General features: G+C 42.6%; 1 protein-coding gene across 1 annotated transcript; it reads right to left on the bottom strand.

Annotated features, from left to right (window-relative positions):
- Positions 1–35,796: 35,796 nt before the first annotated feature.
- Positions 35,797–68,460, bottom strand: LOC147718207 (vomeronasal type-2 receptor 1-like). The gene is made up of 3 exons (XM_086967166.1): positions 68,194–68,460; positions 39,176–39,262; positions 35,797–36,693 (listed from the first exon to the last, which is right to left on the bottom strand). Exons 1-3 carry the CDS (start codon positions 68,458–68,460, stop codon positions 35,797–35,799), a joined length of 1,251 nt encoding a protein of 416 aa, XP_086823292.1.
- Positions 68,461–138,128: the final 69,668 nt, after the last annotated feature.

Genomic DNA, 138,128 nt, shown 5'->3' with positions numbered 1-138,128 from the left:
TTCTACCCTCTCATTTCGCTAGTACACACGGAGAATATCAGAATCCGACTTGAGTACATAATAATGCAGCAATGGCACCGTTATATGTCTCCTGTACAGGCTACTCACACCTAGGAGTTTCCGTGACGGATGCGTGATCTTTGACACGCCGTCTGATTGATGCTCGATGGTACGATCACCACATTCGAGCATAAGGTAATTGTAGCGCTATGCAGTCATAGGCAATGGGGTGGTGCTGTGTGCTGTAGCCTCTTGTATTGACTTACCAGATTCTTTCTTGTGCATATCTTTTCTGCACTTGTTTCATCCTCCTAGCAATGAAAGTAACCGATGATGAGAAGTGGGTATACCGGTGATTAACAAACCGGGAACCCCCTCGGGTGTTACGTCCGTGAGGTACTTTCCTTGCCTTCTCACATATTTTCTTTATGTGGGTGGATCTGTGCACTCCTACTTCCATTTTTAAGGCATGTCCGGACCTGTAACACAGCATTGGTTAAATTAAATTTTTTCTTGGTGAGCCAACATGAGGTGGGGCCCCAGTAGTTACAGAGTTTGAGAACCGAACCATGCAGGCTGAATAGGGCTTTTTGTTTCATATTTGCTGAGTGGGGGGCTGCCCTATATAGCCTTTCTCCCCCTTACATCCCTTTTTGAATGATTGTACCACTACTGCTACCAGCACAATGATGATATTGCATCCGTCGAGGATTCAAGTCAACAACCAACTTTATTCACCAACCGTGATTCACAAATCACAAGTAAGATAAGCATATTTGAGAGTTAGTAGAATAATGGGCTAGGACTAATTTGTGAGGAGAGCAGAGACTGACAGTACTACTAGTAAAATACAGAAGTAGGGCTACTGAATTGACTAACTCGGTTACTTGCATTTTGGTACATTTCAGGACAAAATATTTCATTCATGCTGGTAAGTTTGAAAAACCAAACGTCCAGTAACCACCGCCAACCCCCACACAAAATAATATGAGCGCGTATACTGTGTTTTGGTATGAAAAATATAATTATTAAGAAATATATATTATGGATGTTGTTGTCACAAAAATAAAATAAATTACCCCAACTCACCCCCCTCACTAACCAAAACCAATGTCCAAAAATCAAAAAGTCCCCTTTCCCAAAAACCCAATTCCCAGCCCCCCCACAACAGTCTTTAAAAAAGGGGCAAGGGACAGTCACTTCCTCCGGTGGCGTAGTGTGGACAGCTGGTGCTGCACGTCCCGCAGCTCTTTGCGGAGGTCCCGGAGCTGGCGCTGATGTTTTTCGCCCAACCGCTCCAGGTAGTCCACTCGCTTTCGGAGGTGACGCACACTTGCCAACCAGGGTCTGGGGGGGCAGCTGTTGTTTTTGCTGCTGTGCTGCGGCAGTGGGAGGCTGTCAGGCCACGGCTCCGCTTGGTTGGAGGCTTGTGGCTGGTGGACCCGGGGGCAGTGGAGGAGGATGTACTGGTTGATGTTGATGTGTCCTCATGCTCCCGAGCCCACAACCGCTGATACTCAGCACAAATAGCCTCCAGCTTACAGGCCCTTGCCCGGACAGCCATCTCCTTGCGGTAAGCTTTTTTGGAGTAGCATCTATGAAGAAAGAAAGAAAAATACTGTAGCCAATAGTCTTTAACATAAAGTCAAAATAATTCAAAGTAAAGTTGACACTCAGTAACACCAGCAACAGTAACACCAGCAAGTAGCAAACACAGTATAACACTTTGAAGATAACGGACCAGGTTTTTTGATTGTCGATCCACAACTGGCGCCTCCCGTGTGTGACGTTATTTATAATTTCTAACCACCATTTTGACGGTGCCCCAGATGGGAGGAAGAACCTAAACCTCCAATTAGGACCAAGATCCAAACATAATTGATACAACAGGTATCTGTGCACACGTCGCCTTTTACAGAGTAAATGCTGTAGGTAATCAAACAACACAAGCAATAGACAAACAATGGGGAAATAGTCTTGATGGAAGTTTTTCTTCAATTCAGATTTTATTCACCACGCCCAGCCAACACGTGTTTCGTCAGGGCTAGTAGCCCACAACTTCATCAGGGCTCCCGCAGGCAGCGGTTCCAAAGCTATTGCCACAATGGCTATGTGCTCTCAGCCAGTTCTAATTCCGACCCGGCTACCGGGTACTGTGGAGGTTCTCGCTGATTCGTCTCAGCCGTCCGTGTGATGGTTAATACTAAAGATGCGTCACACCGTAGGAGTATCCGTGTTCGCAGCAGGTTAAGCCGTACTGCTTTCCAGCGTCTCCGCGTGTAAATGCGGAAGTCATTTACATGCGGAGATGCTGGAAAGCTGAGACGGCTGAGACGAATCAGCGAGAACCTCCACAGTACCCGGTAGCCGGGTCAGAATTAGAACCAGCTGGGAGCACATAGCCATTCATGGAAGAAGAATGGCTGTAACTTTGAGTCCAACACCACAAATCTGGGGTGCCAAATTCAACTTCCAGAGAGGGCTGTCTTTTCTCAGAGCAGCTAACAACATTATCAACCAAAACATCAGCAGTAAAAGCAAATGAAGGAAACGACCCAACCTCTGTATTGTATTGGTTTCAATTAGCAGGGCTCAAGTCCTGTGAAGAGGCAATGGAAAAACTGGTAGAACAAGTGACATTACCAATGACCATCCACAGGATGTTCAGGAAGTATCTGGATGGTCCAAAGGAGGTCTATGTGAAGATGTGCCAATGGCCAGAGCTCAGCAGAGCTATCAATAAAGTATCTGGCTTGTCCTGACACCAGTGTTTCTGCTGAATGAGTGTTTACTGCAGCTGGTGTGGTCGTCACAGTGAGAAGGACCAATCTATTGCATCAAAATGTGGAATGATTGTGGAAAGGTGAGATTTCTTCTCTAGAATTGAAATGGTATTTCTAGAATCCCGCCACAGGTCGACTAGATCTTTTTACCTGTCATAGAGTGTAGAAGGCAATCCTTTCTTCTCAACATGTCAATCCATACTAGCACCATCTCCTTCCCCAAAAAGAACCACTGACAAAAAGTCAAGTTTGAAGATTTATTATGAAGTCAAAAGTAATTGTGTATATAAACACCGCAGTAATAGATTCAGTAAATATACGGGTACTAATACAAACATAATCCTACGGAAAAGTCTCTGTCTACTAAGAAACAACACCAGTATGATTTCCAACACCACCAGGCTTGCAAGAATTGCTATGATTTGGGTCTTGGTAGACATGGAAGAAAAGAAGAAATACATCCAGATAAATCTGTCCCTACACTATACTAAATGACATCCTTACAACCAGATTCTCTCCTAACAAAGGTGTCAGCCGTGGTGACTTCCGAAGAAGTTCACTCACTTCGTTCGGACTTAGCCTATGAACCCATCTCGCATAGCAAAGCTCTCTGCCTATCCAGCATCTTTCTTCGCCCTTGTGCGCTTCTGCTCTGTCCTCCTATCGGGGTGCTGTCCCTAATACAAAACCACAATGAGGGTGACACGCCCCGAGGTACGCCCCTCTCAAAAGTATTAATTTTCAAAGTAGCTTCATTACGACATTTTCATCCTTGTACGTTGAAAAACGGCCTTGGGTCCCAGAGTCGTCTTCTCTTGAAGTTACTTCCCTAAAATTCCGCAGCCACTCCTCCATGTCTAGAACTAACATCCCAACGCTCATATACAATGGGCCCTTCTTTACTATCTCTGGCTAACCTTGCACCTGCAAAGGAACGCACATAAATTGGTTCGCAGTTACATGCTACTTGCAATTATTTCTCTAAAGCAACCTTCTAGGAAAAGACATTTTCATGATTTAATGTTAAAAGAAACATTCTTAGTTCGGCCTACACAATCCTCTCTCCCCACCTGGGCCTCTGCACGTTTCGAGATGTCCCCCTCTAACATTTGGCAAACAGTTTCGTTCATTAGGCCTACATCATTATAGCAAAATCAAGAATACATTTTCTTAACTAAACACTTCTATGTTGTTACATGAAAACAATAATGATTTACTAAACATGCATTTAAATACATCAATGCCTACAAAAGCATCCTTTAACTGAATTATTATTACACTACAACGCACTTCTAAGTTAACATGACATTAGTACTTTAAACCCGCTATACGTTACAGGTATGTGAATCCTGGTACATGAGTTCATAGCTTTGTGTCATTCTCAAACATGATTATAAACCTCTATATATGCGGGTGCGGATTACTTGTGAATATGATGCACCCCTACAATTTCTAACACAGTTTTGCGCTCTCTCAGTTGACTATGATCAAAATGAACCAACATTTTACAGCACACAATTTCATAGCTGCTGAAACAGTAACACAGGGTGATTGATCTGAAATCGAATTAAATGTGTCATCTGACCAACTTCTGGGTGAACCACCTAAGTTTGAGGACAAACTCTACTGCCCGGACTATGTATTCCAGTGCCCCAATATAACTTTAAAAATGTTCTGGTTGCAAAAAAAAATCAAAACATTAAAGCAAATTAGCCAGTGGGACATTATTTTTTGTGTCAGATATATGCTGCCCCCACAATTATATTCCCAGATTGCAGTTGGACATGTGTGTATTGAAGAAGCCTCCACAATTCCTTCTTGACATTGGGAACAATGACTGACCCCCTTGCATGCCTAATGCCTATCCCTTTTAGTACCACTTAGTACTAGAACGGCTTCCCCATAACATCAATTATTATGTACAGGACTGCCTGTCAATACAGAATTCCAATGTGTTGCCTGCATCAAAGATGATTGAATACCCAATACCTGAGCTACCCATGCTTGCCTTGGATTGGATAAGGTAACTTCAAGTTTGACCTCAAGACCTGGCTCTTCGGTTAACCTTGGAGCTGCCCGAATCCCCCTCTCCCGCGCCTTGAGACCCTTATCAGTGAGGAGTGTGTTCTATAAATTATCTGATTGATTGATTGATTGATTGTAATATGGGAAATTTCTTGAGATGAGCATTCTTTTGCATTGTTTGGGGCTTAGGTGATTATCAGCCCTTTCACACTTTCACAGCCAGATTTAATTAATTGCAAGGGTGTGCTCCTTTTTTTCTGGTTCTTCCGACATCAGAACAGTCACTTTAGTTATCAAACAAAAACTTATGCAAAATACTGCAATTCTGTTTCATTCTCTACTTGTTCATCATCAGCAGTAAACTGCACTCCACGTCTATCTGGTTTGGGTCCTTGCGGTTCATGAAGATGATTACTAAGGTCTGTAAGAGTATTATGGAGGAACTCTGGGCAGGACCGGGGTCTGTAGAACCTACTCATCAACAGCAAGAAGGAATACGTTATTGAGTATCAGCTTCCGTTCAAAGGTTAACCAAGAGTCTCAGGCTTAGAACTACTCAACTATTTGGGATAGAGAGGTGTGTTTGTGAAATGCTGTTCTGTGTGTGTATGTGTGTGTGTGTGTGTGTGTGTGTGTAGGTATGTGTGTTGGAAAAGTGGCAAAAGTGAAACTCTGAGCACCCCTCTCTTGTTTTTTTTGTTCAGCCTCTGAGTTTTCTTATCTTGATCAAATTCTCATGAAGCTTACCTTCCTTCTGTCCTTCTCCTGGACTATAAAATACAGGGGCATATTATCAAGAAAGGACCTTACATTATCGTCGCTTTTATCGGCAGGAAACTGCAGATAAAGTGGCGATAATGGGCTTGATAATATGCTCTTTGAATTCCAATCGAAGCCCATGTTAGATGTAAAGACATGTAACATGGGCTTCGATTGGAATTCCATAGAGCATATTACATCAAATCATTTATTTAGTATTTAGTTTAAATATTTTAGTTATGCTTGTTTGCATTTTGGTTTAGGTTTATTGGTTATTGTGTAGATTACCTGTGTGTCTATAGTATGGAGTTTGCTATTGATTCTAAGTAGTGCACTCCTTTGTTGCAAATAAAGAGTTTTACTTTATATTGTACCATGTTGTAAATTCCATTGTTTTCTTTTCTAATTTTAGATTTTCTATGGTTTAATGACTGCTCATAGTTCTTGCTAGCTTTGCTCTTTTTATAGGGATTAGTTAACCTTGTGTGTGTTTGCTTTAACGTTTCAAACCTGCACTTGCACTTTGATTTTTAAACTGGGAAATACCTTTGGAAACAAAGTCTCCATTCCCCTGATCACGCCGCACGCCTCCTGCTCCGACCCCAGTCCACCACAGCTGATTGCTGTTTGAGTGGAGTGCGGACCGGGGCGAGTGAGACACGCCCCCTCTTGACCCCGCCCCTCCGGGGTATTAACCCCTTCGGTGCTCATGATGAGCTCAGCTCCGCATAGCATATACCTCTCAGGTGCACATGACGAGCTAAACTCCTCATGACCACACCCGTTTTCATTACGGCCCAGCACTGCAGGGGAATCACTCCAGCAGCCATGAGGTTAATTCAACCCATGCCAAGACCGTGCAGTGAAAGGCGAAGGCCTGCCAAAGGCTAGCCCGTCTGCGCCCGTCTGCGCCCAGCCGGGACCAGGGGCCAGCCATAATTCCCATTTGATTTCCTGTACCTCACGTGAGCTTTACAAATTACAGAGAAACTGGGATATCAGCCCCAACGCCAAGCTAGCCATGAACAAAGAAGGGATTCTGCATCTTAGTGACCCACACTTCGAGCACCTCTCTCAGGACATTGGGCCGGATCTTCCACCTCGCTTTGTGAACCTCCGTTCCTTACTACTTCTCCTACTCAGGTAACAGGCCCCTTGGCCATTATTTACCTAAACATGCGCTTCCTGGTAAAGCATCAGCTGAGCTCAAAATCTTCCAATTGCTTGATGCCGATAAAACAGACATCTTAGTTTTGTCTGAAACCTGGCTAGCTGCTGACTCTAACCCCGATATCCTGGCAGCAATACCTACCGGCTATTACATCCTTCATGCAAACAGGGCATCAGGTAAATCTGGCGGTGGTGTAGCAGCCATTATCCTGCATAAACACAAATTTAACACCCTACAGATTAACAGCCCTCCTCACGTTGACAGCCTTATTGTAAAATTTGACTCTCCTTGATTTTCCTTTATCTGTGCTTGTTTCTATCGACCCCCTGACCATATGCCCCTGTTCCCTCAACTCTTTGGGGAACTCATCTCTCAGCTAGCCATAAATTATGCCAGGATCCTCATTCTTGGTGATTTTAACTATTGGCCCTTAGATGTTCATGAGAGTGCCACTTCGGTTGAGTTCTCAGACTTTCTATTAGGCATGAACTTCACTCAACATGTGCACATGGCCACCCATACCAAGAGGCACATTCTGGATCAGATCTGGACCTCTAATATTGAAATCTCACCTCCCCTAGTCTCCCCTGTACGTGGTCCGACCATGCCTTTATTTCCTTTACTATGGCGTACACACCTTTCACCTCGTTGCCCCTGTCTGGAAACTTCGTAGCCAGGAATTGGAAACAAGCCAATATGGATAACTTTCATGCATCTTTAATAGCCACCTCCCCCAATGAACCGGCCTCCATCGCTCTTCAGGCCGCCAACCTTGATCACTGGCTAGAAGTAGCTAGCGACAAGGTTGCCCCTCTGAAGAAGATTCAACTTAAGTGCCCCCACGACGCTCAACGCTGGTTCTCGGATGACCTAAAGAAGGAAAAACTGGCAGTTAGGCAAGCAGAGCACCTTTGGCGGTGTGCCTACACCCCTGAGGAGAGAGTAACTTATGTAGCCTTGTTAAGAAACTATAAAGCTTCCATTCTCCAAACAAAATCTGTGTATTTCTCCCAAAAAATCATGAACTCATCCACCAAGGCTAAAGACATTTTCTCAATTGTCAATGAACTCGCACAACCTGATAGGGTGACGGCTAAACCCGCCCCTTCACAAATTATCTGCGACTCCCTGAACTCATTCTTCATTGACATAATTACCCTGATTAAGGATAATATCCCCATCCCTATTTCCCCCCCACCCTCCTCGTAACTTGTAAAAATCCCTTTACGCTCGACCAAATCCCTCTGATCTCTAAAGAAGAATTCCTGACCCTACTGAACAAAGTGGGATCTGGCTCTCCTAACGACTGATGCCCTCCCCATATCCTAAAAGATGCTTTTTTCACCTGCCCGATCCACCGCTCTCACTCCTTAATAACTCCCTTAAAACGGGCATTGTTCCAGACACCTTTAAATGTGCCGTAGTCGTCCCGATACTGAAGAAACCTAACGCCGATCCTTTAGTGCCTAGCAACTTTCGCCCTATCTCGCTGCTCCCTTACCTTAGCAAAATCTTGGAGGCACATGTCACGAACTGCCTTAGCTCATTTATTGAGCATTCCAAGTTTCTCGACCCCAAGCAGGTGAGTTTTAGGCCTGCCCACTCCGCGGAATCGGTGATCTTGGCTGTCAAGGATGAACTTAGGAGAGGTGCTGATAAGAACATCACCCAGGCCCTGGTACTTCTATATCTATCAGTGGCTTTTGACATGGTCGATCATGAACTCTTGTTGACCGTGTCACCAACGCTGGCATCAGGGGCCTGGCACTTAAGTGGATAACCTCCTTTCTACACGGTCGCTCCCAGGCTGTCAGGTTGGACAACTTCGTAGCAGAGAATACAAAGTTGACCTGTGGGGTCCCTCAGGGCTCTGCTCTTTCACCCCTCCTCTTCAATTTATATTTGCAACCCTTGATGGTGTCCCTGCGTAATAGCCCTATCACAACTTTCAATTATGCTGATGATCTTCAGTTGATATTCAATATAGACTCTTCTACCACATCCATTAGTAAATTCCAATCTACCATGACTTCCATCAGTGAATGGATGTACTCAGGCCAACTAAAGCTCAACCCCAATAAAACTGAGCTCTTCCTTACAGGGGGGCCCTCCAACCCCTGGAACTCCAGCTTCTGGCCTCCATCTGTGGGCACTCCTCCCTGCCCAGTCAACTCTGTAAAGAGCCTTGGTGTTATCATTTGTAGTGACCTGTCCTTGAAACCCCAAATCAATGCCGTAGTTCCCTCCTGCTTTTTTCATCTGCACAGTATCGGAAAAATCTGCAGGTTTCTGACCAGAGAAGCCCTCACCCTCGTCGCCCTGGCCATGATCACCTCTCACATTGATTATGCGAATGCTCTCTATGTTGGCATTCCAGCTTACCAACTGCATCGCCTACAGCTAGTTTAAAATCAGGCAGCTAGTCTCATCTTCCGCCAACCAAAGCATCAACATGTTAGACCTCTGATGAAGAGCTTTCACTGGCTTCCAGTGGCCAAATATTGTGTATTCAAGCTGGGCTGTACCATCTTCAAGACCGTTGCGGGCCAAGGTCCTGCCTTCATCTCTTCCAGAATCCAACGTTATGTCCCCCCTCGGGATCTCAGGTCCTCTCACCACCACCTGCTTACTGTCCCCACCTTTAAACGGAAAAAGCACGGTGGCCTGAGGTTTTCCCTTTTGGCCCCCGCTTCTGTAACTCCCTTTCCAATGAGCTGAGATCAGCAACACACTACTCCTAATTCAGAACTCTCCTGAAATCTTTCCTCTTTACACAAGCATACGAATAAACACCTATAACCCCCTTACTCCCACAGTATTTCTGCATTAGCGCCATGAAACCGCCTGGTGTAAGTGCGCTTTAGAATTTTTTTTACATAACATAACATTGTAGAGTATTGGTTGGGCTCTATCTAGTGTAGATTTGAAGACATTGTGTGCCCTTCTACTGCATTGTTGGTTTTAGCTTCTTGAGTCATTGAGCCGTTATAGACATTCCCCATAGTATTTGGAGTTTGGGTTGCCATCTGTGTCCGGAACAGTGCAATCAGCTAACCCAGTGTCTTCAAGGAAATCCATTAGGGGCATATTTATGTGGATTTGGTGTAGGGCAGTGCTTCAAGTCACCTTGCTGCGCTTCCCTGCATTGCATGCAGGATTGTTTTTGTGCAAGGAGAAGCACCTTCCTGCACAAAAACATCCCAAGGTTTGCATGGTCTTTTAAATCTGGGGATGCATCAAAATCCATGGGGGTTGCGTGGGAGCACCCACCACAATGCCCATGGAACGCCTCCCTAGTGCAGAGTAACACGATGCAGAAATTTGCTCTGCCATGCCTTACTCCATATCTATGAGGCAATTCAAGGCTACTGAAAGTGGTTGTGTGGCCTCATACATATGATTTTTATGGTTGCACCACCATTGTGTCACAATAAGTGATGTGTGGTGGTTAATTGTTCTGGAATGTAGATATCTTGGTATCTTCAGGGATATCTTCAGAGTCAGGAGGAGTATCACTGGTAGCTTTGCAGATTGTGCTAATAAGCATTGAGGGTGGATATAGCTAGAAGCTGTTTTGTGACAAGTTCAGATTTTGTAGTATTTGTGTAGTAAATTCTTCAAACTAGTACTTGCCTGTCTTAAATCTAGCAGTACATTCCTTAATTCTGGAATCTGCACTCTTATCGGTGTCGCCCGACTGCACAAGATTAAGAACTGATTTCTCCCTGTCTTGTTAAATGCGGACAATGCAGTCCCAATCGCCCGGAACACACAGGGGTTGGACTTATTATAAGCTAAGTATGTTTCTTTTATAAGACTTCTGGACCTTTTGGTCAATTTTTTTGAAATCTCACTTAATGGTAATGGGCCCTAAATCCACCAACAGCAAGACCTTCAAGGTATCAAGTTTTACCCTTATTTGATGCCCAAAACTACTAGAAACCACTGGTGGAAGCCAAAGGATCACAATCTGCTAAAACCATGGGGGCTGTCTTTAGTTTAGCACAGAGGTTTGGCCCTAGGGCAACAAGGGATATTTTAAAAAGTGTATATGGTAGCGAGGGCTGGGGATACAAGGTGGGTCTGACCAAGACTTTAAAGAACAATATTCTGCACAATCTGGTCCAGGTCCCCAAGTCCACCCCAGCTTTTTCTGTGCTTGCGGAAATGAGGCTTGATAATGTCTCGGACCTAAATGCCCTAAGCTTGCGTTTGTGCTGGATAAGGGTTTGTAGTAGGGGGGAACTAGAGTTAAGCCAGCAGATTCTTGAGGACTGTTTGTCCTTAGACCGGGAATTGAGTATCCCATGGTTAGCCCATGTCAAGGCATTTTTTTCTATAGGTAGGCCTGATATTTTTTTAACCCAACTGCTCTCTCCACCCTTGAATCAGAGAGAGTTAAAAGATTGTTTCTGGAATGCTCCCGTTTGGAGAGAAAACATAGAACTCCAGAATCAGCAGTTAAGGGCCACATGCTTATGAAAACTGTACAGAGACATACCTGGGCCTGGTTCGTTCACAGCATAATCGGTTTTATTGGGCAGATTTATGTTCAAACAACTCACCTCTGGAGGGGGAATCCTGTGGCTGTGACAACGTGTCTTCACATGATTTGCTTTACTTTACTACGTTTTGCTCTTATTATAGTTGGCAAAAGAAGTGGTTTGTAATCCCTTTTGCTCAAACCATTGCATTTTAATAAAGTTAGGCCTGTTTTGTTGTATTTACAGATGCTACTCATGGTCCAGGTCATTTGTACTGCTTTATTTTTTTATGGGCTATCTGGGCATTGAGGAATTAAGACCTGATTCATTGCTTTATGTGCCTCTTGTTTTTATAAGCAACTGTGTTGTATATCGTTTTAGGACCCTAGTGTAATTTTCCCGATTCATGCCCTTACATAGGTATGAAGTAACGTATTCTTATACAGGCATATAAACTATAACCATATTAAGACATAGCTCACGTAGTCCTAATATGGCTTGGCTACTTCTACTAGTTCCGAAAATCTACAACGATATCTTGGAAAAACCCGCCTTCAGCAGTCAGGGACTTCCCCCTGAATGAATATTGATTTATCGAAGAACTCATGGAGTTTTCAAAGAACTAAGTCTTTGATGACCTTATTATGTCCAATCTTAAGTCAAACTTGGCACCTTCAAGGTATAAATATGCCAACACTTGCCTAGACAAACACATGGTGGTTTGGAGCAGTTTGACTATCTTCCTACACGACACAGCTCGCCGAAGCAAGTGCCGAAGGAAGCTGACCCTCCAGCAGACGCACTAAGAAAGACACTGTCTTTTCTCTTGCCGAGAAATCCAGCTCCAGTGTTTCCAGCCTACCCTTGCGGGTTGTTGGAAAATCGAGTCTTGAGAAAGAGATACCAGACCTCCTTCATTCTAAACCAAGGTACAGAGCTGATTAAAAACCCTTAGAGAATTCTTGCATTAGATATTTGGCAAAAAGAATACTGAAACTTAGCTACACCTCACTTACTTCTTCCCTTGTACTGGACCTAGGTTAGGTACACCGGGGTAGGCGTATTTTAGAAGCACCAGTTGAGTACTTTTAGTCTTTATTTATTAATGTATGTATTTTATGTATTTTATGTATTTTATGGCTTAGAAACCATATCATGCTTTTACAGTATTATTTTATAATACTCCTCGTACTATACGCATTATACTTTGCAACCAGTATCACTAATGGTAACTAGTCAAAATATCGAGTTTTTAAATTCCAATAGACATAATATCGAGTCAAAAATATAGAATAGACATAATATCGACTAAACATAATATAGACTACAAAAATTTGGACTAGAAAAAATGAATATCGACTAGAATAGCAATAATATCGAATCAAAAATATAGAATGGACATAATATCGACTAGACAGAATATAGACAACAAAAATATCGAATTTAAGGTAAGTTAATATTAATGTTTAATTGTTGTGTACTATAATTCTGTAGCGGGTTGTGGGTTTATAGGGGAATAGGGTGGGAAGTAATTTAATTATAATTAATTAAATATGTTATTTTATTTATTGGTATTTAGTTAGAATTAATTGTTAAATTATTATTAATTGGTAATTAATTAAAATATAATTGCTAATTAATTTTAATTGATTAATTGATTAATATTGTCGGAGTCTTGTGGAGGGATCGGAGGCAAGATGGCGGAGTGAAGACGCCACAGAGAGGACGAACTCTTGGGAACTCCGGACCTTCGAGCTGTTTGTTACTCTAGAGTATCCCCACTCTTAGAAAGATGAGAAAGTGAGATACGCTATACGGACTAAAGCTGAGTGTCACCAAGAAACGTTTTGGATATTTGGATATATATAGCTGGGAAATGCTATAACAGGACGGTGGTGGAGGCGGCTGCGTGCAAGGAGTTAAATTACTGAAAAGCCTCAAAGCCTGTCTGTCGGAGAGCACATGAAGAGAAACGGAAGAAGAAAAATGTAATAAATAAAGCTGCAAATTAATCCCGTTTACCTGCTGCGGCACGGCGCGGCATTGTGCTGTGTCGGACTCCTTTACCTTTTTCGTGTGGGACCTTGAGACATTACCGGATTGCTACTGCAGGAAGGTGGAAGTGGAAAGCAGAGCGCGGCAACGGCAACGGCAGCAGCTGTGGGCTGTTTAGAAACAGACTGCATTGACGGCCAAGGCGTTAGCAAGGAGCTGGTGGTTAAAAGCGGCGGTAGGGGATGGAATTATAATGTGGAGCTGAGTGTTTGTTTGCTTCAAGTACAGGAACAGGTACAGAAACATTCTATGCTTGGCTTTGAGGGTCTGCAGATTCAAGTTACAGCCTAGAAAGCTTACCAGGATAATAAGATTATCACGAAGTTAAAGAGAAAGATACTGAGCCTGTCTGCCTGACCTGACCTGTTATATTTACACTTCTCTGTTAATCCCTGAGCACTATTATATTTTTATATCTGAATTGTTTGATATGGAGGATATCACAGAGAGACTATGATTCTAATTCCAACGGTAAAACTATAACTGATATCAAGACACAAAAAAAGGGGTGCTTTAAAGGCGCAGGTACAGACTTGCTGCCCATCCACCCATTCACCTGTTATAAATAAAAAAAAAATTTAAAAAAAAATTCTCTGTTGAGTTTTGCTAAGATTGTCAATTTCCAGGCGAGGGATTTGTTAATCGGTGGCCGTGGGGATACATGATTACCTCAGGTTTGACAGCTTGACGGCTTTTGGCAACCGTTTGCTGCTGGATGTGAAAAAAAAAGGGGAAGGATTTAAGAATATCAGTATTAAATTGTACTGATGGCGCCCAAGCACACTAGGGGCAGAGCTAATATAGGTACTCCCCGGAAAGATGGAAGGGATGAGGCGATCTCACCAATATTGAAAGCAATCTCGCCAGCAGTGGTAGCAAGGACGCCAAGCTTAACGGAAAAGCAGAAAACAGTTCAACAGCCTTTGGTTACACTAATAAATGCCAGAGCAATAACAGTGAGCGCTAAAAATAAAGATGAAGAAGAACTAAAAGAACCAAAAGACAAAGGCATTTATGAAGGTAGCGGAATGTCTACTGATACAACTACTGACATTACTAAATCAAACCCAGCTGAAAAGACAGATACGGGGACCTGTAGTGTTGTACACGAGGAGAACCGGCCAGCGCTTAATGAAACTAATGAAACTAATGGGGACAATGCACAGTCTATGGAAACTACTACTGACATTACTGCTAAACTTACTCTACAACCTTCTCAAACTCCACCGATATTAGATTTGACTACAGGCGATGTGCAAATCAATGGGAGAACTGATAAATCTGGCTGTAGTAATGACGATACGGAAACCGAGACATTTCTTGAGGATAATACTGATGATGAGGATTATGAGGAATTTATTGAAGGAGGAGACTGTGAGAGAACAAAAGATGCAGAAAAGGATATGGATTATAATTCCGTCCATCTAAAGTGTAGAAATTCCTCCGCCTTCAAAAAAAAGGGGCACGACTAAAAAAAAAGCTAAGAAAGGGGGGAGAAATTTGAATCCTGCATCTTTAATGCCCACAATAACTTCGACCTTGCTCGGAGGGAACTTGATTAAAGACCAGAGCCCTTTAAGCAAATGGATCCAAGTCAAGAAAAGAGGGGCTAAAAACTTACCAACAACTTTATCTGGAAACAACTCCAATGCAGAAATAAGCCTTGAACATAATTCAAAAAATCTGCATAATCTGCAAAACTTGCAAAATACTTTGCTAGAGAATGTGGCTCTACAAGTCCCGGATCAGGATCTACCAATACCTGCTATGGCTGCTCCCCTCGCTTCTGCGAATATAATAGTTACGGAGAACATTACGGATAGTACTATTGGTGACATAGCAACGAGGCAGAAGGATAAACTTCCCGTACTTAAATCTCCTCATAGGGACGTACCGGCAGGATACAACTGTTCTTTATCTCCCTTACAAGATACGGCTAACACTTCATCCTTGGATCTAATTTTAAAAACACTAATGGCTCATCGTCAAGAAGTGCAAGAAAACGTTCTACAGTTAAGGGAAGATAATCATAAAATGCACAGTTGACTGCAGGAAGTCACAAATAAATTGACCGGGGTAACAAAAGAAGTCGAAGAACTACAGCAAAGGGTTGTTGAGGTCGAGGAAACTATAACTGCTACTAGGGTATCAACAGATCGACACACCGAAGAAATTGAGGTCCTTCAGAATAAGGTGGAGGATCTGGAAAATCGGCAGAGGAGGCAGAACCTGAGACTTTTTGGGATTCCGGAAGGTTCGGAAGGATCGGACGCAAGGGCTTATATAGTGAAAATATTTCAGAAGGCATTCCCGGACTTATCCGATTGGGACTGGGACTCGCAAGTGCAGCGTGCACATAGACTTCCTATTACTCCCAGAACCCATGAGAGTAAATACCCGCGGCCCTTTATGATCTATTTTGGCAACTTTCTGCTGCGACAAGCTGTCTCAATAAAAGCTAAACCTAATACCCCTGTGACACTTGATAACTTAACCTTCTTTGTTAAATCTGATCTGAGCAAGATTACTATGGACAAAAGATGGGGTTTACGCAAATTGATTGATCCTCTTAAATCACGTGGAGTCACAGTATATCTCCAGGAACCTGCTCGACTAAAAGTAATAAAGTCAGGACATAGTCATTACTTCTACGATGTAAAAGAGGTTGAACAATTCCTTTCAAAAATGGACTCAAAGAGTTAAAATGAAAAAGAGGGGGAGGGAATTAGAAATTTCATGTGTGTAGTTACTGATGGTGGCATCCAAGGCGGGTATTTTTTGATGAATTCTTGGTTATTTCTTTGGTTTATGGGTATTGAGATAGGGGAATATGAGATCAGCACGGTCTTGGTTATTTCTTTGGTTTATGGGTATTGAGGTAGGGGAATATGAGATCAGCACGGAGGGATGGAGCTCCTGGGGAACCCTCTCTGAAAGGCTGCCTCTCCATCGGCAGCAGAAGATAGAGGGAGGCTTCCGGGTAGGTACAGGGGGGAGGGATCCAGTTCTCCCTGGGGCAGGTACGGGGGGACTGTGGGGGGAGACTGGGGCGCGGGGGAGGAAAAAAGAAAAAGACAAGGCAAGGTTAAAGGTGGTTAACAATAGAAACCGTAGACAGGGAATGTTATGGCAATTAATGAGAGGTGCAGAATGTTTTGCTTTATTAAGTATTTATAATGTTGCAATTTAGGTGTTTAGCTTGGAATATTTCAGGCTTGAATAATAAGAACAAAAGGCGTATGGTGTATGAGGAACTTAAAATGTATGATCCACATTCAATTATGTTAACGGAAACACATATTTGCTTTAAAGACAAGAAAATACTGAGTCAATTGGGATACGAGGTGGTGGTGTGTACTACCTTTAACGCTCCCATTAGGGGAGTGGCAATTTTGAAAAAAAGGCAACCATGGGGGGTAGTGATTAAAACTGCTTCGGACAATGGAGGCCGGTGGGCCATTACTCAAATGCAGGTTGAGAACCGTAAATATGTTTTCTGTGCCATATACGGGCCAAATATTGATGACCCGCGCATCTTTGATTGGTTAAATATTGAATTGCTCTTGTGGGAGGGGGAACTTATTATGATGGGGGATTATAACTGCGTGCTAAACTATGAACAGGATGTGAATAAGAGAGGTTTATTTAGACGCATGCGTAAAACTCGGGCGGCGATATTAGAACTAGCTCGGATACATAATGTAAAAGATGTATGGAGGAACTTATATCCAGATCAACCTGGCTATACATTTTACTCTCATAATCAGAAGGGGGAAAGGATTACTGGTCCTGCTTAAACCTTTGGTTCACAAGTCAAGAAACTGGTATCTCCCAAAACATATATGACTTTCATACACGTGTATATTGATAGTGATAGTCTCTCTTTTGCGGTATATACTGTGTCCCCGCTTTTCTACACGTGCGTGTGTAATCATTGAGTCATTTTTTGTCTTGTGCACCCTCCATACATTTTACTCCTCACCCCACAAATTGTATTCACGAATTGACCTGGCGTGGGCATCAGATGAGGTTATTGAGGGTGGACGTATGGAGATCTTTCCAAAGGTCTCGTCGGACCTCAATCCAATTTTATTGTCATTCAGTCTAACACAAAGGGACCCGGAAGTTAGACTGTTTACCTTCCCTAGATATATATTGGCAGACGCAGCTTTTGTTGGAACACTGAAGGCGCATATTAAAGAATTTATTGAAATCAATTTAGATAGTGCATCAATTCTATCAGTCTGGGACGCCTGTAAAGCCTCTATTAGGGGGCTCGCGCAACAGTACGTATACAAACAAAACGCAGAACAAAGGAAAAAGGATAAGATTGTAATAAATGGAATTTTGCAACTGGAAAAACAATTAGCCGACAATCTGAGAGCTGGTGGTTTGGAGGCGCAAGATATTGAACTATTAGAAACTAAATTAGTGACTGCACGCTCGACCCTAAAATGTGCGTTAAGCGAAAATAATAGCCGAAAGTTGATTAAATATAAACTGGCACAATATGAATGTGGGGATAAGGTAGGAAAGTCCCTGGCCTACAAGGTGGCAGATGACCGAGCTACAACATTAGTCAAATCCATTAAAGACCTTAATAATATATCACATACTCAGCCAGCACAAATAATGGACCAGTTTGTAATATACTACAAAAATCTATACACCCCAGAGGGTAGTTGTACAGAAATGCAGATACAAAAGTATATTAATAAAAATTTCCCAGTTCGCGAATATCTAGATCAAGAAAGTGTTAATGGACTGGAGGAAGAAGTTACGTTAAAGGAACTGTATGATGCTGTTACCTCTCTCCCCTCTAATAAGGCAGCTGGTGAGGATACTCTCCCCATAGAATTATATAAAATTTGTGCAGATGAAATCTTACCACTTTTATGTTTAGTTATTAATTCAATTGGGGTTAATGGACAGGTACCAGAATCGTGGAATACAGCAAAAATTATGTTTTTTTTAAAGAAAAATAAATCACCAACAGAATGCGGATCTTACCGTCCTATATCATTGATCAACGCTGACGCTAAAGCGTATTCAAAGATACTAGCTCTTAGCATGGCCCCACTCATGCCATTGTTGGTAAATGAACAACAACATGGCTTTGTAGCCGGGAGGGACACTACTACTCATGTTAACATGGCGATCACCGCCTTTGATGTTGCAGCAACTAATCACACCCCACTCGGTATGATACTTCTAGATGCAGAGAAGGCATTTGGCCGAGTGGGGTGGGATTACTTATGGGGGGTGATGAAACAATACGGCTTTAAAGGACGTTTCCTAAGAAGTATACAAGCTTTGTATAAAGATCCTAATGCCAAGATTAGCTATGCAGGGGCTGTTTCATCTAAATTTTTAATTTTACGGGGGACACGGCAGGGGTGCCCTTTGTCACCCCTACTTTTTGCTCTCTCCATGGAGCCGTTTATAAATGCCCTTCAAGAGCAGGCTAAAATAAAACCTAAGTATCATTGCGACAAAACTTTGAAAATTACGGATTAAGCCGATGATTTAGCCATTTACACTACCAATGTGGTAGAGGCACTGGTGGGGATTTCAGAAGAAGCTAATAACTTTGGGGCTATTGCAGGTTACAAACTTAACACGAATAAAACGCAAGTTATAATGAATTATCAGTCTAATCCGCAAGTTCCAGGATATTGTCAGGCTGCGGTTTATTTAGGGGTTAAAATCTCTTCGAAGATCTCGGATATAAACTTATTAAATTATGAACCTTTACTGAAAGAAGTGGCAGCTCTTTTAAAAAAGTGGCACAAGATCCCGCTTAACCTGTTGGGACGATTGAATTTGATTAAAATGAATATCTTACCTAAATTTTTATATATTTTTCGCTGTATTCCTTTGCGCATTAATAATTTGTTTTTTAAAAAGTTGGACAGCATTATTAACAGCTTCTTGTGGGGCTATAAGAAGCCTCGAAGATCGATGGCAATTTTGAAATTACCATTGGAAAAAGGGGGTCTTAAATTCCCTGATTTTAGAGCCTACTTTTTTGCTTCTTTTTTGAACCGGCTTCATAGTCTGTTTACTAGTCACAATCAATTTTTTTTCCATCAATTCATGCTCGGCAGAGAGGCAAAACAATTTTTGGCAAAGGTGCAGGACCCGAACTATTTAAACGTGTAAAATTTAAGACTGCACGGGATGCAGTATGTATTTGGAATATGATTATGATTAATTGCGAGACTTCTTTTTTTCACACTGACCTGCTACTTTGGGGTAATCCTGACGAGATTGGGATAAATATGGTATTCTAAAACTGGGAGACTTATATGGTTCAAGTGGCCTCTTACAATTTGAAACTTTGAAACTTTTGTTCAAATTACCGGAAATTATGCGTTTTAAGTATATTCAAATAAGGGACTATTTAATTCGTAAGATGAACTTGATATCTGTAAGTAGCTCAGATCTATGGAGTTGTTTTTATTCAGCAAATCCGAAATCATTAATTAGTATGGGATATAAATGTTTAAATCAAAATAAGCTGGATGAAGCTTCTCGTTTAGCGATAAAATGGACTTCCACATTAGGATTCAATGTGACAGCTCAGAATATTACAGCTGCTTTAACAAACATTAATAAAGTGACTCATTCATCCAGTTTAATGCTCCAATCGTACAGAACAATATCCCATTTATACTATACACCACAGAGAATTTCCAAATGGGCACAAAACAATCTGAGCAGTGACCGCACTAAATGCCCTAAGTGTGGGCTTGCGGCTGCAGATATTGTACATATGATCTATACATGTCTGGTATTAACAGGGTATTGGTCGGTAATCGAAAACATTTTACATAAACAAAAAGTGATTAGTTTTGCATTATCAGCAGCCTCAATTTTACTTGCTATATATCCATCTAGCGCGACTAACACAGACTTGTTAAACATTCTCTTGACTAGCGCTAGATTGGTTATTGCGAGAGCTTGGATCTCCCCGAACCCTCCTCATACAATGGAATGGTGGGCGTTAGTTAATGAAATCTACACTATGGAGGGCTCAATTGCAAGGAATTAATTGATTAATATTTCATTTTTTGTCATTTATTTTCTGTAGTGGGTTGTGGGTTTAAAGGGGAATAGGGTGGGAAGTAATTTAATTAAAATAAATTAAATATGTTATTTTAGTTATTGGCATTTATTTAGAATTATGTGTTAATTAATTGAAAATTGGCAATTAATTAAAATATAATTGGTAATTAATTTTAGTTGATTAATTGATAAATATGTTAATGTTATTATTTTTTTTTATGTGGCGGGTTGTGGGTTTATAGGGGAGTAGGGTGGGAAGTAATTTTATTATAATTAATTAAATATGTAATTTAATGTTTTGGTATTTATTTAGAATTAATTGTTAATTAATTATTAATTGGCAATTAATTAAAATATAATTGGTAATTAATTTGTATTGATTAATTGATAAATATGTTAATGTTATTAATTTTGTTTATGTAGTGGGTTGTGGGTGTATATGGGAATAGGGTGGGAATTAATTGTATTATAATTATTAAATATGTAATTTAATTTTTGGGTATTTATTTAGAAACATGTATTAATTATTATTAATTGCCAATTTATTCAAATATAATTGGTAATTAAATGTATTTGATTAATTGATAAATATGTTAATTTTAGTAATTTATTTTCTGTAGCAGGTTGTGGGTTTATAGGGGAATAGGGTGGGAAGTAATTTAATTATAATTATTTAAATATGTTATTTTAATTATTGGTATTTATTTAGAAATATTCGTGAATTAATTATTAATTTGTAATTAATTAAATTAGATTTTGAAATTTATTGTAATTGATTAATTGATAATTATGTTACTTTTATTAAATTAATTTCTGTAGTGGGTTGTGTGTTTTAGGGGAATAGCTTGTGAAGTAATTTAATTGTAAGTAATTAAATTTTTGAATAAAAAAATGAATGAGTTAATTTTTAAAAATACTTTTAAATTGTTAAATATTTTATTTTTAATAGGTAAATAATTCTTATTAGTAGGTAATTTTTATTATTAAATATTTTTTTTTGTATTTTAAATCTATTATTTAATATATTTTACACAATTGTAAAATATTTTAATTAATTTATAATTGGTGGTACTATTTATATTATTTATATTTAAATAAGAAATATTTACTTGCCCTACTATTGCACTTACTGTAGTTGGAATAGTAATTTTACCCCTACGCTATCCAACGCTTTCCCTACTGTTGCACTCACTGGAGTTGGAATAGTAATTTTTACCCCTACGCTATCCAACGTTTTCCCTACTGTTGCACTCACTGGAGTGGGAATAGTCATTTTTGCCCCTACGCTATCCAACGCATTCCCTACTGTTGCACTCACTGGAGTGGGAAAAGTAATTTTTACCCCTACGCTAACCAACGCTTTCCCTACTGTTGCACTCACTGGAGTGGGAATAATAATTTTTACCCCTACGCTATCCAACGCTTTCCCTACTGTTGCACTGACTGGAGTGTGAATAGTAAATTTTACCCCTACGTTATCCTACGCTTTCCCTACTGTTGCACTCACTGGAGTGGGAATAGTAATTTTTACCCCTACGCTATCCAACGCATTTCCCTACTGTTGCACTCTCTGGCGTGGTAATAGTAATTTTTACCCCTACGCTATCCAATGTTTTCCCTACTGTTGCACTCTCTGGAGATGGAATAGTAATTTGTACTCCTACGCTATCCAACGCTTACCCTACTGTTATATTCACTGGAGTTGGAGTAGTAATTTAAACCCCTACGCTATCCAACGCTTTCCCTACTGTTGCACTCACTGGAGTGGGAATAGTAATTTTTACCTCTACGCTATCCAACGCTTTCCCTACTGTTGCACTCTCTGGAGTGGTAATAGTAATTTTTACCCCTATGCTATCCAATGTTTTTCCTACTGTTGCACTCTCTGGAGTGGGAATAGTAATGTTTACCCCTACGCTATCCAAAGCTTTCCCTACTGTTGCACTCTCTGGAGTTGGAATAGTAATTTTTACCCCTACACTATCCAACACTTTCCCTACTGTTGCACTCACTGGAGTTGGAATAGTAATTTTAACCCCTACGCTATCCAACGCTTTCCCTACTGTTGCACTCTCTGGAGTGGGAATAGTAATTTTTACACCTACGCTATCCAACACTTTACCTTCTGTTGTACTCTCTGGAGTGGGAATAGTAATTTTTACCCCTACGCTATCCAACGCTTTCCCTACTGTTGCACTCTCTGGAGTGGGAATAGTATTTTTTACCCCTACGCTATCCAACGCTTTTACTACTGTTGCACTCTCTGGAGTGGGAATAGTCATTTTTACCCCTACGCTATCCAATGCTTTCCGTACTGTTGCACTCACTGGAGTCGTTACAGCAAATGTAACCCTTTCGCTATCCTACGGTAAAAATATTGTATATGTTTTGTAAATAATATGTATATATATATATATATATATATATATGTATTAAAATATATATTTTATTAAAGTTACATTAATTATTTCTCAATTTTATGTTTATTTTGGTATTTTAAATATGTTTAACTTAATTTAATTTATTATTATATTACTTTTAATTTACTTTTAAGACATTTACAAAATTCAATATTTTGACAGTCTATATTTTTTACACTCGATATTTTGGAGTAGATATTTTTGTACTTACCTGTTTGAAGATAGAAGTCGATATTTTTGCAGTCGATATTTTGACCTCGATATTTTGTCCTCTCGATATTTTGTCTGTCGCTGTCGGTCAGTGATCCATTACTATTGTAGCAGTACATTTCCTCTGCATGAGGAAGAAGACTGTTCAATAAATAACCTTTTATTGAAAACGCCTGTCTCTCTATTTCTCTGCACCTCTGGTGAAATGAAGCATGCATGATTGAAATACCTATCTATTGTTTCTGCGACTCTAGAGATACATTTCTTATTCTTGGGAAACAAAGTTGTCATGTTTATGCAGTTGTCAGAAACTATTCCCTTCTTGTGAATGCGAGAACGTTTCTAGTGACCTCTGAGCTAGCTGGCACTCACAAGTAAGTGTAATATATCCGGTAGAGACCTAGTCGATCTCAGTCCTACGTCTAAACTACAAGATATATTATTCCAATGCGCAGAGCTTATTGGGAATATAGGAACTACACTACATAGCGCCCAACGTTTGGTAAGGCTATCATTTAACGCTAGATACTAGAGAAACTCAGTCGTGCTTTTCACACAGACCCCTTTTTTCCCGTAAAATACTCCAATAGACGTCTGGAGTGGGTGAAAGGATAATATCCGCCAAAACTGAGTAGGACAAAAATCCTATGTATTAGTTTTTGGTTTGTTCAATGTTGAAGGATACAGTGTTCCAAAATATTGTGCACCTAATATTTGTTTCCTTGAAACTTGCTCTGCAAACATTCGGTCAACAAAATGTCAGAGAGTGACGACGAAAGGGAAAGAGCTGCACTAGCAGCTCAGGCAGTTTTGGATGACACAAGTCTCCAACAAAATGACCCGGATGCTATACTCATCCCGGTAAATATAAGAAAAACAATTACTATAAAACTTATAGAAAATGGAGTATCATCAAGAGGTGGTAAAGTTCTATTTGTTATAGAGGCACATGAATTTCGGCAGACAGAGGTATTCTATTCATGGATTCTGTTTCCTGCAGCAAATGCAGTAATACACAAGTTCCACTACTATAAAGTAGAGGAACCTCCTGCGCAATACATTTCTTTCGAGGATGTTGAAATTCCACTAACTTACCAAGAGTGTCAGCTCTTGTTTAATGGCGCCCTACAACATCAAAACCACATCACCAGGCTCGGTCCACTAGGCAGACCAGGAGCTACATGGCCGGTACTAGCCAGCTATACACAACATCCTGACATTGAAAGAATGACAGGTCCAGAGCTGTTAGCTCAGCTAACACAGCTAATTACAATACATAGACAGTTGGTTCAATATATAATGAGGAGCTTAACAGTCCAACCAGCTGTAAGTATTCCACAGCACACCCCTCATCAGGGGAACACAAACAAAATTACACCATAGACTATACAGTCAGTCATTGGTAAATTACCCGCTAAACAAGAACAAATTCCGTTCTGGTTAGCTCAAAAAATTAATCAAATAGAGGCAGTATTCCCTGATAGTACACCTCATGAGAAACACAGGATTCTAACAATCTGTTTACAAATGGGGATTGCACCACACGTAGAGGAATGCGACACTTGGGGTACAGTCTTTACTTCAATCTACACAAAAACACTATGGGGCCCATTAGGATGGCGGGTGGATTGCCTCCGCCAGGGTAGAGGTGGCCACCGCCACCCTGGCGGAGGCAATCCGCCCGCCATCCTTCCCTGCATTCCCCCCCGCCATATTACGATGGCGGAGGGGACCGCAGCGGTGACAAACACCGCCCGCATGTTTTCCGCCCCGGTCGCCTTGCGGCCAGGGCGGAAAACCAGGAACATGGTGGCGGTGTCTGTGAGACACCGCCCGCCATATTACAATGGGCTGGTCTTAATGCCTTTCTGTGGTACCCCCCTTCATTTGCATATACAAAGCGGCAGGCACCGCGCGGTGCCTGCCGCTTTGCATATGCAAATGCTGACAAGCATTTCTAGCATTGTGGCGGGCGGTGCTGAGCGCTCCGCCCACCACAATGCTAGAAATGCAGGATGGGCCCGCCACAGTGGCGGGCACATCCTAATGCCACCCCCGGGACCCCCGCCCTTATGGCGGGCGGTCCCATACCCCACTAGGATGACGGGCGGACAAAGTCCGCCCGTCATCCTAATAGTCCTTATGGTTTCCCGTCTATGGCCATAATAGACGGGACACCAGACGTTCTAAGACAGATTCAAAATGAATACGGTCCAGAACCGGTTTTAAATCTTGGTATGAAATTACTCAAAGATTTCAAACAGGTCTCGGCTGTACTATTAGCCAACATTAAAGGTGAAGCAGCATCTGTGGCAATCCGCCAAAAACTGAAAGAAACTGATATAACAGAACAACCATTTGAACTTGCCAGAATTATTGAAAAATCATATGAAGAACTAGGTAGAGATAGTTTGGGTGGGAAACCAGTAAAACCCCAACTAACTGAAAATCCTGAAAAAGTTTTAACTAAAAATAATCTTACTACTTCTAAAAAGTAGTGGGACAACACCAAACAGACACTTCCTAGAGAGAAGCGTTCTCAGTCAAGAGGAAGGTTTCCTCAACAGGAGCACTCTGAAAAGAGGTATAACCTCAGAAATAGGGATAATTTGAGAAAACCTGATAGATATCAAGATACTGATACACATTCCTCTTGTACCTTTCAGACTTCCTCGCAGAAATCAGAAAGAAGAGAACGGTCAGAACAAAAAGAAGAGCGTGTGAAGTCCAAAGACGAACAGCACCTTCCAAAAAATAAGAAAACTCAATTCACCAGGAAGAAGGTAGCAAGTCTAAAGATCAGACATGCCGAGGATCTTATGGACACAACTCAAGAACGGGGAGTGGGCCCTGACAATGCTATACAGCGCAGCAGAAGTCACCATAGCTCGCAAGATCTTGAAGGATCATCTGGAGACAGTGGACTTGAATGAATGCAATAAAGTTGAAACTGCCGACACCAAGGTTAGTGTACCACATAAGTTATATGAAGTGACACTCCGGATGGAGGGGGACATAAGTAGGAAAATAAAAGCACTCTTTTGGGAGAAGCTACCTAAGGTTTACGACATTCTTCTAGCTGAACAAGACTGGCCCCCTGAATTTGGCAGGGAGTGCCAACATGGTGTAGAGATAATTATGTCAGCCTTCTCTAATCACATTCCAATTCATAAAAAATACACCTATGCCAGAAAATGGGCTGTAGCCCAGGCTCCAGCATTATACAAAAATCACGTAGGATGGGATGAGGACTTTCCTCACCATAAGATCCAATTAAAAAATCAGCCTACTGCACAAAGGCAATATCCGGTTAAGCAAGAAGCTAAAAAACATGTAATGGAGATTTTAAATCAACTTGAATACCAAGGGGTGATTGAAACATTCACCTCATCTATGAACAATCCTTTGTTTCCTGTCTCCAATCCAGACAATACATGCTGTCTGGTGTTGGACTACAGACACTTAAACTCTTGTTGCAAAACATTTCTAGTACAAAATGCACACAGTGCAGCACTGATGAATAACATTGTGCGGAAAAAGTATAAAACCACCTTAGATATTTCTAACAGTTTCTTCTGTCAAAACATTGCACCAGAAAGCAGATATTTGACCGCTTTCTCAATAATGGGGACACAGCTGCAATTTTGCCATCTCCCCAGGGATTCAAGAATAGTCCAGGCTTATTTTCAGCTAGGGTAACAGAGTTACTACAAACGTATGATGATGAGGCATTATCTTATGTCGATGACATCTATCTTACAGACGATGATTTGGACGTGCACTTGAAAAGAGTGAACACCATAATACTAGGGTTTGCTTCTGAAGGGTATAAATTCAATTTTAAGAAATCACGAATTGCCCACCTCAACGTCCTATTCTTAGGATACAAATTATCAAGTGAAGGCAAAAGCCTGGCAGCCAACTATCTAGAGAAATGTGGGCTGCTTCAACCTCTTATAGTCAATTCTAGGTTTCCTGAATTTCGGAAGAACTCACGTTCTAAATTATGCAGAAAGGGTTAGACCTCTCTACAAACTAATAAAACCTGATTTCAAGTCAAATAATTGGACTTAAGAACACACAGAAAGTTTGCGTTCAGTGCAAACAGACATGTTAGCAAAAACACAATTACAGACACGCGACAACGTGCATAACCTTGTGATCCGAATCATCCCAGGGAGATGCGGATTCACATACCTAACCTTTAATGAAGGTGAAAAATTACGAATAGCATACAAATCATACTTGTACAAACAAGCTGAAACGAAATTCACTTCTACAGACTGCAGTAGCAAAAGAGAGAGCTCTTGCGCCGGGTAAATGCATAATGATTGTTACACCTGTACCTGCTTTAGAGGCAGTGACAAAAGCGAGCATTCCAAATGCTAAGGCTTTACACCTGAGATGGATACAAAGGGTTCATTCTCTTGCTGCAACAGACATTGAATACGTTTTTGACCCCCACTTGAAGACACAAGAATTTTTCCAATACGAACAAGAATGTCCTCTGCATATTGAGATTCTGTCTCTAGAACATTACGGGTGTATAATTTACACAGACGGATCAGCACAGCCCGCAATTGGGGGTAAACAAGCCTATAGTGCTGCGTGCGCGGTTGTTAAACTTCGCTGGCGCAAAGGTAAATTTAGACCAATGGTCACTAAAACCCAATCACTCAGAGACTGTACAGCTCAGCGAGCTGAACTACAGTCTTTCAAGATGGCCCTTGAAAATACTGATCGCAAATTCCCCACACTAATTGTTTGCGATTCGTATTACTGCGCCCAGTCTTACAATGAAGATTTGCAGAACTGGGTACAAAACGGATTCAAAGACGCAAAAGGTGGCACAATTAAGCATAAATTGCTTTGGGAACATGTAGTTCTTTTGAAAAAAGAACTACAAAAGACTCACATGATTCATACACTGAGCCATCAGCGTGATGGCGTTCACGTTGCAGGGAATTAATTGGCTGATGAAGCTGCGAAGGCAGCTGTACAAACGTCTTCCGTAGCCGCAATCACTCGTTCAAAAACAAAAATAGACGGTGAAGCAATGCTAGCAGTAAATGACTCAATGAAAGGCAGCTATGCAGCGTTACCTCTAAATTATCCACTCGGATATACATACATAATCGATGCAAACTATGTTTCTTTTTCTCGAATCCCTGGAGTGGGAGATAGAGTAATTCCAAACAGGAACCAGAGAGGTGCTTTGGTTCACGAAGTACATATGGGAGAGGGTCTGACACATCACGGGATCTTAAATTCTCTAATAGAATTAGAAGAGATGTACAGGTGGCCGGTTAATGAGCGTCGAAGTTTACAAATTCGGAATTAACAGTGATACCAGTTACAGAGACTATAGCTTTAAAAGCCACCAGGTACCTGACTACAGTGTAGCCAGCCCAGTACAGACAGCACTGTTAGACAGCATTAGACTTTCTACAAGCAGACGTCACCATGGACAAATGCGGTCCCACAACTATGAGGACAAGATTCATTTGGATGTGGCCTCAGTGCTCGGCTGACGGCCAAACTGTTATGAAATATTTGCGAGTCTATTTCGGCACAAACGCAATCAGCACGCTATATTCTGACCAGGGTCCTGCGTTTACCTCTTGAGCTTACAAAGAGGCCATGGCCAGCTTGGGCGTTGCATTGCTGTACTCAAGTCCATTCCATCCTGAGGGAAATGCAGTAGTGGAAAGAAAAAAACGTGACATAAAGCAATCTATAACAGCTAGGGTATTAGGTTCGAGTGATGGGTGGGTCAAGCATAGTCTTAAGAATCTGCCAAGAAATTCTCTGGGGGGAATCACTCCATATGAATTACTATTTGGTACTAGAATGATCATCCAGGATCTTGCTGGTCAAACTTCAGTGGTGGAACAGAAACCCTTTGATATCGAAGACCGTTTGGCTGTTTTATAGGTCTTAAATGAAACAAGAAGAAGTCTGGGTAACAGAATACAAAAGCCAACGACCACTGAAGAAAAAACACCTGTCCCAGCAAGACCTGTTTGGATTCCAAAGATTGGGGATCTAGTCAGGAAAAAGATTGCGGTAAAGAAGGAATTTGGGCCTTCTTACAGAAAAACAGGACCTGTATTAGCAATCCTTGGAACAAGATCAGTGTTACTACTGCCACTTGCTGGAAAAAGGGAGAACAGAATCATGTCCATCGACCTGGTCAAACCACATCATGTGGCCGATAAAAAGTAGCAGACCTAGTGGACTCCCAAGATGTAGCAGACAACCAAATCTCGCTACAATCCAAGAGATTCAAACTGAAAGACTTATCACCTTTGATAAACCTGCAGTGAGAAAAGAAGGACTATGCACCAAATCTATGGAACTTGTGCCTCTTGAGACCCAAATAACAGTTCGTCAAGAAAATCCCGTCTACAATGATATAGCGTCTGACTATACAAATATGACAAAGGAAGAAACAGCTCTAGCGATTCCGAAAAATCTGGATGCAATCCCAACAATTGACAGAACTGCCTCTGGCTATTTCATCAACATTTTCTGAGGATCCCAGTAAACCTGAAAATACGCCAGCAAATAAAAAATTCAAAGAAAAGATAACAGAACTCTTTCCTCAACTTGAAAATACATATCTGGTTTCACCTTGAGTTGAGTTTTGGAATGTGTTAGGTGTACTTTTTCTCCTGCTTTGGCTCATTCTTGTTTTAAGTTTGGGAAAAATGATAGATGGAAAATACAGTACAATGGACACAGCAAGTAAGAACATCAACATGCTCCTGAAACCTCACAAATCATCTCATTGTGAACGAAGAGACCTGTCATCAGTAAACATCACACCCGTTCCTATACCTGGTGGTATAGCATGGGACACAGCTGATTATGACATTTATGGCCCAGTGGAACTGTTGAAGATTCTACACCAGTTTAAGGTATCTTTGAGTAACTTTGTCTCACCCAGCACATTTTCTGATGATTGGGACTTTTGAAACTGTTAATATTATGATAACAGATTTAGAAATGTCAGCTAAATTCACAAAACATGAATACTTAGAAAGTTCATCAGATTATGAACAAATGTATTGTTTTAATCATTATGGACACCATTATTTGCACAAATCTGCGAACCCTAGAAATGTTTTTACTTATAATCAATGCTAACATTGTCCAACGCCGTCAAAGGGCAGCTCTAAAAATATTTCATGAGACGTTTCCATATTTCTCAGGTTTTAATGTCACAAATCCAGAAAAGTTTTATTTAAAAAATGTGAATAAGACAGGAATGAAAAACATGTTGACCAATACTAAACAAATTTATTCTGCAACCTTTTATGCTCAGCTGTCTACATTAGGTTTTAACTTTTGGAAAGACAAAAACTGTCTGGGCAACAAATGAAAGGCAGGCACAAGGTTTAAAAGCCTTGTTCAGAGCCTGCATTATCCCACAACAATTAAAGTTATTAAATGACACTGTTCAACAAACATCATGTCTTGGCTTAGCTAAGATAAAAGATTTAAACAAACCGTCCATACCTAAAACCACACCTGACAGTAATGGCACTGCAGAGGAGGAGGTAGACGTAAACTATATTTTACAACAGAACAGAACTAATGGTTAATCTGGCCCACAGTCACGAATAACTGTCAAGATAGAATTCTGAACAAAACACAAGGGTTCACGATAACTAGGCCAGATCCAAGATATTTCAAGAGACAACATCCAGGGATACTAACAACATACAGTGTAGGAAAACTATGCCTTGAGTGGCTACAGAAATCCACACTTAAAGAAATTAAAGAACACTTAACTTTACTTAAAGAAGGCGTTGATTTACGAGGCTTCTTATTTGGACCTCGTAAACCACGTCAAAAACGTTTCATATACGCCAGTATATATTCTGCTTCCAATGAAGCATGGAAAGTCACGCAAATGGAGACTGCAAAAAAAATACAAGAAATTGATCGTATTAATTTAGAGAAAGCTCTTTCTGTAGTGGACAATGGGTTAACAACTCTGTCCTCCAGAATGTATTCTTTGGACAGCTTTGTATCATCTGCCATTGAAATAATAGAACAGGATTTGCTAATGTTACAACAAGGCCAGTCTCAATTACATTCTATAATGCTGCTGGGCTGGACATTACAAAATCTCTGTTCAGGCTACGTGCCATGACGTCTAATAATACCACATCATTGTTTACTGTCTTTAACCTTACAGATAAACAAATCTCTCTGGCACAAAGAGGAGTAGACTACACGGTGCTGAGCATAGAAAAACTAGAAAGTTTACCATTAACTGTTTCTGAGAAACCAGTTGTGGAATGGATAATACATGGCACCACCACAATACTAGTGATGATTTTCCCGTTTCAGTATTGCTTAAAACACATATCAGTAGGCATGTATGAAAGGTTGGGTAAAGAACACATTAGGCCAACCTGGAATTTACCACACACACACAATGTTGGAGTGGGGGAGAGAAGGTATTTCTTAGTGGGAATAATTGTAAGAGCTCACTAAGCGGTACACTTTTATGTGAAGGTTATAATTTACACGGAGCCTGCTAATGTTCTTCAAATAACCTTTCTTGCCACCTGCACGGTTCACCAGCAGCAGTGATAGATCCAGCTTTTAGGCAGCTATCCAATGGTAGCTACATATTATTGAATGATCACAGCTGTTGTGGCATGTTGCCAGGGAAAGCCTATCTAGGTAGTGTGTCAGCCAGGGTCACTTGTTGTATGCAAGTATTGTTTCCAAAGAGCAAGACAGACAGTGAGTTGGCGTTATGGCCTTCACTGAATATCTCTTCTATACAAATTGATACTTTAAGCAGAATGAAGGCCATTCTATTGCAAAAAACTGTACCACTGACCTCATCTAGAGAAATGTATGATCTGCAAGTTGCAAGAACTTCTGCAGAGATACATGCATTATTATCAACAAACTGCCCAGTACATTTCGCTGAAATGTTAGGTCGAATCTCAAACATGTCTGATACCAGACTATTTTTTCGGGACTGTTAGCACCATTTGAAGCAGTCCTTGGCATTTTTCCTACATTCGTCCACTATGTGTTTGGCGGCCTGCCTCTCATTTTGGGACTCGTAGCAGGAATTGTTTTTTTTGTTTCTTCTGCTCCGATATGGCTAGTCCAGTCACCGATGATACCCAGACTACCATGGAGCATGCTCTCTTAGCCATGCGTTACCGTGACAGAATTACACAGATTCTTGGCTTGGATCATTTAAGAGATCTTTACACCATATGGTTTCTCTTGTTCAGACCAATGTGGCAATCTGCATCTTACCTATTCTATGATGCTTGCTTTGCAGAGAAGAATGCATGTTAGACGTTTGTCTTACACTTCCATCAGCACTGCCAACGGATGTTGATGCTTTGCTAGGTCCGGTAACGGCTCATGCATCGTATTGCCCCCAACGGCTGCCAATCCTGATGACGGCATTTATTGAGATCTCACCGGCAATTCCAGCTAATGGTGATGTACGTGGAACAACAGGTACACAGGTACCATCTACATCGAACATTGCTAATGCGAATGACACTGACGGCGATGCTTCTCATCTATGCACAATTGATCTACCTAATGAAGTAGTTCCCCTTTCACCTACTGTAGTGGACAATTTCTTTGGCAGCCTAGAGGATTTGATCTTTTCTCCTGACACCAAAAATAACTTTTAAAATCTGCACACAGCGTTCCATGAACTCTAAATTTGGCCTTCACTTTTCATAACAATCCTTCCAAAGCTTTTGAACTCTATTTTTCTACGACTACTTTTGACATTTTCCCAAAATAACTAAACATTTTTTTTTGAGCACAAAGTAATCTGCTTAAAGTAGAACTATTCTTAGGAAAATTCTTTTTGATTACTTCCTAGAGACAATATTTGACCTTGTCCTCAAAACCAAAACAGTATTTATTTCTGCTTTGGGATGGTCTCGACTTTTTTTTCTGTAATTAAGAGCCATATCATAAGTGTACATTTCATTCTTGATTTAGTTAGTATTAATGCTTTTCATGCTTTATACTTCACATGAAAACATTATTCTTAAATGCGTAGAGTCAAATGCTCATTTTTTTTGTCTGCAAACCTTTTCAAATGCATTTTGTGTATTTTGGGTGGGATTATGAACACATGCTTTAGTTATGTTTCTTATGCTTACAGATTTAGTAATATCAGACATAATACGTGGAGTGGATGTTGTATAGCGTTTTAGGACCCTAGTGTAATTTTCCAGATTCATGCCCTTACATAGGTATGAAGTACCAAATCCGTATACAGGCATAGAAACTATAACCATATTAAGACATAGCTCATGTCATCCTAACACGGCTTTGCTACTTCCACTACTTCCGAAAATCTACAACGATTTCTTGGAAAAACCCGCCTTCAGCAGTCAGGGACTTCCCCCTGCATGAATATTGATTTATCCAAGAACTCATGGAGTTCTCAACTAACTAAGTCTTTGATGACGTTATTATGTCCAATCTTACATCAAACTCAGCACCTTCAAGGTATAAATATGCCAACACTTGCCTAGACAAACACACAGTGGTTTGGAGCAGTTCGACTATCTACCTACACGACACAGCTCGCCGAAGCAAGTGCCGAAGGATGCTAACCCTCCAGCAGACGCACTGAGAAAGATGCTGTCTTTTCCCTAGCTGAGAAATCCAGCTCCAGTGTTTCCAACCTAACCTTGCGGGTTGTTGGTAAATCGAGTCCTGAGAAAGAGATACCAGACCTCCTTCATTCTAAACCAAGGTACGGAGCTGATTAAAAACCCTTAGAGAATTCTTGGATTAGATTCTTGGCAAAAAGAATACTGAAACTAAGCTACACCTCACTTACTTCTTCCCTTGTACTAGACCTAGGTTAGGTACACCAGGGTACGCGTATTTTAGAAGCAACCGTTGACTACTTTTAGTCTTTATTTATTAATGTATGTATTTTATGTATTTAATGCCTTAGAAACCATATCATGCTTTTACAGCATTATTTTATAATACTCATTGTACTGTACGCATTATACTTTGCAACCAGTATTACTATTGTAGCAGTACATTTCCTCTGCATGAGAAAGAAGACTGTTCACTAAACAACCTTTTATTGAAAATGCCCGTCTCTCTATTTCTCTGCACCTCTGGTGAAACGAAGCATGCACGATTGACTGAGTGAAATAAATATCTATTGTTTCCGCGAATCTAGAGATACATTTCTTATTCTTGGGAAACAAAGTTGTCATTTTAATGCGGTTGTCAGAAACTAATCCCTTCTTGTGAATTCTAAAAAGTTTCTAGTGACCTCTGAGCTAGCTAGCACTGACAATTAAGTCTAATATATCCGGTAGAGACCTTGTTGACCTCAGTCCTAAGTCTAAACTACCGGATATATCATTCCAATGCGCAGAGCCTATTGTGAATATAGAAACTACACTACAACTGTATTGTTTGTTTGTATTGTCTTTTGATGAACTTGATTTTATCACATGGAGTTGCACTCTTTCATGGTAATTTTATCTACAGAATAAATAAATATTGATTGATTAACATGCATTAATTTTATTTAAGTGACAATTGTGGGTGTGGCCTTGTTACCACCCATTAATGACATCATTTTTGTATAAACCATCCCGTTGCAAGCATTAGAGTAATTTTTGAACAGTTACAATTGACATGTTTGGTGCTGTAAATGTAGCCCATGTGAGAGAGTAATTGCTTTCCTTTCTGTTATGTTATCTTGCTCTTTCTTCCATTCTATCTGAAAAAAAGTGAATTACACTTAAGTGAATTATACTTGTAATAATACAGTTGTTTACATGTTTCTAATACATACATACATATGTATTGTTGATGGCAATCGCTGACCTTATTTCTTATTTTCAACTGTGGGTGTTATAATATGGGTCATGTGGCTTCTTTCCTGTTGGGGGAAAAGGTATTTTATTTTAAATATTTAATTGTTGATAGCTAATTGTGGCTTAATTTAATTTTTATTTTTAGCATTTAAGATTGATTTAATGTTAAAAACTACCTAATTTACTTATTTTCCATGTATCTTTTTGTAGGTATTTGATCGCAGACATGTCTTGGCGTTGTGGTATGTTGGTGGTGCAGTCATTTGTCGGTAGCTTCTAAAGTTTAAGCCATAAAATGAATAGAATGCTTGGCTAGTTATTTATGATTAAACTTGTTTTATTAAGTTATGTATAGGTTTGCTTAATTTAAAGTTTTACTTACTTTAGAAGGTGGTTGTATGTATTCCTCCACTTCTGTTTTCTAATTTTCTATAGCAAATCATAATGCAGCTTTAGTCTTCTTTGGTGTAAGCACACAGGCCCAACTCTGGGGAGTAAATTAGGAGAACTGAGACCCAGCACAACAGCATGGACTAACAAGAGGCCAGGGACTAGGAACACTAAGAAAACTGACTAGGAGGAAAAGAACAAAGTTTAGAGAAAGAAGCAAGGTTGTGCACTAAGCATGAGATAATAGCCAAAGCAACTAATGATTCATTACCGGGAATATGTCTTATCTGAGGCTCTGCCACCAATGACCCTGAACTGAACTCAGAGTCCATACGTGAGCAGAGCAGGGCCTATCTCCTCCAGTGCCTCAGACCAGCTGGAGTGTTGTTTCTGCCCCAAGCCTTACTTCGGACAGGTGACTATTTCCGCTAGGAGTACTGCAGGGTCCTAATACCTAGTAGGTCTCCTGTGCTCATCTGATAAGATTTACAGTCTAGTACTTTTTGAGACACTGATAATCAAGCTCTTCACACATAGGGAAACAATACCCTGAATGGTGATTGTTTATAGATCAGTTTCGGACACTCTAATGCAGGCCATACAAATTTGTAATCCTTTTACCTGCCAAGGCTTTAGATGTTGTAAGTTGGCACAGCTGCTGTTCTGGAAGGGCCCCATCCCAGGTGTGCATGAGATCAGGTCCTGCAGAGCATGTGCCAGGGCATACACTGCCAGATAAATGTGATATGTATAGGTCATATCAGACAATACAAACATCGACTCCAGATCTTCAAGCACCTCTGTGCCAGTGCACTGCAGCTCCCCATCTTTAGCATCCTCTGGCACTGATCCCAAAGTGCTGGCATTGGTTGACCACTTGCACCCAAAGGCTGCCTCCCAGAAGGAACGGATGAAAATATCTCCAGGAAATCTGTGAGGGTGAAGACTCTCCAGGAAAGGCTTGAATTCAGGCATGTCGGGGGCATGGAGCACCATTACCAGAGAACCATTCAATAGTGTCAAAGAGGACCTTGGCAAATTATATGATGTTATTATTAATCCATTTGAGAATATCCATATTCTATCAGTTACATTCAAGTCATTCAGCTCCTGCAAAAATGGTTTAAGTTCCATCTCAAAAAAATCGCAGATGATAACTCTTGCAGAAGAGCTCCGTATCCTCTTGGCGATGCTCCTCATTGTTTCCTTTGAGTTCTTGTGATGGATTTCCTCCCAGAAAGACACACAGACTCCCACACTCTCAAGATCCTCCTTCAGATCCTTTGTCCACTTGTGAAAGACCTCATCAGCTTCTGATACAAGCCCTATCCAAGTCCAACCAAAGTGCTTCACTAATTGCATTGATGCCGTAGCAAAGGGTCTCATGGGTGGCACGGTGCGAATAAACGATGGGAACTGGGCTTTGTCACTCAGCACATCGTGCACTGCTGCATAACTGACCTAAAAAAGAAGAACAATGAACAGACCAATTATCTGTGTCCTATCAGAATTTCTATGCACATTCAAGGTAGATAGTGACATTTAAATTGTACGGATTTGATGAGTTATCACAAGCTAAAGGAACATCAAATACATAAAAGCCACATTTATTAAGCATGAAACTAGCTGAAAGGCCACATGGCTTTGTATGGGGTCAAAGGCAAACAAACAGTCAATGTATGAAGGGGCTAGCTGGTTACTAAGAGCAAATGCAGACTGTTACTGCAACATAAAGATTGTTTTGTCAAGTCATGTATCTTAAGCACTTTCCTAAATTGGAGCAGGGATGGAACATTCCTGATGGATATATTATTTCAGATACTGGGTTCAAAGGTGTAGAAGACCTTTGACCTCATTATTTTATACTTTTTTGCACTTTTATGTCCCAGGTCTGCTGGTATCTTTAAGGGAGGCATGCTGAGAGTCACTGGATGTCACAGGCATTTGAGCTAGATAGGCAAGGATGCCTGTAGTAATGGGTTTTTAGATTAGGTGATGCAGCTGATTTTGAAGATGACACAGGTCGGCAAGTGGAGACAATGGCGTTCCTTGAAGGTGGGGGCGACATGTTCATATTTCTCGTGGTCCTAATGAGGCTAAAATATAGGCTTTCCTTAAAGGGCCAGTACAGAGCTTTGGGAGGCTAGGTACTACTGATGTGCTGTGCCAGCTTTGAAACCAGTTATTTTGTTATGTGACTCAGAACTATTGCATTAGTCCACAAGTTTGGACTGTCTAATCCAAAAACACAAGGACTGTGTTCAGTGCACTATGTATGACGAGGAAGGATCTTCTTTTCTGACCAAGTTGTAACATAATTAATTAATAATTATTTAATCAGAAATTACAGGCAGTACATGAATGAGTTTGGAAACATCCGGCCATATCCTGTATTCTTTAGATGTGTCACTTCTCTACGCATATCACTGTTGGATTCCCCATTTACGATGTACATAACAAACAACATACTTCGTGACTATGTAACATGGGAACTTGTAAAGCCTAGCATGTTTCAAGATATTGAAATCAAAATAAATATGTATTTTGTAAAACAAGTGTTTATACTTAGTTTTGAGAAAAGGTACTTTTTGCCATCTAAGCAAATCATGCATGATATTTCAATTTGCTAATTAGAGAAAATAAAAACAGTTTATTGGTAGAAATAAAAATAGGACCAAAACAAACATGAAGGAAAAGAAATGTCTGTATGGACATCCAGACCCCACAGCTATTTCCTTAAAATGTTAGTCATTGCAACCCATTGAAATTGCTGTTTTAAAGTTTCTCATCAACAGAAATTGTCACATCCGGGTTGTTGTGTGTTGTGAGTTCACATGCCATTTAATAATGTTCATATGTCTAGTGAACTTGTGGCTGCTTAGCCACCACTGCATATTCATTTGGTGACTCAGTATATTGTTCCAATGGTCCACTAGAAATACCTGCACCCGGTTCTTCTGCCCTTCGAAAGCAGTAAGGGCCTACCAGGGATTGTGGTGGCGCTATCACTAATGGCAGCTCTCATTCAATCCAATAGTCCAGGAGTGTCTCAAAAGGAGATGGCGGGCCATCATGGTGGTGATTCTGTACAATCCACAGCACAGTGTGCACTCATCCCCTAAGTAGCTTTCCAATGTGTTTTGGGAGTACTGCTCATGGGGTAGGTTGTGCCTATTTTACATTTTGAGATGGCATCTATTTCAAATGATCAGGATGAGGACAGATTGGCTGCACAGGTCTGCATATCATTGACAACAATATGATGATGCCCCATGAACAAAACTGTTTGTGGGCAAAAGTCAGCAAGCCTCCACTGTTGACGACACACATGCACCATCGTGCAACGGTTTCTGAGTTGAGTTGAAGACTGTACATGTGCATGAAGGTTGAGCTCACTGTACATACACATACTTGCACATAACTTAGACATCCCTGCAGAATGGTGCACGTGTGCTGCTATCGCTGGTGGCCTGCTGACTTTTGCCAACAATCCGTCATGTTCGCGGGGCATCATTACATTGTTGTCAATGAGAGGCAGACCTGTGCAGCCAATTTGTATGTGCTTGAAGTCCGGTCTGGTGCTATTCTCAAAAAACCTATGGCTGACCCAGAAGATTTGAATAATTTCTGACCAATCACTAACATCCCTACTCTGGCAAAACTCCTTGAGAAATTTGTTCATGAACAACTGTGTAACCACCTTGTGGAATTCCAACTTCTTGATCATTTCCAATCGGGCTTCCGACACGGCCACAGCACTGAAAAAGCCATCACCTATATAGTTGATGGCTCTCTTACAATCCTTGACCAGAACAAATCCTGCCTATTAATCCTACTCGACCTCTCATCAGCTTTTGAAACTGTCAAACATGACAATCTCCTGAGCCTTGTGGAATGCAGGATGGGGCTCTCAAGCATTGTACTGAGACTTGTTTTTCTTTACCTTGTGTTTGTTGTTCTTGTTGCCTTGTTTGGGCGCATAGAGGTCCTTGGTCTCCTTCTTGCCTGCCTGGTAACCACTTTTGGCCTCCTTTTGCCGACAATAACAGAACTCATAGAGTCAAAAACCAATCAAACCCTATCCAATTCCAGTCCCTGCACTCTAGAGGTTCCTCTCTCCCACGATCTTCAACCTATTCATTGAACCTCTTACAGTAATCCTCAAAGCATCTATCATCCATTATAATATGCATGCAGATATCACCCATTTGTACATGAAATCTCTTCTCCGGATGATATCAAGACACTCAAGGGAACGCTGCACAAAACCCAAAAACTGGTTAACTTTCAACAATATCAAACTAAACGCGTTCGAAATTGAATCCCTCCTAATATCACCAACCAATTAAGCCCCCATCATCGAGAAATTTCTGAAAAACCTCTGCACTCTCAACTTCACACCACACATCATAGACTCTACAAGAACTTTGGGAATAGTGCTGGATAAGACCTTAAACATGCAGGATCACAACAGCTCGTCGACCAAAGGAGCGCACTTCCAAGGATTCAACTAAACTTGCATATATGACAACTAAACCACTTAACTTCAACACTCCTCTTTACCTTGCAAGTAAGCTAGAACTGTCGGGCCGTGCCCGATCCTCCAAGAGCACCAGTACCTTACTGCTCCAACCTAAAAAATTAAAAAAATTAAAACGTACAACCATTCCTTCTCAGATATTGCCCAGAGAATCTGGAACTCTCTACCTGTAAAAACAAGATTGATTCCATCAATGGTTTCCTTTGAAAAAGAAGTGAAAGCTTTACTAATGAGCACTTTTCTGAATTAGTAACATTGCCTTGGCCTTTTATCTTACCAGTCCAGATCTGGCGGCTCCTCTGAGTCCTCCTTTTTTCCTCATTCTTACTTTCTTCTATGAGAGAGCATGTATAACTACTATAACAATTTTCAACATTTTGGTGCTGAAAATACAAAATAGGGGTAACAGAAAAAAATCTTTAAAAAACAAAAAAAAATCGATCTTCCAGGACCATAGATAGGAACAGCCTTTAAAGTGGAGGCATTTGTTAATGGATCTTAACAGTGTAGGACCTCTTTTACAATGAATTGGCTTAGGGCCGTGCCACAAGTGTCACTCCCGATATTGTTAATACAACACCTTTTGTCATTCCCTGTATTAATATGATATCATGTATCACTCCCTATATTGATGCAACACTCTGTGTCACTCTGTATATTAAAACAACAATCGGTGTCACTCCTTGCATTTATGCGATAACCTCTGTCACTCCCTGTAATAACGTAAATCCATGTATTAATATGACACTCTCTGTCTCTCCTTCTTTTAATACAACACACGGTGTCACTCCTTCTAATAATACAACACCGTGTGACACTCCCTGTATTAATACAATAACCTGTGTCACTCCCTGTATTAATAGAACATCATATTTCACTCTCTGTATTATTACAACATCCTGTATTATTCCCATTTTTAATTCAATACCCTGTGACACTCCCTGTATTGATACAACCCCCTATGTCACTCCCTGTCTTAATATGACACTCTAGGTCACTGCCAGCATAAATGGAAGACACTTTGTCACTCCCTGTATTAATACAACATCATGTGCTATCCCCTGCTTTAATATGTCATTCCATGTAGGTACTGTGTCACTGAAGTTATTGTAGTATGAATGTGTAGTAATTCCATGTTGTGAAATTATTCTACTGTTGATGCAAAATTGCATGAACATCACTGAGCAGCTGCCGCTTGTGGCAATTGTGTCTGTTGTACTATTATTTGACCTCTTAATGTGACGTCAGCGAACAAATTATTGTGAGAACACATTTCACAATAAAATATAGGAATAAATGGCTGATTTTCATTTTGAATACAATTGCATACTTTTGGGCAAATTGACCAAAGCAAATGAGATTGCACCAAAATTGGCATTACACCCTCATACAACTTCCAAATCTTGTGCTGTTCACCCAAGACTTATGGCATGTGAACAGTGGCGTCCTAGAGGAGGACTGGAAACCTTGTATGGCATGACCAAAACAACTTATTTTACGGCAGGTGTGGCCAATCAAGTAGGTAAATGGGGCTGAATGATTTTCAATGGCTGGGTCTCTTACTCAGATGTAAAGGGGATGTGTGTTAGGCCTGTTAACACAGCAGGTGATGGACCGAATGTGGATCAATGTCACACACTCAACCCAGTCCAAAGATCTGGGCCCAGATCTTTTGACTGGGGGAGTGTGTGACATTGATCCACATTCAGTCCATCACTTGTTGTTTTTGTTAGGCCTGTTAGCCTTAGGATGGTTCACTCCCAAAGTTGTGCCTCTCTGCTCCATTTTTACTAAAATTCACTTTTTTTGCCCAAGAACTCTATGCACTTTACCAGTGCTAACAAGTGCTAAAGTGCTTGTGCTCGTTACTTTACCAGTGCTAACAAGTGCTAAAGTGCTTGTGCTCATTACTTTACCAGTGCTAACAAGTGCTAAAGTGCTTGTGCTCATTACTTTACCAGTGCTAACGAGTGCTAAAGTGCTTGTGCTCATTACCCTAAACAGGCTTAAATTGTCCTATACCTGATTAGCATATTAGATTTACTAGTAACCCCTAGTAGAGAGATACCCAGCATCGGTAAAATAATGCTATTAGTATGTCACTCCCCTAAGTAGCCCCTTAAGACATGTTCCAGGCCTGTCATTTCAAACTGCCATGTAGACTTAGCAAATGAACCCCCTTGCCAAACTTTAAACTACCCAGAGGATGGCATAGTGAGGAGAAAACACTTTTTTCTCATTTCTATTTCCTACATGTCTGCAGCAATATGCAGCACACATAGAAAGAGGTCAATGCTTTGAGAGATTGCTTTTGTGCAGGAAAATTTCCCTTCCTGCAAAAAAACATCTTTCCTTGTTGGCGCTGGGCTGCCTGAAGTACCTCAGAACTATGAGAGAGCAAATGTGACCCATTTCTTAGTACATATGGCTAATTTCTGCTCTCTACTTTTCACACAATGCAACACAGCAGGTTGCCTAGCCACACTGCATAGTGTGAAAGGTTAGTAAACCTGGCCCAAAATCATCAGCACACTTCTGGACCTGTGTAGACTCTGCAAGAAAAAAGGACTTCTGTGGTGCTGAAATGATGGTCACTTTGTTGGACCGCTGCCCTGCTGGACTGCTGGCCTACTGGCTTGCTGCCCACCTGCCTGAGCAAGAAGGGTTGTCCCTGCACCTGAACCAGAACTACCAGAATGATTCCAAGGGCTAGTCCACGGGTCTCCTGTTCAGAGACAACATCTTGAACCAGCACCTAGACCCAGCTGGATTGAATCCTGACCCCCAATTGATGCCCTACAGGTCCTGAATCCTTGGTGTTGCCTCTGTTGAGTGCCCTTAATGTTTCCGGGCTCTTCACAAAGTGAACAGGCCCAGTTGCACCAAGACCTTGCTGAACACACTACCCATCAATACAAAGTTCCAGTGAACCAACCCTTCATGCTTCAGTATCAACAGCTCGTAATGTTGCGTGCTTATCTAGGATCCTGATCGATACAGTGACCTTATGCCCCTATTCGGCTATAAATCCATTTATTCCCTATATTGGCATAATCGTTCAAGTACAATATTCAGAAAGTCATCTCTGGCCTCACACGAACAGAGCCACATTCCAGAATCGTTTTCTCTGCCACTTCCTTTGCAACCAATTAGTGCAATGACAGAGCAGAAGTCACTATCTGAGATTCCTAGATTAACACTCCGAGTTCTTCAACAAGATAAAAACTCAGCAAACCTGGAAATCCCCGCTTGCTGTGTTTTGATTAGTAATAGAACTCTAATGAGCAACTGATAGTGATCACTTCCTAGTGACATCTTTAATTGACGTCTTATGTCCAGCAAACTTACGTCAAACATGGCACCTTTCAGGTATAAATATTACCAACGTTGCCTTAAGCAATTGCCTGTTGTTAGTTGCTGTTGGTGAAGCTGATACTGCCAGCTATCTCGCTGCTGCTGAAGAAGCTGTCATGCTGATGACACCATAGCTGCAATCGCTACTGCTATCGCTTCCAACTAGTGAACGATGGTGTGGTGAAACTAGGAGCTGAACAGCCGTCCCCTGCGAAGAGCCCAGCAGATGCAAGCTGCCCGCGGACACTGTCCCCCCTCCTTCTCCTCCTCGACGCGCTGAAGAGAGACGCTGCCTTTCTCCTGCCGAGAAATCCAGCTCCAGCGTTTCTGGTCTACCCTTGCGGGTGACTGGGATACTGAGTTTCCCTGAAGGAGATACCAGACCTCCATCATTCTATTCAGAGGTATGGTGTTGACTAAACCCTTAATGAGAATTCTTGAAGCAAACCTTGGCAAAACCAACTTAACTTAAAGCTACTTACTTACTCCCCTCCCAAGTATTAGGCTTAGGTCAGGTACACTGGGGTAGGCGTAGTTAGAAGCACCAGTTGAGTATTTTAGCCTAATGTATATATGAATGTATATATGTTTTATTACTTTTAAACCATTGTATGGCTAAGAAACCATATCAATGCTTTTACAGTATTATCTCGCAATACTTATCTTACTGTACATACTTTTTATCATAACAAGTCTTGCAATTTTGGCAATACATTTCTCTTGTACGAGAAGAAAGACTGTTCAATAAATGTTAACCCTTTATTGGCAAACGCCCGTCTCTCTATTCTCTCCATATTGTGAAAGTAATCTGCACTAACCTGACTGAGTAAAATAACTGTCTATTGTTTCACACGACCCTAGAGATTGACTCTTGATCTGAGGAGCAAAGTTGTCATGTTGCACAGTTGTTTGAAAACTGAATCCCTTCTTGTCTGTGCCAGGGAAGCTGATCACTTCCTATTCAGTCAAGAAAGTTTCCAGTGACCTCTGAGCTAGTTGTTAACAAACCCAATTAAGTTTAGCATAGTCAGTAGAGGCCTGGAAGATCCGCACTTCTACGTCGACATTACTGTTTATGTTATTCCAATGCGCAGGGCCTAGTGGGAAACTAGGAACTACACTACATGGCGACCAACGTTTGGAAAGGCGATAAACTAACGCAAGACGTTAGAGTAACTCAGTCGTGCATATTTCACACAGACCCCTTTCTCCCGTAAATACTCCAATAGACGTCTGGAGTGGGTAAAATGTTAAAATCCGCCCGAACTCAGTAGGAAGAGATTCCTATGTAAAGCTCTGGTTTATTCAACGTTGAAGGATACAGTGTTCCAAAATATTGTGCACCTAATCTTTGTCTCCTTGGAGACCAACTCTGCAACACCTGCATTTATACAATGCCAGGAGAAAACGGAACCACTGGGGCCGCAGCAGATGCGACTCAGCAGGGTCCCGAACACACAGACCCGGATGCAATTATCCCGGTCCACTTAAGAAAATCTATAACTTTAAATCTTATAGAAAACGGACTGACACCTCAAGGTGGTACAGTAATTTTCGTGATAGAGGCTCACGAATATTGGAAGACAGAGGTATTCTATTCATGGATAAACTTTCCAGCGGCAAACGCTACAACAAAAGAGTTTCACTATTACAAAATAGAGGAACCTCCAGAAGAGTACGCTCCTTTCGAGGAGACTGAAATCCCACTAAAATTCCAAGAGCACCTGCTCTGGTTTATTGGCGCCCTAAAACATAATGATCATATTACCAGGCTCGGTCCACTAGGTAGACCAGGAGCAACGTGGCCGGTTCTAGCCAGCAACACACCACATCCGGACATTGGAAAAATGTCAAAAGAAGAACTCTTAGTTAACATAAGAAAATTAACAAAAGCATAAAGAGAGTTAGAAAAATTATTTATTAAAAATAATTCAAACACTCCTAAAAAGAGCTGGGATGGAAATAAACAATCCACTCCCAAGGAAAAAGTTTTCCAGTCCAGAGGAAGGTCTCCTCGACGGAGGGAAAGAACCCAGACTCGAGAACACCAGTCTCCCCAGAGGGAGCCCTCTGAGAAAAGATATAACCTTAGAAATAGGGATAATCTGAAAAAACCTGATAGATATCAAAGTATTGATACACGTCCCTCTCGATCTTTTTCGCAGAAATCGGAAAGAAGAGGACGGTCAGACCCAGGAGAGCACACCAAGTCCAAAGACAAGGAACCTGCTCAGAGTAAAAAATCTCAATTTCCAAAAAAGAAGGTAGCCAGTATTAGAGTAATCGAACCTGCCGAGAATACTGAGGACACAGTTGAAAAACGGGGAGTGGGCATTGACAATGTTGGACAGTGCAGCAGAAATCAGTATAGCGCGCAAGATCTTGATGAGTCATCTGGAGACAGTGGACACGAATGAATACATTCAGGTTGAAACTGCCGACACCAGACTTAGCGAGCCCCATAAAATATACAAAATAACATTGCGTATAGAGGGTGATAAGACTAGGAAAATAAGAGGTCTATTTTGGGATAAGCTCTCAAAAGGCTATGATATTCTTTTATCTGAAAAAGATTGGCCCCCAGAGTTTGTCAGGGAGTGCCCTCATGGCGAAGAAGTGATTATGCCTGCCTTCTCGAATCACATTCCGATTCACAAAAAATATACATATGCAAGGGAATGGGCAGTAGCCCAGGCACCGGCATTATATAAAAATCATGTAGGATGGGATGAGGACTCATCTCCCCACAAAATCCAGTTAAAAAATGAACCAACTGCCCAACGGCAGTATCCCATTAAGCAAGAAGCTAAAAAACAAGTCAGGGAGATTTTAGATCAACTTGAATACCAGGGGGTGATTGAAACATGCACCTCTCAAATGAACAATCCTTTGTTTCCTGTCTCCAAGCCAGACAATTCATATTGTCTAGTTTTTAACTAAAGACACCTTAATGCATGTTGTAAAACATTTGCAGTACAAAACTCGCATAGTGCAGCCCTAATGAATAACATAGTTAGGAAAAAATATAAAATGACATTAGACATATCTAATGGTTTCTTTTGTCAAAATATTGCACCTGAAAGCAGATATTTGACCGTTTTCTCAGCATTTGGGTCGCAGAAAAAATTCTGTCGACTCCCACAGGGGTTCAAGAACAGCCCAGGACTATTCTCAGCTAGGGTAACAGAGTTACTACAAATATATGATGATGAGGCATTGTCTTACGTAGATATCTATCTCACAGACGACGACTTGGATACTCACTTGAAAAGAGTGAACACCATTATACTTGGGTTCGCAGCAGAGGATTACAAATTCAACTTTAAAAGGTCCTGAATTGCCCATCTGACAGTACTATTTTTAGGGTACGAATTATCAAGTGAAGGAAAAAGCCTAGCGGACAACTTCCTAGAGAAGTGCGCTGTACTCCAAGCTCCAAAAACGCTGAAGAATTTACAATCCATACTAGGTTTTCTGAATTTCAGAAGAACTTACATTCTAAATTACGCAGAGAGGGTTAAACCTCTCTACGAACTAATTAAACCTGATTTTAAACAAATCAATTGGACTCAAAAACACACAGAAATTTTGAGATCACTGCAAACAGACATGTTAGCTAAAACAAAATTAGATACACGTGACAATACACGCGATCTTGTAATCCGAGTCATCCCAGGAAGATGCGGATTCACGTACCTAACCTCTAATGATGGAGAAAAGGTACCAATAGCATACAAATCACATTTGTACACAAAGGCTGAAATAAAATTCAGTTCAACTGAGAAAATTCTAACTGCGGTTCAGACTGCTGTAGCAAAAGAAAGGCCCCTAGCACAAGGTAAACGAATAATAATCGTAACACCTATACCGGCTTTAGAAGCGGTAACTAAAGCAAGCATTCCTAATGCTAAGGCTTTGCATCCGAGATGGATCCAGTGGGTTAATTCTCTTGCTGCAACAGACGTAGTTTACGAATTTGATCCTAACTTAAAAACACAGGAATTTTTACAATATGAATATGAATGTCCTCTGCCAACTGAAATCCTGCCTCTCGAAGAATACGGAAGTATTATATATACTGACGGATCAGCACAACCCGCAGTTGGGGGTAAGCAAGCTTACAGTGCTGTGTGCGCGATTGTTAAAGGTCGCTGGCACAAAGGTAAATTTAGACCAATGGTCACCAAAACACAATCTCTAGGAGATTGCTCGGCTCAACGAGCTGAATTAGTAGCATTTAAGATGGCGCTAGAAAATACCGATCGCGAATTCCCCACACTAATAGTGTGCGATTCTTTTTATTGCGTACAATCTTATAATGAATACTTGCAGAATTGGGTGGAAAATGGTTTCAAAGATGCAAAAGGTGGCACAATAAAGCATAAAATGCTTTGGGAACAGGTAGTTCTTTTACAGAAAGAACTACAAAAGACTCACGTGATACACACACTGAGTCATCAACGTGATGGCGTTCACGTTGCAGGGAATTCATTGGCTGATGAAGCCGCGAAGGCAGCTGTGCAAACGGCTTCCGTAGCTGCGATAACTCGGTCACAAGCAAAAATAGACAGCGATATTCTACAAGCTGTCAGTGCGTCAGTAAAAAATGATAAGAAAACACTCCCAAAAGGCTTTCCAGAAAAGTACTTATACTTAACAGATACGAATAATGTTCCTTTTGCTCGAATCCGTGGAGTGGGGGATAGGGTAATTCCAAACATGGAACACAGGTTAGGACTAATCAAAGCGGCACACGAAGGGCTTGCCTCTGCACACACTGGCGTTCCCGCAACAATATCACTATTAAAACAGAGATATTGGTGGCCTCACTTGAGAATACAAACTAAAAAGTATGTATTAGAATGCGATATATGCCAAAGGATAAAAGTATCAACAGTAAAACGACCAGCACAGACACCCCTTCTTATCTCGGATAAACCATTTGCATGTCTTTACCTGGACCACTGTGGTCCCCTACAAAGGGACGGCAACTATAGATATATCATGGTAGCAGTGGATTCCTGTACGAGGTTCATATGGATGTGGCACCAGCGCTCGGCTGACGCCAGAACGGTTATAAAAGATCTGCGAGTCTTTATCGGCACATACGCAATTACCACGTTCCATTCTGACCAGGGTCCTGCTTTAAGCTCTCGAGCTTATAAGGAGGCCATGGCCAGCATGGGAATTGGGTTGCGGTATTCTTGTCCGTCGCACCCCGAAGGGAATAGTGTGGTAGAAAGAAAAAACCGAGACATAAAGCGATCTATAACAGCGAAGGTATTAGGTTCAGGCGCTGGATGGGTCAAACATCTAATAAGTGTCCAGACCACTCTTAATAACTTGCCAAGGAATTCTCTAAAAGGTTTCAGCCCATACGAACTATTGTTCGGAATTAGAATGAACATTCAGGACCTCGATAGTCAGATATCAGTGGTACAAGAAAAAACAACAGACTTTGACATCAAAGATCGTTTGGCTGTTTTACAGGAACTGAATGAAACAAGAAAATCCTTAAGCAACATAAAGTTAAAACAACAGCCATCTACCACTGACGAGGCACCACAAGCAACAGCCCCAGCAAGGCCTGTCTGGATTCCAAAGATTGGGGATCTAGTCAGAGAAAAAATTGCGGTGAAGAAGGAATTTGGGCCTTCTTACAGAAAAGCAGTACCTGTCTTGGCAGTCACCGGAACAAGATCAGTTGTACTACCGCCCCTTGCTGGTAAAAAGGAGAACAGAGTTGTGTCTATCGACCTGGTAAAACCACAAGCATGTGGCCTATAATCAACAGTAGGCCCAGTGGACTCCCAAGAAACAACAGAATACCCAAACTTGCAACAATCCAAGAGGTTCAAACTGAAAGACTAATCACATTCGATCAGCCTGCAGTGCACAGAGAAGGACTATGCAATAATGCCATGGAACTCGTGCCTCTTGAGACACAGATTGAAACAGTTCGTCAAGAAACACCAGTCTACAATAATGTGGCATCAGAAAGTGCTACCGAGAGACAGATTGAAAGAACAATCCCAACAATTGACAGAACTGCCTCTGGTTATTTCATCAACTTCGACAACTTCTCTGAAGATCAAAACGACCCCGAAGTAATGCCAGAAACAAAAAAGTATTCTAAAGAAAATACAACAGGACTCCTTCAACAAATCAAAGAATTATATCTGGATTCACCGTTGATTGAGCATTGGATTATTTCAGGGGTATTCATACTCCTACTATGCCTAATTTTAGTTTTAATTTTAGGAAAGTTTATTACAATTGAATGGACACAGCAAGTCAGAACATCAACGTAGTCCTCAAACCACACAGATCATCCCACGTGAAGAAAAGAGAACTAACTGTCAACAATAAATGTCACAGCCATTCCAATACCTGGTGGGGTAGTATGGGAGAAAACTGACTATGAGATCTATGGTCCGGTCGAAATCCTGAAGTATCCTCATCAACTGAAGGTTTCCTTAAGTGACTTTGTAAAACCTAGTACATTCTCTGATGATTGGGACTTTAACAGTATTAATGACATGATGTCTGATTTAGTAATGTCAGCTAGATTCACAGAGCATGATTATTTACAAGGTTCATCTAGTTATGAGCAATTATTCTGCTACACAAATTATTGTGATCATTATTTGCATAAATCTGCACAGCATAGAAATGTTTTTAAGTATAATCAATGGGAACATTGTGCTACACCACCTAAAAGCAGTTCTAAAGCATTTTTTGAGAAATTCAATTACTTCTCAGGGTTTAACACCAGTGATGCAGAAATGTTTTATTACAAACTGTTAGATAAAACAGGAATGAAAACAATGCTGACAAATTCTAAATTGATATATTCAGAAGCATTTTATAGAAAAATGATAGCATTTGGTTTTGATTATTGGAAAAATAACATTGAAACGAAAACAATTTGGGGTACAAAAGATTGGCAGGTACAAGGCCTTGAAGCACTATTCAGAACCTGCATGATACCAGAACAAATGATGTTTTTAAATGACACAATACACCAAACATCCTGTCTTGGCCTAGCTAAGATCAAAGACCTTAACAAACCGTCTATTCCAAAGCCAATACCTGAAAATACAACTACAGATATTGAGTTAGACGTTTCACATGTTTTACATTTTAACAGAACACATCCTGATTGGAAAAAGTGGTTAATATGGCCTACTGACACAAACAGCTGTCAAGATAGATTCCTGAATAAAACACAGGGGTTAAAAATGACCAGACAAGACCCTAGATACTCCCAGAGACAACATCCAGGGATAGTAACAACATACAGTGTAGGAAAACTCTGCCTTGAATGGCTAACATCATCCACACTGGCTGAAATTAAGCAACACTTGTCTTTACTAAAAGATGGTGCTGATTTGCGCGATTTCATTCTTGGACCACGCAAACAGCGTCAAAAGCGTTTCATAGCGACCGGTATCTATGCTGCATACAACGAGGCTTGGAAAGTCACACAAATTGAAACAGCTGAATAAATACGAGAAATTGATCGTATTAATTTGGAAAAATCACTTTCTGTAGTGGACAATGGGTTAATGACTCTGTCCTCCAGAATATATTCGTTGGACAATATTGTATCTTCTGCCTTTGACATAATAGACAGAGACTTGCTAATATTACAGCATGGCCAATCTCAATTACGTTCTATTGTACAATTAGGCTGGACGCTGCAAAATCTTCGTCAGGCTATGTGCCTTGGCGTTTAATCAACACAACGTCATTATTTTCCATTTTTAACCTTACTGATAAACAAATCAGTTTGGCACAGAAAGGAGCAGACTATACAATCCTGAGCATCGAAAAACTTGAGAGATTACCATTTACAATGTCAGAGAGTCCTGTCATTGAATGGATAATACACGGAATTATCACTATTCCGATAACAACTTTCCGATTTGAAAAGTGCCTTGAATACATACCTACTGGCCAGTATGAACGATTGGGTAAAGGATATGTAAAATCTGAATGGAAATTACCATACACACATTCATGCTATAGTGACAGCGACAAAAATGTATTTCTTAGTGGTGAAAATTGTAAACATTCACTAAGCGGTATACTTTTGTGCCAGGGTATTAATTTACTCGGAGCTTGTGATGGAAATTCTAACAACCTTTCATGCCACCAGCTTGTCACACCTGCAACTCAGATAGAGCCCTTCTTTATGCAACTTGCAAACAAGAGTTACATTCTTAGAACGGATCTCAGATGTTGTGGCCTTGTGCCAGGGAAAAGTTATCTAGTAAGAGTAACATCCATGGTCAAATGCTGTATGCAGGCATTGTTTCCGAGTGGGCTTGCAGACACAGAGACTCCCATCTGTCCTCGTCTGAATCTCTATTCTATACGAATTGATACTTAAAGCAAAATGAAGTCTGTGCTTTTACAGACAACAGTGCCCATAACATCATCAAAAGAGACGTATGATCTTCTAGTTGCAAGGACAGCTACGGAGGTTCATGAACTTTTATCAACAAATTGCCCCGTGCATTTTGTAGAAATGCTTAGCCAACTCCTTAACATGTCTAGTGCCACAGGCATCCCAGACATATTTAAGACGATTTTTACGGGACTGCTAACACCGTTTCAAGCAATTTTGGGAATCGTTCCAAATTTTGTCCGCTCTGTTTTTGGCGGCATACCCTTATTTTTGGGACTTGTAGCAGGGATTTTATTTTTGACCATCCTGCTTCGTTATGGCAAGCCAAAGCTCAGACATAGCTCCCATGGGAATGGAAGAGACAATCCTAGCAATGCGCTATTGGGACAGGATACCTAACGTCCTTGGATTGGCCAGGCTGAGAGATCTAAACATGACCTGGTTCCTTTCATTCAGACCTATATGGCAGAACTGTATCTTACCGGTACTTCGATGTATGCTATGCGGAGATGAGTGCGTGTTGGACATCTGTCTTTCACTTTCATCAGCAGTACCAATGGACGTTGATAATTTGCTCAGTCCGATAACGGCTCACGCATTGTGTTGTCCCCAGCGGCTACCAATCCTGATGACGGCATTCGTTGAGACTCCTGTGCTTCGACTAGGTGGTAACAGTGGAGCGAGTGACAAAAGCAACATCACCCAGGTACGACCTTCTGTGAGCATTGCTGATCCCGACTATGGTGACAGCAATCATTCTCACACCTGCCAAGTTACAGCACTATCGAATCTGGTTGAACTGTCATCTGATTTTGTAGACCAATTCTTTGAGAGCCTGTCTGATATGATGTTCTCACCCGAACAGAAATAATAACTTTGAAGAAGCTTTCCGACACACAGCGTTCCCATGAACTCTGAATTCGGCCTTCAGTTTTGAACAACAAAAACTGCTAAAAGCGTTGGAACTCTATTTCCCCATTCAAGCATTAATTCTTTTTAATTGAACACTTTTTAATATTGACCCCTTTTTGGCACGAACAATTCTTTGCTTAAAGTAAAAACTATTCTTAGAGAACAGAAGCTTCAACTTCTATTTCTAAACACATCTAGAGACATAACAACCTTACACCAGCCTCTAGCACATTTATTGCAATACATTTATATGTGATGATTTATCTCGCCCTTCTTCTGTTTCAGAGATATTTCATGTGTAATTCTTTTTGCATAATCGTTCATTGATTTCATATGCAATAATTTTTGAATGATTTCTATGCTTCGAAAACGTACAGTACCTATAATTTTCACGTATTACAGTATACGCCTATTTCAAATGCATTTATGTATTTTGGGGTGGGCAATGTTACACATGCATCTTATTGCTCTAGTTTTAGTAATTTGATGGACATGAACCCGTGGAGTGGGTGTTGCGTGCTTATCTAGGATCCTGATCGATACTGTGACCTTATGCCCCTATTCGGCTATAAATCCATTTATTCCCTATATTGGCATAACCGTTCAAGTACAATATTCAGAAAGTCATCTCTGGCCTCACACGAACAGAGCCACATTCCAGAATAGTTTTCTCTGCCACTTCCTTTGCAACCAATTAGTGCAATGACAGAGCAGAAGTCACTATCTGAGATTCCTAGATTAACACTCCGAGTTCTTCAACAAGATAAAAACTCAGCAAACCTGGAAACCCCCGCTTGCTGTGTTTTGATTAGTAATAGAACTCTAATGAGCAACTGATAGCGATCACTTCCTAGTGACATCTTTAATTGACGTCTTATGTCCAGCAAACTTAAGTCAAACATGGTACCTTTCAGGTATAAATATTACCAACGTTGCCTTAAGCAATTGCCTGTTGTTAGTTGCTGTTGGTGAAGCTGATACTGTCAGCTATCTCGCTGCTGCTGAAGAAGCTGTCATGCTGATGACACCATAGCTGCAATCGCTACTGCTATCGCTTCCAACTAGCGAACGATAGTGTGGTGAAACTAGGAGCTGAACAGCCGTCCTATGCGAAGAGCCCAGCAGATGCAAGCTGCCCGCGGATGATGTCCCCCCTCCTTCTCCTCCTCGACGCGCTGAAGAGAGACGCTGCCTTTCTCCTGCCGAGAAATCCAGCTCCAGCGTTTCTAGTCTGCCCTCGCGGGTAACTGGGATACCGAGTTTCCCTGAAGGAGATACCTGACCTACATCATTCTATTCAGAGGTATGGTGTTGACTAAACCCTTAATGAGAATTCTTGAAGCAAACCTTGGCAAAACCAACTTAACTTAAAGCTACTTACTTACTCCCCTCCCAAGTATTAGGCTTAGGTCAGGTACACTGGGGTAGGGGTAGTTAGAAGTACCAGTTGAGTATTTTAGCCTAATGTATATATGAATGTATATATGTTTTATTACTTTTAAACCATTGTATGGCTAAGAAACCATATCAATGCTTTTACAGTATTATCTCGCAATACTTATCTTACTGTACGTACTTTTTATCATAACAAGTCTTGCAATTGTGGCAATACATTTCTCTTGTACAAGAAGAAAGACTGTTCAATAAATGTTAACCCTTTATTGACAAACACCCGTCTCTCTATTCTGTACATATTGTGAAAGTAATCTGCACTAACCTGACTGAGTAAAATAACTGTCTATTGTTTCACACGACCCTAGAGATTGACTCTTGATCTGAGGACCAAATTTGTCATGTTGCACGGTTGTTGGAAAACCGAATCCCTTCTTGTCTGTGCCAGGGAAGCTGATCACTTCCTATTCAGAGAAGAAAGTTTCCAGTGACCTCTGAGCTAGTTGGTAACAAACCCAATTAAGTTTAGCATAGTCAGTGGAGGCCTGGAATATCCGCAGTTCCACGTCGATACTACTGTTTATGTTATTCCAATGCGCAGGGCCTAGTGGGAAACTAGGAACTACACTACAGTAAGGGCCACCAACATGAAGCTCTGGCAATGACCATCTGCAGAGCTGTCACAATCTTCACACTATAGCGATGACTCTTCCCGACACCCATTCTGATCATCACACGGCTATACCAGCCATCTGCGATGCTCTCCTTGATCCTCATAGTTCCTTCCACAGCAAAAGGAACTCTTCCGGACTGTGAAGGTAACTCCTTCAGTGGGACTTACCTGGTCCTTGTTCTCAGCCCACTTGTGTCTTTCACCCACTCTCACACGACCACATGACCACAATTTCACTTTTTGCTTTTTGTCGTTATTTTCACTTAAGTATTTAAATTTGAATGACTGCAGTTCTACTGATTGGAGTATTGTCATTTTGGTGCCAAATTATTTATAAAAATGTCCTCTATTTGTCTAAATTGATATAGTATTTTGTGTGTGCTTTCCATGTTATTAGTGTTATTGTACTTCATAAATACTTGACACATAGCCTCTACGTTAAGCCTGACAAATGTTGTGCCAAACTTCCAGAGGGTTAAACACAGATTAATTTGGAGTTGCTTGTTACTCCACACTGCCAGTGAATCTGGGTTGCTTCTTGAGCAGGGTTTTACCCCATCAACCAGTAAGCCAGTTTCTTACGCTGTCACTGCAGCAACCCTCAGAGTAGACAGGGAACCAAAACCAACTCTGTCAGCAAGTTCAAAACGATCTTCATCTTTAACTGCTTGAGTGAGTATAGTAAGTATGCCTCACCTACTCCAGTGATAGGGTTACACTTCTAAATAGACAGAGGAAAATACTATGATATAAAAATATTGTAGCGAAATAGCAAAATGTTAATGCAGGTAAATATTTATAAACTAATTATAACTCCACATCTGCATACCTTGAACCTTTGTATACTTTCAATATTGTCTTCTTATGGGGAGTTAGATACACTTTGTTGAGAAAGTTGACACTCCCTTTTTTTATCTTAGTAAAATATGTTATTTATAGCAATCAGACTAGTCTAGCGTGATCTAGTGGTGGACATGCTGTATTGGCATGTCAACATAAATACCATCATAGTTCAAGTAATTACTCCTGACCACTGTGCACTATAGCACTGCGTCGCTGCTTGTCGTAAATCCAACAACGCTTCCTAAGTTATCAAATTGTTCAATCTGTCCCTATTTTCTTCATAAAATTATAAACATACTGTCATTAAATCACATAAACGTTTGCATAAACATAGTTCACTTGAAACAAGTGAAATTGTACCAGTCATCGCATTTTAATATGTTGCAGACACAGAGGTTTCTTGGAATGCAGACAATACAAAGCTGTTCCCTGCCCAATGCATTCGGGACACCTGGCCCTTCTTCAGGGAGTTCAATTTAAGAATAACTGAATCACAATTTCTTGTCAGATATGTGCAATGTGCAGGAAAAACTTGAATTAACTTATGATGTTGCCACACACCAATATGTACCAATAATTCAGTTTGAGGTTCCTGTGCATAAAGGGGTTGTGAAAAAAAACCACGATAAATGAAAATATTATTTTAAAAAAAGGAAAATAGATAAAGAAGTTTGGAAAGATGTTGAGGGTAAAGTCCCAAAGCTTCCCTCTCTGTCATACTTGTTTCTACATAGTAAATCTAGGAGTGACTACATGCACCTCTGCTTGGAGTGAGTGAAAAACATGCAAGTCACAAAACAAAACCCTATAAACTTACTGGCAAAACTATTCCATGTCTCACTGTGAACAACAATGAGACGTTTGTGAGCTTAAACTCATGGATAAACCACAAAGTAATTGTAAGCACATAACATCTACTTCGGCTCACTAACCTGCCTGTTTCAAGGCTCTATGAAACAAGTCAGTTCGAAAAGGCTGAATCTGCAATAAACAACAAGCAGTACAATGTTTAACCACACCTCTCTTCTCTATCCATTTCAATTCCACGGTGTATTCCTCCAAATACCATAGTACACTCACCTATTGAAAATCTGCACAAAACATAAGTAGCACTGTCTCCCTCTGACGCGATGACGAATGTGCACACAAAAATGTGACTCCAATAAAACTGACTTACTCTGAAACCAACGACGGACTCCGCATAAAATACACCACTCGAAAGTATAACAAACTCAGCGCCATGTTGGAAGTTAGAGAATCTTTCTAAGGGAAATTACCCTACTAAATGGAGGTAAAAAACAAACCTTTTAACAACAATGTACGAGAAGAGGGAGAAACGTGTTCCCGTGAAAGCACCTATTGGACAACTATGAAGAAGTCAGAGCTGACAATAAGATCAGGTTAAAAACTAAATTCAGTGTTGTCAGCTGTAAGAGACAAGTGAATGAAAAATGATAATAAAAGAAAAATTAAAAACTAAAATAATGTCAAATACATGCATTACAATAGTCACCACCTGTCAGCCTCATCATCATTGTATGATACATGTAAAATTAAGGTGCAACCAAACACTTCAATAAGGATATGAAAATCAATGAAAACGGTAGTTATAAGAAACATCACATATCTAATTTTTTCATTGAGTCCCTTAGGATCTTATGTATTTAATCTCATGATCCAAAACAACTCTCTTTAGAGTAAAGATCTTGTGAGATCTTTGTCTGGAGTGGGTACTACTATCTCTATCACCTGAAACTTAATTTGAGCAATAGAGTGACGACCTTCAACCCAGTGCACTGCTAAATTACTGGTTTTGTTCAATGTCCTAATGGTGCTTTTGTGCTCAGAAATCAGTAATTTGACTTTTCGTTCTGTTTTCTCGACACCAAGTAGTCCGCAAGAAAACTTTATGCCATAGAGTGGATATTTGGAATTGCAATCTGAGTTGTATTTCAGCATAATAGTTTCTCCTATTGATGGATATTGGTTCTTGTTGGCAGTTATTACATTGTTACACAATGTACACAGTTGTAACATTTCTTAGTGCCATAGAAAACCGTGGTTTCTTCCTATGGTATGAACATCAACAATTCTTTCACATTTTTGACGTACTATAGGCATGCAAAGGTTTCTCTTTGAAGATATCATTAAAATGTGTGGTTGATGGTTTTCTTAATTTTCTTCGAACTTGTGAAGTATTTGGACACAAAAACGTGCCGTTGTAGCTGTTTTTTAGGTTGGTTCGTCAGTAATGTAACACAGTCTTTTTTATACTTGCGTTCAATGGCTTTATCAAAAATACTCTATGGGTAACCCCTATTCATATATTTCTGTTTCTGTCTGTAGATGTTTTCCTTAAGAGTTTACAACAAGCAGTTATGCAGTGTTATAGTTCACAGTATCAGCTGTAATTACTTGAACTATGACGGGAGTTAGCTATGCTTACCAATATATACTCACCCTCTCAGTATTGTGATAGGTACAGCATAGCTTTGATATTTATGTACCAAAATGTTGGAGGGGAAAGTTTCATCCCTGATTGTGGTATTTATTATATACATGTAAAGGCTCTTTCATATTTCAGCAAATTTCAATCCTTTTGGTAAAAAACATAAAATGTACAGGGTGTTTCAAAAGTAAACCATTAAAATATTGCAGAAATAGATGCTACACCACTGTACCCAAAAACAATATTAGCTAAAACAAAAGATTGTCCTACTGACCTTAAAAGCCACTTTGTCCGAAATAGAAGAAAACTTGACACAAAGAAAGTACCCTTTGTGCACAGGAGAGGTAATGCATGCTTTAAGGTGAGTTTGTATGCTTCTTACTGCCTATTGTATAGAGATGCACTGTGTAAGTATTTATTCCTATGCCCTTACCCCCTAATACTTGAGACTAGATAGAGTTCTGGTCACTAGAAATGTGATGGTGCAGAGTCTGAGTGTAGCTTTTAAGGCGCTGTACAACTCCCTAAATGCAAAGTGATGGAGCCTAAAATTGTCAATAAGTCTGTGAGAAACAATTAGATTATGACTGTAAATACACCCCATTGATGAGTATATAGTTTTGAGTAATCTTGTTAGTTATTTTCCCTGATGTTGTATCTTTAGTGGTAGATTATGATTGTTTATAGAAGAGCCCCTTAGATGTGTACACCGTTGTTACAATTGTTGATATCTTCCAGGCTGTTGAAATGTACAGAAATAGATTATGACTGTGTACAGACCCTCTTAGATGTGCATTTAGATGTGCATAATATTTTCTATTATTTACGTGTGTGTGTAATCATATTACTGTAATTATTTCCGAAGTCTTGTCCATTTAGAACAGTGGACTATTATTGTATATGGAACCCCCTAAATGTGCATATAGTTATTTTTTTTGTATTCTTATTTTTGTTTTGGAAAGTAAGCACTGTAATCACAATGCAATCGTATCAACATATAGTATATTATACATATACATCAAGGAAATGAGGAGATGACATTATACATTGAACACATGAGTAAGCGAGTAAAATAAAATGAAAAATTACAAAAATGTATATTCTTCCTTACTTAATCTATCAAGGGTCCCCAAATTCGATAGAACTTCCTCCAAGACTGTATGCCTCTACCCTTGGCTATAGCCATCTCTCTCTCTAGATACTCCCTTAGTGTTGCCCACCATTCAAAAGCTCTAGACAAAATTTTAGATATCCAAGCATGGGCAACCCAACGGAGAGCTGTTACTTTCATAATTGATATTAGAGTTCTTAATCCTAGAGGTACATCTACTTTATAACCAAGCATAATCTCTTTCTCTGCTAAGTAAAGATCGATTTTTAAACGATCAACTATAATGTCCCGTATATCATTCTATAAGACAGCCAAGTCCGGACAGGTAACAAACATATGCAAACTATTTGAAGCTATCATTCCGCACTTGGCGCACATACATTTGTCATTCGTGTTTATGTTACCAGAATTTATCCACTTAACTATATGTTCTGGTGTAGAGTAAAGCATAAACATTGTTTTAAACTGTTGCGGTTTGAGATTAATAGAGTGGACCAAGCTATTTAAGTTCTCCATTGATTCTTCTAAATCAGCTGAGTTAACATCTTGACCCAGTAGTCCAGTCCATTTGAGTGCTATCTTTGAATAATCATTCTCCCATGTTTGGGAGAGTAGCTGATACGCCTTACTAATAGTCAGTTTTGAGTCTGAGTGTATATATTGCAGTAAATCTGATCCCATAGGTTGTCTTATCCCTTTAGATGTCATTAATTAATCTCTTATCTGCAAGTATTTATACAACATGTTTTTAGGAAGACCGAATGAAGTTTGCAAATCTAAAAACGTGCGGAACCCAGCAGCATTATACAAGTTGCTAAGCTGTCTAATACCAAATCTATCCTAGGATTTGGCTACCACATCATGGAAGATATCAGGGAACATAGGATTACCCCATAGTGGCATATTAAGATGTATCAAAGGCAGAGAATGATTAACTGTAATGTCACGCCATATATAGGCTATATCTTTAGGAGTTTTAAATCGGACTCTTTTAAAGTAGTTAGGGTCACTTCTGTATATAAACATATTGCTCTCTTTGCCGATAACAAGATTATAACAGCTTTGTTTACTCCTAACATCAAGGAGATGTTGCAAATGCCCAAAAAAAGTAGTCCAAAAATATAATCTAAAATCTGGTAGTTTGAACCCGCCCTGACAGTAAGAAAGTTTTAGGTTTACAGCACGTCTCGGCTGTTTATAACTCCAAATAAAGCTACTAATGGCACCCTCAGGTTTATTAAAAAAATAGTGTGGGACTCTCAGCGGTATTGCCCTGAATAAATAAAGCAATTTAGGCAATACAATCATTTTTATAATATTGCAATGCCCTATGTTACTAATTGGCAGTTTGTGCCAGACCCTCATTTTAGAAATTGTTGATTTAAGTTAAGTATCATAATTAATTTTTATGACCTGCCATATGTCTGAAGTAATCTGGACACCTAAATAGGTCGCTAACGCACAAGCACCAGTTATAGACATTCTTGGTTGACAGTTAAGGATAGTTTGAGTTTTACTAACATTAAGCTTATACCCTTAAAAATGACCAAATAGATTTGATGTGTTTTAATTACTTCTATTGCTTTTACTGGATCTATAGAAAATACCGCAATGTCATCGGCATAAGCCGTAACTTTCAGGATAGATGGATTGGAAAGCAAAGGTTTAATGTATGGTTCTATATATAAAGCAAAAAGTAGGGGTGATAAAGGGCATCCTTGCCACGTGCCCCTAAGAACTATAAATGCTAAAGACTGGTAAGTTAGATAGATTAACTTGGCATTCAGGGACCTAAACAGGGCCCAAACCCAGTCATAAAAATGGCCATTGAAGTTATATTCAATAAGTGTAGCCCATAAACAGTCCGAAATTACACAGTTGAATGCCTTTTCTGCATCGAGCATAATCTGTCATATGCCCAAATTAATTTTAAAGGCAGCATCAAAGGCAAAAATGGCGGTGTTCACATGTGCAGTTGTGTCTTTTCTGGGTATGGCTCCATGTTGTTGGGCAGAAGCAAGTTTGTTCTTCTTTAAGAAAAAAATGATATTTGTTGTTTTCAGGTCTTGGGTATTGATTTTCCAACAGTGATATGATTTCTAACTTTAAACATTAAAGGGGTTAGGCCAGCCTTAAAGATCTTGTAGAATTCAACCAGTAAAGTATCTTCTCCCTTCCAATTAGATTTCTGAATTCATTACGTCTGCCTGTTCTATTTCCAATCTATTAGTCGTTTAAAATCACACTTTTCCAGATAGCTCAGGAATTTTTCTTCATCAAATAAATTAGAAATACTATATAAGATCTGGCAGTAGCCAGAAAATTGTTCGACAATCTCTTTGTGTGTGAAGTTGCCCGTCATTGCCTCTTATGCATTTTATCACCCGCTCTGCGCGTTTATCAGAGAGTTGATGTGCCAGCACTTTTCCAACCTGCTCAATCATATTCATACTGTAGAGTTTTATGCTTAATGTAATTTGCAGACGTTCATTCTTTTAGATATCAATTTAGCGCTGCACATTTTCAATTAAAAGAAGGTATATTGGAGAATGTGTGGGAGCTACCACGTGTTGAGTAGTACAGTTCCTAATTTCATCTGCGTGCGCTACTACTAATTGTCGAATAGCATCTCCAGTATCCTTATTTACCTGATTTTTAATCCCAAACAAAAAAAAAGAAAGAAAGGCAGAGCCTTTATTGTCCTGTATAAAAGTACTAATACATTGAGGATAAACATTGTATACTCTCTGACTTTGAGCAAACAGCGGTGAAAAGAGAATTGGCAGACTGCTCTGACAGATTGACTAAGTGTTAGGTTCAAAAGTAAGTGATTGTGATCTGAAATTATTTAAGGGCAGAATTCACATCTAGCACTTTTAAGGAGGGAGTCCCAAATAAAAAGCAAATTGATTCTTGAATATGATTGGTGTGGTGCACTATAAAATGTATAGCCAGGCAATGAAGGATACAGTGTCTGCCAGACATCCTTCAAACCGCGTAGCCTAGCCATATCCACAACAGTAGCCCTAACTTTACTCATTCTAACCGAAGCTCCTTGATTTGTCGAATCAATACTAGGATTCATAGTACAATTTAAATTGCCCATAATTATTAAGTTTTCCTGCCAATCAAGAAGTTTCATGGTTAAAATCTCAAAAGTGAATTGATCATCAGTATTAGGTCCACAGATACTACATAGTACATATTTGTGACCGTTGATAAGAAACTGCACTATTGTCCACCTGCCTCGGTTGCCATAAGAAGCTCTGAGCAAAGTGTAGTCTAGCCATTTATCAGCTAAAATAGCAACCCCTCTGATAGAAAATAACTGAGATGTACTAGCAACTATCTTATAGTTCAATTGTCTAAGTAAATGTCTGTCTTTGTGCTCTAGATGCGTTTCAACCAATGCAACAATATGAGGTTTATAATTGTGAATTTCCGCCCCTACCAACTGTTGCTTATTTGCCGAATTCAAGCCAGTTACGTTCCAGCATAAACACTTTATAATACCCATTATTATAACACTTGATTCATAACAAGGCCCCAGGGCCAAAGAGCTGTGGTCCCTTTAACATCATTTTTAAGTGAAATAAGGTACATGCTGTATATGTTGTTATAAATATGAATATTAAATCAGACATAGTCTTTCTGCTTACTCCTTCCAATATTTTCTTCTTAACCCCCCCCAACCTCAACTCCTCAAGCCCCAAGCAGTCCAGCACTAGCCAGATCTCGGGGACCCCCCTCCCGCCCCATTCTGTTCCTTGGGGAAAAAATCACCCCGATCCAGGCTGTTGATGGACAGCCAGTGTGAACTTGCACCACCACGAGTGCTACCCGCTCCACCCTTAGCACACCATACAATTATTTAAGATAGATTGCATAGAGATAGAAGGCTCCCCCTTTTTTAGAAAAAGAAAATAAAGCCCCACTAGGGCCTATTAATAACTTTGATTCATTCAAACTATCATAAACATTATCAAAGATATACATTCAGTAAATATAAAGTCTTAAGGAGCTGGTTGTTTTGGAGACTTCCATTGATCAAGAGTAAGCTGCACCTTTTTGACTGAGTGGAAAAGCCAAGTGTGACCACCACGAATAGCTTTAAGTCTAGCGTGTTCTTGAAGAAATACTTGTGTGCCCATGGCTTTCACAGGATCAATCAGCTGACGTAGATTCCATTGGCGCTCTATAGTTTCCTTACAAAGATCTGACTTCACGGAAAATGGGTATGAATTGTATGAGCCGGGTCAAGCTCTAAAGAAAATGGCCTGCCTGGGCAAAAAATTCCCAAAATAAATAATCAAAGGTCTGGGATGCTGTTGACTGGCTCGTGCTTCTTGATTAAGGAACAAAGAAAGCCTATGGGCCCGCTGGATCTGGGAATCCCAGTCCCAGTCAGCGAGATCTGGGAACGATTTCTGAATAAGCTGGACCACATAGGCTCTAAGATCTGCACCCTCTTTTTCCTTCGTTGTCTGTTTTCAAGGTCCTCGACCTTATTTTTAAGAGACATAATTTAGGTTTCATGTGTCTCTATCATGGATACTGACACAGCAACAGTGTCTTCCGTGGTTGCCAAGCGCTGTTGCTGTTCCGTTATTTCTTGAGTAAGCCCAGTTACTCTGGTTACTACCTCAGATAAGCCCTGTTGTATCAGACTACTATCAACTCTGGTTTGGCCAAAGCTATTTAGCATCTCCATTCTCTGATGGTGGAGTAATTGAAAGATAGCAGATAGAGTAAATTCATCATTACTATCTTGCCTTTGATCGCTTGAATTTATAGAAACAGTAGGAGTAAGGGCAGTGATGGTGAGGAAGAAGAGTCCTGTTCAGTGCCACCCATATTGCCAGCAGAATCGGCAGGATGTGTTTCACCAACATAAGCGCATGGGCCCGAGCATGGACCGGGTCCCAAATCCGATGATTCCTGAATTTGCATTTCATTGTTTAGAGAACATCCAGATAGTCTTGAGATCATAGCTTTTACATCCCCTTTGTCAGTAACCCATTTTCTAAGGGGGGTAATTCTGTTATCGCATCCATATGTTATTGCTTCTAGCACTACAGAATGTAGCATAGCCAGCTCCTTAGCCTTCTGCTTCTTCTTCAGTTTTGTCCCTTTATTGTGGACATTATCAGCTTCAGGTAGCCTCATTTTTGCATGAGCAGACCCCTTCATTTTAGATTGAAGGGTAATACCCTTAGGAGCTGGAGCATATGTAATGGTAGAGGCAGAAGAATAATTAGGGGTTAGGTAGAGTCTGGAGCAGCATTCATTAGATTATTTATTGCTGGGTAGGTACCCTGTACTAAGGTCGGTGTAGATATATGACAAGTCCCAGCTTCATACGTTGCGTTTTCATTAAGATCTGCTCCCAAGATCACTACGTGTATGCTGACCTTTCCCAGCTTCATCTCCTCCGTTTATTATTTTATCTGGTGAGGAGACAGTTGGTATATTAGAAGCGTCTAACCATTCTGCAGACGAAAGTGTGTCAGCAAGCACCTCAGGATTCATAACTGGCATGTTGCAGATATCCTTGCAGGTGTTTAACAGGCTTGATGGAATTGGTTGGGTCACAGCTGCAGCTAAAGTCAGAGTTGCTACAGTATCATGCAATAAAGATGTCTGCATTCTCACCTCAGGCAAACAATCAGAGGCAGACAAGATGATTTAGTTTTTAACATTAAGTCATTACCTTACAACACTGTTGAAGCAGTCAGGCTGGCGTTCAGGTAAGTAGGAGAAGAACAGGATACAGAAGTTTCTCTGTCTCTCTTCTGCCCTCTGACCTGTTCTACCTCCAGTGCCTTCAATAAAGCTGCTGCCACAGACACATCAGAAGGGGTTAGGCAGGACTGTATAATGGCCGCCGCCATGCCTGATTGATATAATTTAAGAACGGGTCTCCCAATGTAATGAGTGTCCGCTCATACATTACTGGCAATGAATGTCTGACATAATATCGACAGAATATCGAAATGCAAAAATATCGGAGCAAAAATATCGACAGCAAAAATATCGGAATCCTATCTTCATTAAGGTAAGTACAAAAATATCGAAAAAATAATATCGTAGTACAAAAATATCGGAATCAAAAATATCGTTTTTTTAAATGTATTAATAATAATGTAAAAATAATTTTAAAATATACATAATTTTACAAATATTAAATAAAAATATTAAAACAAAATTAAAACTAATACATATACATTTAAAATAAATAAAACACTTAATAATTTAATGTAATTTAAATTTTTTTCATGTAATTTATTTGATTTAATGTAATATTTTTTTTTATTTTACCCTGTACGCCTGTACCCCAAAAACCCCAAACTGACCCTGAACCCTAAAAATATCCCTGTACCCCAAAAACCCAAAACTGACTCTGAAACCTAAAAATACCCCTTTACCCAAAAACTGAAAACTGACCCTTATCCCTAAAATTACCCCTTTACCCAAAAACTGAAAACTGACCCTGAACCCTAAAAATACCCCTTTACCCAAAAACTGAAAACTGACCCTAAACCCTAAAAATAACCCTTTACCCAAAAACTGAAAACTGACCCTGAACCCTAAAAATACCCCTTTACCCAAAAACTGAAAACTGACCCTGAACCCTAAAAATACCCCTTTACCCAAAAACTGAAAACTGACCCTGAACCCTAAAAATACCCCTTTACCCAAAAACTGAAAACTGACCCTGAACCCTAAAAATACCCCTTTACCCATGAACTGAAAACTGACCCTGAACCCTAAAAATACCCGTTTACCCAAAAACTGAACACTGACCCAGAACCCTAAAAATACTCCTTTACCCAAAATTAATTAATATTATTTAATTATTAATTAACAATAACAATAAAGTCAATATATTAGCACATTTGCTGTAATTAATTTAATTTAATAATTAATATTATTTTTCCCAATTAATTAATTAAGAATAACAATACATTATATATATAAAAAATTACTATAATTATTGTAATTAAATAAATAATATTAATTAATTACCAACTAATTAATAATTATAAATATGTACAAAATTATATTAATTAACTAATTAATAGAAATTAATTACAAATTAATTATTAATTAAAATATGTACAAACATATATCAATTAATTAATTATTATTAAATTACTTCCCACCCTATTCCCCTATAAACCCATAACCTGCTACAGAACATATTTATCAATTATTCAATTAATTAAAAATAATTAAAAAATATTTCTCAATTAATTAATAATTCCTACTAATTAATAATTAATTTAACATAATTAAATTACTTCCCACCCTATTCCCCTATAAACCCACAACCTGCTACAGTAGTAAAAGACAATATTTAATTAAATTACATTAAAATTAAATAATAAAACATAATAAATACAATATAATATACACTAAATGTATTTAAAATTGATATTAGTAACATCGAAGTTATTAATTTCGATATTATTGACATCGATATTTACAACTTCGATATTACTGATATCATACTAATATCCATATTAAGACTGTCGATATTACTTACCTTCGATATTTTGTCCTATCGATATTTAAACTTCGATATTTTTGTATATCGATATTTAAAAATCGATATTTTGTCTGTGTACCACTGGCAATGTGTGGGCTGGCAGTGGTGGGTTCATTAGTTTTCGTGCCCTTGCCTTCGTGTGCCAGTGAAACATTACCAAACACGGTGACAGGGGGACGCTATTTCGGCTACGTTGCGGGCCATAATCCTATCCAGGTGTGATAGACGCTGCAGTCCCGGAAGAGTAAGTGTTCTGGAGACTGCGTCTGCAATCGCAGTACATATTCAAATTCCACCACGGAGCACCCGCAAGCCAAGCAGATACTCTGCAAAGTTGCAGTGGCCGACAGGCAGAGCTTAGCATCTGCGCTTACCCTGAAGTCTTTGAAAACCAGCAAAGCCAGCAAAGAAGATGAGAAACAGGAGTGCATATAGTTGTGCATAATAATTATTATTATTTGCTGCTATCATGTCACGGACAAGCATAGATGGGGTGTGTGCCTATGGATGTGTGTGTATGTGTGTATGTCTGTATACATGGGCCATTGCATGAATTCCTGGGTATATTTTTGACCTGGCACTTCTGCACAAATATAGTGATTCCAGTATGCAGATGTGGCATCCTCTGAATTATTCTGAGTAGTTATGGTGCCTCTACCAGTCTTTCTGTCATTTTCTGCATTTTTCAGGATTTGGGATTGATGTTAGGAGCATTAAACAGTGCTCATGGAAGATCTGAACCAGACCGTGAGGGAGGACTTGTGCCATGATCTGTGCATACACTGACTATACTGTGCCCAGGTCCTTGTATCATTGGAGGGGATCATACACTTCAAAATAATCAAATGCTTTTATTGCTCAGGTTTGATCACAGAAAATGGTTCCATTTATTCTAGGATCAGTATAGTTGAGAAGAAATGTGCCCCAAAGGTAGAGCTATTTTCGCTGCTCTCTCGCTTTCAGTCTAAGATTAAGGGCCTGATTTATATCTCCGGGGATGGGTTACTCCGTCACAATGGTATTTGATATCCTGCCCACCAAAATATGAATCTCATATGATATAATCGGATTTATATTTTGTCAGATGGGATATCTGTCACCGGTTTGATAGAGTAACCTGTTTGCTGAGATCTAATTAAGGCCCTAAGCCTGGGCCAAGATCTTAATAGAAGCGTTGCTAGAACCGACCTTCAAAGAAGTTTGAGAGAGGTTTGCTTAAGTAGAAGGATGACACTACATTGCATTTTTCAGAGGTAGAGTTGGCCTGCTAGCCAAGAGCAGGATGTCATACACAAGAAAAAGCACAAGGTCATGAAGTCACCCTCCAACCAACTGTGAAAGAAATCATCTGACATTGTCGGCAGTTGCTGCACCTCACCATCTGTCTGTTTCTTCATTCATGATGCTACATCCCCTGTGCAGCAATACGCCTACATCCACTGAGGTGTAATAACTCTCAGAAAGAACTATCAAAGATAGGTGGAATATTAAGCACACTCTTAGCAGAAAACAGAAACACAATCCCTTTAGCATTAACTGGTGTCATTATTGTGGAATATGTATGTAGAAATGTATGGCACTGTGATTGTTTTCTTGTTGTTTCTTCCATATTTCGTTAATAAATTATGCTTCACAGAAAACACAAACAGGAAACAAAAGACCATATACATGAATAATACGAAAATCAAGACAAGCAGATGCTTCCAAAAACTCTGAAATCCATACCTCAGGTATGCTGTAGAGTTCTAGTATTGAAGCCATTGCGATGGAAGTAGAAGATGTGCCACCACCAACAAAGCCAATTAAAGTGGGCAGAGGCTGGCATAAGAAGTTTGGGACCGGCATCTTCCTTCCAGCGAGGATTGCAAGAACCCCTTCCACAGCTCTCTTCTCGGACAAACAGAAGTCATAGACCCTCAAAGCCAGGGTGATGTTTGGTAGTAGATAGGGGTTCTCATTTACCTCAGTGACAGCAAAGAGTAACCCCAGCATGTCCCTGTAGTATTGTATCTGAAAACTAGCAAAAGCTCAAAGTTAACAGTCAGATGGGGAGGTAAATATTGGTGAATGGGAGGACAAGCACCTAACCACATACAAACATATAAAGTAAAGATTCAAAGTATTTGTTAGTCTATGACGGCTGCCGCCTTGCCTGATTACTTGCTCTCAGACAGTACAAATAAAACAAAAGTACTAACGTAAATTTGGATTGAGGCAAGGAGGCATAACATCTAAGCACACTTCCACCACCAAGGAACGAATATCACGTGTAACAAGGCATGTCATTATAACATGCTACCTTACAACGCAGTGTACCACTCAGTATTTTATTATTATAACACAAGTTTTTACAATGCATTTTTTTACCAATTGTTACAAATATAAATGGTTAAATAACATACCATGTTACAATAAACTAGTTATATACATAAATAAAATAAATAAATGAATGCATTATAACATGATTTTAGATCTTTCTGAAACCCCATCAAATATGGATGCTCTATTTCCACACATAACAATTAGAAATACTTGTAAACATTATTTAACATTCTGTCACAGAAAGCTCTTGTATTAAAATAAAATCCAGTAAGTATTGTACAAATAAAAACATATTTAATAGTATAAAAACATATTAGTAGACCTATGAGGAGACCAAATCACTATCTTGAAGGTGGTGAAAATTGAAGGTAAGAGCATACTACCAGCTGTCTCTTTCTATTTTTAAGTGAATAAAAATGCGATATAGTATGTATTTTTTACAATAAGTATATCTATCAGGAGATAATTAGATTATAATAAGACATTTTTTTGTTTCCTGTTTTTAAAGCACATTACATATATCTGCAAGGCACACACTGTTCTTCTACTAAACAAAATCGAAATCTAAAAATTCTCTCAAGAAAATCCATCCCAAACAAAATAAATTACATTCTGGGCCTGACTAACAAAAGCAAATTGCACTTTTCAGTAATCAACACTTTTGAGTCCATTTACTACTTTTTGAATATTCCCAAAAGTTGAGTATGAATTTAATCTAAAGGTGCAACTAACACATTTATCACAAAATTAAATGTCCTGGAGAATATACAGATTTGAATAATTTACACATTTAGACAAGTTTGCTACTCTCTTGGCTATTCATGAAGTCGAAATGTAAGTTATACTTTAGAGTTTGAGATTAGCCAAACAGGAGCAAACGTACTCAAAGTTTAAATTACTCAAATTACTCAATGGTTTTTAGCCCACAGGCCCTTTAATTTGGGGGAGACATTTGAGTCATACTTTTGGAGTAAATATACGCTAAAATGTTGTGAATAGCCAAAAAGTAGTAAACTTGCTCAAAAGCATAAATGAGTCAAAACTAAATTACCTTTCTGAATCTGGTGGCATAGGGAGCACAGGACAAAAGTTTGAGCATATCCTTACCACTAAATCTTTACCCCAACACAGCCATACAAGGCTATTACTACCATTTCAAAGCACATGGAGATACTGCCAACAATTAGCACTAGCATATTCCTGGGGGTGTTGTGGTGGCTGTCTCTCCACCACCCTATCATGAGCCTGCACAGCTGCAGCTGCCACGGAATTACTTTTCAGTCAATGGCATGCAGGAACTGTTTTTGGCGTTCTCATAGTGGTGCCATTTTTTAGAGACACCGCTGTGGGAACACACAAAAAAGCCCACTGGACAAGAGGAAACTCTTAATCTGGTGGGTGGCCCAACCACAGCTTTGGTGGTGTTGCAGTGGGGAGGGGCATCTTCCCTTTTTTATTTTTGTATTTATAAAAAATTTAATTTAGACAATAATGGCAGGGGGACTTACATTCACACGTCACCCTATCGAGGATTGGGACCACCCAGATAGCAGCGGTCCCGCGGTATGCATTTTGATGCAAGTGCCACCACAGTGGTCGCACTGCCTATATTTTGCATTGGGGTGGGTGCTGTTGGCTGTAGCACCTGCCTCAATGAAAAAAAGGAACACTTTAAATATCCCTGCACTACATAGCAGGCACCTTGCGGTGCCTGCCTTATGGTGCTGGAATATGTAGGGGGCACCATAGGAGGCCCCCATGTCCCGTGCCTGCGGGACAGGGGGTTAGGGAGGCCTGCAATGGGTCCCCAATATCCCTTTCCACCAGCCTTTTCATGGTGGGTTCTCTAAAATCAATCAATCAGGGATTTATGAAGCGCGCTACTCACCAATTATGGTCTCAAGGTGCTGGGGGTTGCAGGTCCAAGTCAGTCGAAGAGCCAGGTCTTGAGGCTCTTCGTGAAGGTGTGCAGAGTGGGGTTGTGTCTGAAATTGCTCATTCCAGGTCTTTGCCCACATGAAAGGGCTGGCTGAAAGGAACATTGTATGTACCATTGTAGGCATTACAGACCATACAACGGACATTGTCGGATTAGTGTTGGACTGTCTTTACGCCCCGACCGTCTGCCCGCCATCCTAATGTGGTAGACAGTATTCTGTATGGGATGTTAGTGACAATGTCATTGAAATTGGGCTAATTTATTCCTGCAAATGTTGTTAAATAAACCTATTATATATAATATATTCATTGAAAAAAACATAGGTTTTAGGCACGTTATAGTAAGAAATTAGCATTTAAAAAAAGCGTAGAAATTCACTGAAAAGAATCCATAGGTTTCAGGGGTGTTATAGTTAGTTGGACATTTCACTTGTACAAAACCATAGAAATTCCCCTGATACAGTTAGTTCAGCTAACTATAACTTGCGCCCGCAATGCACTGCTAATGAAATCCATATTACATCATTCATGACATGGTCGGTGACATTACTCATGACATCACTGATGACATCTCAAATGACATCACTGATGACATCACTTATTGTATCATCCAGTGAATGTGTATTTTTCAGAAAATTAAATATTTTTTATATATGTATATCTCAAGGTCTATGGAAAATAAATGGGTACATAGGTGTCTAAATAGATGATTTTTTGGTTGTAAAATTGATTGTATAACTGACTGATTATGTGTATCTTAGAGAATACATGGGTTAGCAAGTAATGTTTAATATGGACATATCTGTATCAGTCTCTCACTTTGCGTTTAAGTGGCTGCATGGGTTGGTGAGTAGCTACATGAGTGTCTATATGAGAGAACGGCTGAATGTCTGTATGGTTTGCTGGGGGATATTACTTAGTGCATAGTTGCATGAACGAGTGACTCACTCTTTGTATGTGTTGAAGACAGCATGTGTGCAGGACGGTAAGGGTGGATGAGTGTGTGTATGGGTGTGTTAGTGAGTGAATGACTGTCTCAATTGTGTCTTTATGAGTAACTACATATGTTTTAAATTACTATATGTGAGTTTTGGTATAAATAAAAGAGTATAAGCAAAAAACAAGTGGATAATTGTCGCCACTGAACAATGAAGGAAAATTAGCCCCTTTACTTTTCAATTATGAACAGACCTGGATTGGCATCTAATCAGGCTGTGTCTTAGGAGGGCTCCACATTTTTAGAGTGGACAAAAAAACTATTAGTGCCTTAAAAGGAAACCATAACTCCTTATCTAGCTCTATTGAAAATCCTGCCCAAATTTCAATAATTTCCTGGATCTTTCCAAAGAGGAGAATCTTACTGTGGCCTACAGTGTCTCATAAACCAAATAAATGAACATGAAACTCCTTTTTGAATATTACCAATTAGCAATTCTTGGGGAGAATTGACAATGTAGAAATATAGCTTACGAATTGCACTACTAATCTCCTATCACTACTAATAGTAAATAAATTCTTGTCCTGCAAATCAAAACTGCGCTAGGCTGAATCCTAATTGACTATCACAAAATGTAACACATTTTTCAAATCATATTTATATAACTATAGCATTTTAATTTATCTTACCTGTAATTGTCTTCTTTCTTCAAGTATTTGGAGAAGATTGTACACCTTTCACTATCACCCTTAAGGCGTTCAAGGTTGAGTAGCACAATTCAAGTTCTAAACCATAATAAACCTGCTCCAGAAAATCCTGAGTATTAGTTAAAAGGAAATATTCTATCCTCTGAAGCAGAATCCAACCAGAAACCCTCATAAACACTGACCGAAATTCTCCTAATAGTGTAATTGTGTTTGGGAGAAAATGTAATAAATATTAAATCTAAACATGTACCCAGCACCCCATTACATCGCACCAAAAAGTAGAGTCTTTTTATGTTAAAATCCAAAAACCTAATTGGAAAATAACCCCAAAATATGGAAATGCATAAATACTGTTAAAAGGGAAAATTTAAAAATGTAAAGTTGAACGCAGTTTACAGGAACACATGTCCCTAGCACCTGATAACATTGCATCAAAAAGTACAGTCTGTTTACGTTGACATCCAAAGACCAGATTGAAAAATAACCTGGAAATATAGAAAAATGTAGATACCTTTTAAAAGGAAATTGTATACACTTACCAATACATAGTAATACAAATGACAAAAATTCAACTTGAAAACAGATTAAAAGAACACACCCCAAAACACATGTGTCCAAGCAATTCTGTTCTCCATGAACCTATTTAGGGACAAATTTTTAATCTACACAGAATCATAATTTTAAGAACCCATTGCCTATTTCACTGTCCTTACAGTAAACATATCCTTAGCAATGTCCATACATAAATTAAAAATAAGATCCTTACCTGACCAAAGCTGCTGCATCCTGCTGACTACAAACTTTCACAGAATGTAAAAATATATAAACAACCAGAATGCTACAAATAAGGATGGTATATAAAGTAGAAAATAAATATTTAACCCATATGAATGATTAGAAATCTCTCCTATGGCAGGCCTTATCAATCCTGAAGGCAGAGTGCTTGGTTTTGTGTGAGAAGGTGCCCATGCATGAGCAGGACCCATCTGCAGCTTCCGAAATCTATTTTCTGAGGCTGTTATGTGATGCAGCCAGACCATATACTCTTAAGTACATTATAACCTCACAGTAAATGCTAACTTTGAAATGGCTGCATCGAAACATGTCATGTTTGGTGTCAAACACTTGGGAATCCCACGCCCCACCAGTCCTGGTGGCAGGGGTATAATTCCACCCTTCTAGAGGGTGACACATGTACTCACTGGTCTGCACGGTATTAGTTTAAACGAGCCCCAGCATCACAAAATGGATGCTGCAGCCACAGACACGTTGCTGGATGCAACTCTGGCAGGGGAGGCCTGGACAATAGGTATCCTGTCACAGGGAGGTGTAACCACCTCCCCGACAGGTTTTAGTGCTGTGGGCTGGGTAGGGGCTGAAAGTCTGCACAGGGGGGAAATTTGGTGTCCTGCGGATAGTCCAGTGCAACCCAGTAGCAGGGGCACTCAGCCCCTGCTTTGGCCTGAAACTGGACAAAGGAAATGGGTATATCCATCCCTTTTTCCAAACCCTCCCAGAAGCGGGTACCAAGACTATGTCCAATCCCTTTTCTTAGTATAAGTAAGGGACCCCTGGCAATAGGACTTTAGATTACACCTCTGCGAAACTCTGAAACAGAATCCTGGTACTTTGAACCTATACTAACGATTAGAGGATGGAAGAATCTCACTTAGGGTCAAGGAGTGACTCCCCTGTTTAAACAGGCACCAACAAAGAATTTGCCGGTCTGCATCTTCGAAACTCCTGCCGGACTCTGAAGTACCTGCAGCCCAGGAATTGGATTTGCAGGCTTCTCTGAGGTCAACCCAAGTCCCCAGCAAAGCTGAGACCTGCAGCCCTCACGAGTGACATGGAACCGGAACTCCTGACACCGTGCTCATTTGCTAAGTGTATTAACTTCCCGATCTTTCCTGAAGTGTGCTTTGGGGTACTTGTAGCCCAAGCCCCAAGCATCATCTGAGCTGAAGATTGTGTGCCTACACTCCATGAGTGTTCCGTGAGCCAGCTTCTTGCATTTTCGCTTGAGGATCCTTTGAGATCCCTGGTCCATTGACCAGTGGGTCCCCTTGAAGGTAACTCCACTTTTTTTCTTGTGCTTCCCTGGTTGCTCCAGATGTGCCCTGACTCCCCACTGAGTGGTGAGTCCCTCAGATCTTGGTGGTTTACACCAAAGCCTATCTCTGCTTTCTGCGTGGGTTGCTGTTGCCAAGCCTCGTTGGGTCTAATCCGGGCACCGACACTGCAGCACTTGACATCCTTTGTGGGTCAGCTCAAATCCAGCTCCTGGTCATTGTAGACATCTCCGGGACCTTGTGGCTGAAGAGTCAAGCTTCACCTTCCTCACCTGAAATCACCCGACATTGTTGGGCATTCGCTCATCGCCTCCCTGGTCACTGGCTAATGACCCAGACTCTATCCCATAAACAAAAAATTTCGTAACCAGACTCTGTCCCTTCAGCTTTTAGGTTCTTCACATCTCCGATCCAAGCTTGGACCCACCCGTACACTTTCCACTTGGATGCCAGCAGCACTTTGCCGCAGATCGCCATTGAAATGTGAACCTTTAAAACCTATAATAAGATTAACCATACCACGCAAGCGCACCTAGCATGGCGCTGCCTGGTTTGGTAAATCAGACGTAACTGAAGGCAACACAAGTCACTGTTTTACATTTCTCTGCCCCAGAGAGGCGCTCCATGGGTGGAGCATTGGAGTTCCCTTGCATCCATTCATGTATCGTGGAGCATTCCCAGATTTACCATGAGCGGTAGACCTAGAATGCGTCAGAATGTTACTCTTTCCCAGGGGAGGCATAACAAGGAGAATACCTTTATTTCAGCATGCATACACAGAGGACAAAACCATAGAGGAATGTCTTTGTGAAGGAATGTGTTCCTTTTTGCACAAATACAATCAAGCCTGCCCCCAACCCCTAAAAACTACCCAGAACCCCCACCCCTGAAAATTACCCCAAACCACCACCCCAAAAAACTATCCTGAGTCCCCACTTACATGTCTGTGTCCACTTTCTGACACTCCTCTCTCCACGTCCATCCCGGAAATATGACCGACTGCTTTAACCATGCACATGCATGGTTAAGGCAAAGTCCTTGTTGAGCTTGCAGGCTTCTGAAACTCTTGGGTCTGTTTTAGTTGTTCAGGATGTTGACCCTCACAGACAAACCTCCTGTTCCTATCTCTGGCAGGGGACTGGCTTGAGAGGATAGACATGAATATCTACTCACATGGTTAAATCTTGGTTTTAATCCGGCAGGAGTGAAAAGACATATGCAGGAATGGCCTTAGATAGGATCACGGTAAAGTTAAAATGTTTATTATAACAATGTGATCTCAAGCGCAGTATTTTAATCAACATAAGCATACATACTGTTAAGAATAATATGGTCAGCATGGTTACAATTCCATTAAATAAAAAAGGAGGAATCATATTACAATGATAGTGAAAACAGCTGATAAAAGTGCCTATTTAAAGCACCCTCCCTATCTAGGAACTATGTATTATAAAACTATAGAAGGTCTCCTGCGCTGTCTTAGGGGGACCCCATTTACCTGTCCACTCAGTAAGTGTAAATTACATCAGGATCGGTTAGTCTCTGCATGCCTGGAATCTTCGAAGTGTGTTAAATTCTGGCAAGTGTGCTATGATAAAGGTGCCAGAATGCAACTTGCCTTGCAGCTGCCAAATTGTTGTGTCTAGAATGTGTTACACGGACACGCCGATAAACAGGCTCGCACGTTATGATAACCTTGGTGGCTCAACACTCACTGTACAGACTGGAGTCACAATGTGTGTCTAGAGATGTCGAAAAACAAAACTTTTCTCATGTACAGACCTTCGTGAAAGCTAACTCAGCAAAAACAGCTAAGCAGTGTCGTGAGCAAAAAGCAGCAAAAAGGAAAAATGGCGTTTAAACTTCTAATAAGCCAAGCTAACTTAACATGCACGCAGAAAGAGGCCCATAAACCACACTACACTAGTTGCTCATTCTTCATCTTTCCCCTTTACTCTCACTTCTGGGTCTTTTTCTTGTCTTCCCATTTGCCCATTTGTTCTTCTGCTCATTTACTTTTTCTTTCTGTGCCCTCTTTCGGTTTCTCTTCTCTCCCACTGCCCTTATTTCTCATTGCTGCCTACCCCCACCTCACCACTCCCCCCTCCTCCCCCACCCCCTCATTGTACTCATTTTCCTTCGATCCAGTTTTCTTCAGTACCAGCCTCACCACCCACGCCCTGCCCTCCCACCACCTGGAGAGCCCCTCCATCCGCCCAGGGCTATTTACACTGCAAGATCTCCAAAATCCACTGCAAGTTCTACCTCCAACCAACCATACTGCCCGTACCACATTTACAATTTAGGCAAAGAAGTAATCAGAGGCTCCATCACAGAACTCCTCAACAGATCTATCACCACTGCCACCAACCCCAATGCTTGGAAGCATGTCAAGGTCAAATTCCTCTAGGAGAAACCCTCAGCAAACACCAATAAACTCAAAAACTACCACTCCATCTCGCTTCTCTCCTTTATTGACAATTCTTGGAAAAGGCCATCAAATGACAGCTCACTGACTACCTTGAGGAAAACAACCTGCTCGACCCATCCCAAACAGGCCTCTGGCCCAACCACAGCACCAAGACCACCTTGATCACAGCAGTGGACGACATCAGATACCTCCTAAACCTAGGTGGTACAGCCATCCTTATCGTCCTTGACCAATCTGCAGCCTTCAACACTGTCTCCCACCACACACCTTGTGACCAGACTCCTCCACATTTGTATCCTGGGCAACGGTGCTTGGATCACTGCCTTCCTCTCTGGCTAAACACAGAAGATCCACTGACCGCCCTTCTCCTCTGCACCCAAAGACTTTATTTGCAGCACCCCCCATGGTTCCTTCCTCAGCCCCCCCTTCAACACCTACATGACACCATGGGCAGATATCCCCCGAACCCACAGACTCAACATCATCTCTTATGCTGCTCGTCCTATCTTACAAAGAAGATGCCAAAATGACATGAGTGTATTTCCAAAGCCCTATGACCAACATCCCCACCTGGATAAAGAACAACTGCCTTAAACTCAACTCAGATAAAACAGAGGTCATCTTCTTCAGGAACAAATCCTCCCCATGGGATGACACCTGATGCCTCTTCACACTCTGCCCCATGCCCACCCCCACTGACTATGCATGCAACCGTGGAATCATCCTAGATACCCATTTGTCCATGAAGCAAAAGATCAATGCTTTATCTGCCTGCTTCCACACCCTCCTCATGCTCCACAAGATCTTCTGATGAATCCTCTTCTCACGCAGGAAGACAGTCACCAAAACCCTCATCTCCAGATGCCTTGGCATTCTACGGCGGAAGCACCAAACAGCTGCTGAACCTCAAGCACCCCATCAGCAAGACTTATCCTTGACCTCCTCAGAAGAATCAGCATCACTCCGCATCTCAGCGCTCCCCAGTGACCCTCCTTCAGGACAGATGCATCTTCAAACACTTCACGTATGCCTGACCGGTCTACATCAACAACCGCCTGACATTCCAACAACCAACCAGAGAGCTCAGATTCTCCACATACGCCTCAGCCCACGTCCCCAATATTCATTGTAAGAACTGTGGAGGTGATTCCTTCCCCTACTTCGCGGCCAAATTCCGGAATAAAACCCCCTTCCGCCTGCAAACCTCCCCATCTCTGAAGGGCTTCAGGAAGCACCTCAAGACTTGGTGCTTCAACCACCATTGCTCTCTAACCAAGGCTTGAAGCACCCACCAGCACCTCGAGACCCCTCTTTCTAAAAGGAAATGTAGCCAAATTTGTTGAGATATTTACAGTAAAGAGCTAAATATAACACACAATCCAACATAACCGAGCATTTAAAACATAGCAAAGCACAACAAGCATTCAGAACAGAATGCAACTATGGTAGTCTAACAATGGTTTTCGGTTACCTATGTCAACCAATTTCAAATGGACGGAAACATCTGGGCAAAATTCTTAAACGCGACTTGGGTTAGACTGTAAACCCCCAATTTCCCCACTATCTATTATATATGCACTGAAGCTGTGTCTCAAAAGCTACATTTACTAGCATATTCTTTCTACCATAACTCCTCCCCTTCCATGTACACAGCAGTACAATGAAGGAACATTGAAATTCATAATATACAACAAATTACACCATCAACAAGTAGGTGTTCACTTGATCTGTCATGAGGTTCACAATGAGAAACCAACCGACAAAATTGATATCTGTTCAAATTGCTTTCACTCAATGGTGTTTTCCAAACAATTAATTATTGGGAGATGTTGAGGTATCCCTTCCCTTTTTTTTAATTGAGGATAAGAATTTGTTGTTGACATGAACATATGTGTCCCCTTCATCAGAGTGGCACACCTTTGCTGTAGTCCACATTATGCACAGAAATGCATAGGACAGTCCTACTGTTACTCAGCATATGTCTGACTCTCAGTGCTATCCACAAAGATGCTAAGTGGTGTTTTACGAGGCCAAGCAGGAACAGTTTACACTCCCAGGGCCTGATTCACAAAGATAAATGTACACATTTGTGTAAGTTCATGTTTGTTTTAGTATTCACAAATATGCAGTTAATATAGATTTACGACAGCGTATCCTATATTTTTATGTGTGATGTGTTCAGGTAAACCCTCCAAAATACATATTTTGAATTGGATGCACTAGTGTTTTGAAGCCAGAATCCAGTCATAAATCATTAATACCTTACCAAGCGCACAAATCTAATTGAGACCCATTCATAAACAGGAAGTGTTCAGAAAGGGACACATTCTCCTTTGTGAATTATGATAACATGTTTTTTCTAAATTAGTCAGTGGTCTCAAAGCTGTTACTTAAACTTTTCTTTTTTTTAAACATATCCTATTTTCTTTATTTGAAAACAATCACAGACATGGTGGTCTCCAGAACCCCGCAGTCCACTTTCCCTATAATGGCTGTGAATCATAGTGGGTCACAACATGCAACCTTCCTCATGAATTGCGTCCCACTATTACTTCTTCTCCTTATCAGGGAGAGACGAGAACAATATCTCCGCACTCAAGGCGGGCCTCACTCTTGTGGCCGATTGGATGCGGAGAAACTGTCTCAAGCTGAATGGGGAGAAGACCGAGGTGGTCATTCTGGGACAGAACAAACATCTATGGGGCCCCCGCCATTGGCCCACCGAACTGGGAAATGCACCTACACCATCTACTGCAGTTCGTAACCTGGGTGTCATTATTGACGACAGGCTAACTATGAGGCAACAGGCTACTAAGGTTGCAGCCACTTGCTTCTCAACGCTGCGATGGCTTTATGAGATTCTTTGGATGCTCCCCCTCTCCTCCCGCAGAACCGTAGTCCAGGCACTTTTAACATCACGCCTGGACTATGGCAACATTCTCTACTTGGGCGCAGATAAAGCCACCATACATGTGCTGCAGGTGGTGCAAAATGCGGCTGCGCGCCTGCTAAAGAACGTCCCTAGACGCACTTCAGCCACTGCCGCCTTGCGTGACCTTCACTGGCTGAGCATCCCTGAACGTGTTAAATTCAAGGCACTCTGTTACATGTTCAAGACCAAGCAGGGTAGCTCCCCAGCATATATTCAAGGGCTGGTAAAACCCTACAGACACTTGCGCTCACTAAGATCATCGGACACTGGTAACTTCACAGTGCCAAGATGGAAGCTGACAAAAATGGGAGGCCACTCCTTTTCTACTTTGGGTCCTAAATACTGGAACTCCCTCCCATTGGCACTAAAATCAGAGACCAACCTACTCCGCTTTCGTAAGGCTCTGAAGACTCTGCTTTTTACTAAGCGTGACCAATAGTCGGCTGTGGCCTCAAGTCAGGTAGTACTCCCTCCTTTCTTCTATAGTCTATCCCTGGCGCAGGGAAACCCATTGTGGGTAGCTGTGCGCGATATAAGCTTAAATAAATAAATAAATTACTCAGTATTTCATGAACCAATCTAATAGTTCCTAGGTTGGTTTGAAACCTACTATACTAGTCAGAAATATACTGGTCACAAATTGCAGCCAGGATTTTGCAACAAGTCATTTGCACATCTGGCCCAATACAATTTTCAAGGTATCCGGAATTATGGAACCAGTTGCCTCAGTGGTTTATCTTTTTGCTCCAGTTTGTCCTGAAATTTCTAGGTGAAATTTGAATATCCACTGTGATTTCATAGTTCTCCAAATTACACTGGGGACAGTAACTGAATTACCAGCCCGCTGCAATAAAGTTGCCAATTGTAAGTAACAATGTCCTAAGTGGGATGTATTCCTTTCAGTTATTGCATGGGTTTAAGTGTTGTAGTACAGAATCACCATTTTATCTGTAGTTGCAGATGTGAGCTGGGGCCAACCTTGTCTGCGAGAGAGAGGAGAGAAACATAGAGTATAGGATGAAGGATCTTCCAAATGTCATCAGTCACATGTGTGCTTTTCCATACGGGCCTATAGCAGCATCTGAAAGAATTGAACAAATACATGTACCCCTACTGTCTGCCTAAATAATAAAAATCCATGGTTCCCAAATGTTTGTTTTATTCTCCCAGCTATCTTTCTCTGTCTCTCAAAAAGTGGAGGCAGGCCTATTGGTAACTTCCTTTCTCTCCACCTCCTTATGTCAACACAGATGTTGCTCCAAGAAACTTACTAAAAAAAGTAAAAGAAGAACTCCTATGCACAATGCTTCATATAATAGAGCTACAAACAAAATCTGTTCATGGATTCTATTCATGGCTGTATTTTGTAAGCACTGGAAAAACACTGCTTCTGAAAAATGTTTTCAGAATTTGGGGAAGATACCAAAATACCCACTGAAGTCTAAATATAATATGGTAATAGTGCACCACATAAATACAGAAGACGTAACTACTACAACAAATTGCCACACATCAAATATGCACAATGCTTCTTGTCACACATAACCGCTTCAGTAATATAATGGTAAACGTTGTTTGTGCATGATATAATGTGTTTGTTATACGTCCTTCTGGCAACACAGCTATTTGTAGAATACAAACAATTGAAGACTGATTACAATCTCTGCCCTAGGCAAGGATGCTTTTTTAGGTCTCGCCTGGAAATCGCATCCGAAGGATGCGTCCAGGCTGGAGACTTATAGCGAGCTGACACGGGGGAATGACGGACAAAAAACTGTCACGCGCTTCTCCCCGGCTGGATTCAGCTGCTTGCACGCGCACCAACATTCACGCATGCGCACATCACAGCCACACGCATACACAGCACTCACGCATGCGCACATACACACGCATACACAGGCACACCCCCGTCGCCGCCGCCGCACCTACACGCATACACAGAGACCCCTCCACACACACCAGCCCCTCTCCTCCCGGCTCCACTCACCGGTGTCTGGCGGGCGCTCCCCGGGTCTCCAGGCTCCTTCCCTTCCTCGGCAGCTGCAGGCTCTCAACATTCACACATGCACACATCACAGCCACACGCATACACAGCACTCACGCATGCGCACATACACACGCATACACAGGCACACCCCCCGTCGCCGCACCTACACGCATACACAGAGACCCCTCCACACACACCAGCCCCTCTCCTCCCGGCTCCACTCACCGTTGTCTGGCGGGCGCTCCCCGGGTCTCCAGGCACCTTCCCTTCCTCCGCAGCTGCAGGCTCTCCCCACATCACGGGGGCCCGCTGCTAGACAGAAGGCTTCTCTGTGGCCGGGCGGTGGTAGTGCTCGGCGGGGCTCTCTCTCCACATGGGAGCCCCGCCTCCTCAGTGCGCCCGCTTCGCCCCGCGGTCTTCACCCGGTCCCCCATCTCGGGACCGGGACTTAAAGAGAAACATGAACCAAGGGCTCCTTCCTGGTCACGGGAGCCCCGGGGCCGCAATGCTCACGCCACTTCCTGCTGCCGGCTCCTCTTCCTGGTTGCACGTCATGTCCCGGGCCAGCAGCCAATCAGAGCGCGGCCCGGTAATGACGTCACAGAGGTGTCCCGCAGTACCGCCCCCGGCCTGCCTGACTTCTCAATTACTTTATTCAGGTTATTTTCTTTATTTTAACTAACTTTGGCCAAAGCTCTTGTCAGTGTAGGCGCCAATGCCTGCTGACTTTCACCTTCTGAATAGTTAACGTTCCGCCCGACGCCTCTCACGGGTTCCCTGGAGATGAGTTACGGCAGGCCGCCGCCTGACGTAGGAGGCATGACGTCCTTGAAGGTGGACAATCTTACCTACAAGACGTCGCCCGAAACACTTCGAAGAGTTTTCGAGAAGTATGGACGAGTAGGCGACGTCTATATCCCCCGCGACCGGTGAATGCAGAGTGACAGTAAGTGCAGAGTGAGTGACAGTGAGTGCGGAGTGACAGTGAGTGCGGAGTGACAGTGAGTGCAGAGTGACAGTGAGTGCAGAGTGACAGTGAGTGCAGAGTGACAGTGAGTGCAGAGTGCGTGCAGAAACAGTGAGTGCAGAGTGACAGTGAGTGCAGAGTGAGTGCAGTGACAGTGAGTGCAGAGTGACAGTGAGTGCAGAGTGACAGTGAGTGCAGAGTGCGTGCAGAATGACAGTGCGTGCAGAGTGACAGTGCGTGCAGAGTGACAGTGCGTGCAGAGTGACAGTGAGTGCAGAGTGCGTGCAGAGTGACAGTAAGTGCAGAGTGCGTGCAGAGTGACAGTGAGTGCAGAGTGCGTGCAGAGTGACAGTGAGTGCAGAGTGACAGTGAGTGCGAAGTGACAGTGAGTGCAGAGTGACAGTGAGTGCAGAGTGACAGTGAGTGCAGAGTGACAGTGAGTGCAGAGTGACAGTGAGTGCAGAGTGCGTGCAGAATGACAGTGCGTGCAGAATGACAGTGCGTGCAGAGTGACAGTGAGTGCAGAGTGACAGTGAGTGCAGAGTGACAGTGAGTGCAGAGTGACAGTGAGTGCAGAGTGACAGCGAGTGCAGAGTGCGTGCAGAAAAAGTGAGTGCAGAGTGCGTGCAGAGTCAGAGTGAGTGCAGAGTGACAGTGAGTGCAGAGTGAGTGCAGTGACAGTGAGTGCAGAGTGACAGTGAGTGCAGAGTGACAGTGATTGCAGAGTGCGTGCAGAGTGACAGTGAGTGCAGAGTGCGTGCAGAGTGACAGTGAGTGCAGAGTGAGTGCAGAGTGACAGTGAGTGCAGAGTGACAGTGAGTGCAGAGTGACAGTGAGTGCAGAGTGACAGTGAGTGAAGAGTGACAGTGAGTGCAGAGTGACAGTGAGTGCAGAGTGACAGTGAGTGCAGAGTGTGTGCAGAGTGACAGTGAGTGCAGAGTGAGTGCAGAGTGACAGTGAGTGCAGAGTGACAGTGAGTGTAGAGTGACAGTGAGTGCAGAGTGACATTGAGTGCAGAGTGACAGTGAGTGCAGAGTGACAGTGAGTGCAGAGTGACAGTGAGTGCAGAGTGCGTGCAGAGTGACAGTGAGTGCAGAGTGAGTGCAGAGTGACAGTGAGTGCAGAGGGACAGTGAGTGCAGAGTGACAGTGAGTGCAGAGTGACAGTGAGTGCAGAGTGCGTGCAGAGTGACAGTGAGTGCAGAGTGAGTGCAGAGTGACAGTGAGTGCAGAGTGACAGTGAGTGCAGAGTGACAGTGAGTGCAGAGTGACAGTGAGTGCTGAGTGAGTGTGAGAGTGACAGTGAGTGCCGAGTGAGTGACAGGGACAGTGAGTGGAGAGTGAGTGCCAGAGTGACAGTGAGTGCCAGAGTGACAGTGAGTGTGAGAGTGACAGTGAGTGCAAAGTGAGTGCAGAGTGAGAGTGAGTGCAGAGTGACAGGAAGTGCAGAGTGACAGTGAGTGCAGAGTGACAGTGAGTGCAGAGTGACAGTGAGTGCAGAGTGCGTGCAGAGTGACAGTGAGTGCAGAGTGAGTGCAGAGTGACAGTGAGTGCAGAGTGACAGTGAGTGCAGAGTGACAGTGAGTGCAGAGTGCGTGCAGAGTGACAGTGAGTGCAGAGTGAGTGCAGAGTGACAGTGAGTGCAGAGTGACAGTGAGTGCAGAGTGACAGTGAGTGCAGAGTGACAGTGAGTGCAGAGTGAGTGCAGAGTGACAGTGAGTGCAGAGTGACAGTGAGTGCAGAGTGCGTGCAGAGTGACAGTGAGTGCAGAGTGACAGTGAGTGCAGAGTGACAGTGAGTGCAGAGTGACAGTGAGTGCAGAGTGACCGTGAGTGCAGAGTGACAGTAAGTACAGTCACTCAACACCACCACATTATCACTCAGAACCACCACAGTATTAAAAAAAATTAAAAGCCATTGTTATTTGTAATATCAATACATCTAAGTCACGTAAATACAAATGTTGCATTACAAATGCTATAGGTGTCACATTTGCGAAAGTTATAACTATTGGCATTGTAAATGACAAAGCTATTAATTTATCTATTTTCAAAACCAACACATAAATGAACATTTGGTGAATTTCCATTAAAATATTTGACTTTTTTACTAAGATATTATTATACTGTTTTATGCAAACAAAATTTAGATACTGCATAAATAAGTTTAATAAAACATATTTTATATGTAGCTTTTTATGTAAAAAAAAAACTATAGCATAAAGCAAAAAACAATTGCCATTTACAATGCTAATAGCTCAAACTTAAATAATGCGAGACCTATTGCATTGCAAATGCTTGTCTATATATAACCTATTGTTTCCAAATACAATCAGAGGAGGCACTTCTACTGACTTTGAGCGGTCCCTGCATGCTAAAGCTTTCTTCTAGCAGCTGATTGACATCTCGATGAGAGGAATCTAGTTTGTGACCAAAACAGGGTCCTACACTCTTACGTGGTTAGGATTTGCATTATAGGAGTACCCTAGATTGTTATATTATTGTATATTTATATATGTGCCTATATAAATTATCTCAACACGATGCTGGAACTCTTAATTTTATTCACTGTTATATCTCTCTTAGCAAGTGATCACGGATGACTGAGCGAAAAGTTCTAGGTCTATCAACACAGTTCCTGAGGTTCAGTAGTTGCCAGAACTGTTCGCTCTTTGTCTAGGTTTAGGGGGTTCTAACTGTGGCACTATGAGCTAGCTGGACCAAGGGATAACATATTCTGCGGGGGTGCAAGGAATCAGTCTGGCACCATCCTACAGTTAATGTCGTCCATAAACACACAGTTCCTATGGATGAGTTGAAACTACATGACATGGCACCCCCAAAGTTGATTGGTTTCCTATTTTCAACTGAGTAGTTTAATTGTGCTCTCTCAGAGATCCATACACACCTTTTAACAGGAGACATCTCAGGTGGTTGGGAATATCCTCCTCAGCTCAGTAGATATACGCAATGTATTAGCTGTTGGCTGTCTAAGCTTGAAAGGATCTAATTACCACTGTGTTACCCTACTCTGTAAATAATTTTTAGATAACATGGAGCAAAACACCTCTAAAAACCGCAGATATGCAGAACTCAGAAACTACTACTAAACAGCCTCACACTAGATGGTGGGGATGTCACCTTCATGGTAGAGGCACAAAAAGCCTATAGAACAATGATATTCTACTCCTGGGTTATCCTTGCAGCTGCAGATGATGTCCCAATGGTATTTCATGTATATGAAGTAGATGAAATACCAGCTGTGTACACTACATGTGAGACGATAGGAGTTCATCCCACTTACCAAGAACGTGCTAATAGGTTTAAAGGTTTAAAGGCACCCTTCCCCAACTTCTATCGAAAATGTGAGACTGGGCCACTCAGCAACGAGGGGGTGACATTGCAGTCCTAGATGAATACACAACACATTGCAATATTTTAACCACTGCCCAACGGCGGGGATTATATATTAGTTTAGTCAAAATGTACAGATGCTTTACACAGTTTATGATGTGAACATTACCATATACTCCTGTGTGAGCTGTTCAAGTTGTACCACCACAAACACAAGGAGATGATGGACAGAGCACTGAAACTTTTCAGTCACTCGCCCCCAGTCACAGATCTGGGTTGAATCCATCATCATTCTTTAACTCACTTGGCCACCTCAGTTCAGACCCAGCTACATGCAAATCAGTTTTGACCCTGTGGATAATGGGAACAGTCCAGCCCAAACTGCCAAGCCAGGTCTTCCCTGAACCGGAAACAAGCATCTAAGGGACCGGTTTCAGGGTAACACCCTTCATCAGCCAGGATAGCTTGAATCCAGTGCCAAAGTGAGCAAGGGACCCATGTCTGGGCATACCCTGCCAAATAGGGTGAACAAAGCAAACACAAGGAGGGTTGTGGGGATTCTACTCATGCACAGAACTATGCGCAGGAAACCAGGACCTCAGTGAGTTGTGGTGTACCAACTAAGCATGGGCGAATTTTGCGAATCTCGCGTTCGCGAATTTTGCGGATTTGCGAACTTGCAATCCGCAAAATCCGCGAATTCTCGCGAATTTGCGGATTTTTTTTTTGTGTGTTCGCGCGAGTTTCTGCCAGTTCGTGAGGGTTTTGTACAATTTCGCAAAACGCGAACTTACCTGTCGGGTCGCAAATTTCGCAAACTTGTTGTTTCTACGTGTCCAGCCTGTTTGGGACACTCTTCTTCATCACTGCCACTCTCTGTCACCACTGCCACTCTCTGACTACTCATGCCACCCTCTGGCCCACCCATGTCACCCTCTGTTTCATCACAGCACCCTCTGGTTGTCCAGTCAGTGTACATTATTGTGGCAACGCAAGCACACCTTCCCTGCCTCAAGTGACCTGAATTAATTTGGGGCTGATTAATGTGTCACAGAATATTTTTTTAGCTGGCACCTGCTTCCTTAGTGCTTCCTGATTAGTGATCTTTTGCACTTGCTAAGTGCTTTCATTGTTGCAAAATTAGTTACAACACCTGCCCTGCCCCAACTGACAATAATGAATTAGGGGCTGATTAATGGATTTGAACCTCCAGCCTGGCTCCTGCTTGTCTCCCTTAGCTGTAATTCAGGACCTTTGTGGTATATGTATAACTATTCTGAGGTTCAGAGCAGGGTCACATAATAGTTGCAACTGGCAACTGAACTCTGGAGGGGCCCCTCAGGAAGCACTACAGGAAATGGCTACTAATGATGAGCCTGAACTTTTGAACCTGGTAAGTAGTTTCAGTTTTGCTAAGATCGTATTTCTGCAATTTTGCGCTTATTCGCGGGGCGCGAAGTTGTACTGGGAAGCCGCGAACTCACGCGAACAGTGCGAGCAAGCCATGAAATCCGCTGCTCGCGGATTTGCGGATTTTGCGGGAGATTCGCGAATCTCGCGGATTGCGAATTTACCGAAAATCCGCAAAATCCGCGAGCGAAACGGATTTTCCGCCCATGCTTAGTACCAACAAACCCACCTCAGTACCCAGAACCACTATTCTGTGGTATTGGGTTCCCAAGGCCTATATGCACCGCAGAAATACCCACTTACACCAAAAGAACTGTTGGCACGGAAACTGAAAAGTACAAAAGACAAGTTTATTAAGACCCCATGGGGTGGTGGTACATTCCTACAGCACCCTTCGGCAATGCAAGAAGTATCACACCGAACGTTGGTGCGAGTCCTTCTTTTATACAATTTACAGGCAATAAAAGGTAGGCGGTACAAGGTTACAAAGTTTAGGTACATATATGGTCATTTTTGGAGCACAGCCAACTCATGGGAGGGGTTACAACTCCACTGGTCAGTTTTGGCGGAACATTCCTGAGGGGTGACTGGTCAGTTGGAACTGCGCATGTACAGGCTTGACCGTTACTAAAAATAGCCTGTTGCTGGAAAAACTCGAGTGGTCAGCGGCACGGACAAAGGACTAAAGGGCATGCTGACCACGAGGCCGCTCATTCCCTAAAATGGCCGCCGTAACATACAAAATGGTGTTTGAAATAAGGCCAAGTTAAGGGAAATAACGTGTAGCAAAGCTAAGCGCTAACCCAGCCATTATCAAATTATGACAGACGACCCTTTTAGCGTTTAGCTGAAGCTACCTCATAATGGACATAGTCGGGATACTCATCTTGGATATCAATTGACATAATTTGAGCTACTTCTTTATGAAGCATCAATCCCTTTTGGGCAAGAGCTCGTCTAGATGGAATACAGGCTGATAAACACATCGAACATAATGCAGGGCCACATTGTATACATAAACACACAAAGAATAATATTCCAACTATGATACATAAAATCGTCAGTAGCTTCCAGCCCCAAGTACTAAGCATTGACCAGAACCACCCCGAAAGGGTCCATGTACCATTGTCCGGGTGTATTTCAGCAGCAATTTTGTGGAGTTTCGATATGGCATCATATACAGATGGTGAGTTATCAGGCACGTAAACGCAGCAGCTACTTCCGATAATTCTACATGCCCCCCCCTCGATCAGCTAGAACCACATCAAGAACCATTCGGTTCTGAAGCGTAACAATTCTTGATATTTGAAGTTCTTCCGTTATATTCCCCAATGCAAAAGCAGTATCGTTAGCTACAGCCTCAACAACACGGGTCAGTCGTCGTATTTTCCGACTATTCAGAGGAGCCCCCACAAAGGAAAACAATCCCAAATTGAAATCTACATATTGTTGTAAGGCAGTATCGGTCTGGTCAATATCATCCAAGACCACAGCACATCTAACTCTATTTAACACAAAATCATGGTACAAAATGTAATCATTATGGTACATTGGTGGGGCAATGAATACAGGGGGCAACACAAAAGAGATATAACATGTATCTAGCCATCCTAACGGGAGTTGATGATAGCCTTTATTACCACAAATGAAGTATGTATTTCGGGATGCCACAAATGATATGTCATTCGGACTGTCAAATGTAAGTGTGTTGTTACATTCACTTTTTCCAACCGGGATAGTACCTTTATTTCATATACACAGATCCGCCTTAGTATCAATGACATTTATGACATGAGAACTGGACATATTAATGTTCCTTTGGTTACTGTAAACCCGTGGTGCAGATACATTATCGGGGCGGTACTCCTCCCATTCAAACCGAGTACCTTCAGCTTGTGGATAACCATCCCGGTCATGGTAGCATATTTTATTTAAACGGAACAGCACCCCCCTTTTGTTGGCCAGCGCAAAGTGAATAGAAGAGTATACCAAGCATTGCAGGAACCGTTATGGGAAAGCGGGAGTGGGATTAGCAGTGTGCCCCCTTTCTTCTGATGCCCAGGCAACATCCCACACACCCAACAGTTAGAAGTGTTCGTCATATTGTGAGTATGATGCTAGATTTGAATGAAGCTATTGTTCAAGTAAGTCTGTCGGTGCCGTTCTTCATGATAGGGTAAGGTGAAATGAAAATGTTCAGATGGAGCCGGGGTAGTCGGCAGCAAATGTTCTCGTACAGGCACCACAAGTTCGACTACCCAGGCTATCACTGCTATCTTGACAATTGTCAGTACGAACAAGATAGCACCAAGAATTCTCTTGTCTCGTGATGCAGAAGACGCCATAGTTCGAAGAGTTCAAATGTCTCAAGTACACAACTTCAAAAAATAAAAACGTTAGTGCTGAGCTCCGAGGTAGCCGTTGTTTTCTTCTCCGGGGTCAAGACAGGTGTCGCTACTCTTGGCAGAACTGATCCCCCCCCTTGAGATTCCCGGCTTCCGTTTCACAAACCCCAGAGCGGTAACCAACCAGTCTCACACAAAAAAAAAGAATCTTCTTCCTATCTTGGCCGCAGGTCGTAGCGCTGTCGTCAAGTCAAGTCAAGTCATACAATTTATATAGCGCACTACATACCCAGAGGGTTTCAAGGCGCTTAGGAAGGGGAGGAGGATTACTTGTGGTCCGGGAAGGCTCCCTCAGATTCGACCGACGTTACAGCTGGGCTCTTTTCTTCATCCAAGATATCTTTGTAGTCGGACAACACAGTAGGATTCACCAGGTCCCGAGAGACGTGACGGCAGTGAGTTGAATGCACCCACCACTTTCTGTTGGTCACTCGCACAGCCGTTCGAGTCGCCAGCAGAACTTGCTCGGGTCCACGCCACCTCAGTTCCAAGCTGTTCGCTCTCTCAAAACGATTTTATCATTACATAATCTCCAGGACGGAGATTGTGAGCCTCCCCAATGGAATTGTCAGGGAGCGCTTCTCGAACCTGTTGGTGAATAGAAAGCAAATCATTTGTTAATCGTGCCAAATAATCGTTCATCATTATACAAGGCACATCATGTAACAATCGCGGCTTAGGAACTCCCCATATGTTCATAGGCCTTCCAAACACCACTTCATACGGTGTGAGGCCAGTTCGAGAGTGGGGCACTGATCTAATAGAGAGTAATGCTAGCGGCAAGGCATCCGGCCACTTCAATGACGTGGACGCCACAATCCTAGCCAGTTTTAATTTCAACGTAGCATTGTACCGCTCGACAAGACCTGCTGACTGAGGGTGGAACACTTCTGCTGGATCCCCAGTCCCTTTAGCACATACTCCACAATTTTCCCAACAAAATGAGGACCATTATCGCTCCACAAAAATTTGCAAACTCCAAATCGACGGAAGTACTCTTTGAGCAGAACCTTAGCTGTTGTCAAAGCTGTATTATCTTTCGTGGGGAAGGCCTCAATCCATTTGCTAAAAGCACACACCACCACTAAGACATACTTAAGGTTATTGCAACGCTCAAGCTGGATGTAATCCATTTGAAGTACCTCGAATGGTGCAGAAGGTGGAACGAACCCTCCTTTCGGAGTATGCGTCCCTTTTGCAGGATTGTGCTGTAAACATATCAGACAGGTCTGCACTACTCTCTTCGCAGTATTGGCAATCCCAGGATGCTCCCAAACTTGTGTTAACAATCGAGTGATTGCAGGAGCCCCCACATGTGCCAACCCATGCGTCATCTGGACCATCGCTTGCAAGTAAGCTGCAGGCAATTTCCATCTCTCCATGTCCTTACTCCTCCAACAACCCTCGTCATCCAGTACCCCTTTCTGCTGCCCATGCTACGAGTTCTGCTTCAGTCGCTGATTTTTGAATGTCTAGTATCTCTGCTCTAGCATCATGCCATCGCTCGGCCTGCGACTTCACTACATACATGGGGGAGTCATTTCGAGACATAGCTGTTTGTCTTGCTATACTGTCTGCAAAGGCATTGCCTTGTCCCACTTTATCAGTGACCTTTTTATGTGCACTGCATTTGATTATCGCTACTTTCTTTGGGCAAAGCAACGCGTTTAGGAGATCACGCACTAGTTCTCCGTGCATAATGTGTACTCCATGAGAGGTCAAAAACCCATGCTCTCTCCAGAGTAGGCCGAAATCATGCGCGATTCCGAAGGCGTACAGGCTGTCTGTGTAGATGTTCACACATAGGCCAGCACTCAGTTCGCAGGCTCTTGTCAAGGCTATCAGCTCCGCTGCTTGGGCCGATTTCTGGGGTATTCGTGCTGTTTCTACCACCGTCTTAAGTGTCGTGATCGCATATGCTGCAGAAGTCGTGCCATCTGGCAGCCTCAAACACGATCCATCAACCCACAGTTCCCCATCCACATCTGGAAGTGGCATATCCTGTAAGTCGACACGACCCTTTGTTTGTTCCTCGGTCAGGAAAACACAATCATGGTGTTTTTCCTCCTGGCCCTCTTCGACATGATAAGGCAATAAAGTGGCAGGGTTCAGGGTGGCATATCTTTTCAGTGTGATATGTGGCGCCAGGAGTGTGAGCTCATATCCTGTTAAACGTGCGCTCGTAAGATATTGAGTCTTTGTTTGATTTAACAGGGCATCTACTGGATGGGGAACTAGCACCAACAATTTGTGCGACAAAACTATTCCCTCACTCTGCCGTATAGCTACCGCTGTTGCTGCAACTGCTCGAAAGCACCCAGGTAACCCTCGTGCTTCAGGATCAAGAATGGCTGAGAAGTACGCACATGGCCTCTGCTTATCCCCGTGTGTCTGCACTAACACTGATAACGCGCACCCATCTTTCTCGTGCACGTACAATGTGAAAATCTTTGTGTAATCTGGTGTACCTAACACGGGTGCAGAGCAAAGGGCCTGTCTCAATTGTTCAAAAGCATTCTGACATTCATCTGTCCATTCAAGGGGCATTGGTGTAGTTTTGGATAGTAACGCTAACAAAGGTTTGATAATGTGCGAAAACCCCATGATCCACAAAAGGACGTTAGTCCTATGAAGGCGCGTACATCTCTCTGAGTGCGGGGAACTGGTGTGTCTAAAATCACCTGAATTCGATCTGATGTTAATGCACGCCCCTCCTTAGACAAAAGATGACTGAGGTAGGTCACCTTGGGTCTACAATATTGTAGCTTTTTCTTAGAGACTTTATGGTTGTTCTGAGCCAAAAAGGAAAGCAAAGCAAGCGTACTCTCCTCACATTCTGCATAAGTGTCTGCAGCCAACAGGAGGTCATCAACATACTGTATAAGGGCTACTCCGGATTGTAATTCAAAAGAGTCAAGCTGTCTTTTTAAAGCCTGGCTATAGATGCTAGGACTCTCTGTGTAACCTTGAGGAACACGACAAAATCTATCCGATTTATTATTTAACGTAAAGCCAAATAAGTATCTGCTGTCGGAATGAATGGGAATGGAAAAGAATGCGTTCTTAAGATCAATGACAGAAAAGGTCGTTGCTGTTGGAGGGACCAATGTAAGCAATGTCGTGATATCAGACACCACCGGGTATTGGGGAATGACAATTTTGTTAATTTCTCTCAAATCAATAATAAATCGATAGACTTTGTCGTCAGTGTCTTTCTTAAGGATCGGAAGAATAGGGCTGTTACAGACATTGTAAGGAACTTCCTCTACTACTCCTGCAATGATCAAATCCTGAACAATGTGCGTCAGAGCAATTTCACCTTCCCTAGAGATCTTATACTGTGGTACACGTGGCAAAAGTACTCCCTCCTTGACAGTAATTCGAATAGGTGGAATAAGCATCTGTCCCACATCCGTATCTGAGGTCGCCCACAACGTGTGCGGGAGAGAGGCTAATGCTTCAATTTCCTTCATTGTACAAAATCTGTCTGAATCTGGGTAATTGTTGTTCAAAATAACCCGCACTCCTTCAGGAGCGCAGCGTATCGTTGCTCGAAAGTATTTGAGCAAATCAATGCCCATAATGTTATCTGGAGTGTGAGGTGACAACAAAAATGGACAAAAGCTGAAAAATTTGTCAATGCAAAGTGCAAGAGGTTGTGATAATTGGCTAGGAGAGGGTGTGCCATCAAACCCTATACATGTTATCGTTTCGCCAGACAGGGGAGCCCTTGGAACCAAGTTTTTGGACAAAGCACTACGAGTAGCTCCTGTGTCAACTAAAAACTGATCAGTAGAACCCAAAATGCCTGCTGATTCATATGGACCTCTTTGATCTACTGGCACTTCAACTGATTCCGTACCCCATCCTACGCAGTCCTATGCATGCACATAATCCTGATGCTCCACATTGTCACCCTCCGATATCTGATATTGATTTCGTCTATCAAAAGTATTTCGTTCATCCTGACCACGGCCCCTCGCTTCAAACCTACCATGATCACTCCCGCCACCTCTCGATCCTGAATAATTATTCCTCAACCTTCCAACTCCTCGACCACGCTGACTACGTTGCTCACGAAGTACCGGACAATCTTCAGCCCAATGCCTAAACTCTTTACAATATGCACATTGGTCCTCAGCAATGTCAGTACGACCATACGACGCATTACCCTCTCCTCGCCTGCCTCTATCATTCCCTCTAGATTGCGCACCGCGAACCTGCGCCAACATCACCTTCGTTTTCAATTCCTTCGTTTTCTTATCTACACTTTCTTTAGCCTCCAATTCCTGCCGCTCATAATACTGAGCCATAGTTAACAAAGACGCAGGGGTCGCCGTGGTCCAGGAACTTTCACTCGTTTTTAACCGCTTTGCAATCTCCGGTAGGAGATTAGCCACATACTTATCAACAAACAGATGCCTACCCGTATCATCTGTTAACGATTGACCACTGTAATCATGAAACGCGTCTTCGAAACGTGTAAAGAAATCTGATACCGATTCATCTGGTTTTTGTTTGCACGAAGCTAGCATAGTCCAATCGATCTTTTTAGGAGGAACAAGCGTTTTTATTTTGTTCAAAATAGCCGCTGGGAGTTCTAAAATTAAATCACATGGTTTGCATGCAGGTTCCCTGTCTAAGTCAGCCTGGCTTATTTCTTTCCAAGTTGCCCCAAACATCGTTTGATCATTAGTCTTAGGAATCGACCTCCACATATCAGGCGAAAGAATTAACCCAAAGAAAAGATCTATATCGACAAGAGTCATAACACAAGAGGAAATGGCCCCCTCCACCCCTTCATAGAATGCGGCCGGATTTTTACGAAGATCAGGTAAAGCGTTTTTCAGTGCCATAACATCTGCTCTATTCCAAGGCATATACACCCAATTATATACAAAATACCCCTTTGAATTTGTCGACGTTTTATCTTCATCTGTACCGTCCCCTTTAGGGGTAACATACAGAGGTGCAGCTTCACGCATAGGCATAACATGCACTTTAGAATTCTTTTCTGAACCCCGGAGAGAACACTCTTTGGACTGCCCCGTCGACCCCGGCACGGGCTCCTTAGCTTCTTTTCCCTTCTTCCCGCAATCTGGACGCCTCATCCCGTAGCTGGAGCAGTCGCGTGAAAAGGTCATCGACATCTGCAAGAACAAATACACCTTTATCCAAATTATCACGATAGACTGATAGAACCTTAGGTTCTAGGGTCTCTGAATGTTTACGAAATCGAGTAATAACTTCGTCTGCAAAATTATTCAAAAAACTCATCAATTCTCGTTCTGTCCACTTATTCCTTTCAGCTACAACTTCTGACACAGTTATATGATTCAAATTTAGTTTTCTAGCAAAACTACGCAAATCCGCGGCTCTCTCCGCAGATAACCTGACACTTGACTTATCCGTCTTATCCGACTTATCCCGTTCTTCATCACCAGAGTCTTCAGTCTGCGCTGTAGGCTGACCATACGGAGGCGTAGATCGATCTAATAACAAAAAATCATCAATTTCATTATTAAGGACAGGATAAAGCGGTCGTCGAATAGGAAATTGACCGGTCGTTTGCAAATTACGTTCCTGTGCCTCCCTCTCTTTCTTTTCCTGCTCCTCCTTTTCCTCAAGCTGTAAAGCTTTATCTCGAGCAGCCTTGCGCTGCTCTTTGTCCGCCAAGGCAACTTCACGCTTCATACGTTCACGCACCGCTTTCTCCCACATTCGTACACAATCAAGCATATCCTGTCTAGACCTGTGCTGAAACAAACATTGCTCCACAAACTGAACCTTTCGCAAATCAAATGACCCATGTAGTGGCCATTGCAACTCGGGATCGGTTCTAGTGTATTTATGCCATATTTTACTGTACAGTATAGGGGGAAGGCCGAATTTCACATACATCTCACGATTGGGAGTTCCCTCTGGAGGAGCCGGCTGAGATTCCGCTAACCTATACGTGGTACCATTTCCAAGACAGCACATCCCTCGGAGTGTGCTTAAAACAGGCATGTTCAAAAAGTACCACGAAAGCGTGATACCATAAAAAATGGCACTTACAGTACTTCACACAAATGTGCTGCTCAGAGTACAAACAAAATTATAGAAATATCTCTACATGCCTGCCTATGTGAAGTGCACTACACATATATATTCAAAGTTCACAAAGTCAAAATGTTAGCTAACTCAAATCGTAGTCACAATCATAGAACTTCAGTAAGCGTCCGTAGACTACCTTACCGATCACAAATCTTACCCAATCTTAAATATCCAGATTCCAACTGCCAAGGTCTTTAATCGAATCGGCCAAACGGGCACTGTACAGCAACGCAGACGATCAGGATCTCAGTCGGAGACCGGCACCACCTGGAAGGTCAGATCAGAAGGAAGGGAAGAAAACACCGTGGGTGCCAAGACTCGGGTCACTCAGTGGCAGCGTACGCGTCCATGGCGAGTTTCCAATCCTTCGTCACGACCTCTCCTTCGGGAATCCGAGTCGCCGATGAGTCCCTTCGTGGTCGCCAATTTGTGGTATTGGATTCCCAAGGCCTACATGCACCGCAGAAATACCCACTTACACCAAAAAAACTGTTGGCACGGAAACTGAAAAGTACAAAAGACAAGTTTATTAAGACCCCATGGGGTGGTGGTACATTCCTACAGCACCCTTCGGCAATGCAAGAAGTATCACACCGAACGTTGGTGCGAGTCCTTCTTTTATACAATTTACAGGCAATAAAAGGTAGGCGGTACAAGCTTACAAAGTTTAGGTACATATATGGTCATTTTTGGAGCACAGCCAACTCATGGGAGGGGTTACAACTCCACTGGTCAGTTTTGGCGGAACATTCCTGAAGGGTGACTGGTCAGTTGGAACTGCGCATGTACAGGCTTGACCGTTACTAAAAATAGCCTTTTGCTGGGCAAACTCGAGTGGTCAGCGGCACGGACAAAGGACTAAAGGGCATGCAGACCACGAGGCCGCTCATTCCCTAAAATGTCCGCCGTAACATACAAAATGGCGTTTGAAATAAGGCCAAGTTAAGGGAAATAACGTGTAGCAAAGCTAAGCGCTAACCCAGCCATTGTCAAATTACGACAATTCGACTAGCATCAGTGTCTTATTCATTCTCCGTGCTACAGCGAAGCTAGCAATGATTAGACAAACCAGAACAAGCAACTTAGTGAACTCTCAGCAATAGTAGGAATCAAGAACTCTCTTTCCTTTTTATTCATACAAGTCCACATCGTGAGTAATCAGAGACACAGTAAAGTTTAAAATGTTTATTTTAACTGTTTGCTCTAAGATGCAGTATTTTGGCTAACATAAGCAGGCAAATGATTAGAAATAAAACAATCAGCAGTGTTACAATTCCATAAAACACAAAGGGAGAAATCATATTCTAATGATAGTGGAAACAGGTCTTAAAAGTGCCTTGTGTACCACCCTCATCAAGCTAGGAGCTAGATTTTATAATAATTGAAGATCTCTATGTTTAAACAGGGAACCCTATACCTCTAAGATCAGATGAGGTGAATCACTTCACAGGATCAGCACTGCTGTCTGTGGATGGAAAGGTTTTCTCCAAGTGCCTGAATCATGCATGCAATACAATATTAAAGGCACCCGAGTTTCAGTTATTTGCAGCCGTGTGCGTGTTCTGTCTAGAGCGTGGGGCAATCAACCTGAATCAACAGCATACATTGTTATTTGACCTTGGTGACTTCTGCACACAGTGTACAGACTGAGGTCGCAGTGTATGTCTAGGGATGTGAAAAACAGACCATTCTCATGCGAAGAAAAGCAAGCAGTTTATCTTCCAACAACAGATACACGTAGTGTTTTGTGCAAAAGAGCAAAGTGGCAAAATGGTGTTTAAACTTCTAATATGCTTATGCTAACTTAGCAATGTGTGCAAATGTGTCTTCACCACAGGAGATGATGGATGGAGCACTGATACTTTTTAAACACTCACCCCCAGTCACAGATCTGGGTTGAATCCATCCTCATTTTTTAGCTCACTTCGCCACCTCAGTTCAGACCTAGCTATATGCAAATCAGTCTTGACCCTGTGCCTCATGGGAACAGTCCAGCCCAAACTGCCAAGCCAGGTCTTCCCTGAACCGGAAACAAGCATCCTGGGACCGGTTTCTGGGTAACAACCTTAATCAGCAAGGCTAGCTTGAAATCAGTGGCAAAGTGAGTAAGGGACCTACGTCTGGGCATACCCTGCCAACTTAGGGCGAACAAAGCAAACACAAGGAGATGTTGGACGAAGCTCTGGAACCTTTCAAACACCCCCCAGTCACAGATCTGGGTTGAATCCATCATCATTCTTTAGCTCACTTCATCACACTGTGCTTCTTGGGGTATGGTCTTTGTTGAAGTAAGTACCATAACACATGCTACTCCTTCCTTGGCGGTTTTACCTGAAGTATTATAACAGGTGCAGAATGAGCACAAGACAGCACCTGCTTAGGACTTAGGGATGAAATTGTTGGGCACTTTTGCAGGGATAACTGCCATAATGTTGAGTAACATTAAAGAGGAAGCAGCAGCTATAGCCATATGCCAACTTCTGAGGGATTTGACTCATGCCCAGCAGGAGTGCAAGTTACCTAAAATGATCAAAGAAGTTTATGCTACATTGGATAGAGATAATTTGAGAGTCAGACATAGGAAACCAGGGTAATTCTGAAAAAGTTACCTCTAAGCAAGCATCCAACTCTTCAACGAAGAAGAAGTGGGACAATAGGAAAAATAAAGATAAAGCAAAATCACAGGGTGGGTTGCTACGCAGAAATCTACTGAAAAACATTGCAACTTATGTAACCATGATAATGTTAAACTACCTAATAGGTATCAGAATAATAATATACATTCTTCTCTTTCCTTTCAGGATTCATCCGATAAACGTTTAGAGAGAGGAGGATGACAAGAGTGGAGATCAGAAGAGCATGTGAATCCAATGAAGGACTCATAGCTCTCACATAATTAAACAAGAATGCAAACCTAGAACATCTTAACCTCAATTTAAGAAGAAGATGGTGGCCAGGCTAAAGGTCAGTCATGCCCCAAATTTTGAGGACTCTGCTTCTGAATGCGGAATGGGCATTGACAATGATGGAAAGTGCGGCAAAAACAACAATTGTTTGCCAGAACCTGATAAATTGTCTGCTGGGACTGGGGCTGAGTGAGTACAAAAAGGTTGAAGCACCAGACACCAGGGTGAGAATTCTATATTGTTTACACAAAGTACAACTACGGTTGGAGTGTTACATACCCACTTTCATTAATGTCCTCTTTTGGGAAGAACTCACTCAAGGGTACTATATTCTTTTGGCTAAAAAAGACTGGTCACCAGATTTCATAATTAATTGCCCAAAAGGAGAATCTTTAATTTTAACATATTTTTCTGACCTAATTCCAGAATCATTTAAACCCTCATACACCAAGGAGTGTGCTCTAGCTCCTGCATTATACCATAATCATGTGCAGTGGGATTGGCAGTTCACCTTATCATGACATTCCACTGAGGACAAACCGACAACCTTAAAGACAAAATACAATTACAAAAATGCTGAACAACAAGTTAGGGAAATCCTACAACAACTTGAATATCAAGGTGTGATTGAAAGTTGCACCTGAACACAACCACTGCACATTTGCAGTACAAAATGAACACAGTGCCACACTAGTGAATAATATTGTGAGAAAAATACAAAACAACACTAGATATCTTGAATGTTTTTTTCTCCCAAAATATAGCCCCTGTAAACAGATATTTGACCACCTTTATGGTGCTAGGCTCTGAAACAAATTCTGCATTTGCTCCAGAATATCCCGGGCTGTTTTCAGCCTGAGTCACCATAATTATTTGAAAATGTTGATATCCAGGCATTGTCATTTGTTGATGACATATACATAACAGATGATGACCTGAAGGAACACTTGACCAGAGAAGACCTCATAATTTGGGACATTGCTCACATGGGCTATGTGCACAATGTCAACCGCAGTGTCCTATTTTTGGGAAACGAGCTGTCAAGTTAGGCCAAGAGCTTTGTAACCCATTTTTTTTAGAAATGTGTATTGCTCCAACCTCCATCTACTCTGAAAAGATTGCATTCCATATTAGGATTCCTAAGTTTTTCCAGAACATACATTCCTCATTACGCAGAACAAGTTAAACCATTCTATGACGTGAGACTTTTCAAGCACACATTGGACACAAGAATATACAGCAATTTTACATTTTATCCAAGCTGATATGATAGCTTCCAAACATGTGCACACATTTGTAGACACAACCAACTATGTGATCTGTGTAATCGCAGGTACATCAGGATACACATACATCATGTTCAATGAAGGTGACACAGTGCCAACTGCATGTAAATCGCATCTCTATCTCAATGCGGAGATGCGTTTTGCACCTACTGAAAAAATTACTGACAGCAGTTCAGACTGCTGTACTGAGAGAGCGTGCCCTGGCTCAAGGAAAACAAATTATTGTTGTAACCCAGGTACCGACCTGAGAGGCGGCTACCAGAGCAAACTCTCTCACTGCAACAGATGTTGGCTTCAGATTTGACCCTATATTACGGACACAAGCATTTCCCCAGTATGACAAAGAATACCTTCTGCCTTATGAAATAAAGCCTCTTGATCACTATGACTACATATTCTGTACTGATGGTTCTGCTCAGCCTGCTGACCAGAACCAAGCACCAATATTCAACCACACGCACAGTCGTAAAATGCTATAGATGCACAATCGATAAAACCTACAAGCAGTCATTAGGTGATTACATGGCACAGCTGGCAGAACTAAAAGCTCTAGTATTAGCAATACAGAATACGGAGGCTGGATTCTGCACACTCATTCCCCCACATGCATCATTGTTTCGTTTTGCACTTCCTAATTTGCGATTTTTAGGGAATCGCAAATTAGGAAATGCAAAATGGGATGCATGTACATTTTTGCAAAATATTTGAGAATCGGTAAAAATCGCAATATTTACCGATTCTCAAATATTATGCGAATTCCAAAGTGCGAATTCACACTTCCCATTGTTTCCTATGGGCCAAAAGGCCCATAGGAATCAATGGGAAGGCTTTAACAAATTGTGATTTTCATTTTGAAAATCGCAATTTGCTAATGCATTTCATTGGTGCAGGGGGGGGGTCCAAAGGACCCCCCCTGCACCCCTGAAATGTATTTTTCGCATCAAGTTAAACACACACATGTCCTAAGGACATGTGTGTCCGTAACATGACTGCTTAAAAAAAGCATTTTTAAGCATTTTTACACCTTTTTCCAAATTTACCGAGTGGTTCAACCACTCGGTAAATTTAACCCCCTAATTGCGAATTCGCAATTTGAAAAATATTCAGGCATTGCTTTTAAGAAATCGCATATTTAGGATTTCTTAAAAGCAAATGCAATTTTAGAAATCGCAAAAATGATGCAAATTCTAAAATTGAATGATGAATTCCAAAAAGCTATTTTGGAATCGCAAACGGCCGATTTTAAGGAATCGCACCGTTTGCAATTCCAAAATACTTTGATGCATGTGGGGGATTGTGTGTGATACGTATCACTTTGTACAGTCATATAGTGAGTATCTTCATTATTACTGATGCTGGATTCCACACACTCAATGTGTGTGATTCATATCACTGTGTGCAGTGATATAATGAGTATCTGTATTAATACGGATGGTGGATTCCCACACTCATCGTGTGTGACTTGTATTATTGTGTGCAGTCATATAATGAGTATCTTCATTAATATGGATGCGGGATTCCCCAGACTCATTGTGTGTGATTCGTATCACTGTGTGCATTCATATAATGAGTGTCTTCATTAATACAGATGTTAGATTCCCCACACTCATCATTTGTGTTTTGTATCACTGTGTGCAGTCATATATTGATAATCTTCATTAATACATATTCTGGATTCCCCACACTCACCTTGTGTGATTCCTATTATTGTGTGCGTTCCTATAACAGGTATCTTCATTAATGGGCTCAGAATGGATTCAGGGACTCAATAGGCTACACAGTGAAGAACAAATTGCTTTACGAACAAGTGGCAAAGCTGAAAGAATTCTTTTCATGGGCTGATGTCATTTATTTATTCAGGAGATTTATTGAGCACACAAATATCCGTGGGTGTCTTGGCACTTTAGTGAATTCATAAATTCATCAACCTGTTAGCGTACACATTGCAGGGAATTCACGGTCTGATGAATCCGCAAAGAAGACAGTTTTCACCTTCACAGTTTCTGCAATCACTACTTCAAGTACAAGAACAGACAGAGACATTATAATGGCTGTCAATGCTACAAGCATTGACACACACTTGCCGAAAGGCTTTCCACTTAAGTACTCCTACAAGTTAGCTGCACAAAACACACTGCATGCCCAGATTCCAGGGTGGGGGACAGAGTAATACAAAACAGTGATCACAGACTAGGATTAATACTGACTGCACATGAGGGTCTGGCTTCTGCACACGCAGGGGTAGCTACAGCAATTTCACTATTGCAACAATTCTATTGGTGACCCGGGGGCCGATTCACAGAACTAACTCAAGACAAAATCCAAAACTTACTACTTTTGGTATTCACAGAAGTTAGAATTTTGTCTTACATTTGTTTGAAGACAAAATTAAGACAGACTTAAGTCAGACTTAAGACAAACTTAAGACAAAATGAAGACAGACTTAAGTTAGGATTTTATCTTAAGTTTGTCTTAAGTCGCCCGTATTTCTATCAGGAGCCACTTGAGTTCTTTGAGTGCAGGAGAGATGTGATCAAATTTCTTTATTCCGGTGACAATTCTTAAAGTCGCATTAAGAGTTGTTTTTAGAGGAGCAAGATATGTTTTAGCTATTCCCGAGAGGACTGCGCTTCCATAGTCCAATCTTGAAAGCACCAATGATTGGGTGGCTGTTTGAGATCTTTGGGCGGAATGACAGATTTGATTTTGAGGAAGCCGCTCTTAGCCGAGATCTTAATGTGTTTGGTCATGTCCAGGTTTGAGTATAGCGTGATGTCTAATGATTTAACAGAGTCGGCCAGGGTGAGGTTCCCATTGAACGCTTTGATAGCTTTTAACCACTCAACCATTTGTGGGTTCTCTTCTTTGTTCGATATGAGGAGTAGTTCGCTTTTGTACGGATTCAGTTTTAAGTGGTTACTTGACAGCCAAAGTTGCACTTCCCTCAGTATGTCGTTGAGTCTTTGAATGTCTTTAACGGAGGAGATTTCCAAGTGAATCTGAGTATCATCAGCATATAGGTGGAAGGGAATGTTACATTTTCTGAGAAGGGTGGTGAGGGCTTCCATGTAAAGTTTGAAGAGTTGAGAGGGAGAGCACTGACCCTTGGGGTCGAACTCAAAGCTTTTGGTTGGGATTCCCTGGAAGGGATTTTGTAGGAATGAGGAGAACCATTTGAGGACCACCTCATCTAGACCAGCCCTTTCTTCAGATGGCCTTGAGGAGAAGTTTGTGATCTACTGTTTTGAATTCTGCCGATAGGTCTTTGGAGAATGAGGAGGCGACATTGGTCTGAGTCAAGTGATTTGTGGATATCATCGATTATGTTGAGGATCGTCGTTTCTGTGCTGCAACCTTTCCTGAATCCCGACTGATGGGAGTCAAGGAGGTTGATATTGTTGGAGACGGGTCTGAAGTTATTCAAATCATTTATATCCAGGCCTGGTTCAGCAGTGGGTGACTTGTCCCACTTTGAGGCAATCTGGAATGATTCCGATTTTTAGGGAGCTCTTTATTATCATGCACCAGAGTGGAGCTAAGGAGAGTTTCAGCTTTTTGGAGAGTTGCATGGGTAGAGGGTCTTGGATGTGAGATGAAGGTTTGGATGTGGAGATTAGTTTGACTATCTCTTGTTCTGGGATGGAAGAGTGACCAGGGTTTAGTAAGGGGTAAGAGAGCGCTACCAAACACCCCAGACGGGCTGCAATTGGAATGTGGGTACTATTGATGTCCAGTGAGTGCTCGATCCTGGAGATCTTATCATTGAAGAAGTTGGCAAAGTTGTCGCTCAGTTCTTTGGATGCCTGCCCTAGGGACATATCAGGTTTAGAGGTTTGTTGTCTCATGATATTAACAAGCTCATTGGGTCTGTTTTTTGCGCTATCCAGTTCGGAGCAGAAAAAAAGTGGATTTTTTGTTCTTGATATGACTGTTGTACTTTTTCTGGACTCTTCTGAGTTGATCACGATGGATGGTAGTAGGATTGTTCCTCCAGTGTCTTTCTGTGGCTCTTAATTGTCTCCTTTCCTCATTGATGTCTGAGTCAAACCATGATCTGGATGGAACACCTCAATTTTTTTTAAATTTCAGATGTGCTAGTAGGTCAAGCAAGATTACCATATTCGAGTTATAGAGCGAGGCGAGATCGGTTGTGGAGAGGAGGTCATTGACACTGGGGAGAAGCAAATTTTGCTTTTCTTCCATGCCGCCAAGGGGAATCTGGATGAGATTTCTGGACCATTTGGGAGGGTCTTGTGCAGGTGACAGGGATAGTACTCTTTGGTTGATTTGTAATAAGATCATGTGGTGATCCGACAATTCCACTGGTATAATGTTGTCAATCGTAATTGCATCTCAATGGGTGATGACGGCATCCAAGGTTTCTCCTTTATTGTGAGTTCCCTCTGTACAGTGTTGGGATAGGTTATTGTCGCAGATGAGATTGATTAGAGTTTGAATTAACATGTTGTTGGCTTTGTTCCAGTATAGGTTAGGATCACCCAGGATTAGGTTATTAGCGTCTTTGAGTGCGCAATGGGCAATCAGTTCGGATAAGTGTTCCCCGAATGTGGGGGTGTTGCCAGGTGGGTGATAGAGAAGGTGACAGACTACTGGACTTTTATCCTCAGTCTTAATTTTGACAGAGAGAAATTCAAAGGAGATATAGTTGCAGGTGTCCATCTCAACGATGTGAATGTCGTCCTTGTGGATGATAGCTACACCCCCACCTAAGTGATCTTTTCTATCTTTGTTAATGATGGTAAAACCTGGGGGCACAAGCTTATCCAAGGATGGTGGGGAGATTTCATTTAGCCATGTCTCTGTGATGAACACTAAGTCTAAGTCCTGGGAGAGGATGGCTTCTGCTAATTCCATTGCATGCTTGGGGGCTGATCTACAGTTAATGAGCTTGCAGTAAGTGGAGAGCTTTTTTTGCTAGGATACTCTCCAGATGGGGCCCTAGGTATGGTGAAGAGGGAGGGCGTGGTCTTGTGATTTTAGGGGGCTAGTCTCTTCTAAAGCCTATGATCACTTGAATTTTGGATTTAGGGGAGGCTGTTGTAGAAGAGTCGTATGTGGAGGCTTGATCCGCTGCTTCTTCAGCGGACATTGCTGCTTTGGTTCTAGAAGGCCTATGTGTCTGGAGCTCAGCATCCTTACTTAGGAGACTCTGTACTCCGGACGCGGGGGCATTGATTCTTGTGTGCCTCTGTGACGGGATCTCTGCGTCAACTGTAGAGGGTCTCTGAAGTAAGTATGGGTGAATTTTGCGAATCTCGCGTTCGCGAATTTTGCGGATTTGCGAACTCGCAATCTGCAAAATCCGCGAATTCTTGCGAATTTGCGGATTTTTTTTTGTGTGTTCGCAAGGATTTCTGCCAGTTCGCAAGGGTTTCGTACCAGTTTGCAATTGCGAACTTACATTTTGGCTCGCAACGGTAGCGATTTTGTTGTTTCTACGTCTGGTTATTCATCACAGGTTCCCAGCACCCTCTGTTTCACCACTGCCACCCTCTGTTACATCAATGTCACCCTCTGGTTCATCATCACTGTAGATTATGGGGGGGAAAAGCAAGAACACCAGCCCTTCTTCAACTGACATGAATTAATTTGGGGTTAGTTTATTAATGTGTCACTGTTTTAAAATTCCAGTCTGGCACCTGCTTCCTTATCTGTAATTTGCTTTCTGTTGCAGTGCTTTTTTTGTTTTCCAGGACCTTTGTGGCCTACTTGTAGCTATTCTATGAGCCTGCTGTGAGGGTCAGAGCAGGGTCATACAATTGTTGCAACTAGCAACTGAATTCTGGAGGGGCCCCAGTCAGGAAGCACTACAGGGAATTGTTACTAATGATGAGTTTGAACTCTTGCACCTGCCGAGTGTTTTCAGTTTTGCAAAACTCGTTTTACTGCAATTTCGCGGGATTTGCGGGGCGCGAACACTCGCGAGATCGGATTCGGAAGCCGCGAATTCGTGCGAATATGCAATTTTGTTTTTTTGCGGCGTGTTAGTTCGCAAGGTTTTGTGCGTTTTTGCGAGCCGCTTGTAGCGCAAGGCGCGAAGTTACCCTCGCGGTCGTTCAAGGGCGCGAAGTGTAATCTCGCCAAGTGTGCGGCTCGCCAGTACAGTTTCGCGAGTGTTCGCAAGGAAAATCTCGCGCGAACTTACCAGCGCGGTCGTGAACGGGCGCGGCCATCTTGTTTCTCATTCATTGCTATGGTTCTGGGCATGGTCTTTGAATCCTCTCTAAATCTCTGCCATCCTTTGCTTGTTTGAAGTTTTTTTTAATCTATTTTAATTATTATCTATCCCTCTATTTTTCTAGCCTTATATTTTTGTGTTTACTGCTACTTTTGGTTAATTTTAAACTACTTTTTCAAACTCTTTTCTTTTCTTCTCTTCCCCATTCTATTTTCTTTATTCCTTTCCGCCCAGACCATGGTGAAGGGAGCCGGGAAGCATCCCAAGAAGGGGAAGGGTCCCGCACCCCGTGTCCGGCTCCCGTGCGGGCGTTTGAGGGGGGAGTAGGTCGTACCCAGGGAGATCTTTACCCCGGAGGAGGTGGGTCAACTCATTTTTTATGTTCAGCGCCGCCTCCCCAGGACCATCATGGGAGGCGGCAAGATCAGTGCCGGGTACAGGGTTCGGGAGCGCCATAAGCGGTGGGAGAAGGTGTGCCAGGCCATTTACCACCACTCTCGGGTCTGGCGCACCTACAACCAGGCCACCCACGGCTGGACGGATGTCCTGACCCGTGAGCGAGATCTGCTCGACCTCCTTGGCCTTGAGATCCCCGGGCTTGGTGAGTAGTAGTAGCTATTTCTTTACTACTATGTTTTCTCCTGCTGTGTTATTATATTGCAAACTTTTGTTTTTTACCAAGAGCAATAATGCTGCTCATTACATTGTAGGTAAATTATATTTCAAAATCTTCTGTGCATTTCAGGTACGCTGCTCTCCTTCTTCTCAGTAGTGTTGCTACTATGCTTATTTGTTTTAGATTTTGTGTTCATTTCATTGGCCTGTGAAATTATGTATGAGTGTAGTTAAAAGAACTGCGTAATGCTACACACTAAGGTTCAGATTTTTAATTACCGGTGCATCACTGCAAAGTAGCAGTGATGCGCCAGTAATTGTTCGTCATGCCACCATCACCCATGGTGCGCCGTATTTACAATGCGGCGCACCATGGGCCCAAAACATCACCAAAGCGTTACGCATCTGTGCCGTAAAGGCGGCGCATTGCTGGAGTTGCGTTGCAACGATGGTGCAGCCCCATCAATGCTCTGGGGTGCCCTATCTCCCCAATGCTGCGTCAAGCCGTACGTCTGCTTCAAGCAGGGGCAGGGTTTGAGTCACGCATCATTGTCCTCAAAGTGACTGATTGAAATCTTGTAGATTTCCCTCAGCCATTTTTAGGATGCGTTCCTGCGCAGGAACGCCCTCCCTTGCGCCAGAACGCCCCCTATTGGCGCAGGACTTTACAACGTGATGCATCTCCGATATGCGTCACGTTGTTATTATACGCCGCGCCATTGCGCCACTTTTGTGCTGCCGCTGCGTCACAAAAGTCATGCAACAATGGAGCAAAAGAGCCGAAAGGGGCTTCTAAATCAGCCCCTACCGACTCAAGTCCAGTCCTTCCTTTATACACATGGCGATAAGAAGAAATAGTGGTGGTGGATTGATAGTTTGAGTATTTTAATGACTGGTTAATGTAGTAGGAAACTTTAGTGTTGTCGCTGATCTTCAATCACGATGGACTTTGGCTGTCACTTCGCGTGCTGCAGACTGCTGCCTGCCAATCATAGGCAAACCTTTTTAGTACTTTGTTCAGTGAGTTACATAAGGTAATTTCCAATTCGACGGTCCGCAAATCAAGAAATACTAAAGTAATAACGTAGTCGACCACATGAGATTGGTCAATAATATATCCCGTGGAGTAGTTGTCTATTTGCTATTTCGCAAAAATATTTTGTTAGTTCTTTTGAAATGTTTGATTTGGTTGACAAATATCATCCATGTTTTCTGTTTTTCTTTCTTTCATGTTGTACATCAGCTTCCCCCAGGGGCAAGAGGAGGACACAGGAGGAGGAGGAGGGTGCTGTTGACGATGCAGGCCAGGACCGGGCAGGCGAGGGCTCCTTTGCTGGCCCCTGTAAATTTTAATTTTAATATAGAGTACATATTTTTTCCTAGCGTTCCTCATTTGATTTTTTCTAAATCGTCTTTGATCTTCTTGTAGACAGGATCTAAATTCTTATCATGCCTCGACTATGACTCTGTATGGTATTACTAGATTATTCTTATTAGTCTGTCTGTGTAGCTAACTAAGATTGCACATTTGGCATTTCCATTGGACTCCCATTCTAGTCAGCAATAGCTCTATGCACTGAGTGCAGTCCTCTGGGATTGTCCATAATGTCTTTTCAAGTATTCTAAATGTTTATGCTTTGACAATTGCCAACAATAAAATGGTGAATGACCACCAAGAAAGACTAAGATACTACTTTACTTTTGGTTTGGATAGGAGGACAATCCATTCTACTACTGTTGCAGGGACAAATCTGCACAAACAGAACTATGGACACTAAATAATGCATTGCTTAGCTTATCAATTATAATAAGTGCTGTTAGACTTTCCACATACCTCAGTGATACCAGACTTTGTAGTTGAACCCCCAATCTCCTTACTGACTAGAAAGTGTGGCAGAGTCATTTAGCTCCCAAAGTCACCGATGGCAGAGGCACAGACTTATGCTTGCAAAAATTCCAAAACCTTTAGCTCATCCACTCTAGTCTGGAGGACCAAAAACCACAGAGTCTATTTAAGTTTAAAAGCTTTATTAAAAGTAAACACATTTATTGAAATCAAGTTTGTCATAAAAGTAAACGTTTAACTGGAAATGGAAAAGTGCTTAGTGCTGACGATTAATTGGACACATTTCTTGTGGTCGAGCCGAGCTCCCACCTGGTTTGAACTTGATCCTGCTCGTGTTCTTAGAAGTCAAGCTTCTGTCTGTTAGGAGAAAAAGTGGTGTGTGTTAAAAATAAAAAGCAAGCATTCATCAGTTGTGCCAAAAAGTTCAGCAAGACAACAGCCTTCCCTGGAAAAAGGGACATTTTTACTTTACAGTAGACAGTCACAAATTATTAAATTGTATACTGTTTTTTTCACATTTCTTTCTTCCTCCTAGACCAAATATTATATAGTAGTGAGTGGTGTATTCTAACATTATTAAATGTACTTTGTAGGTGGAACATCTGGAGGCGGGCCAGCGTCGAGGTGGTGGTGGCATTGGACGAGGACAACTCTGGGGAGGAGGCGGTGGAAGTGCCGGACAAATCTGTGGGGGATGACACGGTGGTGGCGGGCAGAGGTAAGCTATACATTCCTTAATCATTTGAGATTGAAGACTGCAGAATGTGCTTTCTGCATGGGTGTATTATAAATAAACCAGGTAGTAGCCTCCTCTAAATGTACTTCGACTTAGCTGTGAAGTTTTTGGCGAGAAGAATCCCAATCAGATCTGAGGTGAACTTGATGGAAGGGATGAACGAAAAGCGAAAGAAGGGTGTAAGTAAGTGTGAAAGGACGAGAAATGTAATGATGACTGGCAAAGAAGAATGATATGTGTTTGCTTGGTCCCCGAGGTGGCTGGGAAGGAAAGAATATGGTATGGTGCATGGCTGGGTGAATGATGAAGCAAGGATGGGTGGAAGGAGAACAGCCTGGGTGGGTGAAACAGAAACTGTATGTGTGCATATACTTTGAATGGATGGATGCCTGGATCATTCATGGTACTATCTGACTCTCAGATAGCATATGTGTATCTAGAGAGAGTAGACGGTCACTGGATGAACTAAGTGTTACTTTGAAGAGCATGTAACACCGCACCCGCACGTCCGTTCCAGTGTAGGAGAGGCAAGGAAAAGAAGTTGTAATTTTGTCCAAATACTACCATGAATAGTAGCAGTAGTTTGTATTGCAACTGCAAGCACAGCATATATTCGGTTATTACGGTGGACACTGCCTACCTCTCTTAATAACTTTAGTTTAGTAGTAGTACGTCTTCATGTGTGGGGGTATCACTGTTCACTCAATAATAAGCAAAGCACCTAAAGTCATCCCATATGTCATCAAATACATCCCAAGTGAAGTGATAGATAATCAGATTATTTAGCCTCTTTATTTTCCTTTTCTGATACTCATTTGCACTGTAGGGTGAAAGCTAAATTAATTAAGCAGTAGCCCTTTTAACAGAGTATTCTCAGTGCCACCCGTAATAGAAAAGTAAGAGCTTCACCACCTGCATGTACTGGACCGGTACAGAAACGCAAGTCTGTCTCACTCACCATGGTGTGCATCTGTTTTTCTCGGGTGCAAGTTCACTGCGCTGGCATTATGCCGGCTTGCATAAGATAACGTACCAATTTTCCTAAACAAGAGAGAAGAAGAAGAATAAGACTGGTGTACTGTCATAGTCGACTGTAATGGAAGTCCATAGTGCTTGTAGAATTTGTTCCTTAAACTCCCACTAATGTTAGAGCAAGGATGAAGAAGTCGGAGGTTACATAGATACTGTCCTCAATAGTTATGTACTGTGCTTTCAATTTGCTACTTGTACTGTGACAACTTTCTGCTCAATCATTTTGTGTTAATCTTATGGAGCATTGGTTACAGACTATGTCTTTCTTTCTTCATGTAGTTGCTCCTTCCAAATCCAAGACACCATCAAGGAGGAATGAGCTGGCTCGAATGGCCCGGCAACGGAGGCTGAATGCCACTGTCGCTGAATATCGGCGGCTGGTGGCCCTGGAGGAGGAGAAGACGCAGTCTGGTACAACAACGTCCACGGGGACAGCTGCATCCTCCTCCGTGCGGGCTGCTAGCCAGCGCAGTGCTCCAGCGGTACGGAGTCCGGCTACCAAAGCCAAACGCCAACGCCGAGCAGCAAAGACAGCAGCTGCCCCCCACAGGATTTGCAAGGCACACCGGCGCCGCTTATCCCTCAGACTGTCCTACCTGGAGCAGGAGGTCCTGAACTATAAGAACTTGGTGGAGGGCCTCCGCTTCGAACTTGCCACCCTCCGCAAGGAGCATGATGCCCTGGCTGCTAGAGCCAACAGCACCGTGCCATAGTGTCCCTTGCCCCTTTTTTAGAGACTTTTGCGGGGTGGGAATTGGGAGTTGGGTTTTTTGGGGACTTTTGAAGGACAATCGTTGGGGTTAGGGAGGGTCTTGCGGGAGATTATTTTGTTAGGGCTATAAAAATATACTTTTTGAAACTTTATCTGACCATACCTGTTTTTTACTGCTTTTGAGTCTGGTGGGTGGGGGTTTAACAGTAAGTTTGTTTTCCTGAATAGTCCTAGGACTTTAGTAGTACTACCGTCAATCTCTCGTCTCTCCTAATACTCCATTATACTACCTCCAACCAAACGCCTATCTTACCTGTAATTTCTGTTTGCAAGTAGGGCTAGGCCCAGGGCTGGCTCCACGGGAAACAGCAAATAAGGTTGGCAATCCTGGGCGGATAAAATTTCCTCATAGCGGTGGTACTAGTGGTGTGACACAGTGGCAGTTGCATGCCTATGAAAAAAAAAATGAAATCTGGTTTGTCCTCCTGAGCAATACAACCGTACAATAGAGAATATAGCAGGTGACAGTACACTAGAGCAGTGCCACATTGTAGCCTAACAAATGGTAAAGTATAACTACTAATTCGGTTGAAGTTCTTTGACATTAGCCATGGGTCTTTGTCAAGCAGAGTAAGAATATATCCTCGGATTTCTTCACCAGCCTGTTGGTATCACCTTATCCTCCTCAGCAAGTGTGTGGATTTATTGCTGTAATTTAGTCACACATCAATAAAAACCACACAGCCCGGGGGAAGAGGGTTAGAGTTTGAAAAATGGATGGGTACGGGGCTTTTTGGGAAAGGTTTTGTGAGACAATAAAAAATAGCACTGCATGGACAAACAATTGTGAACATAAACAAATCTTTGGGTACAAACCTATCCATCAATCTTTGAAAGTGCATGCAATACTGCATGCATGTCAGTGAAAAGTAAGTAGTACTTTCGACAAGTGTGGAAGAAAGAATGCGACAGTACAGGGCGTGTGTGGAATTATTGATAACTATATTCAACATAAGGTCTCTGTTGCCAGATACCTGAGAGCCTTGCTGGTCACTATAAACCCATTCACAACACTCAATGGGGTTGGTCTGGAAGGTGTAGTAGATAGAAAAGGAGAAAGTGCTCTTTTTCTAGGTGTCCCCTCACTCACCAGGGTTGCCCCTTGGTGACATGCTTCATCATTGGGGCCATCCCAGTCCTAAACGGGCTGGGGCGTGCTGCGACTTGGGAATTACATAGGAGCACTTACAAATGACTATGTGTGGTACAGATGTGATAGTGGAGTGGACTAAGTGATGTGTTAAGGGATCAATTTAGAAGCAGAGAGAGATCCAAGCAATGTCACAGTCATAGAAAAACACAATGGATACTGTATCTGTATGTTGTTGTAGTTGTCCTGTTGAATTTGGTAAGTAAGTTGCATGCAGAAAAAAATTCCTCTTATTAGCGGCACTCCTTCATTCCATCTGACACTTCGTCCATCAATGTTGGTGACCAGAAGACACCCTCTCCACTGCCTGCCTGGCGGATGCTGAATTGCGGCTCGCTAATGGGAAGCCTGACTCCATCCTTTTTTCCCCATTGCACAGACTGAAACCCGGCCTGTAATTATTCAATGAAAAACAGGAAGTGATATAATATTACAACACCACTGATAAATAAATATAAGGTATGTAGGCTGTGGAGTGCAAAAAGTCACACTTTGATTTTCCTAGTAGACTGTACAATATTTTTGGCAGTGCGTACTCTGTCTGAGTCACCTTTTGAAGGACAAATAAGTATGGGAAAATTAATGTAGCGGATCTTTCCCCTCAAGCTAGGTGTACTGTAAACTGTGTTTTAAAACAAAATTAGATCTTCCCAGCGGTGCTCCCACCCAGACCCTTACTAAAGCCAGTCGCAAAAATGTAGAAGACCCCCAATAAAATCGCAAAAAACGAGGCTAGCAGAAAACTGGTGACAAAACGTACTTTGAAAGTAAAAGTAGGCCCCAATACCTCCTTACCCACCGTGGATTGCATTCAAACCACTTGCAAGCAACCAAGCAAAAGTATCCATAGCCAGCATCGCTCCAAGACTCGAAAACCTCCCCACCCAAACACATGCAATAGAAATACTGCTAACCCTAATGAACCCTAAGTTAAGAATAGTGGCAAAGGCTTTCTTTAACTATGCCAAATCCCCCCTTTCCCACCATGGGTTTTCTTCAAATGACTTGCAACCAAAATTACACATTCTCACGAGTGCTCTAAGACCCCAGAACTCAGTTGCAAAAATCTAGAACACCCCGAAAGACATGCAATCCTGCTGCTAGGGCTAACCCTAACGAACCCTAAGTTACAAAAAGTGCCAAAAGGCTTTTCGGCGTGGATTTTGTTCCAACCACTTCTACCAGGTATTAGACCTCCCCAGGAATGCCCCAAGACCCGCCAGCCCACCCGCCAAAAAGCATAACATCCCCCAAACAAGCCAAAAGCAACATCTCCTACTTACAATATTTCTCGGCCTTCGGTCCAAACGCGCTGCGTAGCTAGGCCATAAGTCCTATTTGCCACCACGGATTTCGTGAAAAGCAAATGCAAGATTATAGTGTCCCAGCAGTGCTCACAGACCCCGAAACTCACCCACAAACAGACGGAACCCCCCCTAAGAGCACCTCAAAGGCAAGCAAGTCAGCAAAAACACAAAAAAAATTCCGCCTCGGATTTGGTCCAAACCACTTTTATCCGTTATTAGAGCTTCCCAGCAATGGCCCCAGAGCCATCAACCCAGGAGAGAACGAGTAGAAGACCCCCAAACAGCCAAAGAGCAAAAGTACAAAAATGGGGACTTAGTCATTTTTTCCAAATTTCCCAAATCACTCCACGCGCGCTCTGCAGCTAGGCACTAACTCCCCTCTGCCACAATGGATTTGCTTCAAACCTCTTGCAAAGTAAAGTATCCATAGCCAGCAGTGCTCCCAGACCCCGAAACCCACCCACAAACACCAGGAAGCCCCCCAAATAAGGCCCCGAAAACGCTACATTGAGCAAAATGTCAGAAATAGCACAAAAAAAATTGGCGTGGATTTTGTCCCAACCACTTCTACCCGGTATTAGACCTTCCCAGGAATGCCCCAAGACCCGCCAACCCACCTGCCAAAAAGCATAACACCCCCAAACAGGCCAAAAGCAACATCTCCTACTTACAATATTTCTCGGCCTTCGGTCCAAACGCGCTGCGTAGCTAGGCCATACGTCCGGTTTGCCACCACGGATTTCCTGAAAAGCAAATGCAATCAAGATTAGAGTGTCCCAGCAGTGCTCACAGACCCCGAAACTCACCCACAAACAGACGGACCCCCCCCTAAGAACACCTCAAAGGCAAGCAAGTCAGCAAAAACACATAAAAAATTCCGCCTCGGATTTGGTCCAAACCACTTTTATCCATTATTAGAGCTTTCCAGCAATGGCCCCAGAGCCGTCAACCCAGGAGAAAACGACTAGAAGACCCCCAAACAGCCAAAGAGCAAAGGTACAAAAATGGGGACTTAGTCATTTATTTCCAAATTTCCCAAATCACTCCGCGCGCGCTCTGCAGCTAGGCCCTAACTCCCCTCTGCCACCATGGATTTGCTTCAAACCTCCTGCAAAGTAAAGTATCCATAGCCAGCAGTGCTCCCAGACCCCGAAACCCACCCACAAACACCAGGAAGCCCCCCAAACAGGCCCCCGAAAACGCTACATTGAGCAAAATGTCAGAAATAGCAACAACAAAAAATCGGCGTGGATTTTGTCCCAACCACTTCTACCCGGTATTAGACCTCCCCAGGAATGCCCCAAGACCCGCCAGCCCACCCGCCAAAAAGCATAACATCCCCCAAACAAGCCAAAAGCAACATCTCCTACTTACAATATTTCTCGGCCTTCGGTCCAAACGCGCTGCGTAGCTAGGCCATAAGTCCTATTTGCCACCACGGATTTCGTGAAAAGCAAATGCAAGATTATAGTGTCCCAGCAGTGCTCACAGACCCAGAAACTCACCCACAAACAGACGGAACCCCCCCTAAGAGCACCTCAAAGGCAAGCAAGTCAGCAAAAACACAAAAAAAATTCTGCCTCGGATTTGGTCCAAACCACTTTTATCCGTTATTAGAGCTTCCCAGCAATGGCCCCAGAGCCATCAACCCAGGAGAGAACGAGTAGAAGACCCCAAACAGCCAAAGAGCAAAAGTACAAAAATGGGGACTTAGTCATTTTTTTCCAAATTTCCCAAATCACTCCACGCGCGCTCTGCAGCTAGGCACTAACTCCCCTCTGCCACCATGGATTTGCTTCAAACCTCCTGCAAAGTAAAGTATCCATAGCCAGCATTGCTCCCAGACCCCGAAACCCACCCACAAACACCAGGAAGCCCCCCAAATAGGCCCCCGAAAACGCTACATTGAGCAAAATGTCAGAAATAGCACAAAAAAAAATTGACGTGAATTTTGTCCCAACCACTTCTACCCGGTATTAGACCTTCCAAGGAATGCCCCAAGACCCGCCAAAAAGCATAACACCCCCAAACAGGCCAAAAGCAACATCTCCTACTTACAATATTTCTCGGCCTTCGGTCCAAACGCGCTGCGTAGCTAGGCCATATGTCCAGTTTGCCACCACGGATTTCCTGAAAAGCAAATGCAATCAAGATTAGAGTGTCCCAGCAGTGCTCACAGACCCCGAAACTCACCCACAAACAGACGGACCCCCCCCTAAGAGCACCTCAAAGGCAAGCAAGTCAGCAAAAACACAAAACAATTCCGCCTCGGATTTGGTCCAAACCACTTTTATCCATTATTAGAGCTTCCCAGCAATGGCCCCAGAGCCGTCAACCCAGGAGAAAACGACTAGAAGACCCCCAAACAGCCAAAGAGCAAAGGTACAAAAATGGGGACTTAGTAATTTTTTTCCAAATTTCCCAAATCACTCCGCGCGCGCTCTGCAGCTAGGCCCTAACTCCCCTCTGCCACCATGGATTTGCTTCAAACCTCTTGCAAAGTAAAGTATCCATAGCCAGCAGTGCTCCCAGACCCCGAAACCCACCCACAAACACCAGGAAGCCCCCCAAACAGGCCCCCGAAAATGCTACATTGAGCAAAATGTCAGAAATAGCAACAACAACAAAACGGCGTGGATTTTGTCCCAACCACTTCTAGTCCGGTTTGCCACCAAGGATTTCCTGAAAAGCAAATGCAATCAAGATTAGAGTGTCCCAGCCGTGCTCATAGACCCCGAAACTCACCCACAAACAGACGGAACCCCCCCCTAAGAGAACCTCAAAGGCAAGCAAGTCAGCAAAAACACATAAACAATTCCGCCTCAGATTTGGCCCAAACCACTTTTATCCGGTATTAGAGCTTCCCAGCAATGGCCCCAGAGCCGTCAACTCACCTGCAAAGAGGTAGAACAACACCCCCACAAGTGCTGAGTCTTTCTTCATTGGGCGTAAACCAGCCCTCTGCTTTGATGGAAATAGGAGTCTGGAGGAGGAGGATAGAGGAGAATGTTCTTCTGAACTTGTGAACCTGAGGAATGCAGACAGCGGCACCTTCAAATCAATTAGCAAACAAGTGAAGACAGTTCTGCTGATGGGCTTGTTTTTGTGATTTTCTGATTAAAGTTTGAATTATATTAACTGTGCACAACAAAGAAAGACAGACATACAGGAATAAAAGTGAATAAGGACGAAAAAGAAAGTTATTGATTCATTGTCTCATTTTCAGGGCTCGGTATCACGGTCCGTGAATAAGAATAAGGCTTCGTCATCATACTCTGCGAATTCAGGCAGGGTGAGGTTAGTGTCACCTGACAGAGAAGAAATTCCCTCATCTATGTTGCTGTCCACCTCGTCTTCATCCGGCGCGCTTTCTCGTACTCTGAAATCTGGTGGTATGAGGTGCTGATTCATCTTGATCATTGTTAACCTCTCCACATTTTTGGGCGAGAGGCGGCTCCGTTTGGAAGTAACAATGCCACCAGCAGCACTGAAAACACGTCCAGAAGACACACTTGCGAGTGGGCAAGACAAGTAGTTTAAAGCTGGGTTGGTGAGCTGTGGCCACAATTCTTTTTTCCCATGCCAATACGCCAATGGGTCAGCATTAACATAGACCTCTGTTGAGTCATTCAGATAGTCCTTGACCATCGAATCAAGGTTCTCCTCCAAGGTTCCTCCACTTTGCTTAGCTGTTGCTGTGACCTTTTGAGAACCAAACCCAAGCCGAGCTAGCCAATCCTCTTCAGCCTCCAATGTTACTGTTGTGTCTGGTGGTGCAGATGATCCGGTTGCCGTTCTCTTTAATGGCTGAGAGGTCACTTGTGCCGCAGCCACAGGTGCAGAAGTGGATTGTTGTGACTGGGGATGGCCTGCTGATGCTGATGTACTGCCTTTTCCTTCAATTTGCTGCCGTTCTCTTTCAAACCTCTTGGCTGAGAAGGCTATCCACTGTTTGTACTTTGTAACATCTTTATCAGCAAAAGGAAAGAATGCTTGGCCTGCCAGCGCCTTTTTGTAGCGTGGATCCAGAATAGTAGCACAAATGTAATGCTGGTTTGAGTGGATCATTTTAAGACATTCATCACCTTGTAGTTGCTCTAATAATTTCTCAGCCAGAACAAAAGGTTCTTGGTTTTTTCATCTTTTTCAAACACAGAACACACCTCCTCCAGTTGGTGCTCCAGCATGTACAACAAGGGATAGCTTTTCCCAAATTACAGTCCTCCTTGCTGACTGCACGCGTGAAGAACTCAAAAGGACGAAGCATGCGTGTCAGGCTTTTAACTATGTTCCATTGAGCCGCACCCATCCTCAGGTCCTCCTTCTGAGCTGTACCCTGTGTTAAGAAATAGTGATCGAGTACCGTATACTGCTCATACAGATGCTCAAGCATGTAGAAGGTTGAGTTCCAACGTGTTACCACCTCCTGGATGAGTGCTTTCACTGGCATTTGACGTTCATATAGCAGGCACCTCAGATGCTTCCGGGCCTTAAAAGAATGGCTGAAATGGTTGCACATTTTTCGGCAGGTGTCCAATACGCTGCACGCTGCACTGTCTTTATCACCCAAGAATTTTTTGACAACCAGGTGTATACAGTGCGCCAAACACGGCACTCTGAAATAGTCACCCAGCTGCATGGCCCTAACTATATTGGAGCCATTGTCCGTGGAAACATAACCAACCTGGCGTTTTTTGGGGGACAGCCAGTCAAGGACCTTTGTGTTGAAGACATCCAAAATGTTTTGTGCTGTGTGACGTTTCTCCAAACCAAACATGGCTAGTGTTGCATGTTTCCGAGCAGCTTTAAAAACAATGTCCGGGTCAACACCTGCGTTTAGCTTTGCTTTAGCCCCTGAAAAAGAGACCCAGTGTGCAGTGATGCACATGTAATCAGCGCCTACGCCACTGGTCCACATGTCTGTTGTCAGATGTATAGTGTGAACAGCACTCTTCTGCAAAGCTGCCCCAATCAGCTCCAGAACATCTTCATGTAGTGCTGGAACCGCAACTCGGGCAAAATAGAACCGGCTAGGAACCTTCCATTTAGGGCAGAGCGCTGCCACTAATTCTAGAAAACCAACCCCTTCTACAAAAGAAAAAGGGAGAAGGTCCAGAGCTAGCATTTTAGCCAGCTTAGTGTTATACAGACGCGTCAGTGGGTGGTTGCGTTCATATTGCGCTTCTGTAAACAACATCTTTTTAATGTTGCCCTGGACCAAGGATTTACGGGATGATGATGATGATATCTTCGACCCAGTTACGCTCGCTGATGAACTTTTTCGCATTGGTGTCTCACTCTCTCCCACACTCTTAGTGTGGCTCACATGGGGTGTGCTGCTGACAGGGGTACTGGGTGTAAGTGAAGTGTTTGAATCGTCTTCTTCCTCCTCATCATCATCAGATGAAAAATCAACGTTTTCATTACGTGCAATACGGGCTTCCTTGATCGCCTCTAGGACAGCGTGCGTTCTCCTAAGATGACCTCTCTGGCCTCCGGTACCATAGTTGGTACCAAACTTACCACGACTAACTCGAAGCTTACAAATGCTACAAATGGCTATGTTTTCCTTTTTTGGGCAAACACTAAAGAAGTCCCAAACTGGAGACTTGAAATGTCTTTTGGGGCCAGAGGAGACAGCGATACTGGTGGTGGTGGTCCAGCTGCTAATGCCAGATGAAGTGGAGGATGTGGATTGCCGAGCTTCAGTACGTTTTGCACTTTCACCACCACTAATTGAGGTCGAGGTGGATGGATGTCCCTTCTTGCGAGGAAGAAATATGGAAGCGGTAGGTGTTGGTGTACTAGTTAACTCCAAATCCAATGATTGTTGTATTTCCATGGCCTCTTCGTCGACATCATCATCACGCTCAGCAGCTTCTCGGGATAGGGTCAAAATGTCTCTTTGCTGCATGCCCGCTGGGGCTGCAGTGACCTTTATGATGACTGGCTCGTCGTCATCGTGAGAGGCTTCATCAGCAGCAGTATCCGTCACTTCTTGTTGAGCCTCATCATACTCCATAGCTATGAGTTTTTCGACGACCTTCCTTTTACGCTTAGGTATCTTTGTCAGATCATGGTGTGCCTCACTCTCAGACTGCCGTGATGATGGTTCCCAATCTTCATCCAGAATGGGATCATCAGAAGGAGGTGGGCTTGAAGAAGATGTAGACACCCCCCTTGATCTTTTCCTTGCTAGGGATGTGGAAGACAATGAATGATCATCAGGAGGAGTGGCTTCCTCAAATGATACCTCGGTTTGATTGTCAATTTCCTGATGTGCCCCTACTTCGGGAGGAACAACTATTGTGGGCACTTATGACCCTCCTTCCACCTCTGCTTGCGCATCTCCTTGCACTGCCTCTCCTTCCACATGTACTTGGGCTTGTACTTGCACATGGTATTGTTGTTGCGGCTGTGGTTGTTCACCACTTGTCAGATGAGTTACAACAACCTGTGTTGATTCAGGGACATTGCTGCTACTTTCTTGCGATGAGCCAACATCACTGGTCGATGGTGATTGAAGAAGTACACTGACTGCCTCTGAAGCACTCAAGGGCTTTGACTTAAATTGGCGTGGTGGTGGAGGCACTGAACCCAATGGAGCGGGGGTGCTGCTCCCAGCTTGGTCCCCAGCAGATCCTGCTGCTGCTGCAGACATACGTTTTTTTTTTGCTCCCAAAAAACGCGGCGGCCGGCACACCAGCCTCCTTGGTAACTTGCTTCTTCTGCTCCTTACTAGAAACTTTCTTGCTAGAGGAGCTACGGAGACCTTTTTTTGGGGCCATCTTAATCAGAGCAGGTCAGACAGCAGGCCGCAGTTGCACGAATTGTAGAGTTGTCTGAGGCCAGACGTGACGTTGCGCGACGTTATGCTGCACACACACACCGCTGCAGGACTTCTTCCTGGCACTGGTGGTTCTAATGAGTCTTGTGCACCTAAAAGCAATGGAAGACAGAGGAACATCAGTTCAGTTATACACCCCAAAAAAATCGAAAAAAACAGAAAAATCTGCACAATCCCATGCCCTCCATGATGCTTAAATTCAAGACACCCCACAGAAAGACTAGGCACATGCAACACTCACTAGTCACTACCCCTGGTGAAAAGGCCACAACAGGCCAAAAAAACGAAAATCACAGAAAAATCAGCACAATCCCAAGCCATCCAGCCCCTCCATGATATTTAAATTCAAGACAACCCACAGAAAGACTAGGCACATGCACCACTCACTACCCCCTGGTGAAAAGGCCACAACAGGCCAAAAAAACAAAAATCGCAGAAAAAAACAGCACAATCCCATGCCATCCAGCCCCTCCATGATGTTTAAATTCAAGACAACCCACAGAAAGACTAGGCACATGCACCACTCACTACCCCTGGGCATAATGGATGAAAGCTAGGCAAAATGGGTGCAGGCCTGAGAACACTGCCTGCATTCAAAATGGCCCCCTCCATCAAAGCACATGGCCAGGGCCTGTAGCAGCACTCAAAATGGCTCCCAACCACATGGTCTGTCCATAACAGGCCAAAACAACGAAAATCACAGAAAAATCAGTACAATCCCATGCCATCCAGCCCCTCCATGATGTTTAAATTCAAGACAACCCACAGAAAGACTAGGCCCATGCACCACTCACTACCCCTGGGCATAATGGATGAAAGCTAGGCAAAATGGGTGCAGGCCTGAGAACACTGCCTGCATTCAAAATAGCCCCCTCCATCTCAGCACATGGCCAGGGCCTGTAGCAGCACTCAAAATGGCCCCCAACCACATAGCCTGTCCACAACAGGCCAAGAAAACGAAAATCACAGAAAAATCAGCACAATCCCAAGCCATCCAGCACCTCCATGATGTTTAAATTCAAGACAACCCACAGAAAGACTAGGCACATGCACCACTCACTACCCCCTGGTGAAAAGGCCACAACAGGCCAAAAAAACGAAAATCGCGGAAAAATCAGCACAATCCCATGCCATCCAGCCCCTCCATGATGTTTAAATTCAAGACAACCCACAGAAAGACTAGGCCCATGCACCACTCACTACCCCTGGGCATAATGGATGAAAGCTAGGCAAAATGGGTGCAGGCCTGAGAACACTGCCTGCATTCAAAATTGCTCCCTCCATCACAGCACATGGCCAGGGCCTGTAGCAGCACTCAAAATGCCCCCCAACCACATGGCCTGTCCACAACAGGCCAAAAAACGAAAATCACAGAAAAATCAGCACAATCCCATGCCATCCAGCCCCTCCATGATGTTTAAATTCAAGACAGCCCACAGAAATACTAGGCACATGCACCACTCACTACCCCGGGTGAAAAGGCCACAACAGGCCACAAAAACGAAAATCACAGAAAAATCAGCACAACCCCAAGCCATCCAGCCCCTCCATGATGTTTAAATTCAAAACACCCCACAGAAAGACTCAGTGCACCCACCACTGAGTACCCCTGGGCAAAAGGCCCCAAAACAGCCCAAAAATCGAAAATTCCAAAATTGTAGTTGCAGCAACTGTAATGCCCCAAACAAACTTACTTGTGAAATTTCTAATCCAAAAGTGATCCAAAGAAAGTCAAAAAGGCCTCAAATCCAAATATCCAGCAGCATCCACAAAAAGTAATCCTTCCAGCTCCAGATCCAAATGAAAAGTGACTAGGAGAGGGCCAAAGCACTGGGAGGAGCCTGCTGGACAGGAACAGGAAGTTGAAGACTGTGGGGCACTTCCTTCTTCCCACCCCCCCCCCTCCCCACAATGGACTCCTCGCAAAAAAAGTGCAGGCAAATGTCAACCTGAGGAGTTATTCAGATAAAAATCATCATTTCCAGAAGGTTTATGCTGCTTGCTGGTGGATTTCTTGTGCAGAATTGCAAATTTTATATTTTTGCGTGTGCGAGATTGTTGCTGCTCGCCGCATCTCCGAGCTCGCAATTGCGAAGTACCGCGATACGTGATCACGGCGTACTCGCGTTGACAAACTCTCGCTGTTAAAGTTGGCTAGCCGCGATTACGTAATCGCGATCGCCAAATTCCCGCGGGATCCCGCAGCAAGATCCAAAATGGCGCAGCACTCGCAAAATATCATGAAAAATAACTCGGCAAACGCTGAATGACGGAAAGTAAACGCCGCGAGCGCAAAATTGTATCACCAAGAAAAAAAAAATCCGCTGCGTGCGAATTTACGGATTTTGCGGGAAATCGGCAAATCTCGCGGATTGCGAATTTACCGAAAATCCGAAAAATCTGCGAGCGTAACGGATTTTCCGCCCATGCTTACTCTCGGATCACTTGCGCAGATGAGGGCTCGATATGGTGTTTTAGAAGGTTGGAGTTGGTCGGTGAGGAAGCCCTGGGCCTGGATTGACGGGGCTTTCAGGCCTTGTCAAAGTTGGTTAGGATTTCATCGAGGTGCCAGAATATTATTTCTAACTGGCTTTTTATTAAGGCCTGATGGTGCATAATGCTTTACAGGGCTGGCAGTATTCAGTCTTGGGTGGGGACATGTCGTGAGGTGGGGCAAGGCTCTATTGTGAAGTCTATTGCTATTTGTGTTGGTCATTCTGCCTCTGTTTGTGACCCTTGGAAGGGGGTGCAAAGGGTTGAGTCATGATATCTTCCTCAATGTTTCTGCATGAATGGAATGGAGGTCAGTGTACCATGTCCGTGGTTCGGTGGTGTGATGTTGATGATGGTGAATCTGTGGGGGTGGTGAGATCTGATCTTCCTCGTATAGTTGGAGGTCATGATTCGTTGGGAGGGAGGAGTGGGTGGGGACTCAAGAGGGGAGGCTGAAGGATCTCACCATGGTTCTGGGAATTGATGTTTGCTTCACCTGATGGGGCAGGTTGACCGGGGAAAGGAGTTGAGGTGAGTGTAAGTGGGTGGAACAATGTGCAAGGAAGAGAGAGTCGAAGACCTCTAGGTTCTCATTGTTAGCCTGTATCAAAACTTTGCCATTTGAATAAATGGTCACAGATGTGTTACCGTTCCTAGTTGACTGGTTAGGGGGAGCTGTCGTCAGTTTACAGCTATGTGTGGTAGTCATTGTTTTTGAGATGTGATGTTGCATTCTTAATGTAGCGTTCCAGTTCTCAGGTCTATCCATGTGGATGATCCATCTTCTTCTGCCCTTTGGAGGTGCAGTGGATGCTGTCTGATTAGTCTATGTTTGAAGTTTCTTCTCGCTTTTGGGGAGAGGTTAGGGGGTAAGCTAATTGCGAAGGAGTTCACGCCGTACGGTTTCAGGTGGATCAGCATGTTTGGGTTGACGGAAATTGGAGTGCCTGGTGACTTTGTTGTATTTCTTTGAAGAGGGGGGCTTGCTTCTGTTAGGGAGGGGGGTCTCCCTTGATCAGGAAATGTTGTCTGGGGAAAACTGGACACGGCGTGTGGTTGGCAGGCACATGGGGGCCCTCACTAATACGGGAGCCTTGAGACTAGATTGGGAGAAAGGCCACTCCGTAATGATGGAGGAAATAGCAGGTTGTGGGTTCTAGTTGCCGCTATAGGTGTCTGTGGGGTCTAGTTGCCCTGATCAGAGGTAGAAGGACGGGGTCCCTCATTAATGTGGGAGCCGTGCGACAAGATTGGGAGAGTAGCCGTTGCATAATGATGGAGGAAGTGAGAGTCTGTGGGCTCTAGTTGCCCAGATTTGAGGTGTCAGGAAGGCAGTGTGCTGGGGTCAGATGTGGCAACTTCTCCACTACAGGTTGAGTGCAGAGTGAGGGGACCTTTTCTCTGACTGTCAGGTTCTGCTATAGAGCGATGTAACAAGAATGGGGGAGATGCGGTTTTGGGAGCTTCAGCGGGGCGTGAGGGAGATTAGACGTAGGAGGGAAGGAGGTAGTCTGTAGGAGATTAGGCATCTTTAAATTTGGATAGGGGGAAGGGCTTACCTGACCTATTGTACCGCCCCTTAGCTTACACTCATTTCCAATATTTCCGGTCTTCTTAGAGGTTTGGGCAGTTGCATAGGTCATTCAATTTTCCCTCCAACTCTAAATTGATCATTAGTGGGAGCTGATCTCCATTCTGTGGTCAGGCTTCGTTAGGTGTAAGACATTGTTCTGCATTCTGTCCATCAACTGTGTTTTTTGCAATTTTCACCCCGAGTGGGCTGGGCAGGCTCAGACGTGAGTCCCAGGCTCTCCACATCACTGGAGTCAAGCTATCCAGGCTGAAGAAGGCTGATAGCCAGAAACCGGTCCTTGGATTCTTGATTCCTGTCTAGGAAAGACATGGTTCAGTAGTTCGGGCTGGACTGTTCCCATGAGGCACAGTGTCATGGCTGATTTGCATATAGCCAGTGTCTGACCTAGGGTGGTGTGGAGTGCAAAACAAAGATGGATGTAGGCCCAGATCTTTGTACTGGGGTGAATGTAAGACATTGTTCTGCATTCTGTCCATCAACTGTGTTTTTTGCAATTTTCACCCCGAGTGGACTGGGTATTCTCAGACGTGAGTCCCAGGCTCTCCACATCACTGGAGTCAAGCTATCCAGGCTGAAGAAGGCTGATAGCCAGAAACCGGTCCTTGGATGCTTCATTCTGGTCCATGAAAGACATGGCTTGGTAGTTCGAGTTGGACTATTCCCATGAGGCACAGGGTCAAGGCTGATTTGCATATAGCCAGTGTCTGACCTAGGGTGGTGTGGAGTGCAAAAAAATTATGGATTTAGGCCCAGATCTTTGTACTGGGGTGAATGTAAGACATTGTTCTGCATTCTGTCCATCAACTATGTTTTTTGCAGGCTTTGTTAGGTAACAGTAAGAACACCATATATCACTCTGTGATTTCAGTCTTCACTGGGCCACCATTATGGGGTCAGGCTTCCTAATTGTTTGATCACTAGTCTGTGCCTACTAAGATGTGCCTATCTACAAGAGGCACTCACTTTGACACTCCTTGTTGAGCATTGCAGGTTGTTTATCAAGGCTCCCGGTCTCATTAGGACCCTTAACTGCTTTGGATGCGATCACTGAGGAGGCTGAGGGTGGCCATCTTAAGATCAGGCAAAACGAATAGGTGAGAAAAGGTTGGGGAGCACAAATTGGTCAGCATGTTTAATGAGTTTGATGCAGGGGGGTGAGAACGGCCAGAAACAGGTCTGCTTCCTTAGTGAGGACCTGGAGTAACAAGAGTCGCTAGAGTGATCCGAGGGATCTCCTTTTTGAGCACCATCAGTGGGTTAGGCATTCTATAAACTTCTATGAGACGGACTGATTCATCATCAAAGCCCTAAAATTTGATTTGATTTGATTTATCTATTTCTAAAGCACACGAATGCCCGGAGGCGTCTTGGCGCTATGACATGTCCGTATTCCTGAACTGATCTTAGGTTTATGCAGTGAACAACCATGTTTTAATTTGCTTTCTGAACAAGTCCAAAGTTGGGCTGTTTTTTATATCTAATGGTAGTTGATTCCATGTCCTTGCTGCGTGGACGAAGAAACTTCTTCCCCCCCAGTTCGCTCGTTTGAACTTGGGTATTGCTATCAGTTTTTGTTGGCCAGATCTAAGTAGTCTGGATGGTTCGTATTTCCTCAACTGCGTCTTTATGAAAAGAGGTCCTTTGCCCTGCAGGGCCTTATAGGTCAAACATAGTGATTTAAATTTGACTCTTTTGGCGACTGGAAGCCAATGAAGTAATGCTAATTTATGGCTGACGGACTGAAACTTTGGTATGTCCCGGATCAGTCTTGCTGCAGCATTTTGAAGGCGCTGCATTATTCTGGCTCCTGCATACAGTGGGTTACGTGATATTTGGTTTGAGCTTCACTAAGCGCCCAAGGTGTATCGTTTACCTATGTGGAAACCCCGTCATTACTTTAGATGCCACTCTCGATTTGCCGAGTGGGTTCCAGCGTCAGCCATCTTGGGGACAGGCATTTGGAAACCGACCCAAGCTCTGTACCAGTCTGGAGTGGGATTGATCTCCTTTCTGGGCTTCCTCTGAGCTGATTGCAGGGGAGGGAGCTGCACTTCAATCTGATAAGTGCTTTGGTGTGCGGGGACAGCAAGTCCGAGCATGGAGACATAGTCGATTAAGGACGGCTTTCATGGGGACAGTCTTTTGCACCATCTGGGCGCCTGCTGGGCGATGCAGTTGTGGAATGTTCATCGGAGCTAAGCCAGTTGAAAGCAAGATCCTGGATACCACTGATGGAACTCAAGACTCCTGCGGGATTAAAAGATGGGCTGACCTGGATATATGGTACTGGCAGAGTGATTGGAAGACTGAACAGTGAGTAACAAAGGGATTGCTGGACTGCATGGGTAGTGCTCAGTGGATTGTAGCAGTGCTTGTGTTAGTGCCTGGGCCATTTCATCAGTACATGGATAGTAACTGGATAGTTACATTACTGTAAGGAGAGTACATGGTGGATTTATAAGTGCTTTGGTTTTGGCGGACTGATTGGAAAAGTGCATTGTGCTGGCTGGGTGAGTGGAGGAGTGCATAGGTAGTGACAGGCAGAATACTGGACTGCATATTTAGTCCTTAGGGGATTGTTGCAATAAATATGTTAATGCATGGGTCATTGCATTATCACATGGTTAGTGACTGGATTATTAGAGTGCTGCAAAGATACTACATGGTGAATTTATAAGTGCTTGGGTATTGGCACAGTGATTGGATAAGTATTTGGTGCCGACAGGGTAATTAGAAGAGTGCTCACGTAGTGCTCACGGACTGCTCACCAGGCAGGTCACTCCCCTCACCGCCGCACAGCCCCCCTGTGTGCCCTGTACCCTGCCGTTGCTGCCACTCGTAACTAGAGTGTGCCTCTTTTTTGGTTGTGCCTGATTATCTCCTCTGTTATTACTGTGTAATCTCTGCTGTGTTACAGTTTTTTCCTGTATTTTTCTGCCTTGCTCCCTTTTTGTGTCCCCTTGTGCCTTCTGTGACCCCCGCTTGAGCACCCGCCCACCCCTCTTTGTTTCCCGCAGCTGTGTCCCCTGCAGCCCTGCCCTCTGTATCCCCATTGGCCACCCCGCACCCGCCTCCGAGCTGCTCTTCCCTCCCACATCCCCTCATATGGAGGCTGCGCCAGGACCATGCCCAGCGGCAAGAGCTATGGGCTCTGGAGATGCCACGACTGAACTATGATGCCAGCACCCTCCACACACTCAACCCCAGCTGAGAACACACCTGCTCCTGGGCAACCCCAAAGCACACCCAAAGATCATTCACCTGCCAGAACTGCAACTTCACCAGCATCTGGCCAGCCAAACTGCCCACCAAGGAACCCAACTACCTCAGATGGATCCTCCTCAAAACCTGCTCCGCCCACAAACATGCCGTCATTCTCTGGGACCTCCTCGGCTCTACCTCGCCAGAAGTCGCCTTCCTTACAGAGACCTGGCTGAACCCTACCTCCACACCCGACATCCCCATTGCCATCCCGGAAGCATACAAGATCATGCGCAGGGACCGCACCAATGGAAGAGGAGGAGGAATCGCCATCGCCCACAGGATCTCCCTCAGAGTCTCAATCAACACTGACAGACCCCCTAAGACACCGACCACAGTTCAGCGACTCCATCCCGACTTTGTCAGCACGCACGCCCTCTCCTCCACAGACTACATCCTCCTAGGAGAAATGAAATTTCATTTCGAGAACAACAACACCAACTCCACCACCCTGCTCGACAACCTCCCCAACCTCGAACTCAGACAGCTTTTGACAACACCCACCCACAGCACCGGCCATATGCTCAACCCAATCTTCAGTGCAAGTCCCCATGTCTCCTTCAAATGCACCACCGAACCCCAATGGACTGACCACTGCTGCATCTACTTTACCTTCAGGAAGGCCACCACGCACCACCGCACCCAACTGCTGCCCTGACGATGCTGGAGTAAAGTCACCGAGGACCACCTCACCACCATCCTCACCCAGAACCCAACCGCCGACTCCACCGACCCTGACACTGCCGCCCGCAACCTCAGACAATGGATCGACGACTGCGCCGCACCATCACCCCGCTCAAGACACCCTCCAACAGCCACACCAGCAAGAAAGCCACCTGGTTCACCGAAGACCTCCAGGCCTCCAAAAGAATATGCCGAAAACTAAAGAAGAACTGCTCCGCGAATGATCACCGGACAGCTACACAGCCCACAAGAACACCACCCACTGCCATCCCCAACTCATCAGAGTCGCCAAGAAGGCCTCATTCAAGGACCGCCTTGACAACAACACACACAATAGTAAGGAGCTCTTCAACATCGTGAAGGAACTCTCCAACTCCAGCTCCAACACCACAACATTATTATTATTATTATAGAGACTTTTGTAGCGCGCTCTGTTACTAAGAAAATAGTATCCTGACGCGAGGTGGGTGAGAAGCAGAGCAGAGTGAATCCAGTGAAAAGAAAGGAGTGATACCCTATGCAGTGATGTTAAAGAGGTGGGTCTTCAGTCCCTTCTTAAACACAACATCCCGCCTCTGCAAGACCTATGCGACTCTCTTGCTACCTTCTTCCACTGCAAGTTCACAGACATCCATGACAGATTGTGACAGTAAATATATTAGTGCCTAGGCCATTGCATGAAGAGTGCACAGGGAGTGACAGGGGGATTGCTGGACTGCATGGGTAGGGCTTTTGGGATTGTAGCACTGCATGAATTAGTGCCTGTGCCATTGCATGCGTACATGGGTAGTAACTGGATGATTAGAGTGTTGCAAGGAGAGTGCATGGTGAATTTGAAAGTACATATGTACTCATGCAATGTCCCAGGCACAAATACATTCATTGCTACAATTGCCAGAGCAGTAACTATGCACCCCAGCATTCCCCCTGTCACTCCATGATCACTCTACCGATCGCCTTGTCAGCATTGTGTACTTATCCAATCACTGCTCCAATACCCTCGCACTTATAAATTCACCATGTACTCTCTTCGTAGTACACTAATCATCCAGTCACTAACCATGTACTTATGGAAGGACCCAGGCACTGACATATGTAGTGCTACAATCCCCTGAGGACTACCTATGCACTCCAGTAATCCCCCTGTCAGTCTTTGACCACTATAGGTGTTATCGTTGTTTGGTTTAGTACATGGTAGAGGCTGGGTGTCACAAAAACCCACTCACCAGAAAACAAGGTACCGCAGGAGCAACAAGAACTTCCCCTCTCACCTCCAAACCAATCCTCTACACATAATGTATCTGTATGGGTGATTGATTTCAAGGGGAAGGGGGAGAGTTTACCTCGCTCATGAGGTGCATTCGGAATGTGAAGGTATGACTCTAGGTGAGACCTCAGAGGAGGGTGTTGGATAAAGGATAGAGAATCACAGGGTGTCTGTGGGATGACCTTCAGTAGGTCCTGGAAAACATAAAAGCAAGAGATAATTATCTAGAGCATAAGGGAAAACCTAAGCGAGAAACACTAAGTTCTTCACATATATTGTAAGCGCAAAAATTAAAAAATGTCATCTTACCCTACAAGAATGTCTTAGCTTATTGGATGTAGTTCACGGAAAGGAAGGATCCTATTGGTCCTAAGTAGGGAACTCAAATAAAAAAAGTCTTGGGATATCTGGCGTGGTAGGCAGTGCCACCGGCTCCTGCCGTTCTCCTCAGTGAACCTATAAATGAACTGGGGGGATTGTTTAGGAGGCGGTGCCGCTGGCTCCTGCCGTGCGTCTCAAACAATGGTACTGCTGTAGGATTATTGACTCTTGGCCGCTTTCATGAATAAAGTACTGTTCCTTTACCGTCTTGTTTTGCAACCTCAAGCCACTCATTGCGTTCACATGCTGTGTGGGCCATGTTTGTTTCCTTTGACGCTTCTGCTGCGTTTTAAATCACAAGCGGCTGTGGCCACGTCTGGGTATTCGTTTGAGGCTCCTGCCATGTTTAAATCACAAGCAGCTGAGGCCGTGTCTGGGGTTTCCTTTTGCGGGTCCTGCCGTGGTTAAATCACAAGCGGCTGAGGCTGCGTTTGAATTTTCCTTTTGCAGCTTCTTGTCGAGCCCCCAAAGGAATGTACTGAATTCATAGATTTGGTAACAAATTGGACCATGGCATGGTTCAATTTGACAGACATGGCAAGAAAGGGAGGGTGGATATCCCATGAGTATTACAGTATAGAAATCCCAAGAAAGAGGAGCAAAGAATAGCTACAGAAGAACATATGCAGATAGGAGGAGTTAGAAGTCCTCTCACAAGAGAGGAGAAAGACAAATCACGTGATCTCAACTCATGTTTATATTGTGGAAAGAAAGGTAATTTCACACGAGAATGTCCTGTGCGCCTAAAATTGGAGGGCCCCAAAAGATAGTGGAAAAGGCAAGATGCCTCTGTAGCCAGAGTGCCCAAATACTTTACCATCAGCGTAACTCTGATATTATCCAGTAGCAATCGAGTGACCCTTTCTGTCCTTTTCGATTCTGGAGCTACAGGAAACCTCTGGGACAATAAATTAGCCTCTTCTTTAGGAGTCCTTTGTATACAGAAATAAGACCCTGAAACGGTCAGAGCAGTGGATGAGTCAGCATTGTCCCCAGGACTCATCACTAGATATACGGCACCTTTAACTTTGGTTTGTGATAATGGACATTCAGAAGAAGTCACTTTTAATCTCATAGACACTCCAGACTTTGGGGTAATCCTTGGGGTATCCTGGTTGCATAAACATAACCCCAAGATAGATTGGGTATGGTGAACTATGACTTTAGATTCCCATTTTTGCATCCAGAACTGTTACCAAGAGGCCGTTGAATGGGCTTCTCCGTTAGTCTGTGCCTCTTGTAGCGTTTAAAAGCTTGACCACCTCTCCCTCTGCTCGATATTCTGATGTTTTTGTTGAGGTAAATGCCACAGCACTGCCACCGCATCGCAACTTTGATTGTCGCATTGATCTAGAATCTGGATCATATTACCCTGCAGTAGCATCTATGCTCTGTCAGAACCCGAGACTACTTATCTCAAAGAATATTTGGACAATATGTTGGAATGTGGTTTTATCAGACATTCCTCCTCGCATGTCTCTTCTTCCCTCTTCTTTATAGTGAAGCGAGATGGAGGTCTTTGCGCCTGTATGGATTATAGGTCACTAAATAAAATCACCATAAAAAACAAATACCCGTTAACCCTCATTCCAGTATTATTGGATCAAATCAAAGACGCCACTGTGTTCACAAAAATCGGTTTGAGAGGAGCGTACCATCTCATAAGAGTGGGAAATGGCATTCCGGACCACATTCGGACTTTTTAAATACTGTGGGCTATGCAATGCCCCTGCGGGATGCCAGATCTTTATTAATGACATCTTTCAGGATTTTCTTGATCATTTTTTGATTGTCTACGTAGACGTCATACTGATCTTTTCAAAGAATCATAAAGATCAAACAGAACACGTTAAAAAAGTATTACAAAGGTTAAGAGAACATCACCTTTTCTCTAAACTTGAGAAATGCACTTTTCATGCTGATACAGTAGAATTTCTGGGTTTTGTAATTTCCGCTAATGGGATCAGGATGGATAGAAAGAAAATCGAGACTATCCTATCCTGGCCTATTCCTACCATTGTTAAAGACATACAGTCATTGCTGGGTTTCGCAAACTTCTATCTGAGGTTTATTTGCAGATTTTTCAGATCTAGTTATCCCCATAAGAAGACTGGTTAAAAAGGCAGTGCCTTTTGTGTGGTCTACAGAAGCACAGAAAGCTTTTGATACCTTAAAAAAGACATTTACTTATGTTCCTGTCCTCATACATCCTGATCCTACTCTCCGTTATTATGTAAAGGCAGATGCTTCGCAATACGCTGTAGGAGGTGTCCTCTCCCAAAGAGATAGTAATGGACAGATGCATCCTATTGCCTTTCTTTGGAGCAGAATCACTGCTCCAATACCCTAGCACTTATAAATTCACCATGTACTCTCTTTGCAGTACTCTAATCATCTAGTCACTAACCATGTACTTATGGAATGACCCAGGCACTAACAGATGTAGTGGCACAATAACATGAGGACTACCTATGCACTCCAGCAATCCCCCTGTCAGACTTTGAGTACTATAGGTGTTATAGTTATCTTTTACCACCCCCAAGGCAGGAACGACTCTTTAACTGACCTCCTCATGGAAATCATCAAAGCTAAGATCTCCACCAACACCAAAGATATTTTCCTTGGAGATTTTAACTTGCACTGGAATGATCCCAAGGATCCACATGTCAACGCCATCAAAGACCTCCTGGCAGATCAAGCAATGAACTAATCATGCTCACTACCAACTCACTCAAAAGGGGCCACACTTGACTGGATCATCTCCAAGGAATCAACTGTCAAGCTGATCTCTATTTACCCATGTGACTGGTCTGACCATCATACCATCACATTCCATCTACCTTGCACCCACATGACAAAAGTACTGCAACTGATGATTCCTAAATGTTGGCTCAGAGACACTAAGAGCTTGGACTGAAGTGAACTTGAGGCCCAATGCAAATCCGACCTCCCACCCTTACATTTCACAACACACAGTGACCTCAATGATCCCTACTCTGCGACCATCTCAAACATCCTGGACCATCTAGCCTCACTAAAACTGAAAAGAACCCAAATCAAAGAGAGAAACCCCTGGTTCACGGCATCCCTTAATAATGCGAGGAGAGCTCTCCGGCAAGCTGAAAAATCCTGGAGGTAGCACGCCTCCACTGCACATCTAAAACTCCTCTGCCAGGCCAGAAATGCTTACAACAGAAACATACTCAATTCAAAAAAAGACTTCTTCAGAAAGGAACTAGAGAAAGCCAAGAACAGACCCCACAAGCTCTTCGAACTGGTCGAACTCCAATCTAATAAATTGGTCAAAACATTGGAAGAAAACCCCAGATCTTTGATATCCTCAGAGGAATTCAACTCTTTCTTCGCTGACAAGATCTTGGCCCCTGGAAACAAACTCAGCACCATCATAAACACTCAACCCCTTCCTGACCCGCCTCCTCCCAACACAACACACCATCAGGCTCATCCCAAAAATCATGCTCACAGGGCTGTCTTCAAAGACAATGACGAAGACTCCATCTCTAAAATACTTTTTACCTTAAACCAGAACAACCATTTCAATGACCAGCTCCCTGCCAACTGCCTAGCTGCTGTCTCCCAATCCATTATTCCCAGCTGAACTACGATAATCAATGTCTCTCTCTAGCAGGGAACAATGCCTGACTCTCTAAAAGCCGGCTAAGTCCTCCCCATCTTGAAAAAGTCATTGTTGTATCCAGCCTCCACCAACAACTTCAAACCCATCTCCAACATCCCCTTCTAAGCCAAAGTCCTGCAGAAATGTGTACACCACATCAACAACTTCCACCTGCTTGATGACTTCCAATCCGGATTTAGACCAGGGCACAGCACTGAAACCACCATGCTCCACATCGCGGATGATGCCCTCCAAGCCCTTGATCCAGGCAAAACTTGTCTCCTAATCCTTCTGGACCGATCCTCAGCCTTCGACACCTTCAACCATGAAAAACTACTCGAACACCTCAAACTCAGAATAGGATTGGATGGCACTGTTCTAGACTGGATTAGGTCCTTCCTCCACAACCGTTCACAGAAATTCCTGATCCATGGCAATCTATCATCACCATCCTGGTCACGGATGGAGTCCATCAAGGATCGAGCCTGTCACCCACCCTTTTCAACCTCTACCTAGATCCGCTCACTGAAGTATTGCATGCAGCTAATATCTCCTATCTTATGTGCGCTGATGACACCCAGATCTACATCAAAACCTCTTCTCTCGAAGAGATTCTCTCCCTGAACCAAGCCTGGAAACTCACCATCCAATGGCTCGTCTCCATTCAACTCAAACTCAATGGAAAGAAAACAGAATTTCTCCAGATCTCCCCTCCCAATGCCAATTTAGATATTCAATCATGGATTAAGGCTATCAGAGCCTTACATTGCCCTCCGACCATTGTAGACTCGGATAAATCCCTGGGGATTACCCTTAACTTGCAGGACCACCTAAACTCGATGGCCAAAGCAGCCAGATTCCACCTGAGCATCCTTAGGACATTGAATCCCTTCCTTGATGCTCCCAACCTAAAAACGGCAGTCCAAGCACTCATCATCTCTTGACTGGAATACGGCTGCTCAACCCTCTCGGGTTTACCCAAAATCTCCCTGGTACCTCTTAACCCCTTGTATGCTGGTGACTAACCCCAGCCGTCACGCTCCGCGGTGCTCGTGTGCTGATGACGGCTGGGGTTTGTCACGGCCCCGCCCTGTTCATTTATTTACCGCACAGCGGCGGAAACGGGCCCGCAGCGAAGGGGTTAAAGCCTGCCTCAATGCAGCCGCAAGACTACTTAACGGCACAAGGAAATACGATCATATTTCACCTCACCTGAAAGCTCTCAACTGGGTTCCCATATTGGCAAGAATATAGCTCAAACTAGCATGCATCACGCACAGAGCATTTACACTCCAACTCTCCTACATACCTGACACAGAAACTTGGCTGCTCCAAGAATATGGAAATCTCTCCCACCCAACTTCAGAAGAATCCCCTCACTGACTCGCTTAATAAATGATGCCAAAACTGTCCTTATGGGCAAATTTCTTGGCTAATATTGCCTCAACTACTTCTATGGCCGACCCTATGGCCGCCCACTATCTCCCTTCTGACTACCGGGTCACCTGAAAAATTAGAAACTTGGGACCTGATCTGAATATTTGTAAACGTATTCTGTAAATATGGTATCTCGCTTTGAGTAATTGGTTATGTAAACTCTAAACACATGCTCCTCTTTACCTTATGTATCCGGCACCCCTCCCCCTTACTACTCGAGCTATAATTGGTCGATTCTAAGGCTGTCTGTATATTGCTTTGCTCTCCTGTACAGCGCTCTGAAACCCTAACGGGTCAAATTTGTGCTCTATAATACACATAAAATAAATAAATAAATAAATACATAAATAAATAAATAAATAAATAAATAAATAATAAAATAGTTGTTTTTATTAGTACATGGTATTGGCTGGGTGGCTGGAGAAGTGCACAGGCAGTGACAGTGTGATTGGGGGACTGCATGGGTACTACCTAGGATATTGAAGGAGCAAATAAGAAGTGTGTAAGTGGTAAGAGGACAGTATGGGTAGTGCATAGGGGATTGTAGCAGTGATCACTTAGCGCCTGGATCATTGCATGAGTACATAACTACTGACTGAAACATTAGAATACTGCAAGGAGAGTGCCTGCGTGAATTTATAAGTGATTGGGTATTGGCAGAGTGTTTGGATTAGTACATAGTAGTGGCTGAGTGACTAGAGGAGTACACAGGGAGTGACAGGGTGATTGTTGGACTGAATGGGTACTACCATGGGAATTGAAGGAGCGAATGAAAAGTGTGTAGGTGGATAGAGGACTGCATGGGTAGTAAACAGGGATTGTAGCAGTGCATGTGTTAGTGCCTAAATCATTGCATGACTACATGGGTAGTGACTGGATGATTTGAGTACTGCCTTGAGAGTGCATATCTGCATTGGCATTGTAACTCCCAAGTCTATGTTCCACTCTATAGTCCATCCCCTGTAGGGAAATGGACCACTTCAGAAGTTTGGAGTTTTCACCCTTCATCTGATTTAGCCATAAGAGGGGCTTATGGGCAGTCTGAACAGTGAACTTGGTGCCAAACAAGTATGGCCTCAGATTTTTCAGAGCCCCAACCACAGCAAAGGCCTTCCTCTCAATAGCTGACCAACATTTCTCTCTAGGGGTCAGCCTTCTGCTAATAAAGGCTACTGGCTGGTCCTGACATTTATCATTCAATTGGGACAGCACAGCCCCTGCCCCCAAATCAGATGCATCTGTTTGGACAATGAATTCTCTTGAGTAGTTAGGACTTTGCAGAATTGGTGCAGTGCACATAGCCTGTTTCAGGTCATCAAATTCCTTTTGACAGCTGACTGTCCACTGAACTTTCTTAGGTATTCTTTTAAAAGTTAAGTCATTCAGGGTGTCACAATGGATCCAAACCCCTTGACAGATCTTCTATGTTACCCAGTCAGTCCCAATAAATCTCTTACCTGGGACTAAGTAGATGGAGCAACCCAGTCCTTGATGGTCTGGATTTTGCTCTGCAATGGTTGAACCTGGCCTCCACCTACAAGGTGACCCAGGTTCACAACCTGACTCTGCGCTATATGGCACTTAGTTGCCTTCATATTTAGGCCTGTTTTTTGCAGGGCCTCCAAAACATTTCTGAGGTGGACCAGGTGATTGTCCCAGGTGGAGCTAAAGACAGCAATATCATCTAGATATGCTGCACTATAGTCTTCCAGGCCTGTTAGGACTTTATTCACCAACCTCTGAAAAGTGGCAGGTGCATTCTTCAAATCAAAGAGCATCGCCACAAATTGATAGTACCACTAGGGGTAGAAAATGCTGTCTTGGCTTTTGCCTCACCAGCTAGTCTGATCTGCCAGTAGTCAGCTTTAAGATCAAATGTGCTCAGAAACTTGGCCGAGGCCAACATATCTATAAGCTCATCTGGTCTTTGGATTGGATGGGCATCGGTCCTAGTGAATGCATTGAGACCCAGGTAGTCAACACAAACCTCATCTATCTCTTACCACCCTGGGTATGAGGTTTTGGTACCAAGACCACTGGACAAGCCCAAGGGCTTTCTGAGGTTTCAACAACTCCCAAATCCAACATTCTATGGACCTCTGTTCTTATACAGTCAGTATTACAAAGCAATAACAGTCCCTACTACAAAAATGCAATGCCACTATTACAACTTCTGTGATTATTAATAAAAAAACACAATATGCATCAAAACTAAAATGTGGTTCTAAGTATATCAGTAGAGCACTGCACAAAACAAAAATTACTTAAAAACATAACATTTTCTTATAAAAAAGAGGGATTAGCCTCCACATATTAAAACAGTGTACATTTCATATACAGAAAAACAAAACAGTCGACGCAGCTTTTCGGTGATTTCAAGATGTAACACCTTCTTCAGGATGGTTTTCTATACAAAGACATTTTTTTAGTTATTTTAAGGGCTACACAAAAAAATGATGTACAACTACAAATAATTAGCAAAATCTTTATTTGTCTTACATTAAAAACGAAACAGCAATTCCTAAACATAACCAAATTCCCTACACTTGTTTCTTTATCTGGGAATTGATTGACTATACCAACAAATACAGAATTACATGCATGATTAATACTTCAACATTCATTGAAAGCATGGGCGAATTTTGCGAATCGCA

This window comes from Lissotriton vulgaris, chromosome 4_1 (assembly GCF_964263255.1).
Source record: "Lissotriton vulgaris chromosome 4_1, aLisVul1.2, whole genome shotgun sequence".
Lineage (NCBI taxonomy): Eukaryota > Metazoa > Chordata > Amphibia > Caudata > Salamandridae > Lissotriton > Lissotriton vulgaris.
This window is presented reverse-complemented; position numbering and strand designations above follow the sequence as displayed.

Bases quoted from the DNA above. Each gene is read 5' to 3' on its own strand.
- LOC147718207 (XM_086967166.1), bottom strand. From the start codon at position 68,460: ATGCTGGGGTTACTCTTTGCTGTCACTGAGGTAAATGAGAACCCCTAT. The intron at 39,263-68,193 runs GTATGGATTTCA...TGTCGGCAAAAG, and splicing joins AACTCTACAGCATACCTGAG to GAGGCCAAAAGTGGTTACCA. The intron at 36,694-39,175 runs GTAAAGAAAAAC...CTTCTTTTTTAG, and splicing joins ACAAGAACAACAAACACAAG to GTCAGTTATGCAGCAGTGCA.